The following is a 144,179-nucleotide window of genomic DNA, read 5'->3' on the forward strand; positions in this document are numbered from 1 at the left end:
CACCAAGATGCTGAAAAAATTGCTTTTGACAAACTCCACCGGTCAAAAGGGTATTTCGTTTGTCTAGCATATTAATTCAAGATGTATGTTGTGGGTGATTTTGTTTAGTTTTGAAGTTGCCATAAATCTTTTATCAGACACAGAATGTCTGAAACATATAACGTACCAATTGCTATTGTAGCTTAAAGAGGTTCTGGATGGGGTCTGCATGTTTACCTTATTTTTATTAGGCTATAACATTTTCTCTATTCTATAAATTTGCTCATTATTCTCTATTCTATAAATTTGCTCATTATTCTCTATTCTATAAATTTGCTCATTATTCTCTATTCTATAAATTTGCTCATTATTCTATATTCATAAATTTAAGCACTCCATCATTTTGTATTCTTATTATATTATTCAAGGTCTTACTTACTCTATTTTCTCTCCTTTTTTTGGGGCTTTTATAATTCTTCATTTTATGTCTATTACCCCTATTCAGGAAACCCTATGAAGACCCCCGTTAATGTGGGGGAGAAAAGGAAAAGTATGTAAATCATTAACGACTAAAATTGATTTAAATTAAATTACTTCAGTAATTAACTATAGTAGAATTGCGGTAATCTAATGTACTCCATGCATTCCCACAATTAAAACCAATACATTATCACAGTGTTGGAGTGATATTCTTATTTTTGGATACATTGAAGACATATCTTATTAAATATTTATCTGCATCTTTGAACACTGCACATGGTTTTATAGTAAATTAGGTTTTACTTCAACTTTTTGGTTGCTTTACCACAATTAAGCTTTTTTTAAATTTTTGATGACACGTGCTTTTGACGTCATACTATACTTTCAAATTATTTTAACAAACTTATAAAATAATGGTTATTTATCTCACCTTATTTAAATGATAACATTTGTCCAAAAGGTATTGCAAATGAAACAAATTGGGGCATAACAATGATCAAGGACACGTGCATTATAATAAGTTTAATATGGTCAAAACTATACTCACATTGAGTCATACAGAATGACAGGAAAAGTTGTTATGTTAATAAGACTGGGTGTTTTCTGTATTATTTATCGTGATTTGCTTTAATCGGTTCAGGTAGGAAATTAGCAATTTTTGTTCAAAATCAATCACCAGAGACAATTTCTATAAATATCTGAACTAGCTCTCATTTTAAAAACCAATATTAAAATAATTTTGATTAATCTAGTTTAAATTATCAAATACACAAAGAGAATGCAGGCAGTAATATGCTGTCAAGCAGTGGCTAACATGTTTTTTTTCCTAATTACGTATACTAGATAGAATATTTACAAACTTATGACAAATTATGTTGAGGTTGATTGTCACAGATCATACTCATGCATTTACAAAAATATAAAATGGATAGTTTGATGTAGAGAGGCATTAATTATCCCCAACAAGCTACTAAACTTAATAACAAAATAATTGATTTCTTCTAAAAAGTCCTTGTTCGACTGTTTTATATAGATGTATTTATAATGTTAGTGATTATTAAACGTTTATATAACAATATCAAATGATTTCAAATAATTACTTTTTGAAATGCAATCTTTAATAACATGCATGGTACACTCGTCCATGACAAAAGTGTCTGTCCAAAATAATTATTTTTTATGAAATATTTTATAGTTGTCATTACTTAATATTAATCACAATTGAAAACTGTAATTAAATCAAATGAAATTTATAGTGCGTAAAAGCGGCAAATCGATATTTCTAACCATAAAATGTGAAAAGATTCTTATTTAAGAAAATATGTAAGTGATTAACGTTGTGATTGAATTAAAATACTATGCAAGTTTCATTGGATTAAATTACATGTTTGTTGGAAATATTAAGTAAAAATGTATGGAAACCCCAGGTTTACAAGTTTCTCCCCAAGGGTATGTGCGATTTTCGTAAACATTTTACCGTGATTTTTCGTAAGCAAGGTCTTGGATGCATATTCTTTATAACTTGTAATTACTTTAAACTAGATGTCTGTAACTGCGATTACTGAGTGTACTTAGTGTCACTTTGTTGTTGGGATGTACAAGTACCCCTCCAAGTCCTCTCCAGATGTGTTTTGTTATATCATCATGCATTTCTATTTGTACCCTGCAAACCCCGCAAGATTCCGTATATGCCTATCTCAAGTCTTGATAACGCAATATTGTGATTGTCGTTAGTTGCTGTGGTACATATTTGTTTTTCGTTGACTATTTTGTTCATAAATAAGGCCGTTATTTTGTCCCGTATGATTTATTTACAGTTATCATATCGAGACCTTGTATACCCGACTATGCGTTATAGGCTTTGGTCATTGTTGAAGGCCGTACAATGATCTATAGTTGTTAATTTCTGTGTCATTTGGTGTTTTGTGGAGAGTTGTTTCATTTGCAATCATATCACATCTTGTTTTTTTTTAACTTGTAAACTAATTGAATTACATGTATATATAGACGAAAAATGTTGATGCATAAGATACAAATGTTTTTTTCGTTTAAAAGCAATATATCCCGCTCCACTTGTTAGTTCATGGGTTTAAACATTGACAAAATATGTTAGTACTGTCGTATGGATTCACATTTCTTTCATTCAAAATTTAAATTGGACATGTTTTCATACTACTCTGAAAGCCTCTCTGATGATTTAGACCAGATATCTTTAAAATGATTTACATTGTTACATTATTTCAATGATGCAAAATTATAGATGTAAAACAATGAATTTATCATAATATTCTTTCGATATTTTATGAGAAGATATTGTAACAGTGTACACCTTCATTTATGTTTACTGAATTTACTATATTACAAAATGTACTTTTAATTGTTAAGATAAAAATATAAACAATATACATCCAAAATACTATCCTGAACAGCCACATTTTGTTTTCCCAGGAGTTTTAAAAAATAAGTGAAATTAGTCAAAGGTATTCAACATGTGTAAAGTTTTATAGCAACTCATGTCTAGATCAGTTCTAGGTAGAACTGTCTTAATCAGTACTAGGTAGAACTGACCAAATAAGTTGTAGGTTAGAACTGTCTAATAGGTATCAGGATGACATTCCTAGAACAATTCTGACAGATTCTGACAGATTTGATGAGAAGTTAAAAGTGATCTCCACTGTATATTTTGTTTGGATACTCTATAGGGATTGTAAGTATTTGTTCATTTGATTATAGGTTTGAATGGGATACTAACTGTCATGTGATATGTCTGTCGAGTTTATTTCCATTCATTTTGAATAGAAACTTTCAAATATATATGTCTTTTAGTATGACATCATGCTTTCGCCACAGTTACTCAATGTTTGAATGAAATTCAGATTTAAACGACCCAGAGAAAATACCCAATTTTACTTTCCATACTTAGAAAAAAAATTGGGTATTTTCTCTCGGTCGTTTAAATCACTCGAAACTAGGTGAGACATGCACAGAAGTGATAGATATGTATTATAAATATAGAAAATTGAATATTTTAATAAAAAAAAATTAAAAAAAAATCTGTATCATAGACCCAAGCGCCTGTGTCTTTGTGTTGATATCTCCTCGACATTTACACTACCGTCACATATGCACGGAGACACTACCCTATGAATGCACCGGTCTTGCTCTACTTAGAGTTAATGAAATTCCCTCGGGTTTTTTTTACGGAGTGTCTATTCGTCCGGCTAGCCAGACGAATAGTTAAAAATCTCTATTCGTCCGCCCATCCGTATTCGGATGCGCAAATCTTCAATATCAACAAAAGTGTCATGTGACGCGGAAAGTGTCCCGGATGAGGTGTCGGATAACACACGGGGTGTCGGATAACACACGCGCGTATGCAATGGACGTTTTGAGAATTGGAGATCGTTACTTATATTTTAAGATGTCATGAAGAAAACCTGAGAGAATGTGATTGCTTTAAACAAATGTATATAGGAGTGATTCCAGAACAATAGCGTATATATGTTAACTGTGAGGAATAAGCCTGAAATCGAAGTGAAATTCATGATTTACCGCCATTTACCTTATGGAGGCAAAACGCATATAATTTCGGAAAAAATAGTATATCAAACTTGCTTGAATGAAAAATGCAATATCAAACTTGCTTGGATGCATTATTTTCAAGTTCTACTTCAACGGAGATATATGAACATACTGATATTACTTGACTGAATAAGACACCAGGGTTGGGGTACCCCCTTTTTTCTGTTGTATATAATACACATTTTTTTCTAAAACAATCTTATCGAAAACAAAATCCTACTTTTTGGGACAGGTTACACGTGCCTGCCCTTTTCTCTAATTTCCTATGAATTAAAAATCGCAGAACAATTTAAATGAAGAATCGTGCATAATCATATGGGGACCTTCCTTTAACCAAACTTCACAGAAATAATAAGTTCAGGACCTTTTGGAATCATAGATAAAGCCAAATAATGATTGGCCCGAATATTTACCTTACATGAAAATTCATAGGCAGAACTACAAAAGAGAGAATCATCCCCCCTCTCCTACCAAAATTCCTTTAGAATATTAGAATAAAAAAGTCTGAATCAAATGTATAGTTTTTTTGTTATTTTTATTAGAATGAGTTCTTTTTCATAAAACGATTTTAGACAATGTAATTTTAAAAAACAACTCGTGCTTTATTTAAAAACTTCAAAACACAAAGCTATATCTTCATCATTATTTTTTTGGCCGGACAAATAGCGAAAAACCGTAAACATGCTATTTGTCCGGCTTGCCGGATGAATAGATATTTTTGACTATTTGTCCCGCTAGCCGGACGAATAGCCACTGCCTTTTTTATACTTCAAATTCGACTTACGACTATTTGAACATTGGTAAACTACTGTCTACCTACTTTACAGAAAATCGGTTTAATTCAACCGTCATTAAACATTTTGTTGACAATTTATTTCAATACTGGAATTATTGACCTTAACTTGATCTTTGGCACCTTGTGATTTGAATGTCAGTAATTGTCTGTTACAGTACTTGGCCATATCTTGAGCCTGGTTCATCAATCATAAAATTTGCAACAGTATAATTGCTATAATCTCTGAATATACCCTACCACGTATGGCATGTGTTTTTGTTAGATGCTTTTCTACTTTCTATCGAGCTGATGAGTTGGCCCTTTTCAACTTGTTTTATAGTTTGTTCTTATGTTATGCTGTGACATCACTGTTCCATAATAGGGGAAGTATGAACGCCAACGAACACATTTAAGTCCGCCACATTCTAAATTTGCCTGTTCTTAGTCAGGATTCTTTCGTTCAGTGGTTGTTGGTTCATTTCTGTCATATTGAGTTTTTTTGTAAATTGCTTTGTTATAGATCATGGGCCCGTATGCATAAAGCTACTTAAGTTAAGATTTGTTCCGAATGGACGAATTTTCCTATTTGTCCTACGATAAATTAGTACTCCGATTGGATATCTTAACTTAAGTGGTTTTATGCATATCAGCCCAGATTGTTAGTTTCCTAAAGTGAATCGTGTCATATTTTCATGTTGGTCCTTTTAAACCTGACTATATACGATGTTGTTATTTCTTATTTTTGACTACCGTACGGTTTCCTATATTTGCTCACAACCACAACATTCTACCTTTTGATGGAGAGTAGTCTCATTGGCAATTATACCACATCTCCTTATTATATATTGTTCATTCCTGTTTTGTAAAATATAAATCGTGTTGCATTATTGAGGGAATGTGTTGAAATTTATTTTGGGGTTACCATATTGATTGAGGTTAAAAAATGGCAGTATCTGAAGATCGGCACACCTGTTTGAGCTTCTATATGTACATTTGTACATGTAATAGACAACTACAATTGAAAAATCATCCTTTTATTTGTCTTTACAAACAAAACAAACTGGTCCTTATATTTGAAGGTTATGTCAAAATAAAAGACCATGTCAAACATCCATTAATTGAATCTGATAATGAAAAATGTGTTGTCGACTAAAGTTTAAAGTCATTGAGATGATAACTTAATTTAACTAAAGCTTTTATAATCTATTTATTTTAAAGACATACGTCCTGTTTACATAAATGAATATTTTTTGTTAATGTAGACCCGTATTTTTTGTGTTTAGGTGTTTTCTGCGTGAACTTTAAAACGCACTTGAGTGTTGGTTATATATAAAATATTGATAAAATATGTTTTAAGGTTGGCAGTGAGATACCGTCCACCAAAAACCGAAGATCAACGATGTAAACAATTATAATGGTAACCATCACAAATAAGTGGTCCCGTGCCTGAACTAAAAAAGGACACATTTTTACTTTTCAAGTTATTACGACACATGACAAAAAAATGTCTGTCTAGTAAATTTACAGCTTTATTCTATTCCTTACTTTAAATTTGCTGTTACACAATGTAAAAATTATTATAAAATAAGGAACGTATCTCCCTCGTGCAAAGCTCCGATTCCTTTCACGGATTTGGCAATACTTTTTGGACCCTTTGGATTATAGCTCTTCATCTTTTATATAAGCTTTGGATTTCAAATATTTTGGCCACGAGCATCACTGAAGAGACATGTATTGTCGAAATGCGCATCTGATGCAGGAAAATTGGTACCGTTAATGTTATTATTTGACATACTTACAGAGTACGTATTCGATTTGTGGTATGATGATTTTATATAATTGCGTGTTAAGTTCATATTGTAATATCTTCTAGGAAAATGTCCCAGTGTGAAATACGCACGGTTTACCATGGTAACACACTGTTTTTGGCCTAGTAAACTTGAGAATGAAAATAAAACAACATTGAGAATAGTTTTCATCCAGTATTCTGTTCTATAGAAAATTGAAGTTAAAGTAAATTCTGGTGAAGAACATGATCACATTATCAATATTTAACTTAACAGACATGCGTTGTGAGATTGTCTTCGACTTATGAGTTTGAATGCCCCTTTGGGATCACCTTAATAGTTATCCCACAAGGACGCGGTATGTCAGTGTAAGATCACCCCGGAGGCCAGAGGGTGATCCTTCACTGACACACCAAGTCCGACTGGGATAACTATTTTACATCCCAGCTGCTTTAGATTAGTCGAAAAACCATTTACAATTCATAAAATCTAGTTTAGAACGCAACACAACCATAACAATATACTTTATATATTACTATATGATGAATACCCGTTTTGACCCCCAAACAAGATATCAAACAATGTCAAATCGCCCCACTTGCCAATCGGCCCACACTATATCGCCACTTCATAAAAATATCGTCCCACTCTTGTTTACCGACTTGCCCCACTTTGAAAAAGTGTAAAATCAAATTGAACAATCAGTCCGAAAACTCACTTATCAACGAAAAAGGTTAAAACCCCACTGAATAGAGGTCTGACAACTCGCCCCATTTATAAAAAGATATTGCTTCCTTTCAGTATGTCAAATTACAATTATTTCGTATCCAGTCGATCTGGTGTAGTGTTATGTGTCGTGGCTTGATATGCTAAAGGTCTTGAGTTCGAATCCCGGCATATTTACTGGATTTTTTCTACGTGAAATTTGATAGATAGTCTTTTCCGTATAATTAATTATAAGTTTTATAGTGGATTTGACATTCTCGCCAAAATGTTACAGAACAATGGAAAGCATGCATAACAAAGAAACTCAAACTGGGGTGATCTGGTAGGGGTGATCCGGCTCAGATCACCCCTGTTAGAACAAAGGAGCTGGGATGTAACATTAATGACAACAAACCGCTTCAAATCTAAACTGAAAAATATATTTTTCTATAAAATTGATGTAGTTTTATAACTTGATGCGTTTGAATAAGAGACATTACATCCCAGCTCCTTTGTTCTAACAAGGGTGATCTGAGCCTACCAGATCACCCCAGTTTGAGTTTCTTTGTTATGCATGCTTTCCTTTGTTCTGTAACATTTTGGCGGGAATTTTAAATCCACTATAAAACTTATAATTAATTATACGGTTAAGACTATCTATCAAAATTCACGTAGAAAAAATCTAGTGTAAATGGTGGGATTCGAACTCAAGACCTTTAGCATATCAAACTACGACACTTACCACTACACCAGGACGACTGGAAACGAATTTATCATACTTAAAGGAAGCAAGATATTTTTTATAAGTGGGGCGAGTTGGCAGACCTTTTTTCAGTGGGGTTTAAACCTTTTTCGTTAATGAGTGAGTTCTCAGACTGATTGTTCAATTTGATTTTACACTTTTTCAAAAGTTGGGCGAGTCGGTAAACAAGAGTGGGGCGTTTTTTTTTTATAAAGTGGCGATATAGTGTGGGCCGATTGGCAAGTGGGGCGAGTTGACATTGTTTGATATCTACTCATCGTGTTCGGGGGTCATAAAGGGTATACATTATATAATGATATATAAAGTATATTATAATGGTTGTATGGCGTTCTAAACTAGATTTTATGAATTGTAAATGGTTTTTCGTCTAATCTAAAACAGCTTGGATGTAAAATAGTTATCCCACTCGGACTTGGTGTGTCAGTGTTAGATCACACTCTGGCCTCCGGCCATCGGGGTGATCTCACACTGACACACCGCGTCTTTGTGGGATAACTATTAACCAAACCTTAGGCCGTGTTCACATTGACCTAAATTCAGTGTTGTGTTAGTGTTACTCACACGTAAACTTAACACAATTGCGTTCCCATTGATAAAACTCAATGTTTACATGTAGTTTAAATCATGTTTTATATACACACAGTCGATAGTCAATGTAGGCCTTGTGTAGGTTAAGTGTACACAAAACTAGGCACTTATGACATTAGTTTTACCGTGTATATATTTAAGGAGGAAACTATTTTTGAGTAAAATTGATATTTTTGATATTTATTAGTATAGTTCTTTACAGAAATTGTTGTGTAAATTTTACAGATTTTTTTTTGTTAAAAAAATTTAACGTACTTTATTAACCCCTGATCAAGACTCAAAACAGCATCATTGCCGGACCCATAAGGCAGCAACCAATTGATTTTCGGGGAGGGGGGGGCTATCATAGTTGAGTATAAAACATAAAGGCAAGGGGTGGGGGTGGTGAGCTATGCATAGTAATGGATTTTGTTTTTCAGGGCCAAAAACTGGCCCTGAAAAAAATATTGTTTGTTTCATCCTCAGCTGCCACTATATATAATACTAAAATTGATTTCGACTTGTCACCAAAATTTGTCCTGAAAAAAATCAATAGCTCACGCCCCCTTCCTCCGCTCCCCCTCCCCTTCACAAAAAAATGAGGTAAATAGTTACTGCTTACTTCATTTAAGAATTGAATGCTTCTTTTTGTAAATTTATTGGGGTGTAAAAGCGTTGACTGAAGTACATTTTGTATGAAGCGCGGAAGCGCTTCATACTAAAAATGTGCGCACGGTCAACGCTTTTACAACCCTATAAAGTTACAAAAAGAAGCATTCAATACTTATAATTACACTTTTTAGCATCTGATCATGAAAACACGAATTTTACAATTTTTGTATTTTATTTACCTGTGCACTTTATTGTGGGACCACGTGTTATCATGAATGAAAAGTTTTATTGAGTGATGCAATTGCTTATGGAATAACAATGGATGTGCAATTAGCCAATCAAAATAAAGTATTATAATGAAACATACATCTAATGTAATTATTTGAAAAGGTCTTCCGAATCGACTTGACGCACACAGAAATACTCAAACACCGATTCTCGCATAAATGCATGACTAAAACAGTGTGAGGTAAATGATATGTTTGTCTAGTATCTCAGATCCGTTAAATAACACTTAAAATAAATAAAAAAAGTTACCCTTTTCCTTTACCAAATACTCCTTGGAGAAGAAATCCCATTTGAAACGAATAGAAAAGATAAAAATGAAGTGATCCCTAATATCTCAATCCTTTTTTTCGGCTGTAAGCACGCTGCTGCAGCTAACGTTTTCTAATGCGTAATCGAGACACATATAGTATATTCAAACTACTGCAAATTATAAAAACGGCTTTCATAAAGTAGCAACAACTTAATTTATAAAAAGGGGGAGGGTTATTTTTTTTTATCTGAGTCGGTTTTTTTCGCGCGTACGTTTTTATTCCTTTTTTTTTCGATGCTGGTGATCAAATACTTTTTTTTACAATATTTAACACTATAATGTATGGGTAAACTCTTGATTCAGAATATTTTTTTTATGATCTGTATGTCCCCATTTTTTTTTTATCAAATCGGGGTTCGGAATATTTCCATTCCCACCCAACCCCCCTTTTGAAGTCAAATGGTTGTTCCCTTACCGCTAGAAAAATTGTCCAACAATTTTGAATTCAGTTCTACGTAATGAACATTTAAATGACATATTGTTTACAAGTGGGAACAAATCTTATGTACAGGTAGCTAAACAAGGTTAAAAGATGTGAACAAATGTAATGTGAAACCAGTGTACACTACACTAAACTAATTGTAAACATGTTTACTCTACACGGCGTTTGGTGTGAACACGGCCTTACTTAAACCATGTACAAATCAAGACAAGGACTTAGGCCGTGTTCACATTGACCTAAATGCGGTGTTGTGTTAGTGTAACTCACACGTAAACTAAACGCAATTGCGTTCCCATTGATAAAACTCAATGTTTACATGTAGTTTAAATCATGTTTTATCTACACACAGTCGATAGTCAATGTAGGCCTTGTGTAGGTTAAGTGTACACAAAACTAGGCATTTAGGACATTAGTTTTACCGTGTATATATTTAAGGAGGAAACTATTTTTGAGTAAAATTGATATTTTTGATAATTATAAGTATAGTTCTCTACACCAATTGTTGTCTAAATTTTACAGATTTTTTTTGTTAAAAAAATTTAACGTACTTTATTAACCCCTGATCAAGACTCAAAGAGCATCATTGCCGAACCCATAAGGCAGCAACCAATTGAATTTCAGGGGGGGCTATTATAGCTATAGGGATGGAGGTGGTGAGCTATAATGGATTTGTTTTGGAAACAAAAAGTGTGTCCAGTTTTTGGCCCTGAAATACATTTGTTTGTTGCACCCTCAGCTGCCACTATATATAATGCTAAAATTGATTTCGACTTGTCACCAAAATTTGTCCTGAAAAAAATCAGTAGACCACGCCCCCCCCCCTCCCCAAAAAATGAAGTAAATAGTTGCTGCCTAGTTCATTTGAAAAGGTCTTCCCGAATCGACTTGACGTACACAGAAATATTCGCCACTGGTCTTCACTCAAACAACGATTCACGCATAAATGCATGACTAAAAAGAGTGTGAGGTAAATGATATGTTTGTCTAGTATCTCAGATCCGTTAAATAACACTTAAAATAAATTAAAAAAAAAAACGTTACCCTATTACTTTATCAAATACTCATTGGAGAATAAATACCATTTGAAGCAAACAGAAAAGATAAAAATGTAGTGATCCCTAATATCTCAATCCTTTTTTTCGGCTGTAAGCACGCTGCTGCAGCTAACGTTTTCTAATGCGTAATCGAGACATCTCTAGTTTATTCAAACTACTGCAAATTATAAAAATGGCTTTTATAAAGTAGCAACCACTTAACTTAAAAAAAGGGGGAGGGTTATTTTTTTTTTATCTGAGTAAGATTTTTTTTCGCGCGTACGTTTTTATTCCTTTTTTTCGATGCTGGTGATCAAATACTTTTTTTTTCAATATTTAACAATATAATGTATGGGGAAACTCTTGATATAGAATATTTTTTTTATCATCTGTATGACCATTTTTTTTTTTATCAAATCGGGGATCTGAATTTTCCATTCCCACCCCCACCCTCCTTTTGAAGTCAAATGGTTATTCCCTTACCGCTAGAAAAGTTATCCAAAAATTTTGAATTCAGTTCTACGTAATGAACATTTAAATGACATACTGTTTACAAGTGGGAACAAATCTTATGTACAGGTAGCTAAACAAGGTTAAAAGATGTGAACAAATGTAATGTGAAACCAGTGTACACTACACTAAACTAATTGTAAACATGTTTACTCTACACGGCCTTTGGTGTGAACACGGCTTAGGCTATGCAAAGTTTTAATACGTTGAGTTTATGGTTCCCGATGAACAATATTTGTGTATGTCTAGAATTATTTTGTTCCTATAGTTGATTTGTTTTCCTCGGTTTTAGTTTGTAATCTGGATATATTTTCTCTCAATCGATTTATGACTTTTGAACAGCGATATACTACTATTGCCTTTATATAGTAAATAAAGGATAAAGAAAACGTTTAGCCTTATTTGGCACAACTTTTCGAGTAAATAGTTTTAAACCTCGTATTTGTATGGCTTATTAACTCTTTTTTAATTTGAGTCCATCTGGATAAGTCGTAAGCAGACGAAAGGCGCATCTGGCATGTCAAATTATCAGTAAGCGTTGTATCTTTGATGTATTTTTTTCATGGCCGATCAGACTTGAATGTATCTGGTTGTACTAAAGCAGAAAAACAGTTGTGGCTGCCCTGTTTTTGAAAGTTGTTTGAATAAGAAGCAATCTATAAACTTATTTACCACAATTTGTATCTTTCAAAATACAAAATTTTAGAACACTAACTCTGAAAATTTAGACAACTTATATGTTGCATTAATTGATACTAAATTAGAAAAAAAATGGTTCTGTTTAAATCTCATTTACGTTTTTAAGTTGAAGGAAAACGACTGTTCGGTAAAAAAAATACAGTTGCTAGTATTATTTACTTTATTTACATTTAAAGCCAATGAAATTGTCAAACAATTAAAAACCTATCTATTTGTGTATTCAAACATATAAAAAAAGAAGAATTTGATATTCTTCAGTAATATTTAATAGCGCAAAGAACACTGGAATTATGTTTGAAAGATTGATAATGTAGTTTTTGTCATCACACATGTATAAGGATTTCCTCAATATATTGCATATTTAATGAAGTGATGTAGATAGAGAATTCTAAAGATCTAATCAACGTAAAGACAGATTGATAGCTATTTAAGATGACAAATTATTGGTTAATGAAGAACCTCCTAACAGGGAACTCTCTATAAGTTTAGGAACTATCAACGTCCGTTGTAATTTTATCTCCGTTTGGTAGGGTACGGATTCTAGTAATTGATTGTAGCATTTCCATTATTCTAATTATAAGACAAGTTGCTGTTTAAGGATGTAAAAATCAATATAATGGGTATTGTCTTGTAACTGATGAAATTGTAGGACAGACAAGTCTATACTAACGACCGTAATATGAATACCTTTTTGATTAAAACTAAACAAATGAAAGATAATCTTCCTTAATTGTTAGACGGACCAACAAGATAATTTATCTGTACAATGGTTGTAAGAAAACTCGATCAGGTCCTTTTAAGGTATAACAAAAAGAAAAAAAAAAGGGGTCAATCAAAAACCATACGTTGATTAACAGACAACATCTTGATTAAAAAGAACAACGACGGGAAAACAAAAGAACAGAAGACATAAGACGGAACGATAAGAAACTACCAGGGATAAACTATATTGTGATTCGGAAGGACAATTAAGCGGTTCCACCGCCTACTAGTCACCGGTATAGATACATTTTTATATAGTCATCCAGTAGTACATAAGCTGTAAGATCATAAATGACACCAATTTTGAACAAAAACAACAGGCGACATGTTAGCTGAAGTTATAGGGGTTGATATAACTGATTTATTCGAGTTAAAATACAAAAAAATCTTCAAATGATGCTTAACACACGAGTTTAAGAGTTTCCGTGGTTTTCTAAGCCAAGGCAATGAATTTGAAACATTTGCTAAACCAAAATTGAATGAAAAACTTAGACTGTTTTTTTGCTTCGTTACGAAAAAACTGATTGGAATTACTTGAAAACGTCTACCATCACTAATTATAGGTACGAATGTCAATATATTTAAAGGAACATTGTTCACTAGAGATCCCAAAGGATGTCCAATTCGACGGTTCAAATAATATGTTCGAGGCTGTCGTCGTTAATTTAAAGAAAAAGGGTACTGACCACAAACCCCCTATTTCTAAATAGGACTTCCAAAAGCTGTTTAACACTAATAGTATTACAATCAGCACGACAGCACCTTATGGATTACAGAAAAGGGTATGTTTTGACATACTGTTCTATTTATGCAGGAGTGGCCATGAAATCCTGATATCTATGACAAAAAACATTTGCTATAAAACAGATTCTAGTGGAAGTAAGTATGGGTATCAACAAATAGATGAATACGATCGTGATGAAGCAATCCCTGAAGATACCGTCAGTAAAGCACAGATGTACGCAAGAGAAGGCGATCCTCTTTGTCAGGTATAAGCATTTTTTTAAATTGTATCTGGAAAAACTTCACCATGCCCTCAATGATTTTTGGCAGCACACAATGATATAAGTGACCCAACATGGTATTGTTAAGCTCCTATAGGGAAAACAGTTTAGCAGTAATGATGCCAGAAATTTCTGAGAAGGATAAACTTTCTAGAAAGTACACGAACCACTCTATGCGTGCAACTTCCATTATTGGAATGGATGAAGCCGGCATAGAAACATAATGAGAGCTAGTGGACATCGGAGTGAAGCCTATATCCGTAGTTATTCTAAGAGAATAAGCAAAAACAAGCAACATTAAATGTCTGCTAGTTTAAATAATATGCTTCAAAGAGACAATATTAATCATGACCTTCAGTCTGAAGGTGATCACAATATCACTATGACTACACCTGAATCCCAGTCATTACTTGGACTAAGTGCAGCTGAAATTGAAGCTTTATTTTCATTCGAAAGCACATTGGAAGAAATTCCTGTAATGCCTATGGATATTAAGGTTTCGCCGCAAAATGATAGTGTACCTGATAACCAAAACAAGGAAAACTCACCACATACAGCTGTTTCTTCAAATTTTCAGCTGTCGATGAGCAATGTGCAGCTATAGTGGAACACACACACAATGAATTTATGTTCGAATATTGCTAACAGTTTGGTCAATTTCAACTTTCAAGTATGATTTTCAAAATTGAATTGTTTCACCAACTAAACATCAACTGTTAAATTTTATTCTTTTTTTAATTGTTTCATATATAGTTATATACAAAATGTATATGACCTTTGTTTTTTCTCTTGTTAAAGAATTGATGAAAAATATTTCTGTTTTCTTGTTGTATTTTCTCCATTTCATATGAAATATGGATCAAATTCGAAAATTTGAAAAACAACAGTACACATGACACAACATAGAAAACTAAAGAATGAGCAACACGAACCTAACCAAAAACTAAGGGTTATCTCAGATGCTCCGGAAAGGTAAGCAGATCCTGCTCCACATGTGGCACTAGTGATCCCCCTCCCAAACCACCACCCGTCGTGTTGCTCAAGTTATAACAAATCCGGGTAATAATCTAATTCGGTAGGTCACATGAAAGGGAAGGGGATTGTAGTTACGACGTAAGGAACATATTCGATATCATCTGTGAAACTGTTATATCATAACGGTCAACCAACTCGTGATGGCGTCCGTAAAATTCACGGAGGGATCATTTCAACTTTTTGGAACTCTTGGTTTAAAAGCTTCATTGTGTGCAGCAACCCTCTATCAAGAAAATCATGATAGGAAATGAAATCACAGGAATTTCGTATCAATTGGGATATATATACCCCGAATGCAGGTACTACTGGAATTTTGCTACTTAGAAAAGGAAAGTTCACAATTGGAAAGCTGAAATCATCTCTTTTGTCGTAAAGTTTTGTTTTCAACCGACCCTCATTGTCAATTTCTAGATGTAAAAAGAATCGAAAGGGACATTCAAATCCATTAGTAGAAATCAAAAGTGGTACATTATGTACCAGAATTATTTATACGTACATTCCTTTCCTTATCCACACCACCACCTATGTTATAATTTAATACTGTTATATGCTGGTTTTATATATATGCTTGATGTTTTGTCTATGTTTATAACTACATGTAGGTTCCTCTAAGTTATTGCCTGTATGCAAATATTTGAATAAATATATCCTGCAAGTAAAATATATTTATTAATAATTATTAATTCCAAAATTCAAAACTTCTGTGTTTTTTTTTATTTATTTATTCTTTATAATTTATTATTTTTTTTATCTATTCAGATTTATTGATCATTCTATATTGATAATGTTTTTAGTTGGATATATTATAATTTACAATGATTTATGAATGTATATATTACAGTTAAGAAACTAACAAATACTAATCAAATTAATTATATGCTACTAACAGTTAACGAGGCCGGGATAAGGTACCGGTATTTGATGTATCCACTAACAAATGTAAAAATATCAATAAAGTATGATTACTTCAAAAAAAAAAAAAAAAAAAAATCAAAATGACAATAAAGTCTAACGGGAAAAAAACGAAAAACGATTAAAGAAAAGATCATAACTAAAATCATTTTTATGAATAATGCAGTTTATTTTTCTTTTGAAGAAAGAAAAATAAAAGTTTTTGTATCAGACAAAGCTCCCATTTATTTATTGTAGTCCTGTCATGTTATGTCATTTTTTTGTTATAATTAACATTGCCATTAAAGCGGGAGGTTTGGCATGCCACAAAACCAGGTTCAACCCTTTTTTTCTTAAATGCCCTGTACCAAGTCGGAAAAATGGCCATTGTTGTATTATAGTTAGTTTACGTGTGTGTGTCTTTTGAAGTTGTGTTTCTGTTGTGTTGTAGTTCCCTTATACTTGATACGTTTCCATCAGTTTTAGTTTGTAACCCGGATTTGTTTTTTTTTTCCTTATCGATTTATGAATTTCGAATAGCGGTATACTACTGTTGCCTTTATTTACATCATCACCCTATGGTAAATGGTGGTTAGTTGTCTAATTTGCAATCATTCTATATCTACCATATTTTAAATTGGTTTAAATCGTTTAGTCACTCTTTTATTGAAACAACCTTTGTGGGCATTCTCACATACACCACAACCCAACATTATCAGTTAGCAAACAAAATCTCAAAGATTCATTAGCTTAAAGAAACTTTTACTAAAGTCAAATGGTAAAATGTCTTGTGGATATGCAGATCTATATGTTATGTCCGATTATTTACAAGTTTCAAAAAAATCTGTTGTTTAGTTTCAGAGGAGATACATACAGTACAAACAGTAGAATTTTTAGGCCAAAATTATAATTGTAAAGTATCTTAACTCAGAGAGTTCATGTTGATGTGAATATTAAATATTATGTTCTCTATAATGTACAAAGTTTTATGAAACTTCGTTGTGTGGACTCAGAGTAGTTGCGAAGACAAACTGTTTCGGTATTATATTATGCCAAAATTCTAAGTTCAAACGGGCATTACTCCTACAATCAGTCGAATCACAGTTTACTGACGATATCCATATCTACATAATCTATTCTTATTATCTACAAAGTTTCATATTATCTCTTGTTATTGTAGAAGAGTTGAGATGTCGAGAACATAACTTGCGGACGGCCAAAGAGACAGACGAGTCAATACAACATAGCATATGGAACTTTTTCCATGTTGTAAAATTAAGATACACTGTTGGATTGACATCCGATGGCAAGTCGAGTGAGGAATACTTGTGAAAAGATGTCTTAATTTCAAGCCCTCTATGCCGATTGTTTGTAAATGTTTCCTTTTAATTATGAATACACATTGCAATCTTTTACCAGCGGATAAGAAAATAATCGACCTATAAAACTTGATCGTTAAGCTGTGTACAAGTAAACCCAAAAATTTGATTATTTGATAAATATTATTTCAACATTTATATCATTGATTAGAGATAATGTTTCCATTTTAATGTATATCAAAGGTTAAATGACGGTGACAAATCGGGCATCCAAACAACAACTCTGACTCTATCTAAGTACAAACACTATAGCTGATATGTATTTTCATTATCTGTTATTCACTTTAATCTGATTGACGCAAATTTTTGACCATGCTTTTGTGGTTTCAATCTAGCTTTTTCTGACATTATATTGTCCAGTAAAATATCTTTATGAAGCTCCCAATTGGTTCTTATTAAAAGGTTTTCCTTTAAATTATCCTCTTCTGGAAAAGGTGAGACCTACAACAGTAAATATTTATAAGAAATGTGATTAACAGTTTTCAATTATTGAATCAAATGGTTTAACTAATAATAAAAGTCCAGCATTGTAGATATCATCGATTCAGGAAAGAATATTATCAGTGAAAGAAGGGGGAAGTTATGAATACTATCAGATTATTACATGGCATTTTTCATATCGCATGTACTATCAGCCCTAGGTTCAATATCAGCCCAAGAGCCGCATGGCTCGAGGGCTGATATTGACCGAGGTGTATTTTCCGGAATTTGCCGAGTATCACCGGAATGCCATGCGATAACGTTACGGAAAGGCATGTGATAACATTTGAAGCATGTGATAAACTTTTCATATCAGCCCTCTAAGCACCAATTCGAAAAATATGAAATTTACGTTAATTCAATGCTATTATCATACAGTAAGAATCACATGTTATTTACTCTAAGTATATGATAAAAAAATATGTATACATGTACATGTAGTATTACTCAAAAGGCTATTTGTTATATATGCCGAAATATTTGTCAAAACTATTTCGTTTCCACTTCATCTTATTTGAGTATTTTGGTCTTTTTAAAGTACTATTGCATATTTCAATGGAATTTTATCAATTTTATTTAGAGAGAGCGAGAGAGATTGTATGTGTTAGTTTGCTTTCTATTTAAGTAAAATAAATTATAGTCGATTCACGTGACAGGCAATTATACTACGAACACTACTAAAATTTATGTAAAGAACTCAGAATCTTTTATAAAAACAAGACACCACACCATATAATTTAGATCACAATATAGATGTAACAAATCTTCAGATTTATATTTTATGTGTAATCAGAGTAAGTAACGATATCGAAATGATATTTAAAAAACTAAAACAAAACACTTATTGCTGATAGCGATGTAAAAATGATAAAATAATCACCATAAAAAGATAGGACGGAATGTAATGAGAACTCATCATAACCAGATATTAGTCAGATAACACAGAAATTAGATTGTGAAATGATATTTTATTTTCCATCTTTGTCCTTGATTCTGGTTAAATAAATCAAATGATTATGAACTTCTTGGGAACCGGGCTGAAAAACAAATTACGTTTTAAAATGCTTTGGTATATCGACTTGTTTATGCACGAAGCCAATTTAGGTCAGCATTTGAAAACGAAACCCGATGCCCATGTGAAATTTTGTCTGTAATACTTAACAAGATAAAACATTAATCATTCCACGATGATTTTTCTTTGAAACAAAAATGAATTCTGCCCGTTTTTTTTGGAAAAGTATAAATTTTAACCATGACAAATAGGGGAAAACGATGGTGGTATTACACATTGCACACTTACCACACTGCGAAGTTTCTCTTTCAGATCAAAGTCGTTTTTTGTGATATCTTTGTAAACTTTCTTATGTATCATCAGACACTCGCTTCCATTACTTTTCAGTATGAAGCCAGGCTGATTTTTCTCGTCCATTTCATCAAATACAATATACTCAAGACCCTATGGAGAGCAAAGAGTTTTTATTTAATATTTTTCATATATTCAAACATATCCCTTCTTAAATCTGTGAGTATTTTTACTGAAACAGATCATACAGTAAAACAACCTCAATCATATAGTTCAACAGCTAGCAATACTTTTACTTGTTTAAATGGAGAAAAAACGTTACAATTGATGCTTGCTATTTTTTTCGTCTGATGTTTGTCTCTTCCGAATGGATTTACATAATTTGAACAGCGTAAAACTATTGTCGTCTTTTTACATTGACGTTTTTGTGACACAACTAGCTAGTAGATTTCAATTGTTCTTACATTTATTATTGATATACAAAATGTATTGTCATATCATTAATATTCTGTGTAGACCGTCAGTCCCTAGGATTAGTTATTATCAAGTCAAACGGTATAACATATAATATCATTATAATTAGATTTTTATCTAAACTTTAAGCAGCATACATTTGCACATCTGTCACACAAGTAGAAGGATTAGCTAGCTATAAAACCCAGATCATAAAACTGGACAATGCCAATATAAGACCAGGAATTTCAAAGTTTTTTGCACTCTTTCCGTTTATAATGTTTGAATTTTTCGGTGTTATTGGACGTCCTCTTTTTGATTTACCTTGGAGTTTGGTAATTTGGTAAACTTTTTTGCAACTACCTCTTTAAAAGTTGGCTGTAACGTTTTTTCTTCTTTATTGTTTTGTTTTATTCTGTTTAAAGTCTTGAATATTCACGCGACATGCACTTACCAGTCTTTCGACATTAAGTATAACATAAGAATATCTACCACTTATAATGACACCAACCGTATAAATGAAATGTACTCACAAACACATCCCCTTTTGTCAAGGTCTTTATTTTACATATCACTGTACCATCTTCCGTTTCTTTATGTCCGAAGTCCTGTTACATTTAAGGTAAAACAAATGTTAGCCAGCTTTTCATTATCAATGTTGTTGTATCTTTGAATCAGATTTTAAAAATGAAATTCTTGAACTTTATAATGAATCAATATTTGAAGTTGCAAGGTTGGTACACATAATAAGTGTACATCTGGGTCATGTAAATAGTAATGGCACATTTAATTGTTATGAATATTATTTTTTCCAAAATCATCATGTGATGTAAAGAAATTTTGAAATGCAAAATGTTTAGCATCTTTAGTTTTTATTTTAATCTTTAACTTTCATTTTATTTTAGATCAATGCATGTATGCTATCAAGAACATTCCATCAATATGTATATCAAAACTTGATGCTGAGGTTTAGATAAATCTACTTATTACAAAGAACTTTATGACCTGGTAAATGTAAAAGAAGGAGAGATTGAAACCTTACTACTCAATAAAATAAACATCACAACAACTATTCGTAGATAACACTTGAATTTAATATGAACATATGTAGGTGTAAGTGCAATTTCGTGTATATATATTTATAATTATAATATTGTATTCTTCTTAAGGTAGATAGAAATAGCTATTGTCTGCGTACCACAGTTTTTAGATTTCTTTATTCAATGCACGAGTATACGTGTTGTTTGCGTACCTAAAAATATGAAAGCATAATAACCGACTTTTCTTATTCAAGAAGTGTGAAAGATACTAGAGGGCAGTCAAAACTCATACATCGAAAATAAACTTGACAACGCCATGCCTATCAAAGAAAAAGACAATCAGACAAATAAAAGTACACAAGACACAATATAAAAAACTAAAGATTAAAAAACACGAATCCCACCCAAAAGTGGGGTGATCTCAGGTGCTCCGACCCGGAATGGTAAGCCGATCTTGCTCCACATGTGGCACCCGTCGTGTGCCTCATGTTATTACAAACTCAGTAACAAGTATAATTCGGTAGATCAAAATGCGAGCTTTCTCTCGTAGAAAGAGAGTTTCAAAAGTCATTTGACAATTAATTAAAAAAGTCATTTGACCATTAAAGTTCCTTATCAATATGAGGAAAAGTCATTTAATGCCCATTAAGTGAAGGAAAATCGATACTTGGTAAAATCTTGAACATTGTTTCCAAATGTTTGTTATATTATTCTTTATAAACATTATACGATGTTTTGCATTATAACAATTAAGTTTAACAATTGTAAAGTCAGAACATTTATAAACCTTCAATTATGTAACAAGAAAATAAAATAACAATGCCAGTAGTATAATCAAACTATATACTGGTCAACGCTGTGCAAGAGCTAACAGTTAAAGTCTATTGCTGGGATATGTCATAACCTTTAGCAAGTACTGTTTTGTTATTTAGCGATGTTCCAATTTAATGTTGTGACTAAAAATAATTTCTACATCATGCATACTTTACAATCAAACACAATACGGAGAACATCACAACAAAATAAAAAACAAACATCACAACAAAATGAAAAACAAACATCACAACAAAATAAAAAAAAACAAACATCGCATGCGACCTTCACCTCTGATACCCAGGTGCAACACAATACTTGAATCTTAGTGAACAGAACAAGAAAATCTAAACCAAATTTCACTCATGTCTGTTACACAATTTACCCTTGGTTCTATTGTAACATGTTTTTTTCTACTCGATGACAGTCTACGTTCATCGTCAGTCTGAAAACGTAGTTTTATATAATAATTAAGATAGCACCGATACATACCACATACCCCTGTATGCCTTGTATTAGATGTTAGCTTTTCATATGTATACCTATTTTGATATGAGTGTCACTGATGAGTCTTATGTAGACGAAACGCGCGTCTGGCGTATTAAATTATAATCCTGGTACCTTTGATAACTATTTAACTTGTTAGTAATCGGCTATCGATAACAGTGATTTTACGCTCACTCAGTCTGTCAGAGTCCTTCTGGTGGGGATTTTAATAGAAAAAAAGAGTCTTGTACATGCAGATACACGAGAAGAAAATCAACAGACAAGGTTTAGTCCTCTGCTAGTTATTTGTATTATTTGATTTGGGCGTTTAGAATCTTTGATAACCTCACATTTCAAATTTCTATAATAGTTATCAAAGGTACCAGGATTATAATTTAGTACGGCAGACGTGCGTTTCGTATACTATACTATAACAAGTACGATATTACAACTTGTCGTTACAGGCGAAAGTTCGCCTAGTCCGACCGAGTAAATTGATAACATAAGCGTGCAAAGAAATTGTCATTTTTATGCTGTTATGAAAATGTTTCTATGATATGACAACAATTAATTCACATTGAAGTAATAAATAACATTTTTGTCTTTTCCCTTGTTTTAAAATAGAAAATTATTGTTTAAAAACAGGATAAGCGCCTTCGTCTCATTTTTTAAGATGCAGAAACAAATTCAGAAGATGTATTGTAGTAATGGTTTGGAATGATATCTTTATTACGTATTTTTCTGTCACCAAACTGATACCTTATCACTGCTTTTGTATGGCATTATGAATATCTGCCCTATCTTGTCTTCTTTTATTATATTTTATAGCCAAAATTTGAACTTTTTGCAGATAAATGATAACACTTCTATGGAAATGCAATTATACAATGTTCAACCTAATGATCCACGATCTGATACCGTCAAGTTAAAATATAATGTTTTTGATTCGTGTTCATCAGAATCTTTAGAGGTGATATGTTATTTGTTTTGTCAAGGTAAAACGAGATTAAATTTGGGTCATTCAGGTTGGATAGATTAGCACAATAGCAATTGGCTAAACCATCCACTTTTATGAAGAAACTATACGAATATTTGGAATTGGACATTGTTTGTATCGAAAGCATGTAAGTTCGGCGAAAAACGTTCTTAAATTTATTTAAAATATCCAATTTAAAGTGCAAAACTATATGTTGTTGAAACATACATTTCCGTTATGGTCACCAACTTGAGTTTTAGTGTATTTACCTATCTTTTAACTTCAAGTTGGTGATGAAAAACTGCAAAATTCGACAATCTATCAGATGAAGGTATGCTTACATCGACGTTTTGTTGTATTTTTTCACCTAGAACACCACTTTGAATGCTATTTATTGTGAGCGAGGTGGGTTACCCTTCTATTTTGTTACATCATTAAAACAAAAATTTATTAATCAACAAGGTATTATCTATAATACTAAAATTACGAGGTCCAATTTGTCAGCCGTCATCACGTAAAAACGACGAATCAAAGAATTCAACTTTATATATAACTTATATAGTACAAAGGTGTAGATTGAAAATTACACCACTCCAGGCCCTTTTGTTTTCCGCGTAAATAATATTGCCAATAATTAAGAAGTTCCGGGTCGAGTCCGATACCGATACCAATAGTAAATTCACCTGTTACCTATTACCTTATCTGTACGTTCCGCATCTGACAGGCGCACCACCAAACAGTGTATTTAGGATTAATATGCTATATACACGGGTCATAATCACAGGGTTGACACTACTAATCATTTAATCAGTAAGACTTTCTAAGATAACAATACGAATACTAAAAATCTGGACTAAAAATAAGGCGTATAGGTACAGTTTTCAATTTGTTAGCAGGAATGACGGAAAACAGTGAATCAAAGAATTCAACTTTATTTATAACTAATATAGGAAAATGCTGTTGATTAAAAAATACTCCATTCCCGGACCTTTTGTTTTCCAAATAATTATTCTTACCAATAATTGATAAGTTCCAGTTCGACGGGTTCAAACAGAAATTTTGAAAGCAGAGAAAACTGTGTATTTTATAATCAGCATGACTTTATCAGATGACAATACTAATACTAAAATAAGGCTTGCGCATAGTTATCTACTTTAATTCAGGACCCGTGATATCACGGGTGTGTTCTAGTTTTACTGAAAATGCGAGTTTTTGACGAAATGAGGACAAATGTAAGAGAATTGTTCGACGATATTGTTTGCTTTCTGTCGCCGATTTAGAATAAAATCAACCGCTAATATTTATGAAAATTATTGAGATTGACCAAAAGTTGAATGCAACATTTTTCCAAAATCTTTTGCTCATTTACTGTACATTTATCGTTACTTACACAAGCTCATGGCAAGTTAATGTATTAAGAACAGCATTGTTTCAGTTTCAGGCCTGGTAAAATACGTTTCGAGTTACCAAAGCTGTTGCGATCGGCTTCGTAAAGAGTGCAGTTATTTTGGATGTCTCTATAACAACCATTCACTATTATTTTGATAGTAATCTGGGTGTGAGTAGCTTTTATGTATATGTAATACGAATTCTTAATTGATTAATTGATTGTTGGTTGCTTAAAGTCCAGTGGCAAATATCGCATACATGTTCAGGACGAAAACAAGTTAACAATAAATACAATAGGTATATAGTTATAAAAAAGGCCATCGAGGATGATGGCGGAGAAACCTTGACTGCCACTGGAAAATGGGGGTCATTTGGAAAGGGACAGAAATTTCAGATTGCAACAGGCCACCTACGGACCGATCAGAGAGTTGTTGCAAGGGTTCTTAACGTGCAAAGAGCATTGCACTCCATAACTACCTACCTATACTGAAGAAATTATAGATCTTTGGTTGATCCTTATTAATTATTGTTCACTTTTGGGATACCCTGAATATACAGCATTGGTCTTTTCAAATAATGCATCTTTGAAGAGTTTTAGTACCGTAGGGTAAATTAAATTTAACGGTAGTTAATTTTACTTGGAGGCGGCATATTGATCGAAAGGTATGACATTAGAAATGATTCCTCTCCTTTATCATAGAAGAATGCTTTTACAATACAATCAATTTTACTTACCAGATTACTTGACGTTTTTTCAAACCTTGAATCAAAAGGGTCTCTGATACTACTGTCTATCCGATCTAAAATATTATTGATAAACTTCAATTCAAAGAATGATAACTCAAATTTTCAAAGTCAAAATAAATTGTTAAATACTTCTGATGTGAGATGTTCACCAATATAAATATGGTTCGGTTTAAACTAAATTTTGTTATAAAACACTATTCTTACTAATGATTGAAACTGTTGGCCCTGGACACAAGTACAATAGAGATTGTTTTTGTTCTCTTTGACCAAGTAATTTGAGAGATGTCATTAAAAATGTGAATGGTTGTTCTTCTTAAATTAAGAAAAGATTATGAACAAGCAGCTGTCTAACAGATTAACTAACAACCCACTTATTCGCACATCCCTGCATTTCATGAAGTCATGACTTTTAAAATTTCTTGAAATTTCTCAATCAAGAGAGAGAGAGTTTCATTGTTATGATTTCAGTTTAAGATAACAAAAGAGGGACGAAAGATACCAAAGGGACAGTAAAACTCATAAATCTAAAACAAACTGACAACGCCATGGCTAAAAATGAAAAAGACAAACAGAAAAACAATAGTACACATGACACAACATGGAAAACTAAAGAATAAACAACACGAATCCCACCAAAAACTAGGGGTGATCTCAGGTGCTCCGTAAGGGTAAGCAGATCCTGCTCCACATGTGGCACCCGTCGTGTTGCTTATGTGATTACAAATCCGGTAAATAGTCTCATTCGGTAGATAATTCATGAAAGGGAAGGGGATTGTAGTTACGACGTAAGGAACATATCCGATATCATTTGTGAAACGGTTATTCCATAACGGTCAATCAACTCGTGATGGCGTCCGTAAAATTTACGAAGGGATGATTTCAACTCTTGGTTTAATAGCTTCCTCTTGAGAAGTAACCCTCTATCAAGAAAATCATGATAGGAAATGCAAGCACGGGAATATCGTATCAATTGGGAGATATATACCCCGTATACAGGTGCTGCGGGAATGTTGCTACTTAGAAATGGAGAGTTCACAATTGGAAAGCTGAAATCATCTCTTTTATCGTAAAGTTTTGTCTACAACCGGCCCTCATTGTCAATTTCTAGATGTAAGTCAAGATATGAAGCCGACTTAACTGTATCTGTAGTATCCTTTATCTCCAATTCGGTGGGATAGATGCGTTCCACATAGTCACGAAATTTTGAATTGTTTAGTGAAAGAACGTCATCTATATAGCGGAAAGTAGAGTTAAAGGATATTGCTAACTTCCTATCTTTCTTTCTAAGAAGTTCCTGCATGAAGTCAGCATCATAATAATAAAGAAACAAGTCGGCAAGTAGAGGGGCACAGTATGTTCCCATTAGGATGCCAACAACCTGTTGAAAAACACGTCCTCCGAACGTAACAAATATGTGGTCAATCAAGAAATCAAGCATCTTGATAATATCGGTTTCAGAGAATTTTTTGTTTGAATCAGAATGATTCTTTACACAGCAGGATTTGTCCCTCCCTAGGACAAGATACTTGTATCTACGTTGGCCATTCTTTTTTATGAAGCAAAGTAATACCAACTCTTTTAATTTGTCTTTTAGTTTGGAATGTGGAATACTTGTGTAAAGAGTAGAAAAAGTCAAATGTTTTAATACTGTTACAAGATGAAAGAGAGTTAGATTGTATGTACTCTAAAAGATCTTTGGAATTTTTAAGTATCCACATCTGATTCACGCCACCTCTAGAATAGGCAGTTTCACAATAACTTTGAAGCCCGTCTTTGATTGCTGATAAAATTGATGTTAATAATTTAGAAAGAGGTTTCGTGGAGCACTTGGAAGACCCAGCAATATACCGTTGTTTGTAAGGACACTTATGTAGTTTAGGTATCCAATGCAGTGATGGAAGATCCAGTTCTTCATCTTTGGTTGAAATACCAAAGGAACAAAAGAACAAACCTATGATTATCAAGGATTTCCTCTTTGGTAAGTGTCGTGAGGGTATATGTTGAGTTTCAAGTAACAAATATTTGTTAAATATGATATACGGACAGTTGGTTGCATTCCTAACATGGTAGTACACCGTAAGTGGCTAATATATATCCAAGGTTTTATTTATATACTTTTACTCAAATTTCTTTACAATTGACAATAATTTTCAAAGTTGCAGACATTATCCAAAGCTTTTAAATAATAAAAAAAACGATACTGAACTGATATATAAACTAGATACGTCGAAGCAGAAACGTACCTTCAGCTAGCGATGAATCGTCTCGATGTATTTCTGGTGTGGGTGTTGGTGTTGACTGATCTCTTCTATGACAAGATTGTCGTCTCTATGAATAAAAGATATATTCATTTTCATAAAAAAAAAATATTGTTGACCTATTTAGATTAATTCTTAGAAACATGACTTTTTATTAGTTGCTAGTGTTTTTGGACTTTTATAAGTTGCTATGGAGCTTTGAGTTATGTTTCAGTAACTATTATTCCTCTGTAATATGTACTTTGTTTCCTTCGTTTGTTTGTTAGTTGTTTTTTATTTCATATCCATCTGCTGAGTTGAGTCCTTTTTTAGTTTGTTCATATGTTATGCTGTTACACCACTGTCCCAACGTAATGTGTGGGAATTCTTCCGCGATAATTATGTTTAACCCCACCACATTATAATATGTGTCCGTTTCGTGTAAGAAGCCTGTTATCTATGCATTTGTTTCAAATACTTGATAGGGGCATCTTTCATCGGCGGAAACATGACTCAATATACATATTTTGATACAATAATTGATCCTCATAACAACTTTCTTGTACTGTTAAAAAAAAAACCAACCTTTTTAGGTATAGATACAAGTTTTGAACTTATTGCTGATGTTGGTATGTGTTTCCCTTTCAATGAGTCTGGTGTGCTGATAAATCTTTCTCCATTTTCGGTTGATTTTGGTCGAAGTAAATGATGAAGTCGATGAAGAAGGGGAGCAGATTTCACATCAACATTTGTTGTGTATGAATTGTTTGCAGACAGAGGTCGAGATAAACACTTTGTAGAATTGTATGCAGAAAATCTTTCATATTCCGCTCCTTTAGTCAGAAATGCTAAATATCCATCCCCCGTATGTGCTTTTTCTGAATAATTTCCAGTCGTTTGGTTTATTGTTGGTTTAATTTTGTCTAAAATCGTCATAACTGTTATTGAACCCTGTAAATATTAAATTGTAATGTGTCAATATTAATAGTATGCGTTTGTAGATACTTGCCAAAAAATGCCAGATAAACGATTAATAATTAGTTTTGACAGAAAATTACGCATCGTGCACCCGTTGTGCCAATAAGGAAATTACGAACGCACCGACAGAAGGAAAACGCCAACATCTGATGCATGTACACACTTTTTTTTTTACAAGATCATGTTTTAATCATATAAGGTTAATAGTGTGTTCATTTCTAATTGTCTCATTACTTTATAAATCATGCAGAATTATAAATTGCTAGAATCTGAACCGAAATCGGCGCTACCTTTACTGCAACGTTTATTTTATATGTCAGTGATAAAAAGAAAAACACACGTTAAATTTATTTATTAGTCAACGCATTTAGTCTTAAAGTCTAAATGATCAAGATGGTTGTAACTGTAATTATAACAGATATCTGATGTAACCATTACAACGTCCTCTTTTCTTAGAATGTCACTTTACAAAACTTACCATGATCAACATAACGGATTATACTGGTGGAATATGACTTGCTTAGCTTTTAAAAGCAGCTGTGATCAAACCCAGATTTGGTGGGATTCGTGTTGCTCACTCTAAATTATTTGATGTAGTTTTGTAAACTTGTTTGTCGTTTTGTCTCTTTCATTTTCTGTCAAGGTAAAAAGTTTAGAATGTTCACTCGGTATATGTCGTCTCTTCTTCAGTTTAAACATAGAATCATATTTAAAACAGTGTGGTCCTGGCCATTGGTGATTGACGACCTAAATTATCCCATTGACTGGGACAGATTGGGTGAACGTTTGTCTGTAACGACCATTGCTCACTTCTTACTTATTATAGAATTTAAACTGTGGGGTCACCAAAGGTTCTTAACGCCTTTAATAATAAAATAATTCGAAAAATTATTCAGGAATAACCTTTATGTTTTGATTTATATTATTGATATAATTCAACACATCGTATTATTCCGGATTCGTTTTTCGAATTGCTTTATTTAGGTGTTGAGAACCTTTGGCGACCCCACAGATTCAGTGTCTTTAACAAGTACATAGTGAGCAGTGATTGTTACCGACAAACGTTCGCCTAATCTGTCCCAGTCAATGGGATAATTTAGGTCGTCAATCAATGGCCAGGACCACACTGTTTTGAATATGATTCTATGTGCGGCATGAAATTCGCAAATATGTTCGTACTTTTAAAATAAAAATACTAATAGCTTACCGATTTAACTATATAAATCCATTCAAATTGTCTGCTATCTAAACCTTTATTTCGAATTCCTGGGTCGTTGTATTCACTTTCGTTCTCTTTTACCATCCAATTATTTCTGGAAAATATATGTTGAATAAATAGAGTCAATAACTGGCATCTTTTTATTTTATTCTTGTTCAAGTTGCGTCCCTTTTGTTGTCTAAAATCTAACATGTTGTATGTATAATAATTATAATCAGATTTTATATAATAATTTTGATATTTGAGATCTAAGCAGATTGTACCATTTCTTCTTTATACACAATTCTTTGTATTCTTCTTCAAAATATACACTTATTATTCTATCATTTATTTTGTATGTTATAACGATTTACAATAAATAATTCTCCGAAAACTTCACTGATAAAATCATTACAAATCAAGAAATATGAATAGACACACAGCAGTCAACAAAACACGTCATGGAGAAACTACGATTCTTAGTAAATACTGATCGAACTTTGGGACGGTCATCTTCGCTAGCCAAGGGTTACGATCCACTCCCGTTCTCTTCACGGGTAGTTACCATTGGCTAGCGAAGATGTGGGACGGTAAGTATCACTGTATAACATCGTTTTGCTCAAGGCAAGTAAAACCCAGTTTGTATTCACATTCAGATATATCATGAACATTGAAAGGAGGACATTATTTTAACGAAAATATATCATAATGTGATGGCGGTAAACTTTCGGAGATATGACAACAACTGATTTTCAAAGGCTAACAACATCCATTTTAGTACCAAGAAATAAGTCTCGCAAAAACATAATTTAGAGGTTGAAACACTTAAGATATCTGAACAGATACAGTATTCAAGTTCCAGGATTTCCTATATATGAAAAAAGATTTTCGGCTCATATAGAATGTATTTATACAATAGGAGCCATAGCATGCCAAATCGATGTTGTTAGCCTTGATTCTACAGAAACTGAAAACAGAAGAGAAAACTTATTTTTCTCGGGACATGAAATAAAAGATTTACCAAATAAAACCGATATCATGTTCGATGGAAAAATGTCCAAAGAACATTATTTCTAAACACCGGACCCCAAAAACCTAAATATTATTGAAGTCAACGGTTCTGGTCATTAACGAAGGGCTGATACGTTTGCTTAAAATCAAGTGTACATAAAAAAAAACATTTGTTAAAAAAAAATGTGATTCACAATTCTATAATTATAGACTCACGGAAAATATTTTCTTTTAATTTTCTCACTATTTCCTGCAATATTCTCTAGATCCCATCCGTTAAAAACTTCTATTTGTCTGTAAAAGCAAAATGAATGAAGTGTTTTTGAGATGCAAAGCATTCAGAAAAAAAACACGTAAAAATACAGATTTGTTTGGAAATGTATTGTGAAGATAACCTGGACGAAATTAATCATTTTCCAACAGTAATAAGTGTTACTGATAATATTTAAACACGAGGTTTATAAACAATATTACTTTTTAACTTATTTATTCATTAAGAATCTAATCATAATTATTCTATGAAATATTCCTACTTTAAAGGGAGATAATTGGCATAGGATTAAAATAAGTTGCTTACTTTAATAGTAGAACATCGTCTTTTCCGACTTTCTCACCTGCCAGAAATATGTCATGATAATCCTAAGTAAAAAACAAACCAAACCTTAAATTTTAATACAATTTTAGTTATATTTATTATATAATATTAAATGACAAAAGTAGGTAACCAATGTATAATCTTGTCAAGCCATCATTCTTTTTTGCTATTTCATCGGTCGAGATTCAAACAACATGTTCCAGTGTCTTTTCTAAGTAATGAAACTCCTCATTGATTGAGATACCAGTAATATAAGTCATGACTTCAGGTTCTATGCTTAAAGGATACACCTTATGGCTATTTGCTTTATCGGCCGGCCAACCCGGCCGCTTGAACTTTTGACGTATACAACAATCACTTTTCCATTGTGGCGTCAGATATTTTGATTCATGACGTCAAAATTTTACGGGAACCTGTGTGATATCCAGTAATGGCGGACAAATAGCGATAAGGTGTATTAACTTGAATGTAATAAAACAATTGTACACATTTCCTTGAATAATTAAATCTTGCAAAATTCAAGAAATTATATGATTTTCAAGCTATTTTCCTCTAACTTCTGTCTATTATAGCTGCCAATGTGTCTGGTTCGTTAGCTAAAGTATTACGGCTTACTTGACGTATGCTATATAATCGAATACCACAATAACCTACCTCGACGGATACCCGTAAGATTTCTGTATAGGAAGCTGATATATAGGACGCTTTTCTAGGACTTGAGGATTTCATCTCAGATTCCTGCAAAATAAAAGGCAGTAAAAGACAGAATTAAAGACAAATAGTCACCGATTTATTATGGTAATTTGATTTATTCGCATGATAGTTAATGTATAAATTACAGGAGACACTTTAGCGTCACTGATGAGTCTTTTGTAGACGAAACCTGCGTTTGGCGTAAACGATTTGACTTTGCTATAATGTATGGTGTGTTTATGTACACTATCTCGCTCCGTTTGTAGTTTATGTGATTCCCTTAGCTGTTTACCTTGAAGACATTTGGTTGATTTACGACATTATAGCCTTGGTAATCTTACACTGCCTCTAATTTATACATTTTGTATTAAAGGAATTATAATCTGTTAAGGGTAAATAAGAATAATAACTCCAATATGTAAGTAAATGGTTGAAAAAAGTAAAATCACAAAAATACTGAACTCAGAGGAAAATCAATACGGAAAGTCCATAATCACATGGCAAAATCAAATAACAAAACGCATCAAAAACGAATAGACAAGAACTGTCATATTCCTGACTTGGTACAGGCATTTTCAAATGTAGAAAATGGTGGATTAAACCTGGTTCTATAGCGCTAACCCTCTCTCTTTAATAACAGTCTCGTCAAATTCCGTTATATTTACATAATGCGTTAAATAAACAGTCACAATTAATTGTTCTTATACGAGTCTTTTGTCGTCCTATTCTTTGGGTGCAATTACACGTTGCTTACAGAAAACAGTAATAATACACATATATTACTTACGCCAAACATCTGACCTTCTTTTAAAGGTTTGTCATCACTGGTTGCTCGTATAGCACCTTCATCAAGCCAAGCTCTTATTACTAAAGTGTGACAATATTTACATTAAATGAATATTTTATAGACGTCGTTTACACTTCTTTCAAAAGTACTGCAGGTTGTTGATATAAATAAAAGTATGTGTACAATAAAGAGAAAGTAGACAAATAAACCCTCAACTTAAAAAACAATGAAGCAGTAAAAACTTTTTGGTACCATTAAAGGTTTCGTACCATTAAAACGTTCAATCCCGATGCAATTGTTTGCACTTAAGTCAGAAATCTGATGTTCAGTAGTTGTTGTTTGTTGATGCGCTTTATACGTGTTTCTCGGTCCTAGTTTTTTATATAGATGAGACCGTTTGTTTTCCCCGTTTGAAGACCGTATCTTGACCAATAATGTTTATTTTTATAAATTGTGACCTGGATGGAGAGTTGTTTCGCATGATTGGCACTCATGCCACGTCTTCATATATCTATTCAACAACTTGTGTATAATCCGTCTATACATCCAACTGTTTTAACCGTCTCGAGTCTAACAAGAGAGTAAAATTAACAGACTACCGTGACTGTCAGCATATATGCCACATACTACGTGTTACATGTACCAACATCGCAGACTACGTCATAAATTATTACAAAAGCGGCCGAATTGGTACATTTAGCTTATAACGGAGTGAATGGGGAATCAAACTAGACTTATTATTTTTATATTACAGTACATATTTTTATGAACGAAAGCATCGGAAAAACAAAATATGAGTATAATAGAAATTCCAATGAAATTTTAGTACTGGGAAAGAAACTCAAGTTCAATTATACCGACAAAAAATATTGAAAGAAAAACACCAAAAACTATACCGTATCAATGCATGCATGCAGTAACTAAAAGAAATCTAAAATTCCAAACTATTGATACCAATTCTGTATCACCTTGCTCTCGATGTCCTTGCATGGTTTCATGTTTTTTAAACACATCTGCCTATCTATAGCATACACACGGTGGGTATGGTTGTCCTGTGAGAGAACGTACTGTGCTGGTGATTCGGTCCTGACGGGTGCTGGTGATCAATGAAAAAATGTAAACAAAGACGAAAATGATGATTTTTGATGCTTTCACTCATAAAAAATGGAAGAAAACAGTTGAGATTTTTCAATTTCGTTTCTTATGGGTTCATATATAAACCATTAAAAAATTACCCTCTAAACTGTTTTAGTAAGCGTAACACAAAAATGCTCATTTTCAGAAAATCTCGAACTGAAAAAATAAAACCAAAATGCTCATAGAGTCCGCTTTCTATACCGCAATCCACACGACAAAACAATTTTGTGAAAAAACATTGCAATTTATTAAAATTTAGCATTTTCTCAATTTATTCATGTCCTGCATGATACTGTGCTGGTGGGTCCTGTCATTGTGCTGGTGGGTCCTGATACGGTGCTGGTGATTTTGGATAAGAAGTTGGTCATATTTGAAACAAATGTTACAAAATCAATCAAATTAGCCAGATAATTGTTGACAACAGGATCTATGACTCCTATTTTAGCTCTTGTGCATCCATTTGGCTGTTTAATATGTGTTTTCAAATGATCTGAACTTGTATTACATATTAACATAAAAGGGCAACATCTTTCGTCCAATATCAGATAACAATATATAGTATTTAAAATAAGTTAAAAATTCCACAATACTATATAATTCATTTTATGTGTCAATTTGTTCGAAAAAAGTCGAAAAGAAGAGACTTTTTTAATGTCATGATTATATGTCGCTTTCTAGATCTATCATGCTTAGCATTTATTTCAGATGAAATGAACTCCTCACCCTGATGACCCTGCTGCCTTTCATAACTTTATCCGTATACATATATTAATAGATAAACAAAAGGCTGCATGCAACACGTATTTTGTATTTAAAATGATTCGTTGTAACGAGAATATTTGTGGTGAATGGAAACTGCAAGGGTCACAATCTTAAATTGCTTATAAATGTTGCTGGAACCAGTTTCGTTATATGATCTGAATTTTCTGAAATGTGTAAGGTAGATAGACATTTTGATTTTTTTTTACTCGGTAATGAACCATTGTGTTGATCCCATGCTAAACATAACAAAAATCTCTGTACAAAGGTCTGTGAATTTTCTACAAAAATAGTGATTTTATTTTCACTAAATTCTCTTTTTCTACTAAATACAATAATGAACTATAAATATTAATGCTTTGCAAGAAGTTTCCCCTTGATATATGTACAAAATTATATCTCTATTATTCATCGTCTGTGCTGTTTTGATACTATTGCAGTTTGCACATTTCGGAATTGACAGTCCACAGGAGGGGTCATAAACCGTACACGAAAAGATAAAATATTGATATAAGTACTTAATTTGCATCTTTGAAAAATGGTCGATTTCAGACAGCCGAGTACGCATTTTACTTTCCAGGCGTGTTATTGTTGATTGTTAAAGTCCTGAAAACGGATAGATGGAAACAAAAATGTTTGATATATCTGGCTTTAGATTCATTTTTTTTTAAATATAAATTAAGGCTACATTTTAATATAATAATTCTATGAAAATATTTATTTTGAAATGAAAAAAGCTAAGAAATCTTAATTTTATTAGTGTTCTCTAGGTTATCTCGTCTTCATTCTCTGACATATTCTAGCCTGCCCTTTCATAAAATAGTGATTTTTTTTAATGTTCTATCGAACTTTCGAAAAAACCAACCTGATAACCGTTTAGACAAAGTAAAATTGTTGGAAAAATCTTACAGCAAGTGATTCTTAATAGCTATAAGATACATTTTTCTTTTACAATACAACTTTTGAATCTTACGGGAAACTATTCCAAGCTTTCACTGTAACCTCGCTCTAACTTATCCCCATCCCTCCCCACCCCACCCCCAAAAACAAAACACAACAAACAAACAACCCGCAATTCTATTGTCGTTCTTATAGTCAGCACTCAATTGTTCACAAACAAATGTGTTTTAAGCTGCTAAAGACATGATTCAAACGCTCAGAAAGTCCTTTGTTCTATATTTTTGCTCTCCATTTTTATGCAAAACCTTTTACATTTTTATTTTATGGGTTATTGTTGAAGGTCGTACGATGACGTATGGTTGTTAACACATACTTCCTTTGGTTTCTTATGGAAATTTGTCCATTGACAACAAACATACCACATCATCTACTTTATATAAGTATTGTATAAATTACAACGTATTTTGGTGATCTTGCAAAATGATCGTAATCCCGAAAATCGTAAACATATTTTCTTATCTTAAAAGGGGGCAAGAAGGGTTCCATTAACAGGCCAATAAAATAAGATTACAGTTATTTAAAAAAATAAATAAAAAAGGGGTATTTTTTTTCTCTCATAATAACAGTAAACAGATTCACAACAATGTCAATTTCAAGAAAGCAGACAACAGCTAATAGGTCAATAACAGTACAGCATCAATGATCTTGAATATATGCCACTTTTAACTAAAATATAAAAGCACAGAACCAGGACCGTTTTTCTTATCACCAGCACAGCGTCAGGACAATTCCGTTTAACGAACTTGCACGACTTTTGCAATATAATATTGTTGTAATATACTTTGCATGGTACTTATGACACATCCGAGAAAAATTAAGCAACAAAACAGTCGTTTTATTGCCGTTCTGATACAATGTAAACAAACCCACCAGCACAGAATCAGGACCCACCAGCACCCGTCAGGACCAAATCACTAGCACAGTACGTTCTCTCGCAGGACAACCATACCCACCGTGATACATGTAGGTCAGAAAATAATTTAGATCTAAGACGTTATACAAATTACACTTACCTGAACCAACAATAATAAGGTAACAATATTCAGCACTGTAACCTTCTTTTATAATAAATCTTTTTGCTCCCAAACTGAAAGATGGATATAAAAATAACTTGTATATACATTTGTATGTTGTAGACTCTGTATATAAATATAGGGGTATGTAGATTATTTTATATGGTCTACACACCGTTTTTCTTTATATTTAATTTGTAAATAAATTTCGACAGAAAAAAAATAAAAAATAAAGAGATATGGTATGATTGTACAAAATGTATGATTGCCACGAGACAACTAACAACCGAAGTTCAAATGAAGTGGATGTTAACAATTATAGACAACCGTACGGCATTCAACGATGAGAAAAATTACAACAGTATTAATAGTCCGATATCAAAGCACCGATATGAAAAATATGAAACAATTCGACAAAGACAAACTAATTTAAAAATCAAATAATTTACGAAAATCAAATATGACAGACACGACCCAACGACAACCACTGAACTACATGCTCCTCATTTGGGCCAGAAACATTAACTATGTGGGGGGCTAAACAGATTTTAAGGCGCAAAGCATCCCCTTTACCTTTGCACAACAATATGAAGAGCTTTGATAAACAATAAACGTAAAACAAATAAAAACAAAAGCTTTAATTGAAGTTTGGCGACTATAAAAACGTTTGAACCAGTTGCATTTGTTTGCACCTATCCTAAGTCTGGAACCTGATGTTTAGTGGTTGTCGCTTTTTTATTTGATTTATAAATGTTTCTCGTTTCTCGTTTCTTGTTTTTTAACCGGATTTTTGTGACAAAAATGTCGGTTATTGATTTGGGGATGTACGGCGGGCAGTCGGGCGGGCGGGCGGACGGGCGCCAATCAAATGTTGTCCGTGCATTAACTCATGAACCGTTGAATCAAAGCTTTTAAAATTTTAATATGTTGTTACTGACAACTAGATGAAGGTCAAGTTCAATAATGGCGGTTTTGACTTTTACCGTTCAGGAGTTATGGTTCTTGAAAGATTGAAAATGGAGTTTCCAGTCGTGTCCGTGCATTTACGCATGAACTGTTCTACCAAAGCTTTCCAAATTTTAATATGTTGTTACTGATGACAAAATGGAGGTCAAGTTCAATAATGACGATTTTGACTTTTACTGTTCAGGAGTTATGGTTCTTGAAAGATTGAAAAATGGTGTTTCCAGTCGTGTCCGTGCATTTTCTCATAAACCATTCAACCAAAGCTATTGAAATTTTTATATGTTGTTACTGATGACAAAATAGAGGTCCATTTCAATAATGACGATTTTAACTTTTACTGTTCAGGAGTTATGGTTCTTGAAAGATTGTAAAATGGCGTTTCCATTCACGTTGTTGCATTTACTCGTGAACCATTCAATCTAAGCTTTTCCAATTTCAATATGTTGATACTGATGACAAAATAGAGGTCAAATTTGATATTGACGATTTTCACTTTCACCATTTATCAGTAATGGTTCTTGTGATATTGCCAGGACACAAATAAATATTAATAAATCCGGTTTCCTGTCTTTGTGACAGCCTCTTGTTTTTTGTATAGTCTAAGATTTGACCGTTATTTGTCCTGTTTTAATGGTTTTACACAAGTAATTTGTTTGCCCTTGATATGATAGCTTGCTGTTCAATGTGAGCAAAGGCTCCATGTTGAAAGCCGTACTTTTGCTTTTACAAATTGAGAAGAATTGGATGGAGAGTTGTCTCTTTGACCATCATACGTGTACCATATTGTCTTATATCTACTGACCATGCATGTAATTACAGGCTCCTCACTTACGATATGCACAAATAGAATATGGCAGGGTAAACTAATTTGAAGGCACCAACCTTTCACTATATTATATCGTAGTACTACTGTTACACTACCGTCACAGGAAGGGAGTGTAACAGTACAACATACATGTAAGAACACAACTTTAAAAATCCGTTGAAAAGGTCTCAGCTCAAATCATTAGATCCCTCACAAGAAAAGACAAACAGTTCAGATCTGAGAGTATTCGCAATTACAGACAGCTTTTCAAAGCCAAATAGAAGCAATTAAAAAAAACGTATCGGAGATTTAAATATCAATCAGTACACATCCTACATTCAATGATTTTTTTAGGTGTAAAAACTTCATAAACAGTCTTAAAGTTTTGAATCCGAAATAAAAAAAAAAGTAATTTTGAAACAACAAAACTTACAGCAAATATAAACACAACAGCTATAAACTTGAGATCTGTTTAACATATCATACAACAATGATTTAGTTGTATGTAGTCATATTAGGGGGATAGCCACGACAAAAATCCATCCGATCACGGCGGCCATCTTGGATTTTCAAAATGACGTCTTTTCAGGGGGGAAAATGAAATATATGATCCCTTTTGCTTGTATTGTTTCCAAAATGTTACAAGATGGAGTTAATCATTGTAAATGAAGATAAAACGTCCCTTTCCGGTCAAATATCGGTCGATAACTCATTCCTGGGTTTTATGAATAATCCGAATATGGCTGTTTTATAACCCTTATAATGTCAGTCGTTTCATTCCGCAGAGCTCAGACTAATCTCCGATTGCTACAAAAGGTTCGATAGGCTATATGCCGATAGAGGTCGCAGAATTATCCTTAGAGTTAACTGTTTTTCAGAGTGTGAATCGGCGTTTTACGTTTCCGCAAATTGGCACTACGTTTCCGCATTTTTGTAGTACTCTTTTCCTCATTTTTTTTACATTTATTTTGATAAAAATTGTTAAAGCTCGGTCACACCTTACCGGATAGCTCGAACGGACTTTTCAATCCGTTCATGTCCGTTAGACTTCGTTCTTATCCGTTAGGCGTCCGTCCATATCCGTTGCATATCCGTTAAGCGTACGTTTTATCTGTCGACGTCCGTTCTGTCCGGGGGAAAATTTTGAGCATGTTCAAAACTTTGAACGGACGTCCAACGGATAAAATGTCCGTTGGACGTCCGTTAGGCGTCCGTTTGTACGGTACTCGTCCGTTTCGTTTCCGTTTTGTATCCGTTACGTGTCCGTTATACATCCGTTGGAGGTCTGGCAGATAAATTCACCAACAGACTTCTAACGGATAAAACGGATGTTGAACGAATGTGAAACGGACTTCTTACGGACGTATAGCGGATAAAATAGATGATGAACGGATCTGAAACGGATAAATGCCAATTGGAAATTTCTCGTCAGAAATGCCAATTAGATTTCGTAAGGTTCATGAATTCTTATTATTCATAATCGATCTTAGAATAAGGGCACATCTTCACAATCAAGCAGCTGTTATTCAGGTCAGACATTGCCCTTTAGCGGCATTTTGGAGAACAAACCAAAACCAGTTACACAGAACATTTTCAATATTAATTCAATTTACATGTATTACTGTTGTCGCCTTTAATTTTTTCGTATATCTTGTTTATCCGTTATTTCCGGTACGCTTCCGTTTTGTTCCGTTTTATGCGTTACTCGTCCGTAGGATGTACGTTCGACTTCCGTTCTGTCCGGTACGTCTCCGTTTCTCGTCCGTTGCATATTCGTTGCATGTCCGTTATGCATTCGTTACGCGTCCGTTTCATTTAGTCAGTACATCAACGGACTCCCAACAGATAACAATTTTGTCATCGGACAACTTTTATTTTCATCCGTTAGGCGTCCGTTCTGTCCTGTGGAACCTTTGAGCATGTTCAAAATTGAACGGACGTCCAACGGATAAAATGTCCGTTGAACGTCCGTTTGGCGTCCGTATTTTACGGTATTCGTCCGTTTCGTTTCCGTTTTGTATCCGTTACGTGTCCGTTATACATCCGTTGAGTCTGGAAGATAAATTCACCAACGGACTCAACGGATAAAACGGATATCATACCGGACGTATAACGGATAAAACAGATGATGAACGGTTCTGAAACGGATAAATGCCAATTGAAAATTTCGAGTCAGAAATGCCAATTATTGGTATGTCAGAATTCTTAAGGTTCGTGAATTCTTATTATTCATAATCGATCTTAGCGTATAGGCACGGCTTCACAATCAATCAGCTCTTATTCAGGCCAGCCACTGCCCTTTAGTGGAATTTTGAAGACCAAACCAAAACCAGTTACACAGAAACATTTTGAATATTTATGCGATTTACATGTATTATTATTGTCGCCTTTGATTTTTCCGTATATCTTGTTCATCTGTTTTATCCGGTACGCTTTCGTTAGGTGTACGTTTTATGCGGTACTCGTCCGTTGGATGTACGTTCGACATCCGTTCTGTCCGGTACGTTTCCATTTCTCGTACGTTGCATATCCGTTGTGTGTCCGTTATGCATCCGTTACGCGTCCGTTTTATTCGGTCAGTACATCAACGCACTCCAAACGGATAACAATTTTGTCATTCGGACAACTTTTATTTTCATCCGTTAGTCGTCCGTTCGTGCTATCCGGTAAGGTGTGACCGAGGCTTTACGTTTCCGCATTTTTTTTTAATATATTCCTCTTCCGTTTGCCAGGTAAACCTAGGGCGGCTTTTTTTTTGGTTCCTCGGAAGTGTTTGGTGTTAAACTTAAAAAACCAGTGTGAATATGCATTGAGTAAGACGTGTCTCGGTATTTTTTTTATCCAACGTTCACGTAAAAGAGGGACGAAAGATACCAGAGGGACAGTCTAGACAAGAATAAGAAAATTTAGTGATCATCGTTTAGTTACCTTTCAAGTCCAACATTTTTTGCAAGTCTAAGCTGACAGTCCTCTGGTAACGTTTGTATGCTCTCTGTTTTTGTCACCATTAAATCTGTTCTTACCTAACGATTAAGAAACGTGTTATTTATTTTGAGAAAAAAATATACTCATGTACAATAAACTGTTTTAATTGTATTAATTTTTCGACACTGGTCAAACTATTTTGATCGGATTGCAAAATGAAGTCAACTTATACTTAAAATATTTAATAAACCCAATTGGTTGGCCATTCGTAATTCATTCTGGGTAGTCACTGAATACTTGAAGTCATAAAGCAAGTTTGAATATGTATAATTGTTGAGTGTCAGTAACATGAATTGATGGATTGTTATCCTAAAGATTTTTTTTGAAAATCTCAGCTGCAGTATACTTTGTTGATAAATTGACCGCTTCAAGAAATGGTCTTGTCTCTGCTGTTATAAAAATGATTCTTTAAATTCTTACATGTTTAATTTCTTCCAGAGTCCTCAGTTTAGGATCTTTCAGTAATATTCTCTTTGCTTCCTTTGACATGCGTATCTAACGGAAATAAATATCATAAAATAATGAATAAAAGAATAAAAAATGCTAATTTATTCCATAATTCGTTTTGAAACCATTTTCATCCGGTCTTTGGAATTTTTAGAATAGGAAAGTCTTCCTCTCAGTATCCAAATAAGTGTACTTTTTTTTTAGCTACTTTAGGACTAATGGTTGTTCGAGTTCGTTTTTTATATCAAAAGTAAATATTTAGCATTAAATATCAACAAATCTGTTATGTGCGATTTCTAAAATCTATCTATTTATAAGCTGTTTATTCGGCTGAATTATTCCCTGTCGAAACAAGTTCTCTAAAGAAATTATTGACAACCCCGAATAAATGTTGAAATTACTTTTCAGTGTTATCCCTGTTCAGCTTTAAAATTAACTGTTAAATTGTTAGTTTACATGCAGTGAAAAAAAACTTACTTTTGTCTTTTTGATATTCACCAAATCCAAATCTAAGTGAATGACTTTGTGGGTTTTTTTTATTGGAAATAAGTGTTGATAGCAGATCGGTGAGATAAAGTTTTCGTTTAAATTATGCAAAAGACATTTTCATAGCCGGGTCGATTTATAGCTGGATATATTGTGAAAGAAATTCACTAGACTTCAGAATCTGTTTAAGTTTGCATGTCAACATTTAAACGATTTTTGTTATTTTTGCTGTATTCGTAAAAACAAGGAATTCTTTCTATATATCATAAATTTCGATTGACGTTTTATTTTCTAGTTTAAACTAACAGTATGTACAGTTAAGTGTACAAGTCTCATTTTTTTATTATTAAATTTAGACAGTCTAACAATTATAGCTTTCACTGTATGGAGGGAATAAAGTGTCAACATTTTTTTCAGCTGTTTCCTCTGATTTTAGTGTTTTGGGTTTAAGTAAGCATTGGTGCTATTTCTTAAAAGTTTGGAATAATTGAAAAAATATTTGCATTAAATGATGTAAAACCATTATAAGAGTTTTTTACCTGGGTGACTGGTTTGAAACGATCTACATCTAAGCCCATATGAATTGTGCTCGTGCTGTCTTCTGATGAAACGAAGTTTCCTTCAGTAAAATCCATTTGTTTCTTAAATGCTTCCAACTCCTGACTAGAGAATCAATAATTTTTTGTTTTTTTATGTATAATAGCGTAAAATATATTCTAGATTTGTTGTGAATATATAAATTTTTGACCAGATACTATATCTTTTCAACATATACTTTTCTCCATATACCTGGTAATAAAAAGTATCAATCATTGTCAAAGAAGACTATTTTGACTTTCGACTAAGCAGGGAATTGAAATAAAAAAATATGTGTAATCATTTGCAAGAAATAACTTTTATCATCTTTATTATGGGTTCATAGAAAACTGGTCAATATATTTTTGTGTTATCAGAATAAATTTAAAGTACATTCAAGGTCATCAAAATGGTCGTCAAAATGGTCATAGTTTATCGTTGTTCTTTAGGCACTTACTATTATAGAAAATATATGCTAATCTTTAAAATGCGAGAATTTTGTGATGTTGTTAAATTCATGTAGAATTACAAATGTATAATACAGCTTTTTCACTAACTTGTTTCGAATTATTTTCTTGTGTAACTTCTGAAAGTAAACGAGCGCATGCGTCCAGAGTTTCAGCTTGAACCTCAGTTTCTACAAATGAAAATATATGCATGCTTTTATAACAATGTAATTTATTAAATGATTTTGAGCATTGTCAAGTTATGTTTTTGAGTATCAAAACTTTGGCACCATAATATATCATAAACAGCTAATATAGATAATCACGTGACTGTATGTCTACCTTTTCGTTGCATTCATGAAGAATCTATCTAACTACATGTATCATTAGTTGAATCGGAACCAGCTAATGTCAATTATCCAATTTAAATGTTCCAGTATTTATGGTCAACGCTACAGTCTGTCTAAGAAACATTTTTTTTTATTTGTGAAGACAATGATATTTGAACCAGACGCAAATGGTTTAACGAATGCATTAATTTTGATAATTGATTTGTCGTTCGGGGGAAATCGAACTATTTGGATACAGCCAAATAATTCAGCATCATTTAGCTGTTCCCTCTGAAATGTTTGTTATTCAGAAAAAACTGCTGAAAAATTCTAAATTATTGAGCTAGAATTTACACGAATATCAATGTCCTCCGTTAACTTTTTAACAATAAATATATAAAAATTATGTGATTTATAAAACCTACTGCATCCCTTTCTTTTCTAGCTATGCTGATACTACTCTCATACGATCTGACACTACCGAGTCGTCTATAGTCTGTTGTTGGGGACGGGAATTTCCCTTCTTCTTTATTGGATCGTCTACTGTCACGTGATTTTAGCACTCTTCTCAGCAACATTTGTTGTCTAGGTGAACTTCCGGTGTCTGTTAAGGTTGATGTAACTGCGCCTTCAGAGAATAAGCGACGCGAACGTCTGGAGGAAAGTCTAGTAGCTGATTTCGTTCGTCTTGGATACTCATCTGTATAACATTAAAAAAAGATAATTGAATATTTTTTTGTCGAACCTGTCACATTTTATGTGATCACTTATTCCGTCGTCGGTGTCTGCGATTGCAATATTTGTGTTCAGTCTTTTGTTTAAGTTTTTTTTAAAACCAATAACTTCGCCAAAGCTTTATATGGAATTTTGTGAACCATAAGACTATCCGTATCATTTTTATTATCAGTATTTAATTGATAGATTTTTTTCCCGCCGGAGTTGATTTTTGTTCGACATGCTAATTTTGTAAACTTTCATTAAAATTTGGAACAAATAAAATTGAGAATGGAAATGGGGAATGTGTCAAAGCGACAACAACCCAACCATAGAGCAGACACCATACGAAGACCACCAATGGGTCTTCAATGTAGCGAAACTCCCGCACCCGGCTAATATCAGAGATCAAGAATCTAAAAGTTGATTTTCTATTCTCAGTTATTTTACTAACAAATCGGATTCAAAGTTTACAGTCGATATAAAGCTTTTACACTGACAGTGCTCAGCAATTACAGGCGCGATACAGGGTCCGTGGAATGCTCTATGAAATTTTCTTAAACTATTTAGTGGCTTTATTTCAACACATTATGTCATCTTAAATGATGAAAAGGGTAGATTTCGGTCTGATTAAAATGTTGATCCATATTAACTCGACTATTTGTATCTACAAACACGAGTATAACGAAATCTGAGAACTATATTTTAATTAGATTGGGTAGATTTGAAATACTCTTAAACGTTTGAACCGAATTTCAATAAAATAATGTAAACTTCTTTACACAGTTTTAATACCATCTATTTTTCTCATACAAAACTCATTAGATGCAAATATATTCATTAATTTAACTGAATAGAAGAACGTCGATATAGGTTTCTTAATTTGATATGACTTAATACAAACTTTATTCCTAAATTTAAATTGCATTTGTTGAAATGATAGCTCATTAAAATTTCATGTGTATCAACTTTATATCTAAATTAAAGGCTTTTATTGTTTGTTTGTTTGTTTGTTTATTTATTCATCTATGTATGTATGTATTTATTTATTTATATGTTTATATTTACTTATGGATTTATATATAATGTTATTGTTCTATATTGTAATTCAACATACTACAAATATTTACAATATTCAATAAAACAATCAAAACAAACAGAAAACATGTCCGTTTATGAATGAAATGAAATATGAAGTTAAAATCTAAATTAGCAAAACTGAATGTGGTTTATCTTATCAAGGCGACATTTGCTTACGTAGCTTCACAAATAAACTTTTAAAGTTAAGGTTTTTACGTAGTTTGTTTTCTCGTTTGAATAGATTCACATTTGTCATCATTTAGCGGCCATTAATAGCTGACAATGCGGGATCGGTTTTACTCATTGTTGAAGGCCGTACCTGTAGTACTTAATTTCTGTGTCGTTTGGTCTCTTATAAAAGGTTGTTTCATTGGAAATCATACCACATCTTCTTATTTTTATATTGATATGTTTTTTTGTTATATTTCACTTTTTATGTAAACAAAAACAACCGCAAGAACTTAACGGCTTTCTTTCTTCAAACATATAAAAATAAGAACATGTCCACATCTTCTTATTTCTATATTGATGTGTTTTTTGTTATATTTCACTTTTTATATATAAAAAAAAACCGCAAGAACTTAATGGCTTTCTTTCCTCATACATATAAAAATAAGTACATGTGGCAGTATTGCCAATGAAACAACTTCAGTGTATCTTTGTGTTCATGTACTTTTTCTAGACCGAGCGTTATTAAATTGAAGCCTTTATTGATATGGTACTATGTTGTATAGTTAGCATCTTTATTTGAAGTACCTCTTTATTCACATTCCTAATATAAGAATTGAGTTATACGCATTAGATGCACTACACACGATACAAAATACAATGTGTGTGCAAATTTTCGCGTGAAAGTCATTACATATGACAGAAAATTCAGTTAATTTAAACTTTACGTATTTTTAACTATGTAAGCTGGGTTTGCATGCATTGTATGTTAAATTCAAGTGACGGAAAATATATTGTAGCTATACAAGTTCTTCAATTTACAAGTAATCGTAATCAAAATTTCAATACACGGAAGCAGTTTACCAATATTATCAAATTTAAAAAATACTAATAAAACAATATATAAAACAATCGTACCTTTACTAGGCAGGTCGATCTCTGTCTTGCTCCTTGAGAACTGTACACGTTTAGAACTAGCACTAGATCCTGGTTTCGGAGCAGTTATAAGAGTCTCCATTTTGGATGTATGTTATTCAACTAGGATTTATGTATTTCTAATTAACTTAAATCATCATGAATATTTAATCCAGTGAAATATTTTTTAAATATGTAAGTCTAGACCATTAAAATCGATCGGTTCACAATTTTGTTAGAATAATTAGTAGTTAAGGACTGAAATTTAAAACAAAACCCAATTCATATCATAAAAGGTAGGAAATGGTCCACAAAACAAAAAAACTGTCATTTAAAAGTAACTTGTATTACTATTCCAAACACTAGAATACTTATGAAGTATATATTTCTTTAAAGGTCAGTAATTATATTTTGTTACACGGCTGATTTAATTACTGATTATTATCGCCCTTTCTAATCCTTTTGTACTTATGGCCATATTTTTAACATGTAAAATTTAAATTTGACAATATACTTTTGTTTACTTTCAACTGCTACAATAGAATAATAGTTTTTTTTCCATTTTGAAAAAATCAAAATCTATTTTTATAAACGAACTGTCAATCATGTATATCTACGCTTATTCTTAAAAGTTTCAGTCCAATTATGAATCATACCAACTGTGCATGAGTAACGGATGGGAATCTTACAAATGCAATTCGATATTTTATTTTTGGAAGAAAATATTTTAGAAATGTATACATTATTTTTCGTATGATCCCTTACCGAATGAGATGTGTATTCTGTGGATTTTATTATAAACTTTTGCGATGGTAAATTGTAAAATACATTTCAACTATCTGTCCGCGTAGAGCAGCAAATGGAAGATACTGTACATTCCATTCATACAAAAGTATAATGAAACTGATGGACGAAAGAAAATATGTGTAGCTTTTCGTGAGTTGTATCACAAAGTTCAGGTTTTCCTAGATTCTTAGTACATAGACTTCTCCTAATGATATCTAAGAATTGAGTGTTTCTTTTTGTAATCTTTTTGGGATGTAAAACTGTTGATCGAAACACATTTTGAAAGAAGCTCGGAAGCCAATCAAAAGAAAACATAAAGGTTCTTGTACAATATATGGATATAGATCAAACAGGAAATTGAAACATTGAAAGTATAAATACATGACAACCCCACCCCCCCCCCCCCCCCCCCAAAAAAAACAAAAAAAAACATGCACATGTTATTTTGCGTTACAACTGGTTAAATAGTTCTGTAGTTTTGTTTCATCCCGTTAAATAGTAATCTAGTTTCACTATTCATAGACTGTAACGTCGCGCCGTTGTCTTCATTCGATATTAAACCCTGTATATTATAGTCATGGTCAAAGTTGGCTCGGTAACAATGAAGAAAGGTCAATGTTCTTTAAGTGGTTGTTGTCCCATTGACGTCTTATATCTATTTACATTTCAATATACTACCTTTAAGATCACATCGTTTCAGGAATCACCTGCCTCTAATGGTCAATTTCAAAACCCTCAAAAACGTTTTCTATATATATATATATAAATTTTAACTCGTTTCTGCAGTCACCTGTCTAATGCGGTCACCTACTTTTCGAACGTTATTTTAACTTGTAACAACGATCATTTTTAACTACAAAAAATTATTTGTGACGATTTTTATCAAAGGTAACAGGCTTATAATGTAATACTCCAGACGCGCGATTCGTTTTTAAAATCAAAATTGAAATCCGTTTGCAACCAAGAAATTCACTTTTTGTAATAATTATAATTTATCTTAATTTCTGCCAGTGGTGTGTCAGTCCGAGAAGGTTGAAACGTCCACTGACCAGAGCTAGGTTAAGATGGATTTAAATGATGCATTTTATCTGTTGAACACACTTAGTAAAAGGTCCTTTTTGGTTTCATCCCATATTTCCGTTCATTCATTTTTGTGTTTTTGTTTTCGAATCTTTTTATTGTTTATTCATTTTTTGCATTATAGTTTTTTTTACATCGTACATTGTAAATTATGTACATTAGTTGTCGTTTGTTTGTGTAGTTTCACACGTTCATCATTTTTATATAGATTACACTGTTTGTTTTCCCGTTTGAATAGTTTTACACTAATATTTTTGGGGGACTTTTATAGCTTGCTGTTCGATGTGAGCCACGACTCCGTGTTGAAGGCCGTGCTTTGACTCATAATGGTTTACTTTTATAAATTGTTACTTGGATTGAAAGGTGTCTTATTGACACTCATACCATATCTTTCTATATCTATCGAATGGCGTGGAATAATTATCATCAGATTAATCACGACGAGTCTAGAAGGGGCTTCGGTGGTCGAGTGGTTGAGTGATACTGTATCACTAGCCTGTCAAAACTGAGATTGTTAGTTCGAATCCCCCACGTTCCAGATCCTTCCGAAAGTCTCTTCGGCTACCTTCTTTATTTCAAAGAGACCGCCACGAAAAAGCACAATAGTGCTTATATTGGCACAAAACATCAATCAACCAATCAATTATAGACCATTTTCAAATACTAACTGTTGACTCTGGATTATATTATAATTCGACAAATTACCTTCTGTGTGGTTAGACATCCTAGTACTCGGTCAAGTAAGAGCAAACAAAAAAAAGTAAAATCAGATATAAATTATAATCAGTGCCTACTGTTTTCCGATAATAGTGATGTATATAGAAAACATAAAACAGGCAATTTTCTCTCGAAATTGTTCCGTTTGTACTCTTGATTTTTTGTTCTTTTAATTGCTCTTTTTTGAATGAGTACCAGGAGGTCCTATCACAGAAATGTCAACTGACAAAAAAGTATAAACTCAGGGGTCAAAACCCGGTAATATGAAAACATACTACTGAGTCTGCAGTTTCTGTGTGTATTCTTTAAAAGGTTATTACTGTAAACTATTATCAGTATTGATATGCTTTTTATATAGTTATTGTTTTTATTTCATTTGCATGTTTTAATAATGTCTATAAAAAAATATATTTGTACATTTGTTTCTGTAAACGTTCTCAAAAAGGTTTTTGCATCGCAATTTCTGCTTAACTAGTCAGTTTTTGTGGTTTGCTGAACTCTGTATTTTGTTTTTTGTCGTATTTTTGGGCTTTTGTTTTTATATTTGTTTTTATGTTCTTGTTTTTTTCTTGTTTTTTTCAGGAGCGTATATTTTGAGACTTGACCCTTCATTTTTATTCACACTTTACCAAGTGTGCTGTTAAATATATACATATTGACGGAGTGATTAAATAAACATCATAAGAAGATATGATTTATCATTATTTTCTCATGCACACTCATATCATTTTTTATTTCTAATTATAAGCACCAAAAAAAATCAGTTCATAATATTCAAAACGAGTAACCGCTTAATATAAGCAACGTCTATTAATTCAAATTCTGATCTTTTCAGTGTTCGTCAAGAACAATTAGCACTTCACTATTTCTGGGAATCTTTCTTTTCCGCTGATAACTATATTCGTCCGCAGATTTTGCGCATTATTAATTTTATGGCATAGTAATACATGCATACCAGTATTTTAAATTTATCACAATCTATTCCAGGACATTTATGTTGATTTCTCTAATTCTATGGAAATTTATCCCGAACCCGTTGTATAAAAATTTAATCAACGTGTGGTTGCTGGTGATCTCAAAAGATCATTGGATGATTTTAAGGGTCACGACCTTTTTAGCTAACTGAATGAATCAAAATATGATAACAGGTGTTAATGAAATTGACAACTTCCTGCAATGTGAAAGGCACTCGAAGAGATTTTCGGTAAACAAAAAAAGAAAATGTCTTTTTAATATTAGAGAAACAGATTCTTACATAGTTACTCGTGGATTATTGGATAAATCCGATAATCCACTGGTATCAATGTAAGAATCTATATATATATATGTCCCTGTAAAAGTCTTAATATCATGATAAATTGGCAATAAGAAAAAAAATATCGCAATGTATGTCAGAGCCACATCAATTGTCTTCTATGATGTTTAAAGCTATGCCAGTCTAAATCTTATCACAGTGTTCTTCTGAGACATTTAATAAGTATCTGTCCAAGACGTAACACAGTTTAGTAAGCTGGACATTATATACACATATATCCATAGTGTATCACAGTTTTATTACAGGGCATTGAGTGCTATATTTGTTCAAATCGTATCACAGTTTTATACCAGGACATTAGACAAATCTGTCCATAATATCATATCACAGTTTTATTCCAGGACATTTAGTATCAGGCCACATCGTTTCACAGTTTTATACCAGGACATAAAACAAATCTGTCCATAATATCATATCACAGTTTTATTCCAGGACATTTATAACTATATCTGTCATGGTTGTGTCCCTTACTCTCTTCTACAATATTGTTGATCAAAATGTCTTTATATGATTCCCAGTTCATTTGTGTAACCAATCGGTCTTGCATATATTCATCTGTTGGATAAGGAGGAACCTTAAAACATATAAAACATTTGATTAAATCAATGTCACGAGAATAAACTAATCGATATCATAAAAATTGGACTTTGGTTTCAACTTTTCGACTCATACTCATATAAAACCCGATAATAATTATAATAACATATTCCAAAGAAGACACGAGCTTTTTATGGTAGGACTGTGTTGTTCAAACTTAAGTCTTGTGTGGAGTGATCTGTTTACTTTTGTTTGTCTTTGAGTTGGACATACGGGCCACATACGGGCCGACTTACCATGGCAACCACCAAAACACTGCGAATAACAAACATAACTGTGTCTTCACAACACTCAAGACTAACTAACAGGACGCCCTCAGATAACATTTTCAGGAAGGGTATCGGATTCCTATATGCTCGAATGAAAAAAGACAGGTGGCAAAGAATTCCGCCCAAACCGGCTTCAAGGACAGAATTTGATGTGTAAACTCTTGGTCCTGGTTGAAGACCTCACTGTGAGACAAAGAGCCAAATTATGATGTCGACTGAACTTTCAGAAATTTAAGGCGTTGGCGTGAATAAAAATTATTCAATAAAAACTTCTGATTGCATTACTACCCGGGATCATTGACAACATTAATTTTGCTTAATATTTATTTATTTATCAACGAATCTTATACAAATTGAATCCTTATTTATGAATTATAATATTAAATATACAACAACAAATGATTTTTTTTACAGTAATAGATAATGGCTTATACTTGCCTTTTTCTTCAGGTCAGTTTTCAAGTTATATGTTAAGTTTTCTTCAAACACCCGTCTGTTAATCTTAACACATTCAGCGCCATTACTTATAACTATAAAACTAGGCTGGACTTGATCTTTATATAAAATATATTGCAATCCCTGCAAATATGAACAACGTATAGCAATTTTAACTACATTTATTTATAAAAATATTGCATTGTGGTTTTATGTTTGTTATTTTTTAATTATTTTTTTTTATAATCGCGTAAGGTAATTTCATTTTGACAATACAATACGAACAATGACATTTTAATCAGATCCAATATGCAAAAAAAAACTCAATGAGAAAATACACTTATCTAAAATATTGATCCTAAAATATTTCTGTTAAGAACATTTTCCGATTATTTATTTCGTGTATTGTGAATATAGAAGCATATGTAATGGTTTTTAAAAGAAAAGTAGAGTTAATTTTCTTTGTTCTGATAAAAAAAACTTACTACTTACGAAAGTTTGTCCTTTGGTTATAGTCTGCACATGAACGAATTGTGGGTTCAGATCTGCCTCGGTCAGCTCTGTTTTCTGCAAAAAAATGTGTGAATGATAAGAAGAAATCGGTATCGAAATGTGAATGATAAGATGAAATCGGTATCGAAATGTGAATGATAAGAAGAAATCGGTATCGAAATGTGAATGATAAGATGAAATCGGCATCGAAATGTGAATGATATGATGAAATCGGTATCGAAATGTGAATGATAAGATGAAATCGGTATCGAAATGTGAATGATAAGATGAAATCGGTATCGAAATGTGAATGATAAGATGAAATCGGTATCGAAATGTGAATGATAAGATGAAATCGGTATCGAATGATTTATATAATGTCTATGTTCAAGTGATTACTGATTTGGATGAGAAAAACTATATTCCTAAAGCCAAATGTCTAAAATACAGTCACTCAAATATTTACAGAAAATATAGACACATTTTTGTGAGGTTATATTATACCTCAAGTCAAATAAAAATGTTTGAAGATAGTAAGTGATACAATTCATGTCAAGTGTTAAATCTAAATGTCTTTCATGCAGAGGCGGATTTAGGGGGGGGGCAGGGGGCCCGGGCCCCCCTTTTTGGGAAAAAATTTGGTTGCTTATATAGGGAATCACTGAAGCGTGACTGGAACGGACCCCCTCTTAGGTCAGTCAGTGGGCCCCCACTTATGAAAATTCCTGGATCCGCCACTGTCATGCCTAAAATTTAAGTTACAATGGAGAAAAGAGAGCAAAATGCATTGATATCATTTACCTGACACACAATTTTAATATATCATACCTTATGTTTAGTGGCAGCATCCCAGTCATCTAAGATGGTACGTCGTCCTTCGTCTTTTGGAGAATTGACAGCTGTTTAAAAAATGTTTAAACCATGATTGCAATGATAAATATACTAGTAAGGTGTCTGTTTAGTCAAAGCACTGATATCATTTTTTGGGAAGAGCTGATGGTTATATTTGGTTTTCTATAATGAAGATAATTCTCAACGAAAATAATTAAGCTGTTTATTCATATTAATGTACATATTACGTCTTTTTGTTTTGCTTATACATTGTTGTCAATATAATGGATTTCTATGCCACTGTCATACACGTGAAAGGTGTATCTAGATATATACCCAAATTACATATGGGCATGTAATAATGATGATTTAGAACAAATTCTTTCACAGTTCAAATTGAACTTGATTAAGAGGGAATACAAGGAGAAAGAGATAGATAATTGTGTAAATGAGGCAAGAACAAGGAATAGAAAATTTCTATTGAGAAAACTTTCTAAAAAACGAAAAAAGAAAATTCCTTTGGTTTTATCTACAGAATACAACCCATGCATAAAAAACTGGGAAAAGATATTATCAAACATTGGCATGTATTACATAAAAGATGTGATTTGCAATAAGATATTCACAGAAAACCCTATTATAGCATATAAAAGGCACAAACATTTAGCAGATTTGCTAACATCAACTATAATTCGAAATTAGGAAATATAGGACAATCCCTGATGATGGCGGGCCTATATTTAAAACCCATTTTAGAATCTATAAAAATGCCGCCGAAACATTTTATTACTGTAGGATTAGATGCAAGCAATACTATAAATTTATCCAGTTAGTTATAGTGATTTTCTAGAATTTATTAAAATATCACCAGGAATGAAATATTTTTAGGCTAAGTAATGTTTGACATGAGTTAAATAAGTATGTTGGAATATGTGGATGTTGGGTTTCATTTTTATTTTTCATGTCTGTAAAAATACAGGAATATGAAAGTTGTTTTCATACGTTATATGTGCTTGAGCTTTATGTCATTTAAAAAAATACTTTCCGTAATGAATATATCTTGAAGATCTGTATTTTTGTTATGTATGTTTTAGGTAACTTACACCAGCTTGTTAGTAAAGTCAATATATAAGGAATCAATTTGGAGATATAAACAATTTACATTACATGAACTCAGGAAATATTGAGACTGAGTGCGTTGGCTGGGTAGTCATATGAGGTATGTCGTGCTATGAATTCCACGCGTGAGTAACATTTTAAATAAAATATACTGGGTGCATGTGATACACCCAGTAGTGATGTCAAATATATGACAATGAATGTTTTAGATCTACAATAGACCTATAGAGATTGGTTTACCAATTTTAGATTATTAGAAAATGCAAACAAAATATGAATTAACATCTCTAGGTTTGTGTTCTTGTAAATTCCGATTTTTCTTCATTTGATTTATTATAAATGGAAAACTGTTCAGTATAGTAGAACAAAAACAATAGAAACTCCTGATTTCTGAAAAAAGATTGTTGTATAAAAAAAAATCAAACTTATTAATAAACAAGTTCAATCAAGATTTAAACGTTAAAACTAAAATGTATTTTCGTATTATCCTTGCCTTATCTTTGTGTAAGAAGTGACGTCAACACAATGATGCTATGATTTCATTGCATATGCGCAAATGCAGTACTATCCTTAAGAATTTGATATTATCATAAAGTATTTAGTTGCGTTGAAAATTGTAGGCGAACGTCATTCAAGGACTTATTTTTCATAAAAATTTGAGAAATGTATGTAAAAACAGGAAGCTAAGAACTATGGTATTTCGATAAAAGTTGTCATACTATTTCATGGGATGTTTAGCTTTAAATAAACACAGATGTACACCAAACTTTTTGAAATTGAGGTAATCAGAGTCATATATATATTTAAAAGATAGTTATTTTTATGTTAACATTTATGTAAATATGAATATGTCCATCAGATTTGTGGCATATCTTCAAAACATTAACAAATTGATGTAATAAATATTTAATAAGCAAGATAACCATTCAATTTGATTAACTTAGCATCCAGCTTCTATTACACCATAGAACATAATTTCTACAACTCATTACTTATATTCGTTATCGTTATTTAGCTTATACATCAATTCATTTAATGGATATGCAATTATCAAGTATGAAATAATTAATTATCTATGATATATTGATTTATAATAAATAAGTTAAAAAAAACACAAAAAAAAACTTTTATTCCTTGTTTCATTTTATCCAGTTACATTTTTTTAAGGCATACATGAAAATATATATGTTTCATTCTTATAATCGTGCTGTAAAACATCGGTTTCTAAAACAAAAAGTATGATCACCCAGAAAGATAAAAAGCTGTCATTTGCGTAGAAACTTAAGGTTTTAGCCCTCCTTGTGACTAAAAATCAAGGAAATCGTTTCGGACGCACCTAATTTAAAACAAATGTTTTTTTTCCATTCCATTTTTAAAAATCGGGTCGATACTGTGACAATATGTAAACTAAGACATGATTAAAAATTTAAGGTTAAAACTACTTTAAAAAAAATATATAACCTGTGTTTGATTGCAAGCTATTTGTATGTCTTTTTTTTTTTAAATTTAGCAAAATAACTTTTCAGGTAATATAGAAACAAACATCATTGGCATCGGCTTATGAGGTTTGAACTAGAATACGTTTATAGATACTAAACTCAATGCATGGAAATGAAAATAACTTTTCTACAATTCCTCCGTACAACTTTAGAAAGTGATATTGTTGATAACCATTCAATTAATTTAGTTTATATATACGGAAACTGGGTAGATGAATGACATTGAATGACATTAACTCTTTGAGGTTTAACAGTCAACTTCACTTAACTCGATGTACTTTTATACAAAAATTCAAACATTATTTGCCAAAACAGATATCGTATTAAACCTGTGGTCCATATACCTGGTAAATTACTTTCATTAGAGCACCTTGATGACTGGATACGAGGACTTTGTGTGCTTGGTGTAGACAAGGTAGACATATTCTGAAAAAGGATAAGACAGGATAGTTAAAGAACATGAATGTGTATATAGCACACTTAGAACACATGACTTTCTATAGTTCTGAACAAATGCATATTTTGTTTTTCTTTAGTAATTGAAAAAAATTTCGTGCAAATTTTAAAAATCCAACATAACGTATTATCCTGTATGCGGTAGGGTTAGCTACTCTAATCATGAAGTAATTGTGACATCAGCTTGAAACTTAATATGATGTGAACTTTAACAATATATTCATCAGTAACCAATGCAAAGAGAAATTGTGAATGGGGTATGAAAACCCAGGTTTTATATTCTTGTTACCCATATATTCTTTTTTATAATCTCAGTTGTTAAATGGCATTTATCACTATTTAAAGTCGTAGTTACTGGAAAGAACAGCCTACCTTTGGAGATAAAACTTGCAATTCTAGTCAATGAAGATTAGAATACAACATATCATCCACATGTGGTGTATGAACTCACCAATTCTAGTCAATTAAGATTAGAATACAACGTAACGACCACATGTGGTGTAGGAACTCACAACCTTAGTGTTGACAGACTAGTGATACAGAAGATGAACTAACAACCTCGGTGTTGACAGACTAGTGATACAGAAGATGAACTAACAACCTTAGTGTTGACTGACTAGTGATACAGAAGATGAACCAACAACCTCAGTGTTGACAGACTAGTGATACAGAAGATGAACTAACAACCTCGGTGTTAACTGACTAGTGATACAGAAGATGAACTAACAACCTCAGTGTTGACAGACTAGTGATACAGAAGATGAACTAACAACCTCAGTGTTGACAGACTAGTGATACAGAAGATGAACTAACAACCTCAGTGTTAACTGACTAGTGATACAGAAGATGAACTAACAACCTCAGTGTTGACAGACTAGTGATACAGAAGATGAACTAACAACCTCAGTGTTAACTGACTAGTGATACAGAAGATGAACTAACAACCTCAGTGTTGACAGACTAGTGATACAGAAGATGAACTAACAACCTCAGTGTTGACAGACTAGTGATACAGAAGATGAACTAACAACCTCGGTGTTGACAGATTAGTGATACAGAAGATGAACTAACAACCTCAGTGTTAACTGACTAGTGATACAGAAGATGAACCAACAACCTCAGTGTTGACAGACTAGTGATACAGAAGATGAACTAACAACCTCGGTGTTAACTGACTAGTGATACAGAAGATGAACTAACAACCTCAGTGTTGACAGACTAGTGATACAGAAGATGAACTAACAACCTCAGTGTTGACAGACTAGTGATACAGAAGATGAACTAACAACCTCAGTGATAACTGACTAGTGATACAGAAGATGAACTAACAACCTCAGTGTTGACAGACTAGTGATACAGAAGATGAACTAACAACCTCAGTGTTGACAGACTAGTGATACAGAAGATGAACTAACAACCTCAGTGTTGACTGACTAGTGATACAGAAGATGAACTAACAACCTCGGTGTTGACAGACTAGTGATACAGAAGATGAACTAACAACCTCAGTGTGAACTGACTAGTGATACAGAAGATGAACTAACAACCTCAGTGTTGACAGACTAGTGATACAGAAGATGAACTAACAACCTCGGTGTTGACAGATTAGTGATACAGAAGATGAACTAACAACCTCAGTGTTAACTGACTAGTGATACAGAAGAGGAACTAACAACCTCAGTGTTGACAGACTAAGGATACAGAAGATGAACTAACAACCTCAGTGTTAACTGACTAGTGATACAGAAGATGAACTAACAACCTCAGTGTTGACAGACTAAGGATACAGAAGATGAACTAACAACCTCAGTGTTGACTGACTAGTGATACAGAAGATGAACTAACAACCTCAGTGTTGACAGACTAGTGATACAGAAGATGAACTAACAACCTCAGTGTTGACTGACTAGTGATACAGAAGATGAACTAACAACCTCAGTGTTGACTGACTAGTGATACAGAAGATGAACTAACAACCTCAGTGTTGACAGACTAGTGATACAGAAGATGAACTAACAACCTCAGTGTTGACAGACTAAGGATACAGAAGATGAACTAACAACCTCAGTGTTAACTGACTAGTGATACAGAAGATGAACTAACAACCTCAGTGTTGACTGACTAGTGATACAGAAGATGAACTAACAACCTCAGTGTTAACTGACTAGTGATACAGAAGATGAACTAACAACCTCAGTGTTGACAGACTAGTGATACAGAAGATGAACTAACAACCTCAGTGTTAACTGACTAGTGATACAGAAGATGAACTAACAACCTCAGTGTTGACAGACTAGTGATACAGAAGATGAACTAACAACCTCAGTGTTGACAGACTAGTGATACAGAAGATGAACTAACAACCTCGGTGTTGACAGATTAGTGATACAGAAGATGAACTAACAACCTCAGTGTTAACTGACTAGTGATACAGAAGATGAACCAACAACCTCAGTGTTGACAGACTAGTGATACAGAAGATGAACTAACAACCTCGGTGTTAACTGACTAGTGATACAGAAGATGAACTAACAACCTCAGTGTTGACAGACTAGTGATACAGAAGATGAACTAACAACCTCAGTGTTGACAGACTAGTGATACAGAAGATGAACTAACAACCTCAGTGATAACTGACTAGTGATACAGAAGATGAACTAACAACCTCAGTGTTGACAGACTAGTGATACAGAAGATGAACTAACAACCTCAGTGTTGACAGACTAGTGATACAGAAGATGAACTAACAACCTCAGTGTTGACTGACTAGTGATACAGAAGATGAACTAACAACCTCGGTGTTGACAGACTAGTGATACAGAAGATGAACTAACAACCTCAGTGTGAACTGACTAGTGATACAGAAGATGAACTAACAACCTCAGTGTTGACAGACTAGTGATACAGAAGATGAACTAACAACCTCGGTGTTGACAGATTAGTGATACAGAAGATGAACTAACAACCTCAGTGTTAACTGACTAGTGATACAGAAGAGGAACTAACAACCTCAGTGTTGACAGACTAAGGATACAGAAGATGAACTAACAACCTCAGTGTTAACTGACTAGTGATACAGAAGATGAACTAACAACCTCAGTGTTGACAGACTAAGGATACAGAAGATGAACTAACAACCTCAGTGTTGACTGACTAGTGATACAGAAGATGAACTAACAACCTCAGTGTTGACAGACTAGTGATACAGAAGATGAACTAACAACCTCAGTGTTGACTGACTAGTGATACAGAAGATGAACTAACAACCTCAGTGTTGACTGACTAGTGATACAGAAGATGAACTAACAACCTCAGTGTTGACAGACTAGTGATACAGAAGATGAACTAACAACCTCAGTGTTGACAGACTAAGGATACAGAAGATGAACTAACAACCTCAGTGTTAACTGACTAGTGATACAGAAGATGAACTAACAACCTCAGTGTTGACTGACTAGTGATACAGAAGATGAACTAACAACCTCAGTGTTGACAGACTAGTGATACAGAAGATGAACTAACAACCTCAGTGTTGACAGACTAGTGATACAGAAGATGAACTAACAACCTCAGTGTTGACTGACTAGTGATACAGAAGATGAACTAACAACCTCAGTGTTGACTGACTAGTGATACAGAAGATGAACTAACAACCTCAGTGTTGACTGACAAGTGATACAGAAGATGAACTAACAACCTCAGTGTTGACAGACTAGTGATACAGAAGATGAACTAACAACCTCAGTGTTGACTGACTAGTGATACAGAAGATGAACTAACAACCTCAGTGTTGACAGACTAGTGATACAGAAGATGAACTAACAACCTCGGTGTTGACAGACTAGTGATACAGAAGATGAACTAACAACATCAGTGTTAACTGACTAGTGATACAGAAGATGAACTAACAACCTCAGTGTTGACAGACTAATGATACAGAAGATGAACTAACAACCTCAGTGTTGACAGACTAATGATACAGAAGATGAACTAACAACCTCAGTGTTGGCTGACTAGTGATACAGAAGATGAACTAACAACCTCAGTGTTGACAGACTAGTGATACGGAAGATGAACTAACAACCTCAGTGTTGACTGACTAGTGATACGGAAGATGAACTAACAACCTCAGTGCTGACTGACTAGTGATACAGAAGATGAAGTAACAACCTCAGTTATGACTGACTAGTGATACAGAAGATGAACTAACAACCTCAGTGTTGACTGACTAGTGATACAGAAGATGAACTAACAAGACCACTCGTCCAATGAAGCCTCAGTAACGTTGTAGCTTGTCTATAAATTTAAGGAATATTTCAGATGTTGTATTCGTTTGATGTGTATGAGCTTTTGAATTTGTCATATGATAAGAGAATTTCACTTTTAGTTTAGTATTTTTGTTATTAAAATGTTTAACATACTTGTACCTTTGATGTAATATGTCGTTCATAACCAGTTGACCATGACAATGAAAGTTTTCTTATAGACTGTCCTTTTGACTTATAGTCAGCTTGTGCAGTATGAGGTCTACATGCTCGTTGTAACTTTAGCATCAACGGCAACGTAAGTGATGATTCTCTATGACCTGTAACAATATTATTGTTTGTGCTGTTTTTAGTGGTTAGAGGCGGAGGAAGTTCAATACTATTATATAAATTAAAACGTTGGAATTCATCCTCGTTGGCCTGGAATGCAGAATAGCCATCCGTATGTGCAACTTTCTTGTGCATTCCTGTTCTCTTACTGGTATTGGATTTGGTTTTGACCAATTTCTTCATTACTCGTATTGATCCCTACAATAAGAGAAACAAGTGTAACTGTTATAGAAAAATGCAAGTGGCAGAGGTGGAGTAGAATAATATCTGTCTTACCTCTCATTAGCATGCTAACTAAAATCAACAACTAGATACGTGCATTTTTTAAACAAAAATGTATTTACAAAACTATTAACTATTATCAGGTTCCAACTGCTGCAAACAAAGCTGGTGTTTTTAGTTTTAAACAAAGTTTTTTTTAAATAAAATGGGCATTGGTTCAAATGAGTTGTAGCGAAATTTTCAAAAAGATTCCTTTTAAGCGTAAGCAAGTGAATGTCGATAAGTTTCGTTAACATTATTATGATACAGTTATTTGAATATTGAAATACCAGTTAAGTCATATGATCTGTATTTTATCGAATGTGATGTTTTGGTTAAGTTTAACTTCCAAAGGCGGCCGGAGTTCTGTATTTTTATTATTTTATATTTTCATAGCAAGAGATGATTATCAAGTAGATCTAATCGAATTACGATACTTAAACATTATAGTCTTAATTTGTATGCATATTTGCATTTTTTTTGTTTAAGAGAGGACGCAACTGAACACATATGTAATTGTTATTTTACTTTCATGTGCACTTGAAAATCCTGACATTTGTAAAATTTTCTATACATTATGCACTACTCTTGGAGTCAAATCAATCCCGCGAAACTAAAATCAAGGATTTTTGAAAATTCATACTAGTATATCAAATAGATTATAGGGATTTCAGTGAATTATTAAATTTATATCGTAGACCATAATGCCCCTCACTATTTATACCTACCGACTTTACAATAAAAATCCATTCGGATAAATTACTATCACGTGTCATTATTGCTTCTCGTCTGAAAAGGAAAGCAATGCAGACTTAATATTACGTAACCTTCAGAAGAATTACTATAGATGGGGAGTAGATATAATTCCTCATAAATATAACAAAAAAATTAAATGAACAGTATAGCCTTAATCGCGATCGAAAATTGTTGTCCTACACTGCATTATGGATGTAAAAGAAAAACACAAAAAACGTTATTTTATAACGACCACATGATATAAAACGCATCATAGATAAAAAGCTTAAGAATTGTGTACGCCAGAGGCGGGTTTTGTCTAGAATAGAAATTTCAGCAAAGTTTGAATCTTTAGTGAAGATAAAATCTTATTACTTAACTATTATAAATACGAAGATAGAAAGTTTGTTATTTTTTTTTTTTTCAATAATGACAGACATTTAATGAAGTTCTCATTTTAACCATAATAATGTAGTAATTTCAGAGAATAACTCGTTCCATTAATAAATGTACTGTTACTTACTGAAAGTAGCTTGTCATTATGGCTTTATTATTTCCTTTTAACACGTGTAACGGCCATCCTTTTAGACTAATAACATGTCTGGAAAGAGTAAATAATTTCAAATTGAGAGCAAAAACTATATATTAAAAAAGTATCAATGCGTATATAGAGTAAAAGTTTATCAAGTACTTTTCTTATCGAATTTTCCCTAACATGAAACTCAATTTTTAGTGGTGAGAGGCGGAGGAAGTTCAATACTGTTCTATAAATTAAAACGATGGAATTCATCCTCGTTGGCCTGGAATGCTCATAAATGATCATGTAAATGAAAACAGACGTATTGTATACAGAAATACCTTCATACAAGCGAGATGTTTAGCTAGTTATAAAACCAGATTTAATCCAATGTTGTATGCATAAAAAAATGCCTATACCAAGTCATGAATATGACAGTTGTAACAGTAACTCATTCGTTTGATGTGTTTAGTTTTTATTTTGCCTTTGGATAAATTCGTTTTGAATTTTCCTCGGAGTTTTTGTTGTGTACTTTTTTTGGGGGCATTTACAAAAACAATACCAAAACGTTTTCTTATTTGACTTCTATATTGTATACAGAAATCCATTAAAGCCTACTACAATATATTTCAAAACAAAATGAGAAAGTGATAAATGCTGCATAAGATTATATCTTACGTAAGAAAATTATCTCCTTCCGGGTTTCTAGAAACATCGCCACCCATAAAGATCCTTTTGAAATCCTAAAATGAAACAGCTTTAGAATTATCCTAGAAATATAAAGCACACTCTTTGTATCCAACATTATTTTATGTCACAGCTTTGATTATTATTTCATAACGATGAGACCACGGATACTGTAAATTCAGAAATTATTGCGTGCGTTTACTATGGGATTTTGTCATTTTAGACTAATATGCGATTTGAATTTATTCGATATTGAGAAAAATCCTGTTTAATTGATATAAATAAGTTAAAATTCAAGTTAAAATTATTGCGATTATAAATCTGACGCATTTTACGGAGTAATAAAAGATCATAAAAACATCGCAATAATTTCTGAATTAACAGTAGTTAAAGGACAAGAATGACTAATTTATTATTATAATCATTGTTATCGTCATTATTTCATCTGTAGATTGTAAAGCAGAGCATTATATTTGTGTTGGTAAAAAAAAATACAATATAAAAATATGGGATGACATGTATTACAACGTATCAAACATAACATACAAAATTACAGAATCATTGGTATTTCTTTGCTGTAGTTTGTTTAACGATCATATTTTATATATAAAATTGAGAATGGAAATGGGGAATGTGTCAAAGAGACAACAACCCGACCAAATAAAAAACAACAGCAGAAGGTCACCAACAGGTTTTCAATGTAGCGAGAAATTCCCGCACCCGGAGGCGTACTTCAGCTGGCCCCTAATTAATATATATTAGTCCAGTGATAATGAACGCCATACTAATTTCCAAATTGTATGTATATATATGTAAGTGTTTGTGATGTAAACGACAAGTTTTTGACCTTATATTTTGTTCTGTGACAAAGAAAAGTTTGTCAAAATGGCCTTCGTGAATTTGAGTTTGTTCTATACAGTCAACCAGTAACGGGCTATCGGTACTGCAGATACAATCGGTAACCCGGAAACCATCTCCTGATCACGATTGTAAAATGCCTTGTAGTCTATGAATTTGTTTGTACAAAGATGTTTTTGTGTTCTATTAAATTGTTCCTTTTAAGTTGTTACACTATTTTGACTATTTTATTTATTATGTATGTTTAGTTCACGCATCATTACAATTATAACGGAATTTGACTAGACTGTAATCAAAGTGAGAGGGTTAGCGCTATAAAACCAGGTTTAATCCACCATTTTCTACATTTCAAAATGCCTGTACCAAGTCAGAAATGTAACAGTTCTTGTCCATTGGTTTTTTTATGTGTTTTGTTATATATTTGATTTTGCCATGTGATTATGGACTTTCCGATTAGATTTTCCTCTAAGTTCAGTATTTTTGTGATTTTATTTTTTTGTAGTATCAATGTCAATCGGAACAGCAGATGAAATCTGTTCCATACGCTAGCAAAAACAATACTGTTCAATTGCTATCGAGAACACAGATCCCATTGAATCTGCCGTAGTGATACTCAGTAAAAGTGTTGCGTTCTAATAAACACGAAGCTAGTTGAACGAACGCTAATCAAATTGATATATTTAAATAAAGGACACAGTCCATAGATGCTACATAAAGCATCTTCTTAATTTTAGATTCATAACTTCCTGTAAAATAGCTAGACATTTTTTGACAATATTGTGACAACCTTATTTTATTTGAAACTTAATATGTGTTGCAGCAGAAAAATAGAACTTACTATATCAGAGACACGTAATAATTCGGTATACTCTTCGGTTATAATTGAGGACTGTCTAGCGGTTCCGTTATATATACCTAATTCCTGTAATTAAATGGTTAACCAGTTATATAAAAGTGTCAAGATAATATTGAAGAAATGACATTGACATATTGAAACGTGACCATTAAAAAGGGGGTAAAGACAAATATAGGCTAATGTTAACATGTTTTAGTGAAAGCTTGTACCATTTTTGCTAAAATATATTGGGTTTTTAACGACTAACAAACAAAGTCTTTTGTCGTTAGTTGTGAAAACCACATTTCAAAATGTCGTATTTTCAGGTATTTTAAAATATCAATCATATTCTATACTATTCAAAGAAAACCTAAATGTAGTTAAATTCATGTAGTGAAATTCACCAATTTATCACTTGTGTAATACAAGCATTTCATTGAGCTTTTATAGGTATTGTAGTGAGATATTCCATATCCGTTTCTCTAAAGGAAATCGTACTACAAAAAAAATGTTTTTCATTCATATAAATAACGTGTATTCTTTGCAATTTGACGACAATATCTCCAAAACGTTTTGTATAAAACAGTATAGAAGAAAACATATATTAGTATTATACTTACACCAAAGTAATAACCTCTATACAATGAACCTAGTCTTTTAGCCATGTTCCCTTCGTCTGTTTTGGCAAACATGACTGAAAAAAGTGTCATAAGGTCAACAGATTTCAAAGACTTAAATCATACTCATGCTTTAAAAAAAAATGTCTGTCAAAAACGAAAAACACACTAAACATCAGCTACCTAATAACAACTTTTACTTTTCTACATTGGCTAGAGGTATAGGGGGAGGGTTGAGATCACATAAACATGTTTAACGCCTCCATATTTTTGCGCCTGTCTCAAGTCAGGAGCCTCTAGCCTTTGTTAGTCTTGCATTATTTTTAATTTTAGTTTTTTGTGTACAATTTAGAGTTTAGTATGGCGTTAATTATCACTGAACAAGTATATATATTTGTTTAGGGGCCCGGTGAAGGACGCCTACAGGCTCGGAAATTTCTCGCTGCATTGAATACCTGTTGGTGACCTTCTGCTGTTGTCTGTTCTGTGGTCGGGTTGTTGTCTCTTTGACAAATTCCCCATTTCCATTATCAATTTTATTATTGTTTTGGAGGCGGCACCGGCGTCAACTTCAGAATTGACGGTTTCAAATGAAGTTTTACTTGCAATGCGTAGCGAAATCTAAAAAAAAAGGCTATTTGCAATCGTCAAATCCAACTGACGCCCTGAACAATCAATGCCAGGACAGATCAACTGCTTTAAGGAGGTAGACCTAGGTTAAGGGAAATAACTCTTAATATCATCAGTACGTTTGTGTCAACCATTTTCATAAATATATTCTAAGCTTCTATGTTACATAGATTATTTTCAATCTGTTTCAGGTAAATGCTTAAAATACGTTGATGAAACTTGACTTTTACAAACGCATAACTGATTTAAAGAGTTATCTCCCTGAACCAAGGTCTAACACCTTAAAGGATAAGATAAATACATTTTGCATTTTTCTCTAATAACACAAAGTGTACTTTTATATAAAAATTTAAAAGTAAAATAAAAAATTATCTCAAAAAGCAATCTAATACAATCAGTACAACAGAATTGATGATTCTCATCGACTAAATGATGACGATGGTTTTTATCCTTAAATCTTATTCAAATATCATTTTCATGAATGATCATACCAATAATCATTATAATTAGATTTAATATCAACAATCTGATAGAAACCTATTCATGTTACCACAAAAATTAAAATGTTATTTTTTTTTTATCTACAACCGTCTTGTAATGCATAATAATTCTTCATGTATTTTAATCTTTCTAGAATAGGAAGATAAGAAGTTGAAAAATTGACAGAACTATCCTTTACGGACGACAAAGTATCCAAGTTTACAGAATATTGTACAATATGAAAATAACACGTTAGAAACTTGGTGCGTCCGAAAGTACTCTCCTTCATTTAGCTTCATAGTACCAGGGACGTATATAGATAAGTCCTTATTTGCAAAAGCAAATTTACAGATCTAACATTGTTGGGTTGATGTTTAGACGAGTTGGATAAGTCCTTGATAGTACACACACATTTTAAATGACAATTTTGTAAAACTCATTTGACATCGGACCAAAACGCAAGGATAAGCCGTGGATATAGACACCCGGTATACCAAATGTGAGATATTTAAATATACATTAATAGAATTCTAAACAAGTAACAAAATTGTTGCACTCATATAATACCTCCTTAAGAAGATTAGGAGACAAAATATAGTCACTTTTGATTTTTTTCTGACTGGCAGTAAAACCCTCGTCACAATGTGGCATCAGTTTGGCTGTGTTGGATGTTCAAGTACGCAGCTACGTCCGGTCATATTGGGGACGTTAATTTCGATGCCCCGTGTAAAGAGAGTACAAACTATTGAATCAGCTCTTTGATGGGGTCCGTAAGAGCAATGTTACGATGCAAAATATCTGTCCTTATCCGATATAATTTTGCAACTGCAAATTTCGACAACTTTGATCTCGGTCAGCGTCTAATACAGGGTCTGCCTATTGCATTTAATGTTAATTTATTCTAAATCGTCCTTAGCATTCTTGAAATATATGCCACTGGACATGATGAAATCACCAACAATCAACAAAGTTCATTCTATACACTGGATTAGAGGAATACATTTATCATGGAAATTTAATATAAAAAGGAAATGTTCATATTAGAACGTGAGAGCAAAAACGCACTTTTACTCATTTACTTATATAGTTATCAATACTTTTTTAAAAACGAGATCCGCCGTCGTTTTGATTTTGTTATGTACATTAATTTTGTAAACCTTACCAAAACAGATATAACAATACTATACTTAAAATATGTTAAATATCTAAAATAAAAACTGCACGTTAAAACAAAACTTACAACTCAAAAGTTCAATGCAGGATTAAAAACTTAATTCACATAGTTTTTTTTCACTGACCCCCACCCTCCACCTCTAAACTTAACTTGGGAACAATTGATTGACCAATTTGGATATATGTAAAATCGATTTTGGATTGAAAAAACTTGCAGCAATGTTAATCCCCCCACCCCCAAACTATTTGAATTTTTTTTTTATCCTACATCGATCTTTTGATGTCGTCCCTTATAGCTAAATAACAAGATTGGCCAATTATATTTCAACCCTAGAACTTACCTTGACCGTAGATGAGGATATAGTAATTTTCTGATGGCCGACCTTCCTTAACAATAACTCGTTTTGGTTCATAACTATAAAACAAAACAAAAATCTTCACATTAAAAAGTAAGCACACATTCACGATGAGTATTGTTTTTTATACATTTTGTTACAAACTTGACTCCTTTAAAAAAATAACAAAAAAATAACAAAAATATCGAACTGATTTGAACTCCGAGAAATATTCAAAATGGAAAGTCCCTTATCAATGACAAATTCAAAAGCTCGAAAGCACCAAATGAATGAATAACAACTGTTATATACCTGACTTTATACTGGCATTTTCTTATGTGGGAAATGGTGGATTAAACATGGTTTTATTGCTAGCTAAACCTTTCATTTTTATGACATTCGCTTGAAATTCCATTACATTGACAACAATGTGTGAAATAAAATCCGGATATAATACATATTAAAAAAATGAGGATACAGTGACCAACATTGTGTTTTAATCTTTATCACTATAAAACATACAAATACATCAACAAAGAAAAACAAAAAAGGCAATTAGACAAATCACATAAGCAAAAACGAAGACAAGAATACAAAAATTTACCTGACCATGCACAATTCCGCAATAACGGGATGTATAAGTACCGAGCAACGTCAAATGAACTTTATTTAATATAGATTAAGCAGAAAAAGTAATAATTTTTAAAGACAAATGAAAGAATCATATAACACGTTATTTAACGTCGGAACCTAGAGTATTTACTGCAAGGCCGTCGTGTATTATTTGTGAAGATGATAAAAAAAGTTGTTGGTATATTCCGATGAACATTTTTTTTAGAAAAAAAGACGAGACGTTCTTTGAGATATCCCTGGTTTATCAAAACTTCTGCTCAGAAGTTATACAATCTGAGTAGCAGCTTCAAGCTCTTGAATACCGAATGCGTTGAGAAGAGCATCAAATAGTTATCAAAGGTACCAGGATTATAATTTAGCACGCCAGACACGCGTTTCGTCTACATAATACTCATCAGTGACGCTCATATCAAAATATTTATAAAGCCAAAAAAGTACTGGTCCGAGACCACAATTGTCGTCCCTTGATTTTCGTACAAATATAGTCCCTAGTAATGACAGTGGGTTACTTGCCATTAATTTGTATACCCCTTCCAAATTTATTTCTCCATTTGTAATGTCTCAAATTGCAAGTAAGGGGGGCGGTTGAAATTACACTGTAAAAAAATGTGGGTCCAGAATTTTAAAGGAAAGTAGTGATTTGGTCCAGCTGAAAAAGGTTTGAAATTAGCATTTCGGAAGCTGTCAAAAGATTTCATAAAATTGTCCATATTTTGAGTTAGAGCCGATGAAGTTATCTACAAATTTTGATGTAATTTGTCCCAAAAGTAGTACAACACACTGTAAAAGTTTCTTTGAGAAAGCGCAGGTGGGATTTTTTTATTTCCATTTATGTTCTAAATAATTGTGGTCTCGGACCTAGGATGAAGAGCATTGAGGATCCAAAATTCCCAAAAGTTGTGCCAAATACCGGGTAAGGTAATCTAAACGAGATTAGTCGGTATTTTCTACATATCTCTCATTGATCACAAATAAATACTTATTGTGGTTAGCTGCTCATAAATAAATGTTCATTGTGGGTACATGATTACACATGAATACTTTTAAATAGTTATTGTGGTTAGATGATCACAAATAAATACTTATTGTGGTTTACTTAGATGATCACAAAGTGATACTTATTCTGGTTAGATGGTCACAAATAAATACGTACATGTGTAATGTGGTCTGATGATTACAAATGCATACTTGTTGCGATTGAAACAAAATAAGATAACTGTAGGTGTACTGTTCAAGTAAAGAGGAGATATAATGGTTATCTATATTTTAACTCACTTTTCATAGAAACCGTACATAGCAAATTGTTGCTGAATATGTAGGGGATAATCCGCTATTGTTTTCACATTACGTAGTGCTATCGTAGCCTGAAAGTCAACAAGAAAATTATCTTAGCATTTTGACATTTATTAATTATTATAACATATAACATGAAATATGTATTTCCGAAACTAAAATCAAATTGTCGCTCTTTTCAAAGATGATGTCTAGATTGTAATGGAAACGTGTCAAAAGTCAATCCTTCTTTTAAAATTTGAATAAAATCACTATTATTCGGTCGTTGATATTATGCTTATTTTTTGTCGATTTTGTGATAAATGCCTGCTTACATGCTTTAATTTTTATCTCGTTAATGTGTTTTTCTCCCCAGGAAACACTGACCTATAAATACGTGTTTATCCCATCAATTCTTAGCCCATTGCGAGCTGTCCACGTTTTAACAAAGTCAATTCATAAATATCTATTTGATAATAAACGCCCACACTTTATACACCTCCATCATCTAATGACACAAAAAGAATAATATTTTCCTTAAAAGAATGAGATTTTAATTACCATTATGAATTTAGAAACCATATAACTGTATAGTATTGAATAGTATTCCTAATCAAAATAGACAACTGAACTGCATAATTCTCATTATCACTTCTGTTGAAGACCAAATGACCAGGATGAGAACATATACAGGTCATCTTCAACAAAAGGCAAAATGCATACCGCAAAGCCACCTATAAAAGGTCCCGAGATGACAAAACAATGCAAAAGAGAAAAACAAATGTATGCAACATCAACATATCAAAACCACAGAACTTCAAGATCCTGACTTTGAACAGGCTCATAAAGTACAAAATATGGCAGAAATGTTTAACGTTTTTTTGGGGCTTGCAACGCAACCTTAATACAGGACAGTGGGGTAAAAGCACAACATAAGAACAAACTGTAAAGATCAATTGGAAAGGGCTTGACAAAACAAAAGCATGCCATGTACAATGTTACAAATAAGTATTCATTGATTCAAATCCCATAGACGGTTGGGACATACGTGATCTAGCTCAAAGACTCAATAAGTCACTAGACTCAACTCTAATAGGGCTCTTCACGGTTAGTTCGGCCATATTGGATAGGGGGCAGATTTTCATAATAGAGTTAAAAATGGTGTGAAAAATACGGGAAAACATCATTAAAATAGAGCTGTTGCTTTGAAACACACATAGGATTTCCCACACTTTCATACTATTTCCACCTTCTTCCAAAAAATCTGCCCCCTATCCAATATGGCCGAACTAACCGTGAAGAGCCCTATTCTTATATTTGACCTTTAATAAAGTATTCTAAATATCAAAGCCTATAGCCTTTGACAAATCATGCGTTAATTTGTGTTGTTTTTGTTAAGTAACTATTAAAATAAGTATTCTTATATTCGAAAGCATGCGTCCTTGCCAGAAAAGTAACAGAATACTTTTATCATATATATTTTTTTATCAGTTCAAGAATTTCTAAAATGTTCATCCTTGAATCAGTTTTTAATGGTTTGATTAGTGAAGAATACCAATTATTTTCTCATTTCACATTTGTGAGAATGAAAATGAATTTAAAGATAACGGACATTTCATCGAAACAGATGACATCACGATTAGTACAAAATGAAATAAGAGATATAACAAGCAAAATACTATAGTAAACAGAGAGCAGAATAAAAAAGGAAAAAACCAATTTTCCTCTTTTTTCTCTCTAATTTCTGACAAGTGCAATTAGAGGCCAAAATAGGATCAGAACGTAATAGATTTATTCTATAACCCTTGTATTTGAGAAAAAATCATGAAAAACAAAGACAATTTTGTAAAATTAGTATTTATTTGATACATTTCAAAATAAATTTATACTGTATTCTACACTTTACTGTCCATTTTCATTCAACTCTCCGTAAATGATGCAACTTAGAATAAATTTATTCTAAATGCATGATGCTTTCTGTATATAATCATTTATAAAATAAATTCATTATAAAGAGCCTTGGTATCTATCATCAGTTCGAGAAAATCATAGAATAAATTTATTCTACATTTAATGTCATTTATGATTATAACAATATTTAAAATAAATTTATTTTAAAAGTCCAGTAATCTGTATAGTGAGGCTGTGATACAGAATAAATTTATTCTACATTTAATGTCATTTATGATTATAATAATATATAAAATAAATTTATTTTAAAAGTAAAGTAATCTGTATGGTGAGGTTGAGACACAGAATAAATTTATTCTATGTTCAATGTGATTTTTGTCTTGTATAATAATATATAAAATAAATTTATTCTGAAAGTAAAGTAAGAAAGTAATCTGTAAGGTGAGGTTGAGACACAGAATAAATTTATTCTATGTTCAATGTGATTGTTGTCTTGTATAATAATATATAAAATAAAATTGTTTTGAAATAAAGTAATCTGTATGGTGAGGCTGTGACACAGAATAAATTTATTCTATGTTCCATGTGATTTTTGTCTTGTATAATAATATATAAAATAAATCTATTTCGAAGTAAAGTTATCTGTATGGTGAGGCTGAGACACAGAATAAATTTATTCTACATCCATATGAATTTTGTTCTATATAAAAATAATCTTAAAAGTATTACATGATACAAAATTAAAATAATTTAAAAGAAAATTCCAACGGTCTTATTTATTACAGACAAACTGATACAATAAATTGCTTTGCCAAACGAAACTGGATACGACTGCAGAGGTCAACTCCTTTAAAGACGGTGTGCACAAAGTTGATGGCAACTGTAAAATGCGCTTTTTTAAAAGCTTTAAGCATATTATATGTATATGTAATTTTAATATTTTTTTAAGAAGATTTGTTTTTCATGATTAAATGATGAATGCATGTCATAAGAATCCACATTACTAGTAAGGCAAATTAATATTTAATCTATAAAGCATTAAACGGACATATAGAAAACGTCAAAAAATCGGTATAACTTGTAACATTAAATTAGCATAAAATAGAGTTTTTGACCTAAAACTTATACAAATTTAACACTGTATCCCACATTTTCGTAAAATAGAATTGTATAGATTCAGACTGACATTATATGAAATTTCCCGCAAAAATATCAAAAACGACCATAGTAGATATGCTTGGAATGATTTGTAAGAAGTAGTAATTTGAAAGGACGAATAATCAAAATGGAAGAATCGGTAAGAAAAATATGTGATTGCTATCTTTTGATTTTCAAAATAACTTGGTATTCGAAATGTGGAAAACCAGAGGTTTAATAAAATCTGCAACATTTGAATGATTGGATGGTCCAGACTGAACACTTGAATTTTTTAAATGTCCAGCTATTATGTTACAATCTAAAGAAATAACGTTTTGACGCTGTTTTCTGAAAAGGATCCACGACATCGTAGCTAATTATTTCCATTATACTGCGTTTGTGGACTCAGCTTTTTGCACGCCGTCTAAGCAGTTGGGACAAATATGGACACAATTTTCGTGCATGATACAGGTCTGAATTTGGATTGTAATTAATTATTTGATGCAATATAGGTTTCTGACACAGATTAACGGTAGCCAAAGAACTTAGAATCTTTTATATCATTTGAATAATATTTAATTTTTTGCTTTTGTGCAAAACACTATGCTGTTGTGAATTGCCCCCCCCCCAAAAAAAAAAATTAAAATAAATAAATTTACCTCTTTTTTATGCATTTGTGCAGAACACTATGCTGTTGCTATTTGAACCCTCACTCCAGAAAAAAATATACCCTTGCCCCTCTTTTGTTTGGCAAAATGATTTTTGAAATTTCATTTTCAATTTCTGAAATCTGTAATGAGTGAAAATTACCCCCCCCCCCCTCAAAAATAATCTTTTCACCTACCCCCTCTTTTTAAAAAAAATCCTTTAAGATGTCATAATGGTCATAATCTCAATGTAAATGACCTATTGAATTTGCAACCATCACTACCCATTTAAAAACAATATAAAAGTCTTAAAATAGAAAATGACATACATAATCACGGCTAACATCAATATTCCTTAATCATAGTAACTTCAAAAAATAAATTGACAGCCAATCACCACAGCATTTCTTTATACATACTGTAAAAACAGTGTACGATGGAAATCCAAACTTAACCTTGTAATTGTCCATTAACCAGGAAACCTTCTTTTGTTATCATGTGATGGCATACAAACAGTTCAAATATACATCTAAGTCGTTTTTGTTTGCTTATAATATAATCCTGAACATTTTTGTTCAATGTTTTGTCACTGGTCATCTGTTAGAATAATTTGGGGTTGTTTTCTTTTCACACGAGAGACAACTTGAAGCTTCGTTATAATTCAGCTGGTACTAATCGTTAAGTAATCTGATCTTTTAGTGACATACAGATCTGTAGTTGGAATTATTCATCTTCAAACTCTTCTGAACTTTTCGAACAATCATCTTTGTAAATGTTAAATTCCCAAATACATGTTTCCATTATTCCGTTCAACCAAAGCTATCTGAAAGATCAAATAAAAAAATGCTGTTCATACAAAACAAAATGGAAAATGTGTCTATGGGCTACAAATGATCCTGCTCGTAAATATGCACGTGTCAACTTCCACATTGAGATACATGTACAGGATTCAAGTAATTAAGACTGTTTTGTGATTTTAACATTCGGTTGAGGCAAAATAATTAAAAGTTAATGGACGGAAACGAAAAATTCAGCATTTTGTATCTTTATAAATGACCTTAACTCAAGAACGGTAGAAGTTAGGCCACTCAATTTAAATCTTGATCTGTGTTTTATGGTAATATGCATTGTATATACGATTTTTTTACATTTGCTTGAGGCAAACTTAAGTTACAGAACAGAAGCGAAACATCCAGCTATTTTTATGTTTATAAATGGGCATAACTCAGGATGGTTAAAGTCTTGCAACATCTTACACTAACCTTATCAAAAACGAACTGTAACTTGTAAAGTAAGCAAATGTTCCAGAGAGATGTACAAGGACTGGAGGAGCAGCCAGATCTCATCGCCGTATAAATAAGATGTGCAAATGATTGTACAACTGCACATCACATATCAGGCCCTCGCTCTAAAATTCATAATATATTCCTTTTCATAGAGTAACCGGTTCTTTGCACGCATTCTTAAAATAATGACTTTTAATTCACTAATAACTATTCCGACCGAACTTCAATTGTCATAATAAGAATTATATTTAAAACAGCACTTTCAAAACCTTTTGCAATGAGATAAGAAAGAACACTTTTCAAAAACAATTATGATTCTTAATTTCAGCATTCTGAGATACTTCTTTCTAGCCAGTTAAAAGTTTAATCTTTTAAATTACCTCTAAATATTTTCCTCAAAATATATCCGTCCCTAATGTTCTCTGTGGTTGTAGTAACTTCTGCCATTTTATCTGCCTTTTAAACTTTTGTGTTTCTTTAAACAAATTCATTTTGATAGAAGTGTCTGGTGACTTATAAAGAACAGCGTATTATATTTTGACTGAAATGGTCATGTTATCCATGAAGATGCAGACTTTTTGTCAATTATTATGTGTGCCAAACAGATTCCATAAGAGTGTGAGTACAGTTCCTTAGGTACTTATGAAAATTTTCAAAACTGTTTTTTTTACATAAAATAATCTCTTGCTCGTTTATTCGTTTTTCGCAATGGTGTGTTATTTTTTCATAGACTTATGAGTATAAATATCTTTTGGATTCAGTGGCGGATCCAGTTATGGTTCAGTGCTTTGAACACCTTTTTTTTACGATCATTGGTTTTAAATTGGAACAAATGTTCAGATCCCTCTTTTAAAAATGATTGGTCCCGCCCATGGGTATCTTTCACTTTTTGCTAAAATAATAGGTACATTTTCCATCTTCTATGCAACAATTTCATAGCTAGTGTGTCCAAACAGCTGTTCTAAGACTTAGCGTAAAGAAAGTTAACTTTTTAATTTTTTAAATGTTTAAAGATTACTTCAACTTTCACCAGTAGGAAATAATAATGAGATTACCAATTAGAAACATTATTAATATCATAATAATTAAACTTAAGGTAATAAATAATATTTATCTAATAATTTTACGTTCAAACTTATGTTCGCATGTTTTCAGATACCATCTCCAATATAAAAAAAAACACATCATGAAAAAATTAACTTGTTATGTGTTCCTCTTCTACTAGCTTCAAAATGTATCCAAACTCAAGAATGTGGAACATACTCTATCTGACATAATCATTTGGTAAAGGATGCAATTAGTGTCTCGAGCTCTTTTATGACTGTCTTGAAAATTAAAAAAAACTAAATGTAAAATAAACAACTCTGCTAATGCTCAGGTTAGTTGTCATATTATGCAACATACTTAATAATATAGAAACCAATGGAGATAACAAAGAATTTGTTTTGTCATACAAAACACTGTCAAAAACCCAAACATACTATCCACACTGATCTGTGTCCACACTTGTAGTATATAGATTTATCTTTGTGATAAAACAAATTGTCAGAGTAATATAGTCAAATTTAGTTATAGCATTAAGCTTTGCTTCATGATACACCTCTTTCTTTAATGATATGATTATCGTTATCATAATCAGTTTTGGAGTTCCATAAATTTTTTATTCCAAATTGTACTTGTTTATATTGTCTAGTATGCATTGAGCATATATGTCGGGTATCCATGACGGGACCCTAGTATCCTTGACCCCCACCCCTCACCCCACCTCTAGTAAACTGAGCAAAACTAACCTCCAATTTCTTGAACTGTGATGAATGTTTCATAAACGAAACTGGAAAACTATCCCGTCTATGTTTAACTTGTCTTTCCTCCTGTTGATGTCCACTGTCTGTCATCTTCGTTGAATGTACATAGAGAGAAATACCAAGTGATCATATTATACAAAATTACAGATCAGTGTCATATAAACTGGTCCGCCGTTCCATCTATAGCTTCGCACCGTCAGTGTAGCGATAAGTGAACACAACAGGGGTCCAGTTTAAGTGTCCTACGTCTTGTCATTAATTATCTTGTGTTTCCATTTGAAGACTTCTCGGCATGTGGTAACACTAGGGTGCCTACAGTCAACGTACGCGTGCATTACATAAAATTGATAAGGCTTTTAAGCCGCGTTTGTTGTAATTAGTATTAATTATTTTACAACTTCTGATACATGTAGATATGCGGCACTTGTTTGCTAACATAAATTAAACAAATCGAAGGTTGCAAATTATTTGAATCTGTGTCATTTCATAGAGGTTATTAATGTATGGTCATTTTATATCTTTCAAATAAAATAATATGTTAAAAATGGACAACTACAAAATTATAATGGTCCGGATGGATGGTCCATCGATTTTGTATTCTTTTAATTTTTAAAACATTTTTTCTATTCTAATATTATAATTTTGCTCATTATTCTCTATTTGATCATCCTTTTATTTTCTATTCTTTATATTTTTTTCGTATATGCTATATTTTTTGTCCTTTATTCTGCGTTTCCCAATCGCGTTATTTGATATTCTGTCAACTCCAACAAGACAAGACCCTTTAAGTATTATTACCGATAAAATAGTCGTTTGAGAATGTGTATCATTTTGTCTTATCCTTTCTTTTATTTGTTTTAAAAGATTGGAAAGAAGGTATATATGTATGAGTGTTGCTGATTTTATGGACACTTAAGGGTGACTTGGGAATAGCATTGTCTTCATCCGCCAAAATAGAAAAAATGTAAAACCCGTATAAAAAGTTTACCGAACTTCATCCTGGTCTCGAGATCCTGGTCTACCCTTTATTACAGGTATTCCCCATGGTATGTAGTAGTATATATTGTGTGGCAGCAGCAAATATTTTTGCCACGTTGACAAAAATTTGTTCCCGCTAGCAAAATTGTATAATATATTTGTTGAATAATATCAAAATATTGGATTTTAAAATTTGTAGAAATATAAAAGACTGTTTTGATTTTTTCACACGTTGAATTTTGCAGACGTCAAGAAAATTACATAATATAACTGTTGTATAATATTAAATGAAAATTTTGTTTTTTCACTTATAAAAGAATGTTTTGATTTATTTTCCATCGCATTTAACATATAGACAATTTAAATTGTTAATATTTTGGATAAAGAAGTTAAAAGTAAAACTGAAAAAATAGAAGATTAAATGACTTCGCGTTGAGAGAAGAAATTTTATAAAACTTTTAAGTTTCATTTGTAACAAAAAATGAATAAGAATTGAAAATATATTAATTAACCCTAACCCTAGCGTATATTGTAAAAACTATTATTATTATTTATTAAAACAATCCATACTCAAACATTAATTAAACCTTATCCATCTACCACTCTTATCCCAACCATATATCACGGAATTAATTACCCCTAATTCATTCCCTAATTAGACTATTGTTTTTATTTCTCATCCGGGTATTTAATTCCTCAAAATATTTGCAAAATGTCACCCATCAACACCATGTTTATATTCATCATCATTTGTTTCACAATGTCAGCTGTTTCATGCTCGCATGAATTGAGAGATGTATGCACAGTGGAGGGGGATACTCTCCATTGCAGATGGACTGGAGCAGGGCTCTACAACACCAGAATCCGACTAGATGTAAAGAAAGTCGTATTCGAAAGATTTTTTGTTGCCGGACAATTGGACCTTGCAAATAATAGAGACCTGCATTCAATTGAGATCAAACAAGGAAATTCTAAATGCAGCAATGTTTTAGCAGCACCAGAAACAATAACAATTGTTAATGGTATACATTGTGATGTAAGTATATAGGAAATTAGAAAAGAATAACAGAATAATAAGAGCTTTAAAGTAATCACGTAGTATTGTCTCTATATGTAAAGTGACTAGAAACAACCTAAACTATGAGCAGATCTTATATATTATTTATTAATTTTATTGTGTAAAACATTTCTTACATTATGTATATTTTTTTTTTTACAGAATGGAGTCATAGCTTCTACAACAACAACAGCAGCAACAAGAGTAACACCAGGATCCACATTGTCAATCGGCACCACTGATAAACAACTGGTAAGCATTTATCTGATATTTTTTTAATTAAAACGTCCTGCAAAAAGAAGAGAACTGCAAAAACCAATTTCCGCCAACACCAATTCTCCTTCAATGTCGATGCAGATTCACTATCCGAAATAGAAATTGCAGATTTTGTTAATACACCAAAAAAAACTGTTTAAGTTAATATCTATCTCTGTATTTACTACTTTTTAATTTGTAGAATATATCCTCATCGCAATTTATGAAAGGCTTCAAGAAATTATAAATTATTTTTTTCCACCACGTGAAAATAACAGACGAGTAGCCCCAGCACAACAACAACCACCAAGAATATTGAGAAGATCAAACAGGATATCTATTCGGCCACAGAGACTAACCTATGATTAATTTTCTAAACTTTTAAATTTTATGAAATTTTTTAAATTTTTTTTCTAAATTTTATATTTTTTTTATTTTTTTTTTTCTAAATTTTATAATCTTTTTTCTAAATTTTATAAACTTATTTATACACTGTTATCTAAATTTTAATAATCACTGATGAGGATGTATTCTACAAATCTACTTATATTATGAAAAATTATATCACCAAAACTTTTCAATTTTCTTTCATTTGATTTATTTGGATTAGTTACACTTTATTTTAATTAAAGAAAAGATTTTGATTATACTCGCATTTCTCTACTCTCATTTTATTATATTGTAAATAGTAGTATACATGTAGTTTATTTTTATAAATTCACCTTAGTTTATATGTTTCATGCTCATTCAAACCATAAATTTCATTATAAATCTATTCTTTTCATTAAATAATCTACTTTCTCTGGTATTAAAGTTCATTATTAATCTATTCCTTTCATTAAATTATTCTTTTTAGTTTTCCATTTACATATGTTTAGTTTTGTAATAGAAATAAATTAAATTAAAAAACAAATATGATTGGTATTATTGTATATATGTAAATAATATATATATGTATATAATGTTTGGAGAACTTTTTGTTTTTATGTTTACTTTATCATCATTTTCATCTTTGGAATTTTTTCATATGAGAATTTACAGCATCCAAATTTAATTACAACATATTATCGCATATTTTATCATATTGTGTTTGCTTAAACTTTTTTTCTTTTGTTTTTATTACTTTTTATAGTGCTATATGATTAAGTTAAACCTAGAGATAAATATATAAAAATTCTTGATTTGTAACCGCTGTCATGGTGCTTTCTATAACATGTTTTATGTGAAAAAAATGGTGCATTACAAATGATGTAAGTTTTTTATAACCAAATTTCATTTGATAGTTCTCTTGTTTATATTATTTACAATTGTTATATAAATAGTGCAGAAAACTTGATTTGTTTTGAAACTTACTATGTTGTTTCATGGAATAAAGTATTTGTATTTGATATGTGTTAATAAATTAGACTTTTCTTAAACTTTTCCCACTGCATTGCTACCCCAATCAATGTGGATGATTACCAGTTGACACCATTTGTATATCATCTAGAAATTTGCAAACAAAAACTTTGCTTAATTAATTTTTATCTACTTTAAATTTATTAATTATAAAAGAAATATGGTTTAATTGCTGATGAGACAACTCTTCAAAGAGGTCAAACCACAAGCTTCAATCTCAAATCTTGTCAAGAAAATGAAATATTTACACAGGAAAAAAGAAGCTAGCTGAAAAAAAAGTCATGAACAAAACAAGATTCACCATTTACAATGATCCAAAGAAAAGAAAAGAGCATATCTAGAAATTTGCAAAACAAAAACTTTGCTTAAAACATTTTTATCAACTATTAATTATAAAAGATGGTAATCCACAAGCTTCAATCTCAAATCTTATCAAATGAAATATTTACACATGGGAAAAATTAGCTAGCTGCAAAAAAGTCATGAGCAAAACAATTAACTACGATCCAAAGAAAAGAAAAGAAAAAAGTAGCATGTAGGGGGAAAAATAGAGAGAGAGAGAAAAAGGAGATATGATCCACCATTGAAAATATGATCCAAAGAAAAGATGATCCAAAGAAAAGAAAAAAGTCGCTTATGTTCTAACGAAGGAAAAAATAGAGAGAGAGAAAAAGGAGATAGGATTCACCATTGAAACTATGATCCAAAGAAAAGAAAAAAGGTGTTTTAACGATGAAAAAAATTAGAGCGAGAGAGAGAGAGAAAAAAAAGGAGATAGTAATGAGATGTAAAAATAATCGTCAAAATCCAACTCGATTTACCATTGAAAATATGATCCAAAGAAAAGAAAAGAAAATAGGTTTTGTTTTAATGAAGGAAAAATTATATATAGAGAGAAAAAATAGTAATGAGATGTAAAAAATAACCATCAAAATCCGGTTTATTAACGCGGTACACTCAATTCTATCATAAAGCGATAAAAATGATGAACCAGGTTGAGTACATGAGGGGATTTGGTGGAGAAGTAGAGCGGGCTGAGTTGAATTTTGGAAGAAAGAAGAACATTGCGGTTACACCGTACAAGGGATATGTTTATATCCACATAGGCAGTTTAACAAGTAGCAGAAGCATAACTCTTGGGACTGATGAGTTTAAAGAGCTATGCAATCTGAAGCCAGTTCTTTTAAAAGCTGAGGCAGAAATAAAAAAACAGGTTAGTGATTTCTAATATTTAGCAGTAAATATTTACATGAACATATAGCTAAATTATTATCGTTCAGCAGCAAATAGTTGAGCGTGATATATATTTTATTCTCTAAGAAATAGGAGCGATCTACAAAATTATTTTAAAGTAAGATATTGCGAGTGTTTAATAAAAGCACCAGCTGCAGATGTTTCACCTTATATGTTTTTTCGTAAATTTCACTACTGCTAGTAAGTACACATAATTTTCAAAGTTATTGAAAGCGAGTAAAAACTATATGATAAACGTTCTAATTATCCTTCAACAGCAAATAATTGAACATAAATATATACTTTATAGGTTTAATATACAACAAACGTTTTAGTTAAAAGTAAGTTATTGATAGAGAGTATTTACAAGCGGCTTGCGTTCAGCTGCAGATATTTCACTTGTTTCTGGGTTGATTTCACCACTGTTAGTATTAATTTTCAAAGTTATTGATAGCAAGTAAAAAATGTTTTGATAAACGTTCAGTTGCAGATATTTCAACATTTTTGTTTCTAGGTAAATTTCTCAACCGCTAATAAATACGAATTTCTTTCCCACAGCAAACGTTGATTTATATGATTTCTTACACGTTCAATTGTTTTTATTATATATTAATTTTTTTAGCTGCAAAAACCTAGCAGGAAAAAGAAGGTTATAGTTGTTGAAGAGGAAGAAGAAGAAGAAGAAGAAGAAGAAGAAGAAGAAGAAGAAGAAGAAGAAGAAGAAGAAGAAGAAGAAGAAGAAGAAGAAGAAGAAGAAGAAGTAGAAGAAGAAGAAGTAAAAAAAGTTACTTTGAAAAGAAAGGTAAAACAACTTTTTTTTTTTTTTTTTTCTATGTAAATCAAAATAAGTAGTTATAATTTTCAAGTTTATGAATTTAAAGTAATTATCCAATTAAATGTACCATAAAAAGAAAAAAAAAAAAAAAAAAAAAAAAAAAATTGAAAACATTGAAATAACTTTAAAATTTTAAGATGATTTTCTATATTATGATATTCTTATTTTAGAGAAAGGTGATTGCTATCAGCGATAGCGATGAGGAGGCGGGAGTGTCAGAGTCGGACGTCAGAAAGGTGATTGTTGCAGCAGAATCTGGCCCGTTCAAGGGGCTAAAGAAGAAAAAGAAAACAGCTGGAGCTGGATTCATACTTTCTGAAGCAGTTGAAGATGGCGAGTGAAGATAACACCAGTAAGTGATCAAATTTTTATTCTGTTTCTAATATGTTCTTATATACAATAGTTAGGATAGAAATCATTCATAACTTAGCAACATTTTTCCAATCAAAGATTGATTTATCAATATGTGAAATACTCGCTTTAAGATAAAACCATTGCCTTTGATTTAAAGCGATCTCATTTCTAAGAGGATCATTTCTCAATAATACAAACAGTTCACTATTCAATATACATGTATTTACAAAAATATCTTCAGATAAAGCAAAAGTGTCCATTTTATTACAAAATAAATCGTTTCCGCTACTGTTTCGTTTAACATCATCAGATATGAATGGAGGATCATTTTCACTGTTTAATGGCCCATTTATTAATATAACTGCTAGAGTTATCGAACAGAATAACAATCCGACAATTTTCATCTTTGCACCAAGCCTGTGCAGTTGTGGAAACTGGTCACTGATTTCAGCTGTATCCATATTGATAAAATTGTAATCATGCTCATCTGTCATTTTAAGTGAATATTCTTCCACATTTGCACTACTCAATTCATCCTTTTCATTTATTTTAGAAATCTCCATTATGAAATCCAATTTCTTAATACAGGTGTCGCACTTTGTTCATTTGTTTTCATGCATGTATCTGTAGATTTATGATGTGAAAACTATTTTACTAGAGTTTATGTATCTTATTTATTTCTTTTAGCCAATCAGAACAGAAAAAGGACAATGGGAGAAGAAGTAGAAAAAAAGACACTGAGTGAAAAACGAAAGCGGTCAGCTCCACCTTCATTAAGAACTTTATCTGTTGCATGTATTTATAATAAATTAACAACAAAATGTGATATTCAAATGAGAGATTTTTTTTGTAAAATTCCCTCACCAATTTTAATTATTTTTATGGATTATGCAGACTTTCAATTTGTTTTAAATCCTGGATTTGCCGAATTAGATGTGTTTAATGCTGCCGAGGAAATTTTTGATCAAAGATATCAATTAAATAAAATGATAAGGGAATGCAGCCATTTCACATCTGAAGAGATATTCATTCATTTAAAGAACGTCCCAGGGTCTGTTTTAAATTCACTCGGACTTTCGTTCAATAGGGAGAACTTTTCCGATATTTTAAGGAAAATATTAAACATGCGATTTTCACGTGTTTAATTTACCAAAGAATATGTCTCATATATTTTAATCTAAAATTTAAGAAATTTATTTGTAATATTTTCATCGTGTTTGAAGGTCTTTTTCCCCATTGCACAATGTATTTCACTGGTGCGTTTGAAGGTGTAATTCCCCATTTTCATAATTGTGTTTAATTTACCAAAGAATATGTCTCTTATATTTTAATCTAAAATTTATTTGTAATATTTTCATCGTGTTTGAAGGTGTTATTCCCCATTGTCCAATGTATTTCACTGGTGTGTTTGAAGGTGTTATTCCCCATTTGAAGGTGTTATTCCCCATTGACATAATGTTTGAAGGTGTTATTCCCCATTGTTCTAATGTTTGAAGGTGCTATTCCCCATTGTTCTAATGTTCGAAGGTGTTATTTCACATTGTCCTATGTTTGAAGGTGTTATTCCCCATTGTCCTATTGCCTTAATGTTTGAAGGTGTTATTCCCCATTGTCCTATTGTCATTATGTTTGAAGTTTGTTTGAAGGTCCATTTGGGTTTTAAAGTTATGTATTTTCATTGGGGTTTTTAAGTTAAAGTCGCCATTTTACCATGCTACTCCCCATTGCCCTATGTATTTCACTTCCCCAGGTTGATAGCAAACGGATAAAACTTAAATATGTTGATATATTTTATTATAAAATCATATATTTATTTACATGAAATAAAATATTATATAATTATTGTACAGTGTGTTTTCTTTTTCTTGAATTTATTATGGATATGGATTTTTTTTTCAATTTACAATTGTATTAATGTTTTTCTTTTAATTTTCTATGAAAATATGCTAGCGAATGCACATTATCATCCAGCAAGTGTCTCTTGTCATCATATGGTGATAGTCCACTTTTCACAACCTTCACCAAACTTTATCTGTTGCATGTATTTATAATAAATTAACAACAAAATGTGATATTCAAATGAGAGATTTTTTTTGTAAAATTCCCTCACCAATTTTAATTATTTTTATGGATTATGCAGACTTTCAATTTGTTTTAAATCCTGGATTTGCCGAATTAGATGTGTTTAATGCTGCCGAGGAAATTTTTGATCAAAGATATCAATTAAATAAAATGATAAGGGAATGCAGCCATTTCACATCTGAAGAGATATTCATTCATTTAAAGAACGTCCCAGGGTCTGTTTTAAATTCACTCGGACTTTCGTTCAATAGGGAGAACTTTTCCGATATTTTAAGGAAAATATTAAACATGCGATTTTCACGTGTTTAATTTACCAAAGAATATGTCTCATATATTTTAATCTAAAATTTAAGAAATTTATTTGTAATATTTTCATCGTGTTTGAAGGTCTTTTTCCCCATTGCACAATGTATTTCACTGGTGCGTTTGAAGGTGTAATTCCCCATTTTCATAATTGTGTTTAATTTACCAAAGAATATGTCTCTTATATTTTAATCTAAAATTTATTTGTAATATTTTCATCGTGTTTGAAGGTGTTATTCCCCATTGTCCAATGTATTTCACTGGTGTGTTTGAAGGTGTTATTCCCCATTTGAAGGTGTTATTCCCCATTGACATAATGTTTGAAGGTGTTATTCCCCATTGTTCTAATGTTTGAAGGTGCTATTCCCCATTGTTCTAATGTTCGAAGGTGTTATTTCACATTGTCCTATGTTTGAAGGTGTTATTCCCCATTGTCCTATTGCCTTAATGTTTGAAGGTGTTATTCCCCATTGTCCTATTGTCATTATGTTTGAAGTTTGTTTGAAGGTCCATTTGGGTTTTAAAGTTATGTATTTTCATTGGGGTTTTTAAGTTAAAGTCGCCATTTTACCATGCTACTCCCCATTGCCCTATGTATTTCACTTCCCCAGGTTGATAGCAAACGGATAAAACTTAAATATGTTGATATATTTTATTATAAAATCATATATTTATTTACATGAAATAAAATATTATATAATTATTGTACAGTGTGTTTTCTTTTTCTTGAATTTATTACGGATATGGATTTTTTTTTCAATTTACAATTGTATTAATGTTTTTCTTTTAATTTTCTATGAAAATATGCTAGCGAATGCACATTATCATCCAGCAAGTGTCTCTTGTCATCATATGGTGATAGTCCACTTTTCACAACCTTCACCATGTGAATCTGATGGTTGAAACTTCTCAAAGTGTACATATGCGAGAGTAGTGGAGAACAATTGAACAAGGTGTTTTTATATTGTTCGAATCTAACATTTCGGGTTTTAATACCCTTTGCTACTACAGTTTCCTTGTCGTCTGCGGTGATAAAACTATACATTTTTGCTCTTAGTCCGATATATTCCACCATTTGAATGGACTTGCATTCATCTTTGAATAAACCAATAATCGATTTCCTGTCTTTGGTGTAAAGAGGGTGATCAGCTGGATAATTTGAAAAGTCATATAGCTCACTGTTTAACGACATGTCTCTATATATGTCATCAGTTCTCACATGCATAATGAAACTGTCAGTATCTGTGTAACATAATGTTACATTCTCCTTGTATAGTTTTTTCATGTGGTTGTAGTAGTAATCAACCATGTGCGCCTTTGACAGATCGAGAATCATTTGTCCTAGGTAAATTGGTTTGTTGAAGAAAATTTTTGTTTTGGTTTGTAGCACGCCGCACAAGTGGTCGTTGAATATCTTAAAGCTTTTAAATGATGATTTTGCAGTAAGTTTTTGAAACTTATCCCACCTATGACAGAGAGAGAAGTTGATATGTTTCCGCAACGATTCCATTGATTTACCGAAAATAGCATTGTTGCCATTTTTAAAAAGTTTTTGCTCGAAATTGCTAGTAGCCTTTTTCCTCATTTCGGTATTGAAGTCAATATACTGTTTCAACCATGGACGCTGTTCAAATGAAACTATATTGTGAATCTTCTTCAAAACCAAACCTAGTTTGAGGTATAACTTTAGATTCACATAGTGCAAGATGTAATGCTTTTTATCTTTCAAAGTAGCTAGCAATTTGGTGCTCGGTTGGTATTCTTTCCCATCATCATTTGCTTGCTCATACAGATGACGTGAATGAGGTGAAAGCATTTCATTTGTTATCACTCCTTTTTCAACTGCAAGAGGAAAATCATTGTGAAGATCGTGTAAGTTATCTGGGTAATCCAAATCGCATTCAATGACATATCCGATGTCAGCGTTATTGGATACATTTAAGACATTGAAATCGTTTATTTCCTCTTCTGACAACCACTGGAATTTCCCCACAGCTAATGGCATGCTCATGCTTAAACCGTATAAATTGTTCGCATCTACATACATCAAGTATGAAGTTGGTAAAGCTGGATCATAATTGCTCAAGTAGGGATTGTTTGCTTTTGCATGTCTGCAGCTCACCATTGTTAAACCTCCTCGTATACTCTGCTCAAAGAAGAGCCACATTGTAGGATCTGTCAATAGCTCAAGTCTCACACCAGTCATTTTCAATGCAGATTGCCAGGAAAGCCCTGGAAGAGTGTAATAATTTGCAGGGTCGAGGGAATAGTTCGTTATCCACTTCTTCCTGAAAGTTTCAAATACATCAGCTAATAATAGAACGTCAGTTTTTAGATAAAGATCGTGATATTCGCCTATATTCTTAATATTCATTTGATTCCATACCCGTTGCGCATGTTCATACTCGGTTTGACTAATTGTTTTCTCTGATAAATTGCTGTAGAATTTGTCTATAGAGGGTAATTCAGTTTCATTGAACCTTGCTGCATTGTCAATGTATTCGTAAGGATATGTTCCTTTTTTCAACAAAAGAGCAATCCGCTTATCATCATCAAATTCTTTTGTAAAATGTTTAAATGTTTCTTTCGGATTCTCCTTAGACATTGACGATACCAATTCCTCTAGTGAACAATTCAAAAACTGGTATGAATCGATAAAGCGCAGATTGGATAGGTTGAAACTGATGTACTTTTCTGCATTCGTGGCTATGCAGCCAATTTCTTCACTCTTGAAAATACCTATCGAGGAACAGATTAAATGTGCATCAAACTGTTTCAGGTTATGAAATATAACTGGCACGAATGTGTGTTCTTTAAAATTAAGATTGCAATCTCTGCATGAAGCGCCACGAAATTTACCTGAAACATGTGCATGGTCTCGAACGTGGATAGTGGAATCTGTAAATTCTTCCATGCAAATGTGGCAATGTGTACTTGATTGAAAATCTTCCTCATCTTCAACAGTCATGCACAAGGGTTCAGGATTGTTCAAAATAGCCTTTATACGTTTATTTTCGTCAAGAAGACTATGAAGGAAGTGTTCACTAACATTTTCACCTCTATATATTTTAGGTGGTTGAGTGTATCTGTCATCGATGCAAACAACTTGATAACCGTACCCGCATGGTATCAACTTTGTTAATTTCGTTGTGCTGGTTCGATTATCTTCTGGCTCTTCAGTAACCATAGGTTCGCAAAATGTTTCCATGTCAGCATAAATAACAAATGATGTTTGTAACTGTTTGGCGTGATCTTGAAATGTTAGTATATCGTCTACCCCCTTGGTGGGATATGTCACATGTTGAGCTTCAAATTTTGAGCAGTATTTTATATGTTTCTCTAAAGTATGTTCACTGGTGAAACCTGATAAACAGAATCTGCAATACTTATGACTGCGTCCCAAGCATTTTGTTCGATATAAAAGTCTATTGAGATCTGTAATCAAACACCAGTGACTTTTATTCCCACTTTTCAAATACAATAAGTCAACTTCATGATGAGCTTCTCTTAGACCTGTTACATGGAGGGGGAAAAATTCACCCTCTTCAAATCCTAACACCATTACTGAAATGTTATTCTGCCTTTCAAATTTACTCACAAATGATGGTGCAACGGGCAATTGTATACCTTCCATGTTCAATTCATGTTCATATGGGATGTAGTGATGCACTTTAGAAGGGTCACCTGAACACGTAGGATGTATGGATGCTATAATAGCATATACAAAACATTTTTCATCTAAGTTTCTTATGTTGAGTAACGCTCTGGTTGCAGCAAGAGTTCTTGGTAGGGGTATATACGATCCACCGCCTAAAGGTTTATATTTAGCTGTATTAATCTCAATGTGTTTAATATGATCTAATGACCAACCGCTCCCATTTCGTATATACTCATCAAAACTTTTGAATATTTTTTGATATGTCACATTAATATCATGTTCATCATCTATATTTGCTCTATCAACTAGATTCGATGTCTTCGAGATAAAATGTGCATTATTCTTTAAATCATTACCACCTTCACCTCCATTCGGCTTGATCATTTGCACAAGACAATTCATATACCACTTAATATGACCGAGTTCAACACACATCTCTTGTAAATGAGTTTTTACCTCATGCTTAATTCCAGATAAAAATGCTAGAAGATCATACTTTTCCCCATTATCCTCATTCGGATAAATGAAACGAGCTCGTGCTATTCCCAAGAGAGCAGACTTATCCACACTTTTATGTTTGATTGTAGTATGTGAATTTGAATCAGTGTTTCCTGAACCAGTCTGATAAGTTGTATGATCGATGTTGCTATGTTTAAACAAATTTTCCGCTGAATCAAAATGTCTATCACATTGTCGACATGGAAATGTACAACTGTTTCTCTGGTGTCTCTTCAGTTTGGAAGGGTGATCAAACAGAAGTTTACAATAATAACATGAATAGACCTTAACCGTAAGATTTGATCTGTTGTCATTATCAACACTCAATCGATCATTTAACTCTCGCAACTGCTGTTGATATTGAGGGTTACTGTCAGGATAAAGACGCAATAAATCCTCGCAGAAATGATCATCAGCCATGACAATTGTGATATCAATAGCACTTTCAACGTTTTATATATACTACGCGATCGTGGACTAGAACTAATAGGCGAACATATGTTATCTAAATATTTATTTTATTAATTAAATTTAAAGGTACACAGTGTAAATATACAAATAGACAATATATTATATACATATATAAATATAGACAAATTTAAAGAAAAATACAAGTGATTGATTGAAGTCTCCAATAGTTTTAAATAATCCACTTCTTCATTACAAATGAAATGATAACCATTTACTCTTTAATCTTTTGCGATTTTGCGATTTTTCCACATTTCTTAAGAATTTTTCAGGAGACATCTTGATAGCTTTACCCTCTGCTGCACCATCATATTCATCAACATCCATCCTATTTTCCTCTTGATTGTCTGATTTTGATCGATCTACAGTTTCTTTTAAATTTTTCAATTCTGTTTTTTGCAAAACCTGACCACTACCATGTTGTTTGGTTACATCTTCTTCTAGGTTTATTTCTGTTTTTATACTGTCACTATCTTTACCATCATATTCCTTTTCTTTTTCTTTCACATTAACAATTTCACATTGGTTGGACATATTCATCAATCTTTCATATTTCTCCTTGGGTAATAGTATTAACTCCCGAGTCATAGTATTTGAAAAAAGATGATATCAATGTTGGAATAATAACAATTATCTTCAGTAAACGTTTTCTCCTCAACTGAGGTGTTATATTATTAACTACCACAGCACGAATGAACTTTGCAAAAGTTGAAAGATTCCTTTTAACCCTCTCAGACAATGGTATGACGCTTTTTAGACAGTTGAATACTATTTCTACTAATAGTTGTAATTGTCTGTGGTCCGTGCTTTTTATGATTTGAGCAGATTGTTCAGGTGTAGTGTTCGCCAATAATTTAAGGAAGCTTCTACTTGATTCTTTTAAAATCATTTTGGTTGATAAACAATCGTGTCCTCCCCCGGAAAAGGATTTGCGCGCAACTGATATTCAGGGTTTGAACCTGGTGCTATATCCACTATCAAGCAATTGTATGGTCTGCTAATTGCACGTTGGTAAACGTCCATGAAAAAGCGAACTTGACCTGGAAACATTTGTCGAGCTAAAGATTGTATTTGCAGTGAATCTCTACCATTTTTGAAAAGAAAAAAGACGTGAGAATTCAAACTGATTGATCGCATAACCTTCCCCTTCTGATATAAATTTTGTAGTATAAAAATAATTGATGTTAAGGTGTGATGACTTAAAACGCAATAAATCTTCTGCATCAGTTTACAGTCCACTACTTCATCAATTTTATCATCAATGATCCATAATGTGTGTATATCCTTATCAACAAGAAAATCACTTTCATCAGGCAGTTCCAGTTGAAATGAAATGTTGGAGACAGTTTTTTTCAATTCATCGAAGACATCTTGCCATATGCTGTAACAGTAGTATATCTTCTGAGGTGGTATTGTAAACATTTCCTGAGCGTTCTCTAATAATCTTTTAATGTATGTAGTTTTTCCTGAACCCGTTGGACCGACACATATTGAAGTCATGGGTGTTTGAAATTTCACCAAACTCATGATGATCACCTCTTGCTCGAATGATGATTGTTACCATGTGTCTCATCATTTTAAACACTTTTTCATATGCAGTGTGAATAGGTTTTACCAATCACATTGAAAACAAAGATGTCGTTTGCTTGATGATTATCACTGAAAAAATCGTGAATGTTAGTTAGATCATACTCTCTACATAAGAGTGATAAGATGAAAATGCAATATTGACCGCATACTGATGAATTCTCACTCTGTAATCGTTTTTGATTTATTTCCAGAGATATCGCATTGTGTTCAAAGAATTTTAAGAAGTGACGTGAATAATAATCGGGAGAGTGTGCGAAGCTGTCGAAAAATATCCCTCTTCGTTCCTCATTTATGAAAAAGGCGATCCAGTGTGCACCATTCTCAAAATGATTTTCAGTGTTACAAATAAATCCCATGGGTCGATTTCTCACTATCTTAGGTATCTGATCTGCTGCAAATATACCAACAATTTTATCCTTCATTAGTTCATCACAATTAATCATACACTCCAATTGCATAGTGTTCATTCTTGAATTATGATGTCTCGAGTTTGAGTTATTTCAAAATATCCACTAAATTCACTATAAATGATTATAGTTGTTGGTTCAGTGAGGGGAGAATCAAATGTGCATTCCAAATTGACACGTTCATTCCTTTTCAATGTTAAATAATCTAAACCTTCAAAAATTGGTTCCAGTTGAAAGGCATACAAGGCATATCCTTCAGAAAAACTGTCTCTGTTTAATCCATTACCACAGTCTTGCAGAGTTTTCCCAGCAACCTCAAATAGATTGCGAAATGCAACAATGGATGATTCTCCACTTGACGAGTCAAATTTTACTCTGACAGGATTCCCGGAAACTGGCACTCCCTCAACTTTAAGATTTATTTCACTTAGGTGGCAATGTTTGAATGTCCACGGACATAGTGAGTAGTCACCTGCTATGTTTTGACTCCCCGTAAAGGCTATCAATACCTTATTGGGTCTATTATTCTGGAATATGTTGTTGAAGTTAAAACTTATTTGACCAGCTGGAAGTGAAATTGTGCGAACATCATTTTGCACAATGGGATATTTAGCGTTTACTGTCCTGAGTATAGAATCGTGGCCATATACAATGCCGGGGTGAACGTGGATCTTTGCTATTGATAGATACATATCTTCAATCTCAAGGTAATAATCAGCATCTTCATCAACCGACATTAGATAAAATTCTGGTCTCGATCTGTAGAATTTCACAGTAACTCCTACTTGATTTAATATGTAACGATTCATTGAAAACAGGGGATGGAAAATGTTTCCTTCAAGATCAACAGTTTTACCATTTTTTATGTATGCTGTTCTTCTGTAGAGCCCAAGATTTGATCCTGTGTTACAATCTGCATCATCCAATGTTCCTTGATGATCGTCTATCCATAATTGACTTGAGAGCTGCGATTCTTTAGCTTCTTTCCCATATTTCAATAAAGTTTGCATATAAGCTTTGTAAGGGTAAAATCCTGTTGAAGATGTGACAATTTTATTTTGAATTAAAACATCTATTTGATTAAATAATGCATGCAAAACATAGTTCACAGGCCCGCAATTAACGTCACTGCTATCTGCTATGGTTCCATCTCCTCTTTTAAGTCTTAGACGTACATGCATTGTTGATTTACTTAAGTCTAGATACTCTGTTCCACCAGATATGTGAAACTCTATTGGCGATGTCTTTGTAAAAGTTGCAGCTGGTCGAATATGTTCATATGTGATTCTTGTGACTGCAGTTTGATGACCTGGTAGATTGAATAAAGACAACTGACTTGGTTGCAGCTCATGAAATGTTTCAGGATTTATTTTAGCCATTTTGAATTTTACTGGAAAATATCCTTTTCAATTAGCTGATTCTTTAATCTTTTTTTCACACTCTGTACACTTCCTTTCTTACTGTTTGTTTTATTTTTCCTTCCTCCTTTCTTTGTCTTTTTCGTTTTCTTCTGCTCCCCTCTATGGCTTTTTCTATTACTGTTTTGTAACTTCCCACGTTTGCGTTTTATCTTTTTCACAGCTCGACTAATTTCCGACTTAGCATTTTCCACCTGCTGCTGTGCATGTGTTACAAGTTTAATGGGTGATTGCGCATGTGGTTTACTTTGTGGTAATGTGATTGGTTCCATGAAGCTAGCTGCTGAATTAGTGAGGGAACCACCACTCTGGATAGTTCTTCTGTATGAATTATTAAGATATGAATTGTGATGTTTGTCATTCGCTAGATTTTCATAGTACATTATCCATGTCCTAGGGTCTAGCACATATTGAGAATTGTTCAATTCCATGATTATCATGCAAAGTATGGATACGACCTGAAGTGCAGTGTAATCGACACTGGATTTTTTAAAAATGATGCATGACTCCCTTGCATGTCAGTAATAAAGAATTCAATGTCTCTTATTTCACTTTTCACCACTGGAATGTATGCAAGTTGATCAAAGTGGTAGTATTCAGTTTGAGAGCAGCAACATATTCGCTTCAATAAGGGTTGTTTGTTACCATCGACTATTACATCACCGCATATGTTTGCATATATATATAGATCATTATTTGATGATAATTTAATATCAACTAATGCGACTTTCCATTTTGATTTCATCACTATTGGCGTCTGAAGATATGTACGGAATTTGTGTGGTCTGTTATGTGGGTAAATGTCTAAATTTTTGTTACTGTTAATGACCATGTAAAAGCTCATTTTATAAGTCAACAATATCTCTCTCAGGAATCCACTGACAAAAACATTTATCCCAATCCAGGAATTTTACATAACCCTCACGTTGACCATTCCGCCTTCGCCATTTAAGCACTTTCTCAACAAACCACAATGCGTCAGCCTCCTTTTTCACACGCTGCAACTCTGTATAATTGAAATTGCCTACAACTTCCTTGTCCAAAAAATCTTGTACTTTATAAAAGATTTTCCCATGTATTAGAAATCGTCTATATATTTTAAATATTTCGGAGGTCCACTGTTGCTGATAAGCTCTTTGAAACGGTTTCTTCAAATGGCTCAGTCTTACCATGTCATTGATTTTAAAATGAAACTGTTTCCCTCTTTTACGTTGTACTTTTAATGTTTCTTTCTTTTCTCTGATTCGTTTTTCTTTGGGTGGAGTTTTAATATACATATATGCCCACAAATCATATTTGTTTTTCTCATTCACATCTTTTGGAGCTGTATTATTTAAACTTCTATGTGGCGTTGCATTATAACTTGCTACCAAATTTTGTAGAACATTGAGATAGCTATAAGTTCTATGCTTTGTAAAATATCGGAACATCATCCTCCGAAATGTCAAATTGACCCTCTCTGCTATTGACGCTTTACTACTGTCGGAATTTAAATAGACATGATGGTAAATGTCATATTTTTTAAACACACGTTTCAAATCTTTGTTTTTGAATTCAGTTCCCGCATCTGTGGAAACCTTCAAAGGGATTTTACCATGTTTGAAGATTTTTTCAAATGCATCAGCTACTGTCTTCCCAAACTTGTTTTTTAATGGATAAATCCATAAAAACCGTGTGAAAATATCGATAACAACCAACAGGAAACGTGTCTTATTGTTATATTTCTGTATGTTGGATACATCCATAAGGTCAGCATCGTATTGCTCATACGGTTCCGATACAATTATTTTCACTCTTTTAATTCTACGTTTTACAGGTTTTTGTAAATTGTAGTCGTCTATTTTTTCCATCCATTTCCTGATCTTGTATACGCTTGGTACATTTCCATCTCTTGATGTCTTCAACGTTTGATAAATTTTTTCAGCACTTAGGTATGCTCCCCCATTTGCTGTATTGTAATATACATTCCTAAGTTTTTCATCTAAATCATCATTTTCCATTGTTAAAAATAGGTTCCAAATCTATCATTTTTTCAACTTTATCTATTATGCGAGATGCTCTGTGCGGTGTTTTCAATATAGTATTTTTCCAATCTGTTGATTGTAAAAATGTAAGTTGATAGTAGACTCTCACATTATCTGGAATATTTGATTGTCTGACTAAATTAACAAAATCGGTGTACACTTTATCTGTTTCTACTTGATAAAAAAAATCCCATGCATTTCCTCCACTTATGTGTTCCACTTGATTTTCCTTCTTCAGAATGTCAAAAACTGACTTTGCATATATTATATCGAATATGTTATCAAGTCTGGCTATATTTTCACATGATTCTATCTCATCCATGTTTTATTAATAATAATAATAATTTATAATGTATGATATTTTTGTTTGGGTTAGGGTTAGGGTTAGGGTTAGGGTTAGGGTTAGGGTTAATTATTATATTTACCAATTAAACTTTTATCAAATTAAAGCTCTCAAATTGTTTTAAATGTTCCTTTTACTACTTCCATATCCAGCATATCAACAATTTAAATGATTGGTAATGCGTTAAATTGTTTAATGAAATGAAATTTTTTTTTAAATGTTCAATTTACTTTTACTACTTCCATATCCAGCATATCAACAATGTTAAATTGATTGGTAATGCATTAAAATTGTTTAATGCAGTGAAAAAAAAAATAAAAACATTCTTTTATATTTTACAAATTAAAAATCAATATTTTGATATTATCCAACAAATATATTATGCAATTTTTGCTGACGGGGGCAAAATTTTTGTCAACGTGGCAAAAATATTTGCTGCTGCCACACAATATATACTACTGTATGTATTGTTTTAAAATAGCTTTTCGTTCCGTGCATGTATGCATGAACTATTTGACACTGCACGTTCTGCAACCACCAATCTGTCAATCAATCGATTTTATAGAAAAGATGTATCATATCTTACATCAAAACAATGTATAACGCCACCCGTTCATCTTTTTCTACAACATGATATATGTGCAGATCACACTGCTGACATTACTAGACCAGGCCACATATACCTGAGGCTGTAGATGGGGGTTTACAGAATAGAGAATAATGAACAAAAAATAGAAAGAATAGTATCGGAAGTATTGGAACAGAATATAAACAAACAGGAACATAAATTGTACGGCTCTAATTAGAAATGATTACAGTTCAAACACAGCTGCATCATACATTAAAGTTAACGGTCAATCAGACAGTCTGCTTAAGTTTACGAAAACAATAAATCTACAAATACTTAACACGCTAGGCCAAAGCAAATCAATCTAGGCAATTAAATACCGATCTTAGATAAGAAATAAATGTGCAAGTTTCACCCTATGACAGTTTTCAGATAAAAAAAAAAAAAAAAGACGATTTTTAAGTTTGCTGAACATGTTGTGGCTAAAATTATGTGCATATTCAGGACTTGAACAAAATAACAATAAATACAGTAGATATAGGTTCGTAATGGAATGTCTTTATTGACTTTGTCTTGTGTAAAAAGCTCTCTTGAAATCCCAGCGGGTTTAAGCAACTTTAAAGTAAGTGCTTTGGTACTTTTGTAGTTAATATAATTTTTTTTACTTAATTCGCCATTTATTATTTTATAATTTACATATGAAACAATAACCCGGATAAATCATTCCAGAAACATGATAGTGCTTACATTTTATAAGAGGATAACAAAATTAGAGAATTATATTTATTTAGATTGATATCCATGATGGAGCAAAGTTTCAACCACTTTTTTATGTCCCTTTTTATCATAAGATATTCGCGTCATTATTTATATAAAGAATGATGAGGATGACGATAAAAACGATGTCTGATGTCCAGTGGTAACTATTACAACATGCATACACCCAGAATAACAACATGATTTATGTTATTAACACGTTTTGTACCAGAAAAACTGAGTCAGATGTTTTGACGCATTTTTCAGCTGATACAAATAACTTTGTAAGAAGCTTAAGACGTGCCAAGACGCATTATTCTAACTTCAATCGTACCAGTATTCAAATGCTTTCATTACTTATAAACGAATGTTTTCTTAACCTTCATTATTTGTTTGATAAGAGCAATGTTACATGTAATATCATGGAAAAAAACATTGTTTTTTACGGAAAGCTGGAACAAGGAGCTAAGTCAACAGTGTTATATTCCGGACGTCAACACAAAAAAAAACAGCATGCAAATATATATATGGGGGATAAGTATACAATTTTTTACACATCAGACTGTACTAGTTATATCATAACTTTGGATACACCAAACAAGGTACTTTATATATGAGTAACAGGCAATGTACGCCCTCTATTTTATAGAACTAATTCATAACTATTTGTTTCATTTGTATTCATCTGCCAAATGTGTGTGTTTTGCAAGGTTCAGCAGTTCTTACCCTTTCATTTGATACATGTATTTATATAACTTACCAAAAATTATTCTGCATATAATATAGTTTGATTTAAATACGTAAGAACTACTATTTTTTTTAAATACGTACTTCTTTCCTTTTTGAACGCGCCCAAAATGGTTGGTGTAACATCTTACGAAGTCTATTAAATTTTTTGGGCAAACTATTTCGCTCTGGCTGTTGCTAGTGGTCGTCTTACACGTGCAGTGTTGTGAGATACTTTTCGTTCCACGTTGAAGGTTTAATGTGACTTACAGCAATTACAGCGCTGTTCCTTTGCTTAATTTTTTAATGTGTTTTTTTTAATGTGGTTATATATTCATTTCTGTCACGGATTGATACCCAATATTCTTTTGTTTTTCTATGGAAAAAAATGTTCCTTTACAAAAAAAAAATATTGGTATATTCCAAACTTCGATTTTTTTTAATAATGTAAATGATTTTTAATTTTAACAAGGAGGTTATTATGAGATATTCTAACCTAACTAAACGAAAAAGAGAATTGTAATATAAAATCTTACGATTCTAAAGTTTCTTCGAACAAGATCTGTTATCATATGCTAATTACCCATATCATATTTTAATGACCACATACTGTGGCCATCGTGATCATATAAACCCTAATAAATTATAAACATTCGAATGTAAAATTTCGCACGATAGATAATGACAAACAAACGACGGAAATTACATAATAAATCCACAGCGTGTATCTTAATATATTTGTCAGTACATGGATAACCCGAATAATCCAGTCGTTATATTACGATCACTTCGATCACTCCATTAACCATTTCATCGAGAAAAGTAGTGGATAGGGGCTCTGAATTATTCGATTTAGTACATGGAGGAAAGATATTCAAAGATTAGGAGCGACGATTCAATTTCCATTTGTGTATTGTATTTGTCGTGGTTGAAACGGCACCAGGAACATATCAGGATAGACAACAAAAGTCTGTAAGTATCTAGTTTATGTCTTTATAAATATTAACATAGATATTATAATAGATATAGGAGGATGTGGTGTGAGTGCCAATGAGACAACTCTCCATCCAAATAACAATTTAAAAAGTAAACCATTATAGGTTAAAGTACGGCCTTCAACACGGAGCCTTGGCTCACACCGAACAACAAGCTATAAAGGGCCCCAAAATTACTAGTGTAAAACCATTCAAACGGGAAAACCAACGGTCTAATCTATATAAACAAAATGAGAAACACGTATATATTACATAAACAAACGACAACTACTGTACATCAGATTCCTGACTTAGGACAGGTGCAAACATTTGCAGCGGGATTAAACGTTTTAATGGATCCAAACCTTATAAGCCTTTCATGCCTTCTGTTGACAAATTTTCTTAACTATGCACTATTTTAGTAGACCACCGATGTCCTTTTTTAACTAAAAGAACCTCTTTGAAAAGACACACCTCAGTCGAATCTTTCTTCTCAAATGAATGCCTGAATGGTCATCAAATTTATACTTGTTATGGGCAGGCATTTTCGAATAATTTAAAAAAAAATGTATTAATTCTGACTGCAAAATTAAGGAATTTTAAATGGTAAATAATATACATTGTATCTCGAGGGAAATGTACACACTTAGACAACAGTGAATTTTTTTTCATAAATATTATATAATGGTAAAAGTGTAGCATACACATATCATGTGTACTAACGATTAAACTCTGGAAGAAATATAGTCAAGCATGAATACAAATTAAAGGGTCCTATTTGGAAAAAATAAATTTTCTCAGAAAGGTATCTCTTTCTTCAGAGGTTTATATGAAACGTTCATGTCTGTTGTGCAGTGATGTTTTTTTCTTTCTCCGACGCCTGTATGCGAGACATAGTAGGTATTGCAACCCAGCGGCACCGGCGACGATGGTGTACACTCTTTTTTTGAAGCATTATATTTCATAGGTTAGACAATCTAAATGTTTCATACGATATGTTACGAAATTTCCGTCTGTCATATTTCAATGTCCCGGCAACCTCATTTTCATGGTTCAGTAACTGCTTGATACATTTTGTTTTGTTAAATAAAAAACTCACTTATTATGAGTAATATGATAACTATGTTTGGTATATGGGTTCCTAGCAACATTTACATGTTCGTCAGCTAGGTACATGTAGGGTGAACCTGACCTGGACCTTATTCCATGGATCATTTATCAAAGATAAAGTAACTTAAGCAAGACTGTATCTAGATACTATAACTAGTCAGTCATCTATATTTGCTGTATTGATTATTGAAATGATTGTAAGCTGTACATATCTACCCGATAGGTTCCGTCTGACCTTGGCCTCAATTTCATAGTTCATTGGCCGATGTATGGTGTTGTGGTTTGGTCTATTTCTCAGATGCCTTAAGCAGTAGGGTACCAATATAATGTGTATCATGTATGGAATCATTGTCAGCTGGAAATGTCAGTCTGACAGGTCTCAATTGACTTCGACCTCATTTTTATGGTTCATTGGACAATTTTTAGTTGTGTGGTTGGGTCAATTTTTCGGGCATTATAAGCAATAGGTCAATAATATGCAGTGTATGGAACAACCATGACAACTGTGGTGTCATGTCTATTTGTCGGGGTAACATGACCTTAACCTAATTGTTTGATGATAAGATGTTGTATTAAGATCTGATTCTCAGGAACTATTAGCAACACCAGAACACACCCACAAAATCGCGGTCATATACAGCTTGTGAACTGGGATGATTTTTTGTATTAAAAAGATATTATGTATGGAGAATTTCATAAAAGTATTAAAAGCCCTCTTCCTTTTTTCAAAGTCTGATATTTGTTTCCTTTCTGTTAAATTCAATATTTTTTGTGTCTCTGGTCTCAGACCACAATTACTCTTCTCCTTTGCTACAATGCATCTTTTGGTAAAATTTGCACCGCTCCAAACATGTATTAATTGTAACTGCTTATATATAGACCATATTAGTCTAATAAAATATGCTTCTAGGACAATCCATTAGTGCTTTTTCTTATGAGGGCATTATTAACATGCCAATGGTAGGATATGAATCTTGTATATATGACTGACCGACTAAAGCTAATTTTAGGGGTGGTCGGAGGGGTCCTGATCCCGAAATCCCCGGCTTAAAAACACGAAATCCCGAGATGCAGAATTTAAAGAAATTCATATCCCGAAATCGAAAAATATATTCCCGGATCCCGTAAGGGTCAATCCCAAAATCCCGAGGTTCCGAAAAAGTCCTAATTCCCTCTTATCCCTACCCTACTTTCTTTTTTGCCCGATCACTACTTTCAATTTCAACAATAAGTTTTATGCCCCATCTTTTGGCATTGTGTTTTCTAGTCTGCGAATCTGTGCGTGTGTTCGTTTGTTCGTCCTTCCGTCTGTCCCGCTGCAGGTTAAGGTTTTTGGTCGAAGCATGATGAATAATTTATCGTGGTGGGAGGAAGAGAAGCGACACACAAAATGAGGTCTTCTCGTTTAATAGTATACATGAAAACAATCAAACATTGTAGTTGTGCATTGCTAATGTTAAGTATACGTGATATTTGTAGTAAAACCTCCATACTAAAGACTTTCAACATGATTTGAATGATAAGTAAGATAAAGGCGAGACATTTGCACTCATATTTGGGTAATAAAATGTGTAAAATGTTGACAAAAGTACATGTACCTAAATTTCAATATATTTTTGTATCAGAGTGCCGAAGGATCATCTTTAATATTTTGACAGGAAAATGGATATTTCGTTGAATGGGGGAATGTGTTGGGTACATTACTCATACTTTTGCCTGAGGAAGCTGCTGTTCTTTTTGAAACATGTCTTACTTGTTTTCTGGTATGTCATGTATGTGAATGGGGTAGGTAAAAGTATTGTCAACACAAGTCCTGTGTGTTGTTTAAAACTTAATGAACCCGGTTTTTTAATTGTAATGTGTGTCTTCAGTTCGCTATCTCCTAGGCATGAACCATTCATCTGTTTTAAGACTCTATGATTGATTGATTGATTGATTGATCATGACTGGCTGAATGTCCAATGGCAAATATTACATGCATATTCAGGAAGTTGGGAACGATTCATGCCAATCCTGATAAAAAATAAAGAAATATGCTTGAAGAAAATTAATAACAGAGTAAGTGTTCCTGCATTTTAACTTCAAATATTTCTTGTAGAGTGAGAAAAATGTTATGCAACACCAGCAAAAAAGATTAGATTGTTATTCAGTCCTGACTTATACAGTGTTTCTGAAGATGGAGATTAGGTATGTAATAATGAGTTTTTAATCTGATAGAGTGTTGACTTTTAAATTGTAAAAGTTTAATGAGTTACTGTACGTTAATCCCTTTATTGTATAAAAATTCAACAACTGCTGTTCAAGTGTAGCTCGAATAATTCAAGCCCTTTCTGTGTCCGATTTTCTCCAACACGAGGTTAATGTAGCCTTCGTAGATCAGCGGAATATAACTGAATTATTCGGGTTAGTTCAAGTGCATAGCATAGCCATCTTTATCTTGCTGTATCCAGAGGCAATATATATATAAGAAGATGTGGTATGGGTGCCAATAAGACAACTCTCCATCCAAGTCACAATTTATAAAAGTAAATCATCAAAGGTCAAAGTACGGACTTCAACACTGAGCAAGACTGTTATTAATGACAATTAAAAGAGTGAATAATATTATATAAACAAAATAGACACCATAAATAAAAGAAAGACAGACAGTTTCTTCATCAAATATAATAAATTTTGGTATGATAACTAAAAATGTTTGAAATTGTTTTGAATTTATCGTTACTTCTTTCAGATCAGGCCTATCCAGAAGCAAGAAAAAGAACAATTCATAGCACGTTCATCTACAGAGAAAGACATGTTTAAAAAAACAGATTTATTTTCAATTTTAGAAAAACCTGTTGAACTTTTACTATTTCTTATCTGTTTATTTTACATTTATATGTTGATATTTTTTTTTTAAATTGCTGCACAGTTTTTCTATTCAGTCCCATATAACAAAAATAGTCAGATCGCAACTTCAAATAAAATACATTTTTATGAATGTTACATGTCATTAAATAGACATGAAAGATGGAAAATTATATAGGAACACATTTTTTATGACCTAAATGTATTGTCAAGGTAAATTTATTATGTGAACATATCAAATATTATAAAAAATACTGCTGGTTTAAAATAAAATTATTCTATGTAGCCTAATGTATTCATACAGATCAGTGTATATTTTCCTAAACAAATTTTACATATTTTTATAACCAGAATAAATTTATTCTGTGTCTCAACCTTTTAAGTTAACACAACTACTGTACTATCAAAATAGATTTATTTTATATAGCATAATACTTTTAATCCACATTGAATGTAGAATAAATTTATTCTGTGTCGCCTCCTTAATATGATAACTGTACTTTCAGAATAAATTTATTTTATATATTATTATACAAGACAAAAATCACATTGAACATAGAATAAATTTATTCTGTGTCTTAACCTCACCATACAGATTACTTTACTTTCAAAATAAATTTATTTTATATTTTATTATAATCATAAATGACATTAAATGTAGAATAAATTTATTCTGTATCACAGCCTTAGCATACAGATTACTGGACTTTCAAAATAAATTTATTTTAAATATTGTTATAATCATAAATTACATTAAATGTAGAATAAATTTATTCTATGATTTTCTCGAACTGATAATAGATATCAAGGCTCTTTATAATAAATTTATTTTATAAATGATTATATACAGAAAGCACCATGCATTTAGAATAAATTTATTCTAAGTTGCATCATTTACGGAGAGTTGAATGAAAATGGACAGTAGAATTCAGTATAAATTTATTTTGAAATGTATCAAATAAATACTAATAAAACATAATTGTCTTTGTTTTTCATGATTTTTTCTCAAATACATGGGTTATAGAATAAATTTATTACGTTCCGGTCTTATTTTGGCCTCTAATTGCACTTGTCAGAAATTAGAGTGAAAAAAGAGGAAAATTGGTTTTTTCCTTTTTTATTCTGCTCTCTGTTAGTAATAAAATAATTAACCGAAAGAAAATGTCATACCATACTTTATTTTTAAGCTCATAAAATCTTCCTCATTTTTCTTTATGGCAAAATGGTCTATATGCTAAAATTACGCGCAAGTTTCAAACTTTTGTAGAACTCCGTCGTGCTTTCAATTCATTGTTATGGATGAAAATATCATATAAAACTCAGTTAAGTTCATTGTTTACGATCTAACTAACTAGAAATATGCCATTTTCGTAAAATAAACGAGTTATTACAAGTGTTTTCAAAACCCTTTTATGAAACGAGTTCAAGCAACTGAAGATGCACTAAAAAGCATGTGTCGCTCACCTAGGTCTATATGCATTTGCTTGTTTGATTTCTAGTCATGTCGGCCATGTTTGTTGGCAGTCGAGGTCATCGGACACATTTTAAAACTAAATATAGCAGTGATGAGTGTGGCCAAGTTTTGTTAAATCTGGCACGGAAGTTTTTCATAAGTTAACGGACATCGATGACGACAAAAGGACACGGGCGACGAAAGCCAAGCATGCACAGGCGACAAACACCAAGTGATTAGACACATACAGATTCTTCACAATTAAACTCACATATTGTATTTCTTTTTCTGATCTGTGTTTCGGGAGTTTGGATAAAATTCGTTTTCCTTCTGTTGACATTCTCATCTGAAACGTAAAGAAATATTTTTTTTGAAATGCAGATAAAAAAAGACCCGAGATAGTTCGCTCGAAGCTTTCAAAATACTTTTCTCACTTTTCTGTCAATCAAATATATCACATACAAATTGTGTTTGAAAATGGTATACCGCAGGATATCATATTTTAAGATGTCACCATAATAAAAACCGGTTTTTTTCTAAAGTGAACATTGATTGGTTAAATATTTCTCAGTGTGTTTGAATTTGTTTGTTAGCTTTTTGGTCATGAATGTTTGTCTCTGATATTTTATTAACTATGCATTTGTATTCAGATATCGCAGATCAAATTTGTTCGTTCATTGTGTAATCATTCGTTTTTTGATTGAGTTAAGTCTGCCAATTGATATTTTATCGTATGTTTTTCTATGTTGTGATGTTATGCTATTGTTTCAGAAAAAGGGAGAAGGTTTGGATCCATTAAAACGTTTAATCCCGCTGCAAATGTTTGCACCTGTCCTAAGTCAGGAATCTGATGTACAGTAGTTGTCGTTTGTTTATGTAATATATACGTGTTTCTCGTTTCTCGTTTTGTTTATATAGATTAGACCGTTGGTTTTCCCGTTTGAATGGTTTTACACTAGTAATTTTGGGGCCCTTTATAGCTTGTTATTCGGTGTGAGCCAATGCTCCGTGTTGAAGGCCGTACTTTAACCTATAATGGTTTACTTTTTAAATTGTTATTTGGATGGAGAGTTGTCTCATTGGCACTCACACCACATCTTCCTATATCTATGGTTTTAAATTTTTCATGGCCAATGAGCGGTAAAATAAAAGATTGATTTGATCGGAATTTTTAGGTTAAATCCTTGAACTAGTTTGTTTATTTTATGTTTTATTCTTGTTGTTTGGATTTTAAACACCTTAACACATTTGTAAAGTTTCTGGTTGAAGACAGTTTATTGACATTTTGGTGTTATTGTGCGTGTCGTTCGTGGTGGGGTTTTTTGGAAAGGGGGGGGGGGGGGGGGGGGTTCATGAATTATTTTAGTTTCATTTTTGTGATTAATAAAACATGTCATTTCATATTCAACTAAACACCCGGAGACGTCAATCTGAAGCTCAATGTAGATTGTCAAATTTATATATAAATGATGTATATCTAACTAAATATCGTATATAGCATTGGTTGGAATGGATTTTCTACCAAACATTCATGGCTGTTTATTAAATTAAAAAAAAAATAAAAATGATATTATCATACCTGTTTATTAGCTTTATAATATGAGGTATCTATTCGGTTTACACAGGGAACTTGTCCGCTATCTGCAGCCGCAAGCTGTTCTGTTAATTTCATCATCTCAGCTCGATATGTTATGGACTCCTCACTTCAAATTAAAAAAAAATATAAGCTAGGTCTATGGCTATTGAAATAGATTACGCTTATTTTATTATCTGTATGTTTAGAAAACAGCAATAGATCATGCAGTAATCTCCGACTTAAAGTCCAAGATTGCTCTGATGAATGAGCGACTCCAATACTGACAAAGTCAGCACAATCTCGGACTAACTGAGTACGTTTGGAAGAACATGATAAATTATAAGTCGACATTGGCTTTGAAATAGCTTACAGTAACTGCGAGTACTTTTATATCGGTGCTCAGTGTCTTTTTTCAATGAATAAGTTTTTTTTTATTGTGCTTAGTGTCTATCTAGTGAGACACGCTATTTCCAACTTATGTGTCTCGTGTTTTGATGTAACACCCTTGCCCAAAGTTAGCTGAGGGTACATGGGTTCTTTTATATTCTTTTTGTTCTGTATTAGTCTGTTGTTTGTTCGTTTGAATTGTTTCACCTATTGTCATGTCGGGGCTTTTAATAGCTGACTATAGAGTATGTGTTTTTTTTAAGTGTTTAAAACCTTGCGCTGACAGATAATTGCTTAAATTGAAGTCATTGTGGACTTTGTTTTGAACAAATGTATTTGTATAGATATAGGAAGATGTGGTGTGAGTGCCAATGAGACAACTCTCCATTTAAATAACAATCTATAATTTGTGTCTTGTTTGCAGTGATGCCACATCTCCTTATTTGTTATTCGTATCCTGTCAATGGTTGATGGTTGTCAAGGGTAGTAACTCCATCATATTGAATTTCAGAAGGTTTTATTTTCATTGTGTGAAAACTCCCCCACATTCCCATCCCTTTTAGAGGTTGCAACTCCTCATTCAGTATTGACCAATGTATTTTTGACTGTTCTGTTTAAGAACTTGTTAGCATTCAAACTTCAAAAGGTTTTCGTATTTTGCCTATCAACCTTTAAAACTTTCTTTTGTACTTTTAACGATAATCATTCTTTTTAACATGCTAATTTCATAGTTAAACGGTTAATACCATACACAAATCATTTGACATTAATTCATGAATACATTACATTAAGATAAGCTAGATGAATTTGTTATATTTCTGATGTCATTTACAAATGTTAGTTCAATAATAAATAGCATAAAAGAATAATAAATAAATGAAATGCATGAAAAGGGTCGTTTTCGCATAATCACCCAAAGAAAAGTCATTATGTTTTGATATCCCCTGTTAGACACACTTTCGTTTAAATGGTCGTCAAAATATGAATAGAAATGTATGTTTGCTGTTGTTATATATATATACATACTTATTCACCATTACTTTGTGGCACAAGTGGATCATGTAACCAATGGACCGTGCTATAATTCTAAACTTCAATATCAACCGTTTCTGTAAATTAAAATACAAATATGTTAAAAATACACAAAGAAAATTGATGTTAAATAATAATATTACTACAAAATGTATAATTAAGTGCCACTCAAACAAATTGAAAAAAAAAAGATTTTTGTAATGTTAAAACCAAAATATATAGATAAAAAAAAAATGAAAAAAAAAATGATAGGCAAACGCGGATAGCTAAATTTGTTCACGCGTGCGTGTTGCCACATGCATAACAAATCAACTATCATTCGTATAATAGGCCAACCATTTCAACTAAATAGGGTAAATGCTTAGGTTACATGTAAAAAATGATGTCGTTCAGATTTGAAGATCTTGAAGTATAGTTCAAGTGGACAAGCTGTGTTGGAGGTCTAAATTAACTAAGTTCAGTATGTAAAGGCCAACACAATTTGCCCATTGATTGTATGTACCTGTTCGTCGTTCGAGAATGTAACTTAATGTATAGAATTTTAATACTTTAATCTCAAGTTTAAATCTTCAGTTTGAGAATCGTGAAATATGTTTATACAACGACTAAATGAAGTAAATCGAACGTAATTAAATTAAACGATACAAATATTATTAATAGTAAAATTCCTAATTTCACACAAAGTTAAACTATATAAAGAGATAACGGATTGTTCGTTTTGTTTGATTTAAAGAAAAACTCTTTTGATATGGTTTAAAATTTAATATTACAAACCAAGGTGATCGCACGAGAGTTCTCGAGATGAAAGGACAAGGTCTGGGAACTCGAGAGTTTTTATTGCAGACTGTCCATATGAGTGTTATGATCATTTATATAATATTTTCGTTTTCACAATCTATTTCTTAATTACATTGTGATTCGTGTTTAAAACCATCGTTCTCTGAGCGCCACAAAACGTTCTAATAGATCTTTGACCAATTCCCTCATAATTATAACTCCTTAAATGTTAACATGTTTATAAGAGAGGCGAAAGATACAAGAGGGACAGCCAAACTCATAGATCGAAAATAAAATGACAACGCCATGGCCTAATATGAAAAAGACAAACAGACAAATAATAGTACACAAGACACAACATAGAAAACAAACTGAAGATTAAGCAACACGAACCCCACATAAAACTGGAGGTGATCTCTTTAAGCATCCCTGTCTTTCAGTGTTTAAACTTGAGCGTTCTAGATGGAAGTGAATTTAGAAAAGCGATTCGGACGCACGAAACTTTTAAATTGGTATTCTCATTTCCAGTAGCCTTTAACAAATTTTTGACTTTTGCACTTTGTATTTTGGGATTTAATGTTTTTCCATATAGAGTTAACAAGCGAACAAACGGACGGACGGCCAACAATATAAAAAAGAAGATGTTGTATGATTGCTAATGAGACAACTATCCACAAAAGACCATAATGACACAGACATTAACAACTATAGGTCACCGTACGGCCTTCAACAATGAGCAAAGCCCATACCGCATAGTCAGATATAAAAGGCCCCGAGAAAACAATGTAAAACAATTCAAACGAGAAAACTAACGGCCTTATTTATGTAAAATAATAAACGAGAAACAAATATGTAACACATAAACAAACGACAACCACTGAATTTACAGGCTCCTGACTTGGGACAGGCACATACATAAATAATGTTGCGGGGTTAAACATGTTAGCGGGATCCCCCCACCCACCCACCCCTTAACCATGGACAGTGGTATAACAGTACAACATAAGAACGAACTATAAAAATCAGTTAAAAAAGGCTTAACTCATCACATGGACAAAAATACAAGTGGACGTGGCCGGGTACTTATACATCCCGATACAAAAAGACACAATGAACAGATATGAGATTACTCGCAGTTATCATCTGACAGCTAGTTCAAAGCCACTAACAACTAATAAAAAAATCATGCATCTAAACACAGATTTCAGCAACATGCCAGTATTAATACCGGTGAGATGAAATTAAACTTTGATTTTTTATTTCATTGATAAATTTTTAAAAAGGCTTGTGGTTTTTTTTCTTTTCTTTTTATTCACTTTTTTAAGGCATGCAACACTTGTCTGTTCGGAATTTGGACTCTGGTGAAAAGTTGTGTCATTGGCAATCATACCGCCCAAACCTCAATATTTGTATATCATAAGGATTTATTTATTATATATCTATATAGAATAGAATTGAAATAAAAAGTTCAGTATTATACTATATGTCTCAAATGCCAAATTTTTTTTTTATTTACAGTGAAAATTCAAATCCCTAAGAAACTGATATGAAAAGACATATGAGTTTGACTGAAAACCTATTGACCACATGCAGGTATGAATTCATATGGCTTTTGATAACTTGCTTACATTAAGTATATGTGTTTTACGGATTACTGTGAAATATTAAATCAAACAATCTAAATATTATTATAAACAAAATGTTTAATTTGACACTTGTTGAGGACAACTTTAAAAAAAAAAAACAGCTATGGATAACTGAATAATAAATTTTAAAAAGTAAGTCTAATTTGTTTGCTCAGACATTGTGTAGTTAAGAAAAACTGTTTGAACAAACATTAAGATTTGCTACTTGTTCATCGGATCCGTTTTAAAAAATTGAAGGGAAGACATAACTAAAAGCCATTTTAATATTTAATAGGGGATAATATACTGCTCCTTTCCATATGCCATTGGTAAATAAATAAATTTGGTGTTTTTACTGTCTTCTGATTGGTTAAAATTATTAGTTTTATTTTCAATGTTGTCAATTTTGATGGCGACACGCCCACTCTGACGCTGTGTATTCATACGCCAACATGTGTGTACGCTTGTTATTGTGAATATAAATAATATAAAAAGTTCTTTGAGCCTGATTTTTGAAAGAAATTTATTTATAATGAATGGCAATGATTTATTTTGATTTTATTGAACCATAAAACTAATTTTTGACTCTTCACATTTTACATAATCCGCTTCGCGGATTATTCAATGTGAATAGTCAAAAATTAGTTTTATGGTTCAATAAAATCAAAATAAATAATAGCCATTCATTAAATGTTCCATGCCAAATTCATATATTGATTTCGTTAAGCAAATGGTGTATTGCTTTTTCTCTTGGTGTTTTTCTTCGAAACAAACCCCATTGAACCAATATGAAAATAGGGGATATTAATATGGTGTTGTGATATTTTTAAAAATAACTATTACTAGTAGTCAAAGAAACATTTCTTCGATGTTTTTCTTCGTTATTCGGTTACTAACAATTTAGATTTAGCGAAATAAGTCAAACAGCATATTTCGAGAATTACTGAACAAAGAATAAGGGAAGCATAATGAAACTTTATATTATGTATATTAATTTAACGTGACTGCAAGAGTTTACATTCAAATATCTTAAAAACAAGTCCTAAGGTACAAAATGTATAAGTGTCATATTTCATGAGGATTTTGCAAATCGTGTATTGAAGAGAAATCCAAATTGATTTTTTTTCTTTTTGTCTGCTATTCTTTAAGCAATTAATTTAAAAGACATTTAAATCAATTAACTGTTAATCAAATTGTGGGATACAATAACCATGACAGAAAAAGGTCAGTAGTTCGTAGCGATAGACTTACAATGAATTACTAGTATACATTATATTGCATAAAAAAGCATCAATACCGCCAATTGAAGACGCTGAACATATCCTGGTATATATACAACGAGTAAAAACCACAAAAATTTAATATGAAATAAATAAATGATGGAAAAATAAAGTTTTTTGTTTTTTTCAAATGTTCTTTTAAAAAATAAAATATGATAGTTCATGACAATAAATCAGTTCTTACAATCTTATTAAAATATGAGCTCATATGTAGTATAACATAATCAGAGATCAATATTTTAATTAGATTGTCAGTTCTTACTATATTCTACAAAATCTAACCTTTCTTTCTTCCGATTTTCGACTTAGGAATGACACCAGCCGAGAATCTTTCAATAAGGTATCACCACTACGACGTTTGCTATTGATTCCATGCGACCCATGAATAGTTCCTCTTCGTTTATCATCAGACATGGCTAAAAATTTAAACATAACAGAATCAGATGTTCTTCTATTACCAACTAGCATTGTCGCCCGTATAGCACCCTTAAACTTCTTTAGAGCACTGCCGCTATTAGGTTTGCCATCATTGTTTATTTTGTCGCGAGAATAAGATACAATTTCTGTAGTTGATCTCCGTTTCAGTGGCTGGTCGATTGTAGATGAGCTCCAATGCCATTCCCTTTCCGGTGAGGATGAAAATCTTCGAAATTTTGTCGAAGCCAGATTAACAGAAGTCGTACTACTCGATCTAGATTTTCTACTTGCCATTTTTTTTTGTAAAATTAAAGAACGTCTTCAGTATTAGTGAAGTTTTAACTAACTGTTTGATTTACATTAAAACTTAGTTACTTGGGGGTTATTTAAAATGTTACAAGAATTTAAAATCTGTCTTGTTTAATTATCGAAAATTGAGCCCGACCAATCATTGAAAATAGGTGAAAAATGATAACCATACACTTAAGAATTACAAATAATAGAAACAGATTTTATCAAAGATTAAACACGTTTGCATGTTTAATAGTAGAGCTCACTAAAGAAAATAACCCACAAGATACCTCACAAAGAAATCTTTAATTCGTAAAAATAACATTTTGATAATCAAAGATTCAATTACATCCTTAATAAATAAGTGATTGTTATTTTGCGCACTGTTTCTCATACGATTAAATACGATTAACCCTAAATATTACATTTTTTGTCTCAAAATGACTGAATAACCTTCCATATTTTCGCATGATTCATCAAAAGGAACGCCTCATACTTCGGTAACATATTTATTGGAAAAAAGGATGATACAAGTACGAAGATTTTCCTTTATTTCTTTCATGAATTTAATAACTCTCTCCGGTAATTTCTTTTACAGCTCACCTCAATGTTTCGTACATGCTTTTTCTATTATTAGGATGTGTAAAGGGGTTTGGGAACATATAATGCATATTAGATAAGCAATAGCGTATGATGTAAATTTCAAAATATATTAAAAGTGAACTGGTTTTGTCTGACTTTAATTGATGATTGATTATATATATTGATTTTAAAATATAGGTAAAAAAGAAGGATTGAGCGCAGTCATTATTGCTTCGTGGGAAGTGTTCCATCTAAAATCTTGACCACAATTGCATTGCCTTTTTACTATTTATTAAACAAAGTATCCTCAATTATATCTCCCTCTCATGCAAAAACAATCTCATAAAACTATTTAATGTACAAATTGAATATTCATTGGTATTTTGTTTTATAGAAATCATTCGTCATATTAATTATTCAGAAAATTGAAAATATTAAAAACAGCTAACATACGATAATAAAAACATACTAATCGTATTTCAAAACGATAACCATTTATAATTTCAAAAGAATAAAATATCGATCATATATTATGTATATATTACGATTTATTATTCAATGTTTGATTTGTATTTCAGAAACTATTAAGGTGCATGAAATGCATTAATACATTTTTACATAATATTTGATGAAATAGATGAAGGTTTGCTGAAAAAATCAAGAACATTCAGTTCGCGGATTGTGATGAAGTACAAAAAAATGTAATTATAGTAAGAACATCCGGATCGAAGAATAGTTGTAAACAATATGTTTGAGAAAGAAAGGAAGAAAGTCTTAAATGAAAATAAAATACAACTTGAAAAACAATAAATATGATACTATAAAATAATAATTATAAATTTTGTACCAAAAAACTAAGTTATATTAATGTCACCTTATAACAGTAGTACTAAATTAGAATGATCTAAAATTTCAACAGACAATGTATATGCTGAGCTATCTCGTTGCTATTTGTAACACATATCCGTCAAATTAAGATAATAATTTATGCCCATAGAAAAACCACTATGGTCATTGTACTAAGTTTGAACTTCGAAAGTACTTTATTATCAACTTAGTACTTTCGTTTTCAAACAAAAAAGAAATTCTGTTAAATTGTCATCATCATTATTATATGAATTAAAATATCATAAGTTTTATCATTTTTTTATTAATTTTTTTTTACATAAATCCTTATGTTTGCGGTTAAAACTAAAATCAAATCTTTAGCAACTTATCAAAAAAGCTGCTCAATAAATAGTTTTAGTAAAGTATCTTAAAATATGAGATTATGAGAAAAGTACGATGAAACATATATACATACCTATAGGTGAGTGTAGTGCAAAATAAGCTCTACCTATACATGTGTTAGTTCTTCATAAGGTTGAAGACACTGTGATCTAAGCAAGTATATGTATTCAGCCGATTAATTTACCACGAAATTATGAATATGCACACCTTCTATTCAGAGCAAACATGTCTTTAATCTTATTTTACATAATTGTAGCTTAGCTAAATTGTTTGCAATTGTCAATGTAAATTTACTTAGGTGATTTCAATGTGAACTCGTTGATGAAGGAGTCGATCGTTGAGGGATATGATATGGAATTTAATCTGTTTTTGTCAACACATGTATTACTTAAATAACTATTGATGATTACCTGTTGTGTTTAATTAGTCTTAACCCTACTCAATATTTTCATTCTATGTTTGAATACATATTCAGATTTTAAAAGTCGATATTTAAAGATATGAAATTTGATAACAATGTTCGTTTTCTTATACATAACTTTTTCTTCCTCGGTACATACAATACTTCAAAAATTGATAATTAATATGTTTGACAAGTCATTAGTTTTTATTAATAAGTCATTAAAATATGAATCTTAACCACGTGACCTTTTTACCCTGGTAAGTGACACAATCACACAGTTGAGTAGCAAACTTATATTGATAAAATATTTCTATGTATTTTTGAAGATTTTCACTTTGTCATTCGACATTTATTTTATCATAAGAACATGTAGAATATATACTGATTAAAGGAAGACAGGTGTGACAAAGGGACAAACCAAAGCTGTAAGTCAAAGAAGGATTGATTGATTGATTGGTTGGTGTTTAACGCCACTGTCAGTACTTTTGTTGTGCTATTTCAAGGCGGTCAGTTTTAATTAGTTGGGGAAACCGTTGTACCAAGGGAAAACCACCGACCTATGGTAGGAAAACTGACAGTTATATAGTCAATTAGAATTGCATTGGAGTCGTGTGGAATTCGAACTCACAACCAAGTGTTGGTAGGCTAGTGATATAGTAGTTCGACTACATAAAACACTGCCACCACTCGGCCATTTGGTATCATGTCAGGAACATGACAGTTGCTTTCCTTTCGTTTGATCTGTTTTGAATTTTTCTTAGAATTGGGTATTTTTTTATTTTTTTTTATCATCTCATTTTATCCCGAAGTGAACAGAACAAATATACTTTTCCTTGTCAGCAAACCTTAGTTAATTGATTTTTGTACTTAACAGAGAGACATATATCGAGGAAGAGATGGATATCAGTCCAGAGCAGCTGAGATCGAACCCACTTCCCTTCCCCGGTTTTTAAGCAGGTTGTTGTTGCTCACTTGTGAGTTTTCTATGTTGTGTTTCGCAGTCCTATGTCAGCTAGTCTTCTTCTCCGAGTATTCTTTTGGTATGTTCCGCTATTTCTTTGATTTCTAGTATTTTCTATGAATATGTTTGAAAATTGTGTCTGAATGTGTTACCATTTCAGAATTCTGTCATGCATACGGGCAAACATCTGACCAGTTTCTGGTACATGTACAACAGGTCAGTATCCGACGAAATAGTAGACAAAGTAAATAGAATCGTGATCATACGGATTAAAGATTTATTTCTATTTCAAGGTATTTTACTAAATAAGCGTCATTTGTTATTACGCATGAGACACGAGTTTTATAGATTATACCATTACAATTATAGCACTGACACCTTCGTGTATATATACTATTTCAGTTTCATGTTCAGTCTAAATATTCGTTGGCCTTTTGACCGCTGAGGGATGCAAACTTTGCCAAATGAAAATTTCAAAATAAGAATTCATTAAACTAACAATTTGGAAATTAGACTTCCGAGACATTTTTGGACTAAAAATTAAAAACTCTCTTAACTCAGTTACAATAAATTAAATGAAATGTGAAATGAAAAATTAAGATATTGCAATGCATGTTGTCATAATACATGTGTACTTCAAAACGTTGTCCCCATAGTTATAAATAAGCTATGCTTGTCATACACATACTATGTTGTGTTTGTCTTTTTTTTTAGCCATGGCTTTTCATTTTTATTTTTAACAGCAGAGTTTGAAAGTTCTGACGGTTTATTTTGCCTCTTTTTTCTTTCTCCAATTAAATACTCCAACCATTGTCTGTACTATAAGAGATCGTATACTATTACAACAAATGTTTTGGTACTAACCTTCGTCTAAACATTTTAAAAGGTTTAATTGAAATAAATGTCTGCAGAGAAACAATTCTGGATATATGCCTTTATTCATAAACAACAGAACATAAACTATATTCAAATCAGTTTGGAGGTTAATCTATAACATTTTGCCTAGAAAAAGTTTGAATGGAGTTAAAATCACGGGAATCTCTGTCGAATTATCATGCACAAAATTAATGACAAATTGTATTATTTCCCTTAAAAGGGAAGAAAACCTACAGAAAATTCATAATCAATTAAGGATTATGCTATATTTTTTTTTAGAGCAATTGTGTAAAATACTAGTCCGGATTGGTGTTGTTTATTCGGATTTCAGTCAATTATATTCCCGGAATTTGTGTTTTAAATACTCTTCAGCATCCTATTTGAATTAACATTCAAACTGACGAGTCTTGTGAAGACGTAACTACCAAATTATAAGCCTGATACACCTTTGATTAGCTTTTACGTATAAAAGAGTCAGCTTCGTGCAAACATCTATTTTTGTGTTAGAAGATTTTGTGTGCTAAATCTGTTACTGTTATCAAGGATAAATTATTGCGTCGCTAAGTTGTCTTATTTTAATTTCAGTTTCTTGTGTACAATTTGGAAATTAGTATGGCGTTCATTATCACTGAACTAGTAAATGTTTGTTTATGGGCCAGCTGAAGGACGCCTCCTGGTGCGGGAATTTCTCGCTACATTGAAGACCTGGCCTTGAAAACATATAACCTTTCGAGTCAAAACTCCAAAATCAACCAATCAAATTGCTGGATTTCATGTTTCGATCATAATTTTTGTGCTCCAAGCACTGAGCAAAGTTTTATGCCTTCAAGGCCTGTTGGTGACCTTCTGCTGTTGTTTTTTTTTCTATGGTCGGCTTGTTGTCTCTTTGACGCATTCCCAATTTCCATTCTTAATTTTATTATTCGATACGACAAGTGCTGCTGACCGCACAATTTTTGAGCAACAGGACGGTTGCCACATGAGGAGCAGGATCTACTTACCCTTGCGGAGCACTTGAGATCGCCCGCAGTATTTGGTCGAGTTCGTGTTTTACTCGGTCTTTAGTTTTCTATGTTGTTTCTTGTGTACTATTATTTGTCTGTTTCTCTTTTCTATTTTTAGCCATAGCGTTGTCAGTTTATTTTCGATTGGTGAGTTTGACTGTTCCTCTGGTATATTTCGCCCCTCTTTTATAGTAACTATCCGGCTCATGGTATCATTTCTTCTGAATGTTACATACCTTTAATAATATGCTGATTCAAAATCAAATATCAAAAACATATAATTAAGCTTATGGAGGAATGGTTTGAAAAATGTTTGATATAAAATAAACAGGAAATATTGGTATAACTTTTACTAGGAAATAAAATTGAGAATGGAAATGGGGAATGTGTCGGAGAGACAACAACCCGACCAAATAAAAAAAAAAACAACAGCAGAAGGTCACCAACAGGTCTTCAATGTAGCGAGAAATTCCCGCACCCGGAGGCGTCCTTCAGCTGGCCCCTAAACAAACATATACTAGTTCAGTGATAATGAACGCCATACTAATTTCCAAATTGTACACAAGAAACTAATATAAAAATAATACAAGACTAACAAAGGCCAGAGGCTCCTGACTTGGGACAGGCGCAAAAATGCGGCGGGGTTAAACATGTTTGTGAGATCTCAACCCTCCCCCTATACCTCTAACCAATGTAGAAAAGTAAACGCATGACAATACGCACATTAAAATTCAGTTCAAGAGAAGTCCGAGTCTGATGTCAGAAGATGTAACCAAAGAAAATAAACAAAATGATAATAATACATAAATAACAACAGACTACTAGCAGTTAACTGACATGCCAGCTCCAGACTTCAATTACACTGACTGACTGATTATGATTTCATCATATGAACATCAGGCACAATCCTTCCCGTTAGGGGTTTAGTATCATACCATCATAACATATATGAGAAGAACATAACCCGTGTCATGCCAACAACTGTTTTTAGAATAAATGTGTTTAGTTTCGACGCAAAGACCTTATCAGTGACTCAATATTAACGCCAAAATATGCAATCTTTAATGACTTGACAACATTATCGTAAGTATATCCCTTCTTAATACGTCTATTCAAAGGTTTTGTAAGTTTCTGAGGTGAATACTGACACCTTTGTGCTTTATAAAGAATATTTCCATAAAAAAATGGATGTGAAATACCTGAACGTATAAGAAGTCTGCATGTTGAGCTATATTTACGAATGATGTCTTTATACCGATAATAAAATTTAGTAAATGTTTTGACTAGTTTGTGATATCGAAAACCCTGGTGTAATAATTTTTCAGTAATACATAAATTTCTCTCGTTAAAATCTAAAACATTGTTACATGCACGAGCAAATCGTACAAGTTGAGATATATAAACACCGTAAGATGGTGACAAGGGAACGTCACCATCTAAAAACGGATAATTAACGATAGGAAATGAAAAATCATCCCTTTTATCATAAATTTTAGTATTCAGCTTTCCGTTAGTGATATAGATATCAAGATCGAGGAAAGGGCAGTGGTCATTGTTAGTATTAGCTTTATTTAAAGTAAGTTCAGCAGGATAAATTTCATTAATATACATACTGAAGTCGTCATTATTGAGAGTGTGTGCTATTTTTAAACATAGACGCGACCGTTGAGAAATCACAATGATATCTTTTGGTTGAGACACTTGTGTTCCACCACAATTGGAAGTATACGATAAAAATAAAATAAAGATGATGTAGTATAATGACCAATGATTCAACTATCTATAAAGACTGAAGTTAAAACATATGAACAATTATTGGTCACCACATGTCTTTTTGTGTGTTAGCTCCTGTTGTCGTATATTATATATACATGCTTATCATAATTGTATTGTATTTACTGTATAGATATATCGTCTATTTATGTATGAATTTAAATTGTATTGACCTCTTGTACACTGTTGCAAACATCAGATCTAGAGTAAGCTGTGAAAGTCCCGGGTTAACACAATTGATAAGTAAAAACAAACAAACAACAAGAACTCATATACCATTGTATCGAAACAGCATACTAGTATTATAATTACTTGCAGTATATTTTTAGTATGTCAATATCAACAAGACAAACATTCTAACTAATCCTTAAATAGATTATTTGTCTGATCTATGGTCGGATTGTTGTCTCTTTGACACATTCCCCATTTCAATTCTCAATTTTATTTGAAAAACTCCATTGAGATCTATGATCTCTTTTAATTATATCTCGTGCGTATTAATTTGTTACTTGCTAATATTCTAAACGATCAAAGATATGTGGTTCTATGTTAAATTGTTACTGCACTAGCTTAATACCAAATTCAAAGTACACATTAATATGTTTGTCTCTTTGAATTTGACTAAAAAAAACTTCTACCAACAAAAATATGAATTATTTTTGGATTAACTTGACACATGTCCAATGTATCGTATCGTTTTAAATATTAATGATATTTTTTTGCCAAAAAATTCCAATGAATTAATAAAACAAACCGTTAAATGATCATAATCATACTTGATCGGCAAAAATGTGACCACATAAATCGAAAAGTTAATCAATAGGTATTTGTAAAGAAAGAATCGATTCTTTGATGCGCTTTATAAATAGTATCAATAATATAAGAAGGTAAACAATGCACAGTATATGCTACCTATACCACGAAATGATTCGGAGGTTGCAACATACCGGAGCTAATTGATGCAATATTGAAGTTCTTGATTGGAGGTCAAAATAGAAGTTGTGGTTCCTAGAATAATCATTGTAATGTGTTGTTTAATTAAAGAGATTATTAATTAGATCATTTTTAATGAAAAAAGTTAACAAGTTCAATTTCAGTATTTGCAATCTTAACTTTATACCGATCTAATGCAGTTTCTTAAAATATCTGCAGGTACATGTATCTAGGATAAATAAAGAGATGTGGTATAAATGCCAATGAGACGACTATCCAACAATATACATTTTAAAAGTAGATTTTAGTATCTATAGGTCACCGTTCGACACTCAAAAAATGGGCAAAGCCCGTAACGTATTTTTGCATCTTAAAATAAGCACCGATAAATAACAATGTAAAAATGTTGAATATCAGCGAGGACATATGTTCACATCACACGAATGGATAACAAAAGTCATGTTCCTGATTTGGTCCAAGCATTTTCTTATGTAGAAAATGGTGGCATATAGACGTTGTTATATATATCTAGATTAACCTTTTCACTTGAATGAACGTAGCGTACAATTTCATTACATTAACAACAATGAGTGAACAAAACAAACAGACGTAATAGATAAAATTGTCAAAAATAGGAGAACAGCAGTCAATATGTCAACAAAGCAACACAAAAAGGTATACAGACACAACACGCCAGCAAAAACGGAAGACAAGAATACACAAATTCATTATAGCACAACAACGCAATGATGGGATGTGTAAGTACCGAGCCACGTCAAATAGACATTTGCCTAAGAGTTCGGAATTTTTGTTATTTTACTTATTTCAGCAAATGTGTGATGATATCTTTTTACATTATCTGTTTGATGAGTCTCCTTTTTTTTGATTTATTAGTCTGGAACATGTCTTTTAAATATTTAAGTTATAATTGTCAAATTTGTATTTCCATTAAAACACGACGGGTACAAATTTACCAGACGTTGATCAGGATCTGTGTAACCTTTCAGAGCACATAAGATCACTCAGACTATAATGGTTGGGTTCAATTTGGTCATCCTTTAGTTTTCTATGTTCTGTTTTGTAAACTGACTGTCGCTCGTTTATCTTTTGGTTTTTCCATGGCGTTGTCAGGTCGTCTTCGACATATGAGTCTTTTGTCTCTCCTATTTTTTTTGTGATTTCCATGTTCGCGTTTTGTGGTTATATTTTTTTACCGTGGCTTAATAATGAATTGCATATATAGGCGTCAGAATTCGAATGCATCTTCAACCTCTATTTTTCAATTACCGGGAGTAATCATGATCACCAACCGATATTTTGTGGAAATATATATTCTTCTTTATGTTAGTTGTTGTTGCGCTGACCGTCGAATCGAGTAATTTACAACTGATCTTTACACTTTGTTTTTATGTTGTTCGTTTACACCACTGTCCCAGGTAAGGTCAGAGTTGAGTTCTTTATATTGAAACATATTTTACTCCTTAACGTTCTTGATCTGTCTCTCCAAAATTATGATCATGTAATTCTAGGATTCCATGGGTTGCTTTCTCAGTTTCTGTCATATTTGTTCTGTCATAAGTTAGGCTGTTGGTTTTCTCGTTTGAATTGTTTCATATTTTGCATGCATGTCATAGCCTTTTCATGCTGACAATGCAAACTGGGTTTTCTCCCTTTGTTGAAGACCGGAAGCTGATAAATAATTGTTTTCTTCCACGTCATTTTGACTATGACGGATAGTTGTTTCATTGACATTCATATCACATCTTCGTATTTTTAATTATTTAGGCCTAAGTCATCTACTGAACAGTATTCTTGACTTTTTAATAAGGTTTAAATGCCGTTTTCGTGACCAGCATATAAACTCATTTGCAAATTTTCTTGACGATAACAGTTAGCTATACCCGTCATTTTACATTTGGGATTTCTATCCATTGATGACAAATATAGACAAACTGGTAGACGCAATTTATCTGATTGTATACGTTTAAATATTAATTTGAATATAAAGTCAATCATCATCATTATTGAATGAGCCAGTGCAGATATTCTAAAATTTCAAATAATTTACGGCCTTCGAGTAGTTAACTTTGTAATGCTCTACGAATACCTTTTGCGATATTAGTAAAATCTAATTTTTACGATGCATATTATGAAATAAACATTTTGAAATAATATATATAGGCAGCAATTTTTTCAAACAACCCTGAGTTACAAACTAGAGGCGTCCTATATCTGTTATATTTCCTATTTTGGAAATTTCTAAATATTATCTTTTAGCATCTCTATACCTTGCATTTTGCATATATTGCTAGAAAATTGTATTAATACATTTGGGAAGACTGGAAACAGTTTTATCTTAATATCTTTTGTAGTTTCAAGATGGAACCTGGAAAACCTGGAATTGATTTCAAGCTTGTAGCATCCAACGTCAAACCCAACTTCTTATTCTCACATCCCGCGGTTTTTGATGTGATTTAAATGAACAAAGTTTTGTGTTTTTTTTTAGTATTGATTGATATTGACCTTTCGTTACTTTTCTCTCTGGGTTTTGCAATATGATAATTGACCTATAATTTGCATTGCCCTCTTTACTTCTTCTTTCTCTGATTACAAATTTTGTAGAAAAATAAACATGCAATTTTTTTTAAATCACGTTAAATAGTTTCGCATGTTTTTCTTTTGAACAATTTTCTCATTTATAAATTTGAGCAGTAATTTCCAAATTTACAGTATCTGCTTGCAGTGATTATATTTCGTGAAGAAAGAAAAATTATTTCAATTTGTTAGGACATTTTAGAACAGTGTAGAATGTGAATACTATAATTTGTCCCTTGATTAATTATACTTTAATTGTTCAACATGGATGTTTAATTTGTTTAAATTACGTAACGATATGAAAAAGAATTTCAAAAGTGGCATCGTGTAGTTGTTGATTGATGTCGATTTGTCGTGACAACGAAATCTTAATTGAAGTATTCGTTGTAAATGCCAAAAAATGTTGGTTATTCCAAACTTGGAGCAAAGGACCCTGAAACTTGTTTTGTTAACTGTTTAATGAATTCAAAAGCGATATGGATGATATCTAAGTTACAATGATAAATTGGTTTTACTTTTCTAGTTTTTATTGTACGTTTTTGTATATTCCAATGGCCATTGCATTGTCCGACATAACTATAAAGGGGCAGTTTAAATACGTTATTAATTTTTCTTTTCAATATTTCATCTTATTTTCCCTTATTTTTCTTGATACAGATCGAATCACTACTATCTTAGAATATATGTATTTATATGTTCACAGTGCTGTTTTCGAAGTGAACACTTCAAAGTACAAAAGGAAACCGCTGACTATGCGGTATGGGCTTTGTTCACTGTTGAAGGCCGTATGGTGACATAAAGTTGTTAATGTTTGTGTCATTTTGATCTTTTGTGGATAGTTGTCTCATTGGCAATCATACCACATCTTCTTTTTTATATTTCAAAAGAGGGTTTATGCCGGCTTGGTCGCATGCGGTATTAATTCGTTCAGCGTAGTGTTCTTTCTTTAAATGCGTTGATTGAACATCTCTGATGGACTCTGATATATCTATTTATCAAACTCCGAAACAGTGGTGACGTTGCTTCGCTAAACTATCATTAAAGTCAACGTAGCGTAGTAAAGAGGACGTAACCGCTGTTTCGGAGTTTGTCTATTTATATGTCTAGACTCCATTATTAGTAAGATTAACATATGATATTGAACAGATCATTGTGTATTGTTATATAAAGATGTTTGATCATCTTCAGCTGAGGCTTTTATTGTTTATTATATGTTATTTTTATGCTGATTCATTCATGAATATCCCATTCCTCCCTTTAAATATGTAAATGTAGATATATTTTTTTTTGCGAATATATGGAAATTTTGAGGTTCTAGTGGCAAAGTTTGTCACATTAATTATTTAACAAATTTTAATAATTGTAGAGAAAAGGAAGCCAGTAAAAACTAATGAAATATTTTATTTGTAAAGTATACAATTCGGAGTTTTAATATATTTTATTTATGCTTCACCGTATCATTCATTTCCTTGCAATATTCAGTAACTATATGTATTGCGAAACTTATGTCTTACAGAGAACGCATCTAATGAATGAATTTGTGTACGATTGCAAATATAACTCATTTGACCCACATCAACATAAATAGTCCAAGCATAAGACAAAAATAGAGAGCAATTATAAAAGTAATCAAAATATCTCAAGAACGTCCATCAAGTTTCTAATTATGGGATAGGCAATTTCAGACGTTTTATGTCAAATGTTTTCATTTGAAGTATTTTCATAAACTAAAACGAGGAAATACTAAGTATGTTTACTAAATTTTGCAAGTTGCAATAACTGATTTTAGGCTATTGGTACTGATTTTAATAATCCTATTATGGATAAGTATTTTACTTTTTACGTACATGTAGCAGGAACTCAAAGCGATAAAACACGTCATTTCCGAATTATATGTAAGCTTTGGGAGAGTTTGTCCTTGAATTAATTTTATTTTCTTCCTTGTTTTACTGTTCTAACATTGTATATGATTATATTTGTTTATCATAAAGATTTGGAACAGTGTATGTATATATATCTAATTAATCTAAAGAATTGGAGCAAGGTTTTAAAAATGTATGATATGTTTAAGACCACTGACCTTCAGAAAGATGCTGAGAGCAATGTTTTCTTAACTTTGTAGTTGAAATTTTTCTATAAACATTTCCGAAGATATGATGGCTATCTCTGTTTATACAAGATAACTTTCTAGTCTAAGATAATTAACGCTTATACTATATTGGTTCTCATGAGTACAAAACGGTCAGTCATTCACAACTTTCAAAGCAATAACAGCTACTTTATTCGATTTTCTGTAAATATCAGGAATCATTTAAGAATTTATAATTATTGTGAATGAAAATGTGAAATATTATCAGAACGTACGTGGAATATGAAAATTTGAATAATTATACCACGTTTCCTGTTTTATGAATGGAAGATACTACATGACCATATTTGGAATAACCACTCAGAAACAAGGAAGGGTAGCGATAAGATTTACATTTGTGAAATTCTTGGAGTCCTATAAATTTATACATTCCTTAGTTAACTTTGCATAATCCTTTTACCATTGGAACTAACAAGAAATAGGAGTTTTTATAATTTATTTGGAAAAAAAGCAAACAAAATGATGAAAAGTGTAAACAGTTTTGACCAAATAGTGACAATTCTTGCAGCAACAGCACTAATATGTTTGAAAACAGCAAAAGGTGAGTGGAATTAGTTTTATATTTAACTATTTTGTTGAATTTTTGTGGATGTTTTGAAATACTCAACGACGGATTATATAAACAAAAAAATTAAATTGTTTTAATCAGAGGTTAAGAATTCTAAATTGTTAAAAGATATACATGTATTCGTTTTCCAAGGACGGTATATATCGACCACAAATGATATGAAAATATAGCATCTAATAATAGCCATTCTCAATTTTATATGTTTGCTTATTAATTGTAGCTTATTATCTATTGTAGATAACAATATCCCAGTATATTAGTATTGCCCTTTATTTAAAAAATTATTTCCAAAGAGCACGTGTATCTTGCACTGTGTACTCAATTGAGGATGTCAACACCAAAAAAAAAATGCAGTTCTGTAATAATTTACATATTTTTTCATTATGAAAGTTCAAGCAAAACTCACAAAAATCCACCAATTCCTTTTATATTCAAAAGATATGCAATTGAGTTTTAAACCTCATGTCACGGATGAATGAATAATGTAAAAAACTATATCAAAGGAGCGGGATAAGCAATCCGATTATAGAGAAATGGCTAAGCATTGGCAACATATGTGAGTCTAAAGCTTGTAATTATCTTTTTGTGGTGAATAATGAAAAAATACTCTATCTTGTTTTCCTCATTTTATATTTCTTTTTGAATATTTAAATCCTTTACCCCTAGTACATGGATTGTATAGTTGTATACAATATTGGTTAAGGGCCAGCTGAAGCCCGCCTCCGAGTGCGGGATTTTCTCACTGCGTTGAAGACTCTTTTATTGCATTTGGCTGTTGTCTGCTCTTTGGTCAGTTGTAATGTCTTTGGCCCATTCCTTGTTTCTATTTTCTAATCTATACATTATTGAAATTACATTATTGAAATGTAAACTGTTGCTACGGTCACTTCGTGGACAGAATGGTTTTTTTCAAGCATCATGCACAATCAGTAATTTCAAGACAACAGTTTCCATTCAACTTTATATTAATGTATTCTTTTTACATTTAATCCACTGTTAAATAAGTTGAATCAAGCAAATGGATAGATGTGTTGAGAAACCATGACTCTGGAAGCTTATATATAAAGTCTATTGACCCTTTAATGTTATTATAAAATATTAAACACATAAAGTAGAAAGTTGTATAAAATGAGACGAACTTTTTCCACAGATACCAAAATATTATTCAGATAATTCATTGGTTGATCAATTGTTGCTTCACGCCGTCTTAGTGCGACATGATTGATTGATTGTTGGTTGCTTAACGTCCAGGGGCAAATATTTGATGCATGTCAAGGACGACCTTAGCGTGACATGCTATGTTGCACACACTTATTGAAAGTACAATTAGTGTATTATATTTTATTTTATATTTCCTGTTGTATGACCCTTTAGGCATATTAAACTCACAAAAAAAAACTTATTTTAAAGTTGATCTTTGTATTATGATCATTTTATCAAGAATAAAACATAATTATTCAGCGTAAGAATCAAAACTCAAATTCGAAGTTAAACTTTTGAAACCATCTTTAATTCACTTGCAAGACTTAAATGGGTTAAGGTGGTGCTATGCATAAAAATGGATGATGTGGTATGATTGACAATGAAACAACTCTTTACAAGAGACCGAATGACACATAAATTAACAAAGATAGGTCACCGAACGGACTTCGGCAATGAGCAAATATCTATGTCCTTTTTGTTTCCACACATAAGTATTTTTATTTGCATTTTTGATTAGTAATTCTTTCAAATTAAAAACTAGCTACAAATGATCTACGGAGTGGATAATGAAAAAGTACAAAACATTTATAAAAAAAGAGGGACGAAAGATACCAAAGGGACAGTCAAACTCGTAAATCTAAAACAAACTGACAACGCCATGGCGTAAGAAACCATTACCGTCCTTGTTCTGATGTGTTTGTTGGTTATGCACGGATTCATCATACAAAAGATAAGGAACTAAAGAAATAAAACCGTTATTGGGGTATACATCGACATACATATGTATACAAGTGTATACTATTGAGAAAACTACATCGACATACATATGTATACAAGTGTATATACAAGTGTTTCGTCCTTAAAATATGCATAGAGATGTTCTTTTGCATATCTGCTATCCTCCTATTTCTCACTTCAAGTCCTTAATCTTTTGAATATGCAGTGTTTACATGTATTTTATGATTGATAGATATTTGGTAGAACGAGTGTAAGTATTCTTTTTCGGCCATTTTCTTAGAGAATAACTTTCAGATTTATAACAAATGCAGTTGCAATTTTCAAAGTGACGATTGAAAATGAAATATGATTTAAAGGATTTAATCGTTAAAACGTTCTCTTTTCGTTCACGGTGTGTAGAACTGTCTATTTGTGACCTGAAAATCTATGTATGCAAATGATTGAGCGTTTTGAACTCTCCAAGAATTTAGCTGAAACAACAGAATTACATTTACTAGTATGGTTTCATATTACAGAATTATCGTTGATAATCAATACAGAAAATAATTAGTTTATACCTACATATTGTCAATGGACACCTGATTTATGAATGTCAATATTAATTTACACATATTGTTAAGAACTATTCAAGGATTCAATCTTCATTAGGTTGATTACGAAATAACGTTTTGGGTTATTAGTTTCAAAATGATTATTTCTCTGACAAATATTAGTACTTATTTTTTTACTAAAGTAATAGGCAGATTAATAAATATGTAAATACATATGTACACAAGCACTAGAAGAATAGCTTATCGTTTATTGACGGTTAAAAACAAAATTAAATACGGTTCTGCAATTACAATCTTATTTGAAATTTTTGTAATTCAATATTTCGCACGTATCATTTACATGTCTGCTGTCGTGATTGTTATGGATATTGTCGTAAAAAAACCCAACCGAATCTCAGTATTCTGAACAAAATTATAGTTCACATAGCGGTAATTTGAGCATTCAGCTTAATTTTATATATTCTACACTGTAGCATATAATTTTTAGTAGAACTATTAGAATAAACCAGCAGTAAACAATTAAGCAGTAACCGTTAGGCAATCACCAATAAATACTTATTTTTCGTACAATCTATCAAAAAGCAGTCCACAAAATTAATCTAATGAGTTATATGACGAAAACGAAATTTAAAGACGTATTCCTAATTATTAAGGAAAATAAATTAGATACGAAGATTTAAAGTGTAAGGCTATATTTAAAGAAACGATAATTTCGCCACTTTTGCAATTATTTAATAAACAGTTCTACCTTGATAATACAGTTCGTTATAGTGCTAGCAATGCATGGACGTAATCGTGTTTGTAAATGCTAAATGCGAGTAGACTAAACACATGACGGATCAAAGGATTCAGTATTAAACATGATTTGCGATAACAACTGTTTTCCGCAAAACCAGCCGTTTAATAGTTTTATTTTTTGTCCATTCAGCTCTGGAAAAAGGTTTGGATCAGTTTGATAGTTTTATTTTTGTCCATTCAGAACTGGAAAAAGATTGAAGCAATTTAATAGTCTATTTTTGTGCATTCATTTCTTAAAAAGAATTGGTGATCAAATAAACGGATCATTTGCTATCCAATGTGATGACGGTTTTCATACGAAAGGACAGGAAACAGCTAGGTGATAAACAAAACCGATCTTGTGGTATCCAATATGCCGAATGCGCTTATACGAAAATAACTATCATACCTAGCGGGCAGCTTCCGATATCAATAATCGGAATAAATATCCCGCTTGCATTCTGATTGATGTAGCCGCTTTGTCATACGTTAATTGTCGGTTCCGCATAACGATCTGCTAACCATTCGCTAACGACAGTAATGTAAATATGTACATTTTGTAGTTGAAATAGACCAATAACTCATGGAATAATTCACAGACCTGCAGATAAACACAACCCGTTAAAAGAGATAAAACAACAATTTGAAAATATATGTCATGCGTCCGAAATGATTTTCTGGATTTTACCATCATCGAAAACAATAAAAACCGAATATTTGAAAGACAAGGATGTATTAGAAGCGAAACAGTTGTAGCTCTGATATATGACCATTTATTTGTGATGAGAAAAGCGATAACACTTAAATAAAATTGGCTGACGAGCAGTTAAAACTTTAAAGCTTGTTGTGTACTTTGTCAATGTTTTGGTTTTGCATGATACATTTTTGTGAAAACAATCCTATTGTATGTTTTGTAAATGTGAATGGGATAGTGACTGTCCCTTGGGTAAATCATTTTTCCATTACTCTTGTAATAATTAATCACGCCGCCGCCCACTACTAGTAGTAAAAATAGAAACATAATTAAATCTGCATGTTTAAAATCATATAAATACAGATTTGTTTCGTATAATTTAATATTTTGGTTCATATGTTATGAGATTATATTGCAATTGGTATTTGATGTCAACACGCAAGCGTATCATAGAGCAATAAATGATAAAACATTAATTGATATTGCTCATGCAATTAGACTATGTGGATTTCAACATATAAAGTTACAACGCGGAAATATACCCATAATTGTTTCGAATACAATAAGCAAACAGTTCCATCTGCAATGATAAAACTATAATTACGCAATGAGAATCGACGGATGACATTCAGGACAAACAAATCGGTTGTTTGAGCGCCAATGGATATGTTTTAGCGCCTCTGCTTTAATCCATTTTTAGCAAACAATTAAACTATCAATGCTCACTTTAGCGACAGAAAATCCATTTTTTACTTATTTATTATAATAATTGTCGAAATGTACTTCTGTTCATGTAAGCCAAGACAGCACACTATTAAAATGTCATTTTCATTAAAATGCTAACTTTACTCAATAAAGCCAATGATCTCATTTACACCATCGGTTTCTGAACTTTAAAAGTTTAAAATATTTTTGTAACCAGATTTGTATTTCAGTTATCGTACATGATATAAATGGCTCTTGATATACTACCTCGACAATATTTACAAAATAATATCTGAATTTCTTGGCTTTTTAATACATTTTAAATGCAAGCATGGAATACATTAGATATTGCACCATTCTGTCTTTTAAATAGTTTTACATTGTAACACCCTTTTTGTCACTTTCAGAATAATTGATAAGTATATGGAAAGTTTCATGGGTGCTCTATCTATCATAGGATTGCTCTTTATACTGTAAAGTTAAGCCTTGCTTGAAATTGCGATATGATTTTATATTATTCATAATACAAAAGCCTGCTGTTCTCTGCTCGTGGGAGTTATGATAACGAGCATTCCATGCTAATAGTGCTACTTGAAGAATTTCATTCATAATATCAATATGAATGTACGGATATACTACTTATAATTTGTCATTCCAGCTGAGAAAATAAAGTCTTGCCAAATTGCTGATATTCATTTATCTCTAAGAAGAATCGGTGCGTTGTTTATTAATGGTAAAAAAAAAAAAAAAAAAAAAAAAATAACCAGCTATAGAAGGATTGTCACCACCTTGGTCCAAGGAAAACCGAAAATAAAAATCTCACAACCAAAAATACCAACAAAAAACCCTGATGTGAGCTCTTTAGCAATCAATTGTTTCCTTTCATGCCTATATCCACGCGTGAACTCATTTAAAACAACCATTCTCTGAGCATGGAATGATAATCTAATATGGTTCAATTATTACGTTTATGAAACATTGCTTAGGTTTGATTTAAAAATTAATTCTTATTGAATTGTGCAAGAGTGTTAGGTTGTTTTTTTTTAGGCAGATAGTCTTGCCAGAAAGGTGCGGTTTTTGACTTTTGGCTTGTATGCACAATGTTTAGTGCCGAAATATATAAGAATTCGAAATATGTATAAAACACTGAAAATCTGAAATAACAATAAATAAAACCAACATAAAAAAAAGATGTGGTATGATTGCCAATGCGACATTAACAGATATAAGTCACCGTATTAGACCGTTGTTTTTCCCGTTTGAATGGTTTACACTAGTAACTTTGGTGCCTTTTATAGCTTGTTGTTCGGTGTGAGCCAAGGCTCCATGTTAAAGACCGTACCTTGACCTATAATGGTTTACTTTTATAAATTGTTATTTGGATGGAGAATTGTCTCATTGGCAATCATACCACATCTTCCTATATCCAAGTAAACAGCAAGGTCGACGATCTTTAATTACAAATTATTGTCATAAAACTGGATGGTTTTTTTCTAAATGAAAATATATATAGACTATATGTGGATATTTCAATCATACTAGCACACACCCGTGACATCGCGGGTCCGTGACTGAAATAAAGTATAAAGCCGCAAGCCTTACTTTAGTATTAGTATTGTCATCTGATAAAATCATGCCGATTATAAGATACACAGTTTTCTCTGCTTTCAAATCTTTCTGTTTGAACCCGTCGAACTGGAACTTATCAATTATTGGTCATGATAAATACTAATTATTTGGAAAACAAAAGATCCAGGAATGGATAAAATCATGCGACATTAACAGATATAAGTCACCGTATTAGACCGTTGTTTTTCCCGTTTGAATGGAGATTTTTTTAATCAACAGCATTGACTTTTTTGTCCTATATTAGTTATAAATCAAGTTGAATTCTTTGATTCGCTGTTTTACGTCACTCATGCCCGCTAACAAATTGAAAACTGCACCTATACGCCTTATTTTTAGTCCAGATTTTTAGTGTTCGTAGTGTTATCTTAGAAAGTCTTACTGATTAAAATACTACAATAGGTAACAATTTGACAATTTAGTAGTGCCAACCCTGTGATTATGATCCGTGTATATAGCATATAAATCCTGCATACACTGTTTGGTGGTGCCCCTGTCAGATGCGGAACGTACAGATAAGGTAATAAGTAACAGGTGATTATACTATTGGTATCGGTATCGGACTCGACCCTGAACTTCTTAATTATTGGCAATATTAATTATATTAATTACGGGGGAAACAAAAGGGCCTGGAGTGGTGTAATTTTTAATCTACTTCTTTGTACTATATAAGTTGTATATACAGTTGAATTCTTTGATTCGTCGTTTTCACGTGATGACGGCTGACAAATTGGACCTCGTAATTTCAGTATTATAGATAGTATTATAGATATATCTATCTGTATCTTGTAAACATAACGCCATGCTGCATGCAAATGTTAAAAAGGCAAGCGTATATTTGTACCCATTGCATACGCCACATATCGGTATGTTTCTATTCAAGAACTTTGGTCGAATATTTTCACTGTACCTGCTAAAATGAGACTCATCTGGTAAATAATCGATCTTTAATAGTGCCACTTGTTTTAAAGCTCCTCTTTCGAGTGCGCTTGCGTTCACCTACGTTTTCTTTGTTGAACTTGGTTTTTGACAATTTTTAGTTCTCCCTTTGCTTGGTACTTTTTGAACTGATGGTTGCCCTGTCGCCTTTTGTACATTTCAATACCATGTTATACACGCCCATCATTGGCTGGTGCCTTCGAAAACCGGTGAATCAAATACATATCATATCAGTCTATGTGAAGTACCAAATGGAACATATACCTTGCCCATCGTGTTTTATATAGTTACATTACCAAAGATAGTATATGGGGTGTGAAATAAATGTCTAAAAAGAAAAAAAGCTTAACACTATTACAGAAAATGTAATGTTAACTTTTTTTTTAAATTGGGCTTTAACCAGTATTTTTTTTACTTTTTTTTATGCATGGCTTAGCATTGTGAAACCTCCCATCTTACATTCAGCTTCCATAGCATCAAATATTCAAAGAGAAACCTCAACGTCGTACAGTCTTTTCACGTTTTGCAATCTCCAGAGTAATAAAAATACTAATAAAACAAACAGGCAAATTAATGTTTACCTTCAAATATTATTAAATCAATATTACGGTATCGACCGTGCTAGACCATCACATTATAAATTTGGTGGGTTTGCTTTAAGTCATTCACATTTTATATCATTTTACCCATGTGGGAGTTTTAAAGGCTCGTTTAAAGGTTAAAAGCTAGCAAATTAATTGAACGAAATGTTAAATGATCGAGGACAAAACGATTAAAATTATTTTTTCTTTCACTCTTTTTAATGTAATAATTGTTCACAAACTTTCTATTTCTAAAGGGTTTAAACGATTGGTAATTTTAGTGTATTAAGGGGGCTCGCGGTTATAAATCAAATTTTTGTTCTAACATAGGATTTCGCAGGTCAAACGGCCAGAACCTAAAAATGAGTTATAATGAAGCCAAATCATTAGTGTTCAAAATACTTCCGAATATTATATTCTTAATTTCAAGCGTAAATACATACAGAAATAACTTTTAACAAAGGGCATGGGGTATCAAATCAACTAATAAATGTTGTTCATGTATTTGTTTATCATGCTACCATTGATTTGGTCCCACTTCAGTTCCGTGTTGGTGTCATTGTTTAAAAGTAATGCTTTTGTACTGGAAAACAATCAGTTTGCAATTCAATGTAAAATTGCAAAACAAACTATATGCTTTTCCAAATTCATTCATTAAATGAGGAGTTATTGCAACTACACTAGACATGCTAAAATTCTGTTTCTTTTCTTTCTTTCTTTCTTTCTTTTCTTTCTTTCTTTCTTTCTTTCTTTCTTTCTTTCTCTTTCTTTCTTTCTTTCTTTCTTTTCTTTCTTTCTTTCTTTCTTTCTTTCTTACTTTCTTTCTTTCTTATTTGTTTGTTTACTGAAAATTGCCGGTAAACTGAATCCCTGGTAGAAAATCTTCCTCTACAGATGTCAGTATAATGGTAATCTCTTACGGTTATAGCAGTAAAATTGTTAAAGGGGCAAAACTGAAAGAAGAAAAAAAATAAGGAAAGGACATGACACAGTTTCTAATATCAATGTAGAATTGGAAAACAAACTATATGCTTTTCCCAGAACAGAATCTACAAACGTTTCTTAATATTAATGTAGAATTGGAAAAAAAGCTATGTGCTTTTCCCAGAATAGAATCTACAAACGTTTCTAATATCAATGTAGAATTGGAAAACAAACTATATGCTTATCCCAGAATAGAATCTACTAACGTTTCTAATTGGAAAACAAACTATATGCTTTTCTAAATTCGTTCATTAAATGATTAGTTATTGCAACTACACTAGACATGCTACAATTCTCTTTCTTTTCTTTCTTTCTTCCTTATTTTTATATTAACTGAAAACTGCCGGTATACTGAATCCCTTGTAGAAAATCTTTCTCTACAGATGTCAGTATACTGGTAATCTCTTACGGTTATAGCAGTAAAATTGTTAAAGGGGCAAAACTGAAAGAAGAAAAAAAATAAGGAAAGGACATGAAACAGGCATTCAACTACAGTTTCATGAGTTCTCTTCTTCGTGTCGCGAAAGAATAATCAGCTTTATTAAAAATAAAGTGCGTTTTAAGTGCAATATGTTGAGAGTATCAGGCACATTTAAAGTCCAAAGTCTGAAATAACCACAAGGTCTACCAACGACCTCTAATCAACGACCGTGGAATACATATGCTAAAATAATCATTAGATAATGGCGATTTAATAGATCATTTGCTGAAACCTAAAAGATTGCGTGAGCTTATTCTTTTAACTGAACCAGCGCAAATTTTGACACATTCCTGAAGAAATATGTTTTTATTCTATTTTTAGAACTTTAACTATCTAAAATAAGTTTCTGTAATCTTTTATCTTTAGTTGTCAATATATTAATACATATTCGAATCGGAACGCAGCAAGCCTATAGAGAAATCAGAGATAAAGGGTCATAATTATTACAAAAATACATATCTAATATCTATACCAAGTTGCGTTAAATATGATAAAGAAATATCTGAAATGCATTTAAGACAAAAATAACAAACTAATGAATTTTCAAACAGGCAATTATTGATAAAGTTTTCATTGACATTGTGTCGAACTATTTTGACATCTTAAAACTTTTTTTGGCATTTTGGCGCGAAAAAATAAAGAGGAAAAACCAATTATGATTACAAAAAAATCTTATGAAGGACATTTCCTAAGCGTGTTCTTAATATTGTATATATTCACATTATCACATCATCATATGTGCATGTGTACTTTAAAATTTTTTGAACATCATGTCGTATTATTGAACTTGTAAAGCAGATTATAATTTCTTACAGGTGACTGAAGACACTTAGAATGTATACGACTTAGTGATTATTCAGTGTTGATTTTATGTATACTCTTGTGGAACTCTTTGATATTTATCCGACGTTCATTCTCTTTCATTGATGCTTTCTTACATATATATATATCTATATTTAATACGTTTCCCTCAGTTTTAGTTTGAAACCCGGATTTGTTTTTTCTCGATCGATTAATGAATTTTGAACAGCGGTATACTACTGTTGCCTTTATATATCCTTTATTCTAACATGACGTCCTTCAAACGCTTTGAGTACACACCCGTGGTTAAATTTGAATATATTGCATGGGCTGTTCCGATCGTACTCCCACGTCATATCCTTTTTTTGAATGAGTTTGCGACGTCATAAAACGATGACGTTAGAATATGAGCATTTTACGGGAAAATACACGCTTGTATTACCGATTATCATCACAACATGGAAACGTGAACAGACGATGCTAAAATGTGTTATAAGCCATATTTGTTTAAACATTTAAGACATACAAGTAAATTATCATTTAAACTAATTCAAAACTATTTATATACGTTATTTCAAATAGTTTAAGCATGTCACTAATTCAGTTTTCTCCGTTCTTTTACGCCAATTTAAAAGTGTGTTTATTTCTGGGAATGGCAAATATTTGCCTCCACCTAGAGCGCTTCGATCCAAAAGAATTGCCGTATTTGACCTATTAGAATTGAAATAATTCATGGGGGCTTGAATATATCTAGATTTTACCACGGGTTGTCCCTTTATGCCGATATTTTACCCCTCGCTATCGCTCAGGGTAAAATATTTGTCATAAAGGGCCAACCCGTGGTAAAATCACGATATATTCAAGCACCCATGAATTATTTCTTAATTTTCATAAAGTCAATGCATAACATCGATACAAAGTTAATAACTACTAGTATTTATGATTTCTACGAAATATGGGAGAGAGGTTAAAAGTCAACAAGAGGGCTGATTATAAGCATTAAACGCCATAAAATAAATTAAAAATTGCTTTTTTGTGTTTCTCGTTTGGTGTTCGTAATCGAATGGTTTTACACAAGTCATTTTGGGGCCCTTTATTGCTTGCTGTTAGGTGTGAACCAAAATGCTGAAGACCGTAAATTGACTTACTTATACTGTTTACTTCTACAAATTTACCACATTTTCTTAATTATATCTTTTTAGTTGTAAAAGCAACAAGAACATGAAATGGACTTTTAAACCAAAGTTGACGGCGTTAAATTTACTACATTTGGTCGACGCTCTCTGTACAATGAGCTCTATTTTATACATATTGGTATTTTTCAGGTTATGCCATCGGATATCAGTTTGAACTATGTAGCTATTTAGATGGTACATGTAATCCACAGTGTGAATATAAGTTTGTACATTCATGGGGCATATCACTGTGTTCTTCCCCTATCGACAGCTGTTGTGCACCTCCAGCATATGGTATGTTTACTAAATAACAAATACGTTATGTTGTTAAAAACATATATTCATACAAATATAGAAGATACATATCTGAAAGAGATTACACTAAACGGTTGACTATGGGAAATATGTTTTTGAAAAGCTTTGGTGAATGCAACGAAAAAAATGAACCTTTACAATAAATGGTTAAAGTCACAAGAAACGAGTGACTGATGAAAAATAATGGTTATCCAATTCTTGAACCAATGCATGTATATATCATAAACTTAGTGTTCTGTGCACGATTCTATAATTTTTTACGCAAATATATCGTATAATCGTCAATTCTTTTTCTCTCTGTCTGTTAGGATTTAACTAATATGGCAGCTATTAAATGCCGTGTTTTGACTCCGACGTTTACCGATTGTCACCTTAGAGTAAACAATCAACAAAAAAGCATGGATATTGAGCACGTGTTTCATATGTACAATCAGATAGTAGTTTATTTCAGTAACAGATTCATGCGTATTGCGATCACCGGATTTTTACGAGAAGGTTCACGTTAAGGTCACTTTGCATACGGAAAATATGTCGGCGAATTGCTTCTTGGAATCAAGCAATTAAAAAGGAGTAAACTTCTTCTAAATGTGGACAAATTAAAGAATTTTCTTCAGAAAAAAGTATATGTACACAAGTTTAATAATGAAAACTATCCATTCTGTTATAAAAAAAAACATGCATCATTTTTTTTTAATTTGAGGTTTCATAGGATTTTTATTGATAATTTGAGGTTTAACTTTCGGGGTCAATGACATGCACACCTCTCGAACGATGGAAAATGGAACAGTTATATAATACGAAGAATACGATCCGGTCAAGGACTGCTACTTAAATCAAGGACATTTGTGGATGATAATTTGCCTACCGAAAGAATAACAAACTACTCTGATTATGGTTAAACAAGTTTGCTTTAACTTAAATTCAAGAAACGTTTTTTTATGATAGTCACATGATCAGTCAAATATCACCTACAATTAAACAAAATATTTTATCCGCTGTTAACATTTTTTTGATTGATTTTTTGCAGTTGAAAGAATGAGAGCAATGCAGACGACAACGACATTAGCGCCAACAACTACTCCTCAAATAGAACTTCCAAACGCTCTAATCAGCAGAGGTAATGACATTTTGTTTAGCATTGCCCTTTATTTCAGTAAATAAAACATTCATTCACATTTATTGTTCTAAAAGCTTGTACCAAAAGCTTAAATAATCATAGAATTTGTTCCTAAAATCTTTGTCTTCAATTTTGAAAGTTTTGAATCATTTACTTTTAGACCCTGAATGTGGTGTTCCAGCAATTCCACATCGATCAAAACGCATCATTGGGGGAACAAATGCACCACGTGGAGCCTGGCCATGGCAGGTGGCGCTCCGGTTTATGACTGGGGTTTACATGTGTGGTGGAGCTTTAATCAGTGATAGATGGGTAGTTACTGCTGCTCACTGTTTAAAAGGGTAAGGCACACATTCTCCCCTTCGTAGAATTGTAATTGATTTAACTCCAATACTGGTACTATTCTACCTTTTAATTATCAGCAATTTGTCTTTATAAGTAACCTTTATTCGAGACATTCAATTTTTTAAGATGAGTTTATATTATTTTCTATGTTCTTGCATCTATTGGGCACTTTAATTCCACAAGTCTAACATTATTTTTTTAATGATTAACGTTCATTCTAAGTTGTTTGTTTAAAGTAATCTATATATGGACATTATATTTTGCATTGGCTTACATTCTAATTTCTGAACGTAACTTTCAGATTTTGCTTCTTCTCATGACACAAAAACTACTCTCCTATGAATGAAAATATGCCCATCCGAAACAATGTACATTTTAACGCTACTATTTACTTGTTCTTAATTTATAGGGAAATTACACAAGTGATTTATAAGCTAGCATTTTTACATTTGTTATTTTCACAAGACCTAATTATTTGGTGCCTGTTTTTTTAACTTATAATTTAACTGTCGGATATTTTTTTACTTATAGATGGTACAACCAGCCTTCAAGATGGCGTGTTTCAGTAGGTCTCCATTATCTGTATGACGGAGAATCCGGAACTGATATTCCTATCAACAGAATTATACGGGTATGTTCATTTAAAGTGAATGTCTGCAAAGTAATTGGAAAATGCTTTTTCTGCACTGATAATAATGGTGCTGCTTTAGTACTATCACTGGTTTGTGCTAGATACTGAAGACCGCTATTTTTTGTTTGTTTAAGCAAGGCTTTCTTTGATATTTTTTTTAACAAATAGCTTTTTTCAAAGCACTGCATCAACAAATTGTGTACGGCGACCCTTCTTATACTTATTTAAACTAAATACTGACCAAACACTGTTTAGAAGATCCTGCTCCACATGTGATACATGTCGTGTTGCTCCTTTACAAAACTTAGTTTAAAGCCAATGTATCATGCGATTAAGCATCTCGTAGAAGCAATAGGCATCACGTACTAGTAGATTGTTAACTGACTCTAAACCATTTCCAAATTCGTAATCTATATTTTTTAACTGTTGTTGTTTCTAATACATTTCTTATGCAGTTAATGACACGTTTTTCTCATACATTTCTCCTTAAAATCAAGCTATAATATTTCAATCCAAAAGATCAACTTTTTAAATACTTTCATCTCGAAATAAAGAAAATGAATCTATCTTTGAAATATTCATAATTTTGATGAATTAAAATATTATGATAAAAATAAAATTGTTACCATTTCATTAAAAAAAGAGGGACGAAAGATACCAAAGCGACAGTCAAACTCATAAATCTAAAACAAACTGACAACGCCATAGCTAAAAATGAAAAAGACAAACAGAAAAACAATAGTACACATGACACAACATAGAAAACTAAAGAATAAACAACACGAACCCCACCAAAAACTAGGGGTGATCTCAGGTGCTCCTGAAGGGATTAACTTACATCCATAAAATGCACAGTGCTAAGGATTTTACCATGAAATGTAGATGTACAAAGTTAATCTGAAATGGAAGATTCTTTGTTTTATTTAGTATAATTAGACTTACTGGAGGCATAACTATGAAAACAAATATTTTAGAACATTTATTTTATTAGCATCCAAACTACAGAGTTGACCAGAGAGAAAGCGTCGATGAAAATGAGACTGTACCTATTCACAAACAGTACGCCCACGATATTGCATTAATAGAGCTTGCACGCCCTGTAGATCTATCTACCGATTATATCAAGACGATTTGTCTCCCCTCGAATGGCGATTCCCAGTTTCCCAACAACAACTTGAAGAGAAACGACAATAATGCAAATCTGAACCAGGAACCATCAATAGATGAATACATTAACCATCTAAATATACCTGATATTTCTCCAAACTTAGACATGGTCAACCATATCCGATTTAAAAGGGATGTCCCTGATTTATTGAAGCAAATTAGGATTAAGAGAGAACAGAGTAACAGCGTGGAATTGTTTGATGTTGAGAATTCTGACCAGTGTTGGGTGACAGGATGGGGAGATACGAATGGTAAGTATATTATATACTTAACTTACCATGTACGTTTCTCTTCCTCCTTTCCTCGTTTTTGATTGCTATATATCAATATTGTTTCTAGTAACTAGCAAAAAGACAGATACCAATAATGGAACAGGAACTGTTGAAATAATATTTTAGTTTTTTTCTTCTTTATCTTGACTGATCTGTGTGTTTTTTGTTGTTTTTGTTTGTGTTGTTTTAGACTAGTGTTCTATTTCTGTTTTGTACAATGGGTTTGTTAAGCCTGAAAAAAATGTTTTGATTATTAACTAAAACATTGAGTCATGAATGGAATTTAAGCAATCAAAATATTCTGATGGAATTAATTGGGTCATGTTTTGGGTTAATTGATTGACATTTATCAATTATCTGCCAGATAATGCTTAATAGGCATCCAGAGAACCAAGGACTGTTTATCGCTGTCTTGTAAATTCCGTAAAAAAATATCAATCAAGTGACGATATTGGCACATAAACTTGCAAACTTTTATTTCATCAGTGACCTTGATCACTGTTGATAATATACATCTATTCTATTTGCAGAAGACGATACTGAAGCATCCTTGCGGCAAGTCCATGGTCACGTGATTAGCAACACAAGATGTAGTGAGTACTGGAAAACTAACATGGATTCTGACATGATCTGCTTTGGTGATGGAACATATGGACCTTGCTCAGTAAGTAAACCAGACGCAAAGGGGTAGGGAAAATAAGGGGTAAAGATATTATAAAAACTGTAACATTCCAGTAAAAAGTGATAAAAGCAAATCCAGTATACGGATGACACATACTTCTCGATTAACCTTTATCTGGTATGCCTCAGTTTCAGAATTTTAAAGTCCAATAAAACAAAAACAATAAAACCATCTACGTCTCAAAAGGGTGATAATAAAATGCAAAAATAGTAAAAGTTCAACACATGAACACAAATTGCATCTTGCAGATACAATTTTGACAAAAACTGTGTTCTCTCTTCATTTGATACATTCTTTATATTTTCAGGGTGACTCTGGAAGTCCGATGTCCTGCAAACGCAATGGTAGATACTACTTAACTGGAATTGTATCTTGGGGAACAGAAGGTTGTGATAAGCAAGGATATCCAAGTGTCTTCACACGTGTGACGTCATATGTTGACTGGATAAAGCAGCAAACAGGTGCCTGATAATTTTCTTAAATGGTCTGTGAATTATTAATTTGGATTTCAAAGTCTCTCAGGGAATGGCGAAACTTAACAAGAATGTGATTGGCACGACAGCTTATAACTGGCGATATTGTTACTCTTATTTATTGGTATATTTTTGACATCTTTAATTCTAAAACTAAAATATTATAAAGAAGAAAATTGTTTAATTTTGTTTAATAAATTGAAGACAAAAACGTCCAACATATGTTACTTAATAATTAATTACAAATGTGGAAATTTGAGAGAACTGCTCGATGTACTAGTGTTCGGTTACTGTGACAACACACGGCAAAAAGCTGTAAGTGGCAAATAAAATAGGTGATTAATATTTTGTAGTTATCATTAAATGATTTATATTGAACACAGAAACGTATGGTTTTATCATATTTCTAATCATTCCCAACTTTATTGAAATAAAATACCTGTTACTAATTTAATTCCAAATGTGTTCTTTTCTTGACGCATTAGTAGACGGGTGTTGTCGTGTAGTGTTACAAGATGTTAATTAGTAGACGGATGCTTTACATGTAATGTTACAAGATGTTATGCATGATGATGAGGATATACGACAACATAATTGAAACTAACTTGATGAAATTATTACCTCTTTTCTAAAGTTTCTTTTCTTTTCGTGTTCATCCATTGGAATGACATATAGACGTTTTCATAAAACCTTGACACGGCATACTCACTTGAGAATACATCCTAATGAATTGCACTGATTGTTATCTATATCTTCATGTATGTATGTGTTGTCAGCTGTTTCCAACGAAAAATATTTTTACTACATAAGCGGGTTTAGAAACCTATTATAGGAGCTTTGGATATTATAGATGTCTTCCTGGTGAGCAATACAACAGATGTGTAAAAAAGGATGAACACTAGTATCAAGAAATGGCCGTTAAAAAGGTTAAAACAAGATAAATGTTTCGGTAGTGAAGCTGGCTCAGTAACCATTTGCATGCTTTACAGTATTATGCTGTATTCTGATTTGCTTATTGTGCTTTGGTGTTTTGTATAGAAAGGCGAAAGATACAAGGGTTATTCAATTGCATAAGCCAAAGACTAACTGACAACTTCATGGCAAAAAAAAAGAAACAAACGAAAAACATCAAAAAGACACGATTTCATTTAAAAGTGATCCTCCAGAATTTCTATAGTTCTTAGAATATAAAAATAAAGATTTCCGTGATATTTCACTCTGTTACAGTATCTGGATGAAGTCGCTGGTCTTTCCACGATGATCAAGCAAGCAAATAGTTTTACATAAAATGTTTTTTTTTCTATACTAAAAGACCTAACAGTTAAACTAATTACTACACAGAATTCAATTCATAAAAAATATCGAACAATTTTGAGTTTGAGATGTAATTTTGAGCCAGTTTTGGGACGAGGTGTTTTCAATCCATCTTTTTAAATTGAACTTAAAATGATAGAAACATTTTGTTAAAGATTTTTAATAAAACCCATAAACATAGGTTACGACATCATTAGACTTTGATGGAATATAAATTGAGTTTAAAAGCAAAATTCACACGAATGCAATAGAGAAAATAGTGTCGCCTAAACTAATTTTGTATAAATTGAAACATTTTTTGCTAAGAAGAAATGTAATGGATGTCGCCTTAAAACGATGGACATAACTAACTTCCAGAGACGATTCAAAGTCTGACAAAATTAGCAGTTAAACGATTCAGAGCTTGGCATTTACCAGTCTGTTATTTGTTAAATTGATAAATAATAAATGTTGACTTCAATATGTCGTTTGTTTTTATGTGTGTTGTCGATCTGCTGTCCCATAGACGTCCAGCCAACACCTAAATTTATTAAAACAGTTGGGTATCCTATTTTTTGTATAGTTAGTGTTGTTAAGTTATTTGAAACTATGTAACTTAATAAATATATGATTGCTAACGAGGCAATTAATTGATGAGCAGAAAACAAATGCGTTAACATGTTGATGAACTTCTACTACAAGGAGCCTCTGAGTTTGATAGATGTGGTTGTTTGGTTTGGATTTACCGGTAGTGCTTTCGCATGCATTTAGAAGTCCTTTTGACACTAATAATTTCAATGACATATACTTGTCATTTAATATTATAAATCATTTGTTTTAAACCTCATGTTGCAAGATTTGAGCACGCGATCAGATCACAGCTCATATGATCACACTACATAGATCAGATGATATTATAGAATAATAGAATATGAGATTTATTGGTCACGGAAAAATTCCAATAAATAAGGAGAATATCAATAAACATTTTTTTACTGAAGGAGTTAAGTGTTAAGATGATGACTACTATTGATACCTTTGTTTTATATTCCTTGTTTGAGATAATACTTTTGGCTGCATGATATTTAAAAAATAGTTATTTTCAAAACAATACATTATTAATTGCATGCTTCCCCCATTCAAACGAAAATGTTTTCAACATAACCATAAACAATAACTTTTAAAAGTAACAGCACTTTGTTTCTCATATTTCAACTAACTATGCAATTTTCAAGTTAATATTTGTTAGTATGATGATTTTCATTTTTTTCATACGAATCTCATATTTCAACTAACTATGCAATTTTCAAGTTAATATTTGTTAGTATGATGATTTTCATTTTTTTCATACGAATCTCATATTTTATCAATTTACAAGTTATATTATAATTTTTATGATAAACTTTAAAAATAAAAACTCGGTTCAGTTATTCAAATTTTCTTAAAATCAAGATTTAACTATAAAAATCTATATAATTATCAAGAAACTCAGATTTTTCTCCCTCAGGCAAAGAAGTTGTCATTTCCAGATTGAGTTACTATATCCGAGTAGGATCATAATTGTTACAGAAACTTTTTGAACCAAAACTGGAAAAGATAAAGTTTACATTTCGTACAGGATATGTAAGACACAAGTTGTTCCGCTTTGAACCATTCTAACGGTTAAAGCTGGAAAAATAATATATTTATTAAACAACTAGACAAAGTCACTCATAAAATCGAAATTCAAAAGTTCAACACATCAAATGAATTGATAACAACTATCATATGCCTGACTTGATAACAACTATCATATGCCTGACTTGATAGAGGCATTTTTTAATGTAGAAAATTGTAGATAAGCCATGCTGATGAGGACATATAATTGAAACTGAATAAGTGAATATGAATACCTCGATAGTAAAATACTAGTATTTTTTTTGAATTCATATACATTGTAATGACAACTAGATGTTCTCCTGTAAACTTGACTCTACATATCACTTGTGAATACATCTTGTTAATATGTTTCAAATATTTATTGTCTGAAAATTAAATAAACAATATAAGTGTCCATAGGAACCTGGATCGATGCCTTCCTGGTGAGTGATACAAGACGACTGATAAATGGGAAAGTGTATAAAGCAAATAACCGTAAACAGATCAAAATAACATTCTTATTTCGGTGGCACTGACTGCAGGCATGCTCTACAGTACCATACCGAAGTATAATTGTTTTTTTTTTTGTGTTTGGTGTAAAATACCTCCAT

General features: G+C 32.2%; 5 protein-coding genes and 1 long non-coding RNA gene across 7 annotated transcripts; 4 read left to right on the top strand and 2 right to left on the bottom strand.

Annotated features, from left to right (window-relative positions):
- Positions 1-17,083: 17,083 nt before the first annotated feature.
- On the bottom strand, positions 17,084-46,855 carry LOC134727540 (uncharacterized). 2 transcript variants are annotated; one of them, XM_063591924.1, is made up of 19 exons: positions 46,580-46,855; positions 44,125-44,399; positions 43,482-43,561; positions 42,888-43,011; positions 41,836-41,910; positions 41,359-41,453; positions 36,660-36,733; positions 32,791-32,870; positions 31,965-32,048; positions 31,293-31,354; positions 30,932-31,009; positions 29,714-29,819; positions 28,114-28,479; positions 27,535-27,619; positions 25,280-25,344; positions 22,079-22,138; positions 20,374-20,448; positions 19,385-19,540; positions 17,084-18,045 (listed from the first exon to the last, which is right to left on the bottom strand). In XM_063591924.1, the coding sequence occupies exons 1-19, from the start codon at positions 46,677-46,679 to the stop codon at positions 17,884-17,886; spliced, it is 2,202 nt and encodes a 733-aa protein (XP_063447994.1). In that variant the 5' UTR covers positions 46,680-46,855; the 3' UTR covers positions 17,084-17,883. The 2 variants fall into 2 exon arrangements, with proteins under 2 accessions (XP_063447994.1, XP_063448001.1); XM_063591931.1 differs by lacking the exon at positions 22,079-22,138.
- Positions 46,856-49,875: 3,020 nt separating this feature from the next.
- LOC134727577 (uncharacterized) lies at positions 49,876-113,353 on the bottom strand. Its single transcript, XM_063591960.1, has 18 exons — positions 113,192-113,353; positions 110,881-111,014; positions 106,911-106,993; positions 105,501-105,624; positions 104,193-104,267; positions 69,804-69,892; positions 67,902-67,975; positions 65,281-65,354; positions 64,664-64,747; positions 62,959-63,023; positions 62,287-62,364; positions 61,757-61,817; positions 60,600-60,965; positions 56,061-56,142; positions 53,096-53,166; positions 52,268-52,342; positions 51,779-51,919; positions 49,876-51,048 (listed from the first exon to the last, which is right to left on the bottom strand). Exons 2-18 carry the CDS (start codon positions 111,010-111,012, stop codon positions 50,890-50,892), a joined length of 1,833 nt encoding a protein of 610 aa, XP_063448030.1. The 5' UTR covers positions 111,013-111,014; positions 113,192-113,353; the 3' UTR covers positions 49,876-50,889.
- LOC134727557 (uncharacterized) lies at positions 77,662-79,534 on the top strand. The gene is made up of 2 exons (XM_063591940.1): positions 77,662-78,600; positions 78,784-79,534. Exons 1-2 carry the CDS (start codon positions 78,277-78,279, stop codon positions 78,898-78,900), a joined length of 441 nt encoding a protein of 146 aa, XP_063448010.1. The 5' UTR covers positions 77,662-78,276; the 3' UTR covers positions 78,901-79,534.
- LOC134727566 (histone H3.v1-like) lies at positions 81,236-84,539 on the top strand. Its single transcript, XM_063591950.1, has 4 exons — positions 81,236-81,487; positions 82,130-82,309; positions 82,513-82,694; positions 83,384-84,539. Exons 1-3 carry the CDS (start codon positions 81,257-81,259, stop codon positions 82,681-82,683), a joined length of 582 nt encoding a protein of 193 aa, XP_063448020.1. The 5' UTR covers positions 81,236-81,256; the 3' UTR covers positions 82,684-82,694; positions 83,384-84,539.
- LOC134708671 (uncharacterized) lies at positions 98,096-102,764 on the top strand. The gene is made up of 3 exons (XR_010105873.1): positions 98,096-98,509; positions 101,720-101,808; positions 102,353-102,764. It is a non-coding gene; the product is annotated as an uncharacterized LOC134708671 (long non-coding RNA).
- A 10,538-nt stretch (positions 113,354-123,891) lies between the features above and the next one.
- On the top strand, positions 123,892-141,091 carry LOC134727584 (mast cell tryptase-like). Its single transcript, XM_063591967.1, has 8 exons — positions 123,892-124,353; positions 135,786-135,929; positions 136,978-137,067; positions 137,228-137,408; positions 137,944-138,043; positions 139,035-139,461; positions 140,013-140,146; positions 140,472-141,091. Exons 1-8 carry the CDS (start codon positions 124,272-124,274, stop codon positions 140,631-140,633), a joined length of 1,320 nt encoding a protein of 439 aa, XP_063448037.1. The 5' UTR covers positions 123,892-124,271; the 3' UTR covers positions 140,634-141,091.
- The last annotated feature ends 3,088 nt before the right edge of the window (positions 141,092-144,179 follow it).

This window comes from Mytilus trossulus, chromosome 1 (assembly GCF_036588685.1).
Source record: "Mytilus trossulus isolate FHL-02 chromosome 1, PNRI_Mtr1.1.1.hap1, whole genome shotgun sequence".
Classification (NCBI taxonomy): domain Eukaryota; kingdom Metazoa; phylum Mollusca; class Bivalvia; order Mytilida; family Mytilidae; genus Mytilus; species Mytilus trossulus.

Excerpts from the sequence above, each read along its gene's own strand:
- LOC134727540 (XM_063591924.1), bottom strand. The coding sequence starts at position 46,679 with ATGGAGACTCTTATAACTGCTCCGAAACCAGGATCTAGTGCTAGTTCT. Across the intron at positions 44,400-46,579 it reads GATCGACCTGCCTAGTAAAG|ATGAGTATCCAAGACGAACG; the intron begins GTACGATTGTTT and ends AATGTTATACAG. Across the intron at positions 25,345-27,534 it reads CGATTCATCGCTAGCTGAAG|ATCGGATAGACAGTAGTATC; the intron begins GTACGTTTCTGC and ends ATAATATTTTAG.
- LOC134727557 (XM_063591940.1), top strand. The coding sequence starts at position 78,277 with ATGTCACCCATCAACACCATGTTTATATTCATCATCATTTGTTTCACA. Across the intron at positions 78,601-78,783 it reads TTAATGGTATACATTGTGAT|AATGGAGTCATAGCTTCTAC; the intron begins GTAAGTATATAG and ends TTTTTTTTACAG.
- LOC134727566 (XM_063591950.1), top strand. The coding sequence starts at position 81,257 with ATGATGAACCAGGTTGAGTACATGAGGGGATTTGGTGGAGAAGTAGAG. Across the intron at positions 81,488-82,129 it reads AGGCAGAAATAAAAAAACAG|CTGCAAAAACCTAGCAGGAA; the intron begins GTTAGTGATTTC and ends TAATTTTTTTAG. Across the intron at positions 82,310-82,512 it reads AAGTTACTTTGAAAAGAAAG|AGAAAGGTGATTGCTATCAG; the intron begins GTAAAACAACTT and ends TTCTTATTTTAG.
- LOC134727577 (XM_063591960.1), bottom strand. The coding sequence starts at position 111,012 with ATGTCTGATGATAAACGAAGAGGAACTATTCATGGGTCGCATGGAATC. Across the intron at positions 52,343-53,095 it reads ATGCTGCCACTAAACATAAG|AAAACAGAGCTGACCGAGGC; the intron begins GTATGATATATT and ends ATTTTTTTGCAG. Across the intron at positions 51,049-51,778 it reads AAACTGACCTGAAGAAAAAG|GTTCCTCCTTATCCAACAGA; the intron begins GCAAGTATAAGC and ends ATATGTTTTAAG.
- LOC134727584 (XM_063591967.1), top strand. The coding sequence starts at position 124,272 with ATGATGAAAAGTGTAAACAGTTTTGACCAAATAGTGACAATTCTTGCA. Across the intron at positions 137,068-137,227 it reads AAACGCTCTAATCAGCAGAG|ACCCTGAATGTGGTGTTCCA; the intron begins GTAATGACATTT and ends ATTTACTTTTAG. Across the intron at positions 138,044-139,034 it reads CTATCAACAGAATTATACGG|CATCCAAACTACAGAGTTGA; the intron begins GTATGTTCATTT and ends TTATTTTATTAG.